This window comes from Gymnoscopelus braueri, assembly GCF_963280865.1.
Source record: "Gymnoscopelus braueri genome assembly, chromosome: 22".
Classification (NCBI taxonomy): Eukaryota; Metazoa; Chordata; class Actinopteri; order Myctophiformes; family Myctophidae; genus Gymnoscopelus; species Gymnoscopelus braueri.
In genome coordinates, this window is record NC_137624.1 from 43066766 (window position 1) to 43204878 (window position 138113).

Sequence of the window (138113 nt, forward strand, 5' to 3'; positions counted from 1 at the left end):
AGCTCAACACTTTGGCCCTGGCTCCGACCTGAAGGCGGGGTTGCGTTGAAGTGACCCAGTGCTGGAAAGTCCTTAGACCAATCTGCTCTAACTCACAATATTATAAATTCCAGGAGCCGATAGATATCAACCCAGCAGACAGAATGAGACATTTTCTCTTGTAGAGAAAATGTTATCAGACAGGATAGAGCAGGCACACTGAAACAGCGGGCACCGCAAGGCCCTGACTTCTGGGTGAAACGTGTGACTAGGCGTGACATGGATGACATTTCAACAAGACCCACAGGGAGGAGAAAATATGTTCTCAGGTTCAAGTTAGGCCAAGATGACACTAGACAAATGATTATTACAAAAATATCTATCAGATAAAATATAATAACATCATACATTAGAAAAAAGTAAAAATGTAATATTCATTCATTCATAAAATATTGACTCATTATTTTTATAATTAAATTATTGACTATTCTAGGCTTCTTGATCTGTTTAGCAGTCTAAGATAATATCTAGCAGCAATGGTGGTTTTTCACTGTCTGCTGGCACTTAGTTGGGTGATCAAGTGATCATGTGCCCGAAAACGTTGCTCACACCCAATTTAATGTTTTTGATTAATTTAGAACAGAGCCTCTCCAGTCATGTGCAGCTCACTGGAAAAGAACAACATGGCGGCAACGCTGCCCCCGAACTACCGCTCCGCCATCTAGTGGTGAAAAACAATTAAAAAAATGTAAGGACTTTCTCTCTTGTTCTGGAATCACTTTGAATCAATATTAGTACAGGCAGTCTATGGACAAGTCTAAGGGGTTAACCTAGGACAAATTGCAACAGAAACTCTTTCAACATAAATAACTCTCCCCATGGAGATTCGCCAGACACCAACAATGGACTCTTTCAAGTCCACACTGAAGAGACACTTATTTACTCAGGCTTTTGGCAATGAATTTGTTTATTTTGTGTACTGTAAAGCGTCCTTGGGTTTCAGAAAGGCGCTATAATGAATTTATATTATAAATTCAAGTTATTATTATTATAAATATGTTAGTAATAACCAGGGCAGGAATTTCAGGAAGGCCATGAAGGCCATGGTCGTCGTTGCCCCACAGTTTTCCCTTGTGCCCCTCAAATAAATGTCATGCCCTGAGGCCACAGTGCCCAAGCTGACTGTACCACTTTCTCCTGTCTCTTTCTTGTCAATATGTAGACACCAGTGTCTCTTTCCAGTGTCTTATGTTGAGTTTCTGAATTCTTAACTCCCCTGAGTCCCCATTTTTAAAACAATCCAGTGACTTTGATTGGTGCAGGACTGAGCATGGACAAGATTGTAAATACCATACGTTATTTCATTGCAGCTAGTCTACATATTAAATAAAACAATATCCGTAATCCTTAAATTCAATTCATTCTTTCAATGGACTAAAATCTTGTTTTATTTGATCCTGCCCTGGCATTTGGCCTTTGTGCCAAATGGACAACACCAAAGGCCAAGTGGCCTTGCCCCTAAAATGACGTAATTCCAGGCCTGGTAATAACATATCAAAAGTCCTAAGAAATCAAAATTTTATTTTTATGGAGAAAAAAATGAAATCTTAACCCCTCAAGTGCCATTTCTGTATGTTATGCATACCCCACTTCTTAATTGATGATTTGAAGCATTCGACCCCAGTGTGTAGGTGGTTCAGGAGGGTCCATTGCCGACATGGTAGGTCTTCAACTTTGACCGCATCCCCCGGGTCCTTGATGTAGTGATGGACAGGTCCTCAGGGATAGAACAGACCATCTCTTCCTTATTGAAGATGTTATCGGCCTCCCTTCGCACAGGTAATCCAACAGATAATCAATCAAAAAAAGTTCAAGAAGACAAAAAAACAGTTGTGTCGTCGTCTTTCATCTTTACTTGAAGATTTGTACAGAATGGTAAAATTGTAACAGAGAAATGATATAGCATAGCATTTACATACAATCTTCTTGACACATAAATCACAAATCATACAGCAGACTTACAGACTTGGCCTTCTGTGGGCTTCTGGTCAAGAGAAAAGCAGAAAGTGAGCTCTACAGCACCAAACATTTACACACACTGAGATTCAGCACACTGAAACACTAAGCTGAATCTAATTTCAGACTAATTAGGCTACTAATTGAATGAGCCATGAGTTGCTAAATCAAAATATGCCAGTAGGTGGCAGACTTTTCACCTGAACACACAGGTTATCTCAACTTCAAAATACACTTCTGTATAGAATATAGCCATGGCACCTTAGGGCCATGACAGAAGAGGGACTTTCATTTGCTTGGAGGCACTGCTGTCATTGTGGTGTGATTGTGGTGTGCCAGTCATGTTTCTGGGCTTTCCTTGCCACTTTGAGGGTAGCAGCCTCCCGCCAATGGCTGGCCTGGTTCATCTCTTGAGGACTGGCAGGTAGAACACAGGGGTGGGCTTCAGGCAACCAGCTATGATCCGGAGGGAGCTGTTGATAGCTGTTGATGTTTGATGCTCCTATTTCATGGAACACTCTACAACTCACGCTAAAAATGTATGCCCCAATATCCTATGGACAATTTAATAACCTGCTTTTAAATCTTCCTACCTCACCATGTAATCTTTTTGAACTTACAAATTATTTTTGTTGTTTCTGTGTGTGTTATATCTGTATGTGCCTTAATCGTTGATTTTTGTGTATGTAATCTCGACAGCATTGCAAATGAGGGAAAACCTCAATGTTCTTTTCGAGAATAAATAAAGGTTTCAATCAATCAATTCAATCAAGGTCGTCCCCATAACCATATTTTGTTTATGTTGTATCTGGTACAGTAGGTCATAAATGTAGATGTTAAACAGCACTGATGAGAGAACAGACCCTTACGGAATACAATTCCTCAGTCTTCTGGCCATCACTGGTCTGTAGAGTGAAGCTGCCGTTTAACAGCATCTCCATGGTGAAGTTCACTATGTGCCGATCGGGGATTGTCCTTCGAAACTTCAGGTGGAGTTCACGGTGCCAGACAGTGTCATATGCGGCTGTCAAGTCAGTCATCAACTTGGATGTGGTCCACAATAAATGTATACTTGCGAGTTACAGTTAGGAACTAAAGGGTACTATTTTCGGGTTTAGTAATACAAAAAAATCAATGTTCTGATATCGAAAACATTTTTCTTTACCTGAAATGTGCTGATTGTGATGCAGCCTGCAGGTAGAATTCAGGCAACGGTACTCATGCAGCAGAACACATGCAACCAAGCAATACAATTCATGCATGCATTAAAGGGATTGTAGGCGATTCAGAGATAAACAAAGAAAAAAACTCCAGCAGTTCGTTTCCCCGACCACCAGGGGGTGACGTAGGGAGGACTTCCATAGAGTTAAGGGGACTTCTAAACGGGCCATGCCGAATATAGGTTACTTTATTCGGATACTATTCGCGGAACTGCCCGCCCCTGCCGGTTCTCTGAATTTGTATTTTTAAATAGGCTCTTTCATGACAAATTGACCACATATATGAAGTTAAACAACTAAATTCTATCCAAACGCTATCTGAAAAGTAAATTATGTGCCTCAAAAACGAAGTTTGAGCGTTTTCAAACCGAAAGTAAAAAGTTCACACGGACACGGACACGCACGGATGCGTTAATTTACGGCCCGCTACAAACATAAACAGTAGGGAAAATACGATTTCAGAAAGAGGACTGTGTTTCAATGCAGGAAAACACCCCAGCATCATTATATAGTGGCTGATAGAGGGGAAAAAATGCAAAATATATAGATATTTTTCAAATTTAGGCTTAATGTTGCCAACAATCCCTTTAACCTCCATCTACTTCTTTGAAAACCAGCCCTGATACTTTCCCATTATGAAGTCTAGGCATGCATTCTGCAATGAAATTTGTTTTTACATTTCTGAATAGTTTCCGTCCAGTTCTGGGCCCCTAAATTGAATTTAAATGTCCCCAGACCATTCAGTAGATGGAGATCTCAGATCCTCTACAGTTATTTAAGTGGCAACGTTATGACAGTTAAAGGAGCAAGAATTCACCCCTGGAAGAACATACAGTCACTCAATGTTAATAATATTTGTAGTAGATAACAGTAGCAAATTTTGAAATTTGCACCCTATGGCCAGAACAATATAGAGAAGTATGTGTTTTTGACTGGGGTTTGACTGGACTGCTGCATTACTACAATGACCATAATGCTTTGGGGCACTGCCCTTCCTTGGGGGGTGTGGTCTACATTGTAACTTTCCCCTCCCAGTTCTCACTCACTACAACAACATCAACACATGTTGATGTTGTCATCAACATCAACCAGTGTTGCCATGTCTGCTTATTATAAGCGACTCTGGGACTTTGTAAATATTGGTAGTTGTGGGTTACTTTTTTTGGGCTTGTTTTTAAATACATAAATAAAATAATTGTGTACTTGTCCACGGACCCTCATCTGAAATTATAATTTCTACCAGATATGTGTTGTTAAAATGTTTAAAAAATATTCCATACATTTAGCGCTTTTTCCCCTCAAGCCTTTCAATTGCTCTTGTGTAAATTAGCAGAGTAGCACAAACGTGTGTGTGTGTGTGTTCAACATTCCTTCCCAGTTCCCACCATGAAGACAGTCCGGTGCTGGTAACGTCCATCTATAGTCGGGACATCCATGACGATGAGGCATAGTCAACAATATAATAATAAAACAAAACGTTTCATACTCATGTCATGTGTGATTCCTTATTTCTGAGAACATAATGTTTCACTGTCATTTCCAGTTATATTCTTTGGACTAAACTTATAGAAAACATGGGCATTACTTTAGAATAGATGACATGCTAATGTTCAAATACTCTTGTCATACACAGCCTAATCTTTTTTTTTTTTTTTTTCAACTGAGACCGTTTCATGCTTTCAATTGGTGTATATGGATAATATTAGGTTTTACTCTAGCCTATTGTATCTAAAGACCAGTAAAGTTGAATCCAATGTGCTGGGGTCCCCAGAAAAATAATGATTACATGTAGAAGTAAATACTAACAGAATGTACAAGAGTTTCACTATTATATCTGTAATGCTTACAGTCATGTAATTATGTACCATTCTGCCAAATGAAAGACCATCTCCTATCCTATATCATGAAACAGTTCAAAAGAACACTTATAGAATTGGGTGTTCATACATTCTGTCATTATAAATGCTTACACAATGTAGAATATACCAATGAGTAGAGCAAGCAGTGTGTAAATGTAACCGTTTTATTTAGAAAAATAATATATATGGCAGGCTGATGACAACTTTCTGTCCTGTCATTGGAAAGAACACATTAGACTTGTAGTTTACATGGATATCATCCGACGTGATACCTAATGTATTCTTAGTTGCATGCGCACCGAAAATAGCAGACCTACAAGCTCACAAAGTGTCGAGTCCGCTACGCGTTGAGCTTGTAGATCTGCTATTTTCGGGACCCGGTGGCGGCGATGTCATGAAACTCAGTAGCTCTGAAACATGTCAGTCATGGCGGAGCTTCAACCTGGTGTTTGCACTTTCTACATGTACCGTACATTTCAAATATAAAGTCCTGACCTCATGCCACGGATGTTACGATTTGAATCGGTTGGGTCTAAGTACCAGTATCTTCCGTATTGTTTAATAAAAAGCATTTTAATCCAATCGGTGGCCATTTTCTCCTTATGCTTTCAATTACGCGACCCTATTGGTTGGGATGTATATTGCACTCTGATACATTATACATCTATGAGAAAATGGCCACCGTTCGGATTTAAATGTTTTTTTTATTGAACAATACGGAAGATACAGGTACTTAGACCCACCCGATTACAATTGTAACATCCGTGGCAACGGGGTAAGAACTTTATATTTGAAATCTGACCGTTTATGTAGATGAACGGGCTGTAAATGGAAAAAGTGCCAAAACCAGGTTGAAGTTTCGCCATGACCGTCATGTTTCAGGGCTTCAGTCAAGTAAACAATAACTAACTTTCCGTATGCACACCACGGCTCCACAAATCCAATAATAAAAGATTGATGCCAGCACTCACGTTGTGTCCCTCATGTATAGGATAGGACAGGCTACTGTGTATGTTCCACCAAGAATCATCCTGACACGTTGCTGCTCCTCGTCCGCCCCAGCAGCACTGCTGCCTGCCTGGCTGCTTGAGCAGCGGCCGCCGCCTCGTCCTCGTCCCTGCGCTGGAGCTGTTCATCGCTATACTCCGGTTCAAATAAATAGCCCTGCTGTATTTCAGAATCAGCAATAACTTGCAAATAGTCATCTTCCTCCATGGAATCCTCTGACTCAGATGTGCGTGCTGACGCCATGATACAAATCTGAACGGGGAATGCAGCTAAAGGGGTGGGGATTATTTACAACTCAAAACAAAGGGGTGGAGTCCAAGAATGTTCAAGGTTGGACCAAATCTTGGGGACACCCCTTGGGGCTGTCTTTGGAGCTGGTCTGACTGAGACGCGTCGAGACAACATGTAGTGCGGAAAGGAATGAGACCATATGGTCGTGACGTAAATAACGTCACGAGATCTTCGAAGATTACTAGATATCTAAAAACACAGATTATACACAAAAAAAAACAGGATCTTGTTTCTTGAGTCCTAAACTTCATTAAAATAAGATCTGGTTGCAAAATCGGCGAAATGTACCTTTAATTCATGCTGACATCAGTCCAGTATGTCAACGGTTCCCAAACCTTTCAGGCTGTGACCCCCCATAGGCCAAATCATATGATGACGTCATATTTGAACTGACAAGCACTTGGAATTGTAAGAGTTAAGGCATTACATTTAGTTTAACTCGGTTCCATAGATAAATGTGAAAATTCTGTAATCAGCTATTTTACATTTTTTGGTTAATATTAGGTAATATTTGACAATTTGGCCAATGATTGACAATTTATTATAGTATAATATGTTGATTACTTTTGACGTAATCGTCTTATTATTCGTTTATTTATTTATTTTCATTTTAGAGGTATTAAAAAGGTCTTAAAAGTCTTGCAGATACCCTGTATACACTTATACTGTACATTGGTTTGTTTACTGTTGAGTGAGAAAACAATGTTGCACATTAAGCTAATCATCTGGGGACCACCCAAAATCATTTGTCAACCCCCCTGGGGGTCCTGACCCCCCAGTTTGGGAACCATTGCAGTATGTCAACTATAAAGGGGTGCTCTGTAGAGAGCACATCTCCACCAGGAGGAATGTCCTTCAGCGCTCCATCTTTTTGTCTGTCCAGATCATTGTGATGAGGCTTTGGGGTTGTGAACGTGTATGAAATGGTTCCGGGTAATGTGGGCAGGCAGGCATATAATAAAGGACCGTTATTACATCATTAAAGTGCAACTAGACTGACAGGCTGTATGAGAGACATGTCTTTGAACAGTGAACACATTGAAAGATAGCGCGACATGTTGTCATCACTATAGAGCGTGCCAAAAATCCTGAAGGGGGCGTCAACAAGTGTCTTTTGGTAGCTGCGGACATCTTTGAGGGGTAAAAACCAGGTTGACTTAACATTGCCCAATGCCACGCCCAATGCCTCGCCCCCGCAGGCTGATTTGCCCCTTCTGCTGGTGACGACACGTTGGCACGCTTAATAGGACATGGCTTAACATAATACAAAGCTTTACTAATTAACCAGATAGTTTTAACAATCAATACAAAGCATTACCACTTAATAGTTAACCAGGTAGTTTAACAATCAATACAACGTTTTACTAGTTAACAACAAAAGTATACAGGTTCAATAGCTGTACTTGTTATGTATGCAGGATGCTGTCATATGCAGGACGCATACAACAGCAGGTGCTTGAGCAGGGCACAAAGGATTATGAAGGACAAACAACACCCCAGTAACGGACTGTCTGTGACGATGTGGAATGAATGGCAACCGTGTGAGGCGTGTCAAAGCTGAAAGAGACAAAACATACACAAAAACAACAATCATCAAAACAAAACAAATGGCAATCAATCTTAAAATATTCCATATTTTGGCTCACACTGTTACTTGCAATAAGGCACATTATACGGTATAAGTGTACGCCATACACCATAATGGTGTACTAAATAATAACCACATAATAATATAATTCACACCCTATAGTCTGCACATTTCCCATTGCTGCTAAAGGTGTTTTTGACTTTTACCTGTACTATTTATTTTAATAAAAAAAAATATATATATTATTTTGTGCGTAGTGTATTGTTTTTAGCAGTCTTGTGGAACAAGTCACAGCAACATTTGGCTGCTTGTACCTATAACAGTGAAAATTAAAGTATCTGTCTTGAACCAGCATCAATGTCAATCTACAGGGCCCATTCCCTTCTCATTCTCTGTGTTGAAAACTATAATAACAGAGGACATTTAATATCAATCAGATCAAGCTTGTGTCCTGGCTTTGTTTAAAATCTGAGATACACTGTGTTATGTGTTATAGTTACCCTATTTAGTGGTGGCATCACATCTACCACAACCCCCATTCAACTACAGACAGCAAAACAGCAGTGCAGTAATGTAAACCTAACCACTTAAACCCCAGCATCCGTACTCTGGGAAACCTTTGCAGAAAATAGCAGATCTACAAGCTTACAACGCGTCGCTTGTAGATTGGCTATTTTCAGCGAAGATACAGTAAGAGCGAAAACAGAAAATACACGAGTATTAGTACCTGAGGCAGTGGCGCGGGAGGGGGGGGCTTTAGGGGCTGCAGCCCCCCTGGTGGTGTTTTTTTTTTTTTTTTTTGGTAAATAAAAAAATATATATACTTTTTTTTTATATACATACATATATATTAAAACAATGATGTATTTAACTTTGGGGAATAAAATATTTGTTGAAAAAGGTGAAAAAAAGTGAAAAAGGTGAAAAAAATCATGAAAAGAAATGGGGGAAAAAACCCCGCCAAGCCAGCCCCCCTTGGAATAAATGACTTCCAGCGCCACTTCTTGAGGGACTTCTCTCAACAACATATGGGTTGAAGTGGTTAAATTCTAATCATGTGATTGACTCCAAACAGCTTTTTAAATACTTACATCATGATAATGCTCTCAGCTGGATTTGCATTCTATTTACTTTTTCAACTTTTGCTTTAGCTTTCTTCCATTTCTGAAGCTTGTTTCAGTTTCAGGTCATCTATTTCAGCTTCTTGTCTCGCTTCCATGTCCTTGGCGAATTTTTCAGATGTGAATTCTTCAGCTTGTTTTCTGGCCTCATGATTGAATTTCTTATCCATCGTTTTCAGTTTTTCATGATATTCTTTCTTAATTTTCTGTCGTTCCTCTTCTTCTTCTTCTCGTGTGTTTTCATCCTCTTCTCTTCTTTTGTTCTCATGTTTTTCTCTTTCCTGATTAAGATCTTCCTGAAACCTTTTTATTTTTGTCTCTTCTTCTTCATCGTCCTGGCGTCTTCTATCCCGCCATTTTTTTCTGTCCTTCTCCCAAGCCTCATATTGTTTTCTCATTTCTTCTCTCTCATTTTCCAACATTCTCAGTGTTTCTTCTGATGCTATTTTTCTCTCTTTCTCCAAGGCCTCAAATTTTTCTTTCCACTCCCTTTGTTTCATTTCATCCTCTTCCTGTCTTTTTGCTTCCTCCTCTTTTCTTTTTTCCTGTTCTTTCTCTCCTTCCTCATGCACTTTCTTAATATAATCCTCCTTTTCTTTCAGCTGTTTCTCTATTTGTTCTCTCTTGTTTTTAATTTCATCTTTCTGCTCTTCCATCTTTATTGTCATTGCTTGGATTTCTTCCTCATATTTTCTTGTCAGGGCCTCCATCTCTCTCTTCATCTCATCTTTCATCTCTTTTAGAAACTTCACTGTTTGTTTTTGAATGGCTGCTTCTGCCTCCTGGAACATCTCTGTGGTGTAGCACCCCCCACCATTCTCCTTCACCATCCTCTCAACCTTCATCAGCAGATCACTGACTTGTTTACGGTTGTTTTCATCATTGTTGTTGAAGACGTGATATCGTCCTCTGCACTCATCAATCAGCTTCTTACATGAATCATCATAACCATTGATGTAGTCGTCAATGGACAGATCATCTTCTTCCAATGAATCTCCTCCTGTGAAAAGAATGATGGTGAACTTTTTGGAATTCTTTCCAAAGACAGTCTGGATCATCTTCAATGTCTCTTTCTCCTCTGATGTTAACCGGCCAATGTGTAACACCAACATGAACACATGAGGCCCCGGGGCCAGCAGAGGGATGCATTTTACCATCTCCTGTTGAACAGCTTCATTGGACAGACTTGTATCAAACAAACCAGGTGTATCAACTACAACAACAGGACGACTGTCTACCTCTCCCTGTTCTTTCTGGCAACGCTTTGTGACAGAAGATTGGCTGAAATTGGAATTAAATGACTCCTTACCCAGAATCGTGTTTCCTGACGAGCTCTTCCCACAACCGGTCTTCCCAATCAGCACTATCCTGAGGCAATCACTGCTCTGAGTGCCATCATCACCTGGAATACCTTTCAGCTCCTGAAGTTCAGCATGCAGCCTGGCATTGTGTTCTTTCAGTTGTATATTCTTTTCAATCTGGGCCTTGGTAAACATGTCTCTTGTGAAGCAGAATGGTTTCCCCTCAAGGTATCTCATCCTTATCACAGCATCCAACACCTCAGTAACATATTTGATGTCCTTAATGTTGAAGACAATGTATCGGCCTCCACAGCTCTGACACAACTCCTGCATGTCTGTGTCTTTACCTACAAAGTTGGCAACAGCTGGATCGGTTGGATCTGAATGTGTAGCCAACAGAACCATGGTGAAGTCATTAACTTGAGAGCTGAATACATCCTGGATGCGCTGCAACTCTCCCTTATCTTCATCGGTAAGGGGACCCGCAGGAACGACCAGCACAAAGGCATGAACCCCCTCAGGATCACAGAGAGAGATAGATCTGAAAGCGTTGTGAATCACTGCCTCTTTAGGTGTTTCATAAAAGGCAGGCAGGTCCACCAGGGTCACCCAGTACCCACAAACCTCTGCCTGTCTCTTTAGACACTCTGTAGAAGAACTAGACTCTGGGTTGTACTGGGTCTGACCCAGAATTGCTTTGCTTGCAGAAATCTTCTCATCTCCTCTTCTGCCACACAGCACCAGGTTCAGAGGAGGGTTGGACTCTGGTGTCATAGTGGGTTTACCATTAACGTATAGGGTGAGGTGTCTTCCTCTGTTGTCACTCACAATGTTCTCAATCTTCTCCATCAGTGATGAACGGTCGTCTTCAGTCATCCTGTAATGTCTTCCTCCAATGTCTCCAATGATATGATTTACGGAGATGTTTTCTTCCTTTTGTGTTGTGATGAGCATTGTGTGGTTACAGGCCTCTGGTTGAAACAATTGCAGGATGAAGTTCAGCGTGTGTCTGTCTTCCTGGCTGAATTCAGAAGGCTTCAATAACATCAGAATGATGGTGAACATTTTGAAATTCTTTCCAAAGGCAGTCTGGATCATCTTCAATGTCTCTTTCTCCTGTGATGTGAACCGGCCGATTTGTAACACCAACACAAACACATGAGGCCCCGGGGCCAGCAGATTGATGCATTTTATCATCTCCTGTTGAACAGCTTCATTGGACAGATGTGGATCTTGCGAACCAGGTATATCAACTACAACAACAGGACAGCCGTCTACCTCTCCCTGTTCTTTCTGGCAACGCGTTGTGACAGAAGATTGGCTGGATTTGGAATCAAATAACTTCTTACCCAGAATTGTGTTTCCCAAAGTGCTCTCTCCACCACCGGTCTTCCCAATCAGCACTATCCTGAGGCAATCACTGCTCTGACTGTCATCATCACCTGGAATACCTTTCAGCTCCTGAAGTTCAGCATGCTGCCTGGCGTTGTGTTCTTTCAGTTGTACGTCCTTTTCAAACTGGGCCTTGGTAAACATTTCTCTTGTGAAGCAGAGTGGTTTCCCCTCAAGAGGTCTCATCTTTATTACAGCATTCAACACCTCAGGAACTTGTTTGCTGTCCTTAATGTTGAAGACAATGTATCGGCCTCCACAGCTCTGACACAACTCCTGGATGTCTGTGTTTTTACTTACAAAGTTGGCAACGGCTGGAGCGGTTGTATCTGTGTATGTAGCCAACAGAACCATGGTGAAGTCATTTACTTGAGAGCTGAATACATCCTGGATGCGCTGCAACTCTCCCTTATCTTCATCAGTAAGGGGACCCGCAGGGACAACCAGCACAAAGGCATGAACCCCCTCAGGATCACAGAGAGAGACAGATCTGAAAGCATTGTGAATCACTGCCTCCTTAGGTGTTTCATAAAAGGCAGGCAGGTCCACCAGGGTCACCCAGTGCCCACACACCTCTGCCTGTCTCTTTAGACACTCTGTAGAAGAACTAGACCCTGGGTTGTACTGGGTCTGACCCAGAATTGCTTTGCTTGCAGAAAAAAAAAGTCTTCTTCTGCCACACAGCACCAGGTTCAGAGGAGGGTTGGACGTTGGTCTCACGTAGGTGAGGTGCCTTCCTCTGTTGTCACTCACAATGTCCTCAATCTTCTCCATCAGTGATGAACGGTCGTCTTCAGTCATCCTGTAATGTCTTCCTCCAATGTCTCCAATGATATGATTTACAGAGTCTTCCTTGTGTGTTGTGATGAGCATTGTGTGGTTACAGGCCTCTGGTTGAAACAGTTGCAGGATGAAGTTCAGTGTGTGTCTGTCTTCCTGGCTGAATTCAGAAGGCTTCAATAACATCAGGATCACATTGGGTCCAGGTGAACAAAGAGATGCACATTTCTCCATTTCCTGTCTAACCAATCCAGCAGATTGATTGAAGAGGTCAGGGGTTTTCACTACAGTGACAGACTGTCCCTGCCACTCCCCTTCTTCTGGCACTCCCCATCTTATCTGTTGGAAGTAAGAACCACGTTTCCCTGTAATTAAGTTACAAAGTGCAGTCTTCTTTTCTTCGTTTTTCCCAAGAAGCACAATCCTGAGTCCAGAAGCTAAAAGAAACAAGAGTTTAAAAAAAGGATCTTCCATCATTTACAACAAACTCATTTAATACATTCCATTCAGCAAATAAATGTATACGGATTAGAGACTTTAATTAAATTTGATTGGGATGAGAAAGTGATGGTTTTCCACTCCCAATAGGAAGGAGTGTGTGTGTGTGTGTGTGTGTGTGTGTGTGTGTGTGTGTGTGTGTGTGTGTGTGTGTGTGTGTGTGTGTGTGTGTGTGTGTGTGTGTGTGTGCGTGCGTGTGCGTGTGCGTGTGTATATATATATATATATATATATGGACATATTATATACATTTATTTTTAGATACTTGGACCTAACATGAGTGTTCAGGACGTCACAAACTCATGCCATACTCCTGCTCTCAAATTCATAAATCAACATTGACAATGCCACATACAGGTGAATACATGTCAATTTCAGAGCAATTGGGTAAAATTACAGAAGGAATGGTAACTTCAAATATTCTTATTGGTCTTTTCTTGATAGCAAAAATGACAAATCTTTACAAATGAAATACCACAGCAGTGTGATTCAGTTCAGCTTTACTCACTGAGAGGAGGTAGCGTCTCATAGCTGCTGTGTTGTTTCAGAGGTATCTTACCCTCGCCCTCTGTAACGATATAGAAAATAGAAAACAAGATACAATTATATCAATATAGATGTCATTTATATTAGTTTCTATGGTATATGTATTTTCCAATTACCTGTCATACAATATGGAGAAATATCACTTGAAGTAAATCATTGACCAATATTTCCATCATTACTTGTTTTTCTAATGTTGTGTCATGTAATTCAACTAGGTGGAGACAAGTCATCACATTTTAATGGATATGGACTGAGGTACTGAAAACAAATCCTGAACCTCTTGCTGCCTGGTTGTCAGTTCTGAGTTTGAATATTGATTTAATTGTGGGGCAGAGCCCAAGAAGGAGGAAACAGTAAATACAACTGGGTGTTCTTTGCTTCCATCCTTTTTTCACCAAATACACAACAGGTTAATTGGATAGTATTTGTTTTATTCACTATGGGAAACAGCAGAGTGTATTATTGCCGCCTGCCTAGGCATGGTCACATGCATGTGGGTTTACTGTAGCCTTGAGTTATCAATGTGCTCCACATATGAATCTTCAGGTTTTCTCAAAATAATGATTCTGATTTTCAGCAGTTTTATTTGTAAAGCACATTTCAACAACAAGGCAATTCAATGTGCTTTAAACAGAACATCAAGCAAAGGAAACACAATAATAAAATGACATTAGGATGTATAAAACAAAATAAGTAAAGAAAAGAGGAATACAAAAAACTCAATCAAAGGCAGCAGCAAACAAAAAGGTCTTCAGTTGTGTTTTAAAAGAAATAAAAGTGGCAGCAGACCTGCAGTTAATGCATCATAATTCTGTTTTAGTTAACTGTTTATTATATGAAGGTTTCAATGTAGGTTTTATCCTTTTTTTCTTTCTTATCTTAGATAAATTATTAATCAGATTACTAAAGAGAGCCTACTACAAAGATCAACTGTGATCAAAGGTTACAACACACATATACCTCACAATGTTATTGTAGAATATAAAGTTAGCTTCAAGGACTGTGCCATTTTAAAGAACAGGATATTGCAGCATGGAATGTACTTTTTATGTGAACTTAGCCATTTTAATGTAAAGCGTGAGATTGTACAAATGTCTTACACATCGGTACCGTGTCTTTTATTTGTCTGATTGGAAATGCAACACAGGACCATGTTAGACTGCAAATAAAATATAGCCATTGATCAGGAGACAGTCATCAGCCAAACCTATCCTACAACACAACTCTATATTCTGCAACAGTCTGTAAAACATGATAAAGGTGTCAATCAAGGACCCACTAGCTGAGAGAGAGATGAAGCAGGGACCCCCACTACATATTGTATAAAATTGTGTTACAGATTAAACTTTCTGATAGATTTCATAGATAGCTTCATAGACTTGTTTAACAGAGCTATCATCAATAGACTATATTCACACGGCGGCCATGTTGCTATTAAGTCAATAAAGTGCCACCCTGGTTGCCACGGCAATGGGGTGGCACTTTCAATGTTAAATTCCAAAATGGCCGCCGTGTGAATATAGTCTATGTTGGATTCATGTTAATGTGTATTTTCAGACATTTAACCATTTAAACCCTCAATACTTAGTAAACCTGACCTTTCACTCTGTACTTGGTCTGCTGTTTTTCCCTCTACACCAAACCTCTTTGCCCAAAAAAACGATCAACAAGCTCTGCAGGGCTTTGTGAGTTTATGGCTAAAGTATGTTAGGGTTCAAGTGCTTAAAGCAGCACTATGTAACTTTTTAACAACTATATAGCATATTATGGTATGTCCCACACATTATTACGTTACATGTTTAAGCAATAACAAGTTGTTATTGCTCAAACATGTAACGTAATAATGTGTTATTAACAACCATCCTTCCATAAATGTATAGACTCAGGGGGGTCCCTGCTAGGGGCTTGACTGTATTACTATGTATAGACTCAGGGGGTCCCTGCTAGGGGCTTGACTGAATTACTATGTATAGACTCAGGGGGGTCCCTGCTAGGGGCTTGACTGTATTACTATGTATAGACTCAGGGGGTCCCTCCTAGGGGCTTGACTGAATTACTATGTATAGACTCAGGGGGGTCCCTGCTAGGGGCTTGACTGTATTACTATGTATAGACTCAGGGGGGTCCCTGCTAGGGGCTTGACTGTATTACTATATATAGGGGAGACAATGAATTTCATCCTGGCATTTGCCAAGGCACCAAGGCAGAACTGTCAGTCAAAGCGAAGACTGGCCAATCACAGCGCATCCTTGCCGGCCATGCTTGCAGAGACTCATGGGTAATGAGTCAAAAGACGTGGCTGCCATGTTATTTGTGTCCAAAGTGGCCACTGATACCCCAAACTACATAGTGCTGCTTTAATGTAAAAAAGAAAAAAAGTCCTATCACACAAAGATTTGGCGGCCCCCCTGTAGTAACTCTGAGGACCCCCTAGGGGTCCCGGACCCCCTGTTGCAGACCCCAATGTGTGTATGTGTGCTGTAGTCACTGTGCAATCTGTTGTTGTTTTGCTGTGGATTTTATGTATGTTTTATATCTGGAGCAATGGACACAGAAGAAAATGTCCTCATGAGGATAATACAGTTGAAGTCTGAAGTAGATTGAGATGCTCACACAGATTGTAGCTAATTTGTATTTATTCATTTGTTACAATTATGTCCCTGCTCTTGCTATCAGATTGTTGTAAGGATAAGACATATAGATTCATTCATTCATTTTTCCAGCTGATCTAAACTACAGCATGGGTGTTTTGGAAGGCTTCTACTTATTGGTTATTTATTTATTGCAGAATAATGGTGTAAAATTACTCTGTGGTGGTGTATGGTTAAATATACTAAAACAATATATTAATTGTCTTGTCAAGTTGTCATCAGTATTCCCAATAATTATTTTTGCATTAATATTGTTTGACGGGTATAACACTTTTCATCTTGTCTTCATTATTCATATTCAACTATTATGTTGTTTTCTTATTATTTCATTATGTACTCATTCTATGTTTGCATTATCCTTCATTATTTCTGTCTTATCTTCTGTCTTCAACCTTCTTATATTAATTAGCAGCCTGTAATATAAAAAAGTAGTCGTCCACTCCTGCCATAGTCAAATATCACTACTGTCGAGCTAAAAACGTATATCCATATTTATATCCATATATCCACTTTTTATGTTTTCTCATAAAGAACGAAAGTAGCAAAAATAGCTGATCTACAAGCTCACAATGCAAACTGTAAACTTGTAGAGGGGGGGGCATTTTAAGTTTTTGCCCAAATGCCAGATTGAAAGTGGATGAGTACGTCTGTGGGGTTCATAAATATTGAACCAATGAAAAGTATTAATAAGAGTTTGTGACTAAATAATAACTACATTGGAACAACAGGTTATTTTTTTAAATTTCCTGGATATAGAAGGTTTCCACCTGACAGCAATGAAATGTTAGTCTGTGTCTGGTAGTGGCAGACCTGACTGGGATACCAGCAACTGTCAAAATACATTGTATGTCCATTTACAGACAGGCTACACAAAACATCCAAAACAATAAAAAGCAAAATTAAGGTTTCCGATGTGGCTGAATTAAATTAAATGTAACTCAACAGATTCAGTGAAAGTTCACATATATTATTATTATATTATATATGTATGAGGTAACATCTGACTGGACTCACCAGGTGATGTATTCAGTGATTCTGCCATAACGTCATCCAGGTCAGTCTTCACTCTCACAAGCTGTATCCTAACTCCATCTGAATACAGATAAAAAGATGTTGACATCAAATAAACAGAATAAGCTTAAATTTAAACATGGCTCCTTAATACATGTTATGCCAGAGTATTTTCTGTCATAAAAAATGATCAGGAAGCTGTGAAAGAACTCAGGTCTAGTTGTGTCTGTGATGTGAGGGAATGGAGATCTTCCTCACCTGAACTGAACCTCAGCACATCAACACACAGGTGGGGAGGATGGGGGGGTCACAGTTCCAACCAGGGTGCTGGATTAAATTGCCAAAAAAAAAACAGTGCATGCAACACACATTATAGCTTAGATCACTGTTTCCCAAACAATGATTTTCCCAAACCCATTTTCGTGGGTCGCTAGTACATATCCCTTTATTTTTTGTTTCCTAAATGTTGTCATTATTATTTTAAAGGATTTTCTAAAGATTTCCACAACAATCACAAATTATTTTGAAAAATAATGCAAACATTTTTCAAAAATAATTTTGTGGGAAAAAAAAAATGAAAAAAAAAGCTCGCAACGCGGCACAAAGCGGCATATTGTGAGCTTTTAGATCCCGGGCAAAACATCTCTCTTTTGGGCTAAAACGTTTGGGAACCACTGGCTTAGATCGTCAATGATAGATGTAGAAGAATAAAGAACATTCCCAATATTAATCTTGATTACTATCACTGATCAAACACATCTTCTGATTAAAAGTTATTTTGTTTAATTCATTATTTTCTGTTGTCTTTACTTACCGATAGATTCTTCCTCTCGTTGAAGGACAGGAGAAGAAGTAAAGTAGAATAATGAGAGACCAGATCTGATCAACTGTAGACAGGATGCCAAATGGATAATCATTAACACGAATCATAAATCCTGCAATTAAGTGTCTAATCTCATGTTGTAGTAACAGACTGCTTGATATGAAGCAACAATAGAAATCTGACACATTTCATAAAATAAACACAAAAAGTGACAAAAAGTAAATCAGGTTTACATCTCAATCCCTCTCTGTATAAATTACATTCTCTATAGTTGCGTGTCTAAATAGTCTTACGATTAAAGCAATAATTAGATTACAAAATAGATCTAACATAATAGATACATTAAATTAATTAACTAGGCATTTATACTACCAACATAACAGCTAAAGACTCAATAACAAACATTGAACATCTGAAAATATCTGTTTCATATCATATTTATATCAATGTCTTGTTTCCTTTTTTTGTTCAGCCTGTTATAGATTAATGTACAGTCCACACCCAGCTGGACTTTAGCCCTTTTACACAAGATATGTATTTAATATTAACCCTGTGTATTTTTTTTTTGTCACTGTATATACATTCAGCTTTTTACCCATCCTATAACAACTAGGAGCAGTGTGCAGTAGAGGTCTTCACGGGTCAAATAAAAGTACCCGAACCCAAATGGACCCGTGATTTTTTTACCCGGAACCGAATGGACCCGGCCTATGGTCCAATATGAAGGACCCATACCCGAATGGACCCGCGAAAAAAATACCCGTGACCGAATGGACCCGGGCCATTATTAGAAATTGAGAACCGGACCCGAACAGCACCGAGAGCTGTCGGAAACCGACCCGTATAGAACCGTGACATACAAGAACCGAACCCGTACATAACCCGAGCCTCCGAAAAACCCGAACGCAAAATTGTTTGCCAACGTCATTAGTACAAGTTGTCCAGCGTTAAATAAGACTTGTTTCATACTTTCTTACCTAAATGTATAGCCTCCATGATTATGATGTATAATCCCAGTCAATGCTCATTGGACAGCTATACAAAAATAAATCCACGTTCTAGATGTTTGTAATCCTTCTTCATTGCCAACTATAATCCACGTTAATTTCTAATGTTAAACCACATTTAATGTTGTTTAACATTATAATTGGCTTTGGAGTTTCCATTGTGCTTTGAGTATACCGGTAACAACATGTTGATATTAACTCGATTATTTTAAATTTTTTAACCATTAACCAAAGCGTTACGTTAATCGGCAATATTTGATATAACTGGTGTATATAAATGAGTGGGTAAAATATGTCCAAGGATTCGTCGGTGATGTCATCGCCGACGAATCCTTGCTATCTTTAACTTCGAACATAGCGTAGCGTCCGTCGCTACTTCCTTGTTGCATAGTGACATCACTGTCGAATCCTTGGTATCTTTATCCTAGCCTTTCAACGTGTGTGTTGATCAGCGCCGTTAATATGCGCTGTAGTCTTTGCTCGTGGTAGTGAAACACTAAACAGGATTATTATTTCATGTCAACATTCAAGTACAAGTATCAGAAGATGTAAATCAGGTAAAGTAATGCGCCACTCTGCAAGTTTAACTAAAGTTTTCCACCTGTCCAAAGTTGTTCCTAATACAGACAGAGCCTTCGGTCAAGAAAGACGATCATCAAGGCTAATACAGACATAAATATGTTTTAATCCTCCTATCCTTGTTAATATATCGCCATTTAGGTCAATGATATAACATTATGTAGTGATATGATAAAATAAATAGCAGCCAGTCATTGACTGCGTCACTGCCAGTCTGTCTTCTGAGCGACCGACCTCCCTCCCTCCACCCGGGTATTATGGAACCGTCCATTTCACAGTCTGAGCCCCGAAACCCCCCGCTCGCCGGGTCCACTCGGGTATTAGTGGAACCGTGCATTTCACAGTCTGAGCCCCGAGACCCCCCGCTCGCCGGGTCCACTCGGGTATTAGTGGAACCGTGCATTTCACAGTCTGAGCCCCGAGAAACCCGCTCGCCGGGTCAACTCGGGTATTAGTGGAACCGTCCATTTCACAGTCGGAGAACCGAGACCCGAGACGGACTGTACCGACCCGACCCGGACCCGGAGTCACTTCTTATGAATGGACCCGTGACCGAGCCGGGTACGGGTCGGAACCCGGGTATTTCGGGTTACATGCCTAACCCGAAGAGCTCTAGTGTGCAGCCATTTGCTCAGAGAGCCTGCCGGAGAGCAATTAGGGGTTAAGAGTCTTGCTCAGGGACACACGTCTACACATTGCTGGCCTGGCCTGGAATCGAACCTGGGACAATCATGGGCTCTGGCTCCCCAGGTGGGCTCACTATCCACTCAGCTATGGCTGCCACATGAATTGTAGCACAGCTTATTTGATTGCATATTTTATTTATTTTTAAGATATTTTGTTGGCTTTTTATGCCTTTATTTGATAGTATACAGTAGACCGACAGGAAACGGGGAGAGAGAGATGGGGAGTGACATGAACCAAAGGTCGTTGGGATTAGGGATAGCATTAGCAGCCTAGGCGCCCGGACTGCTACACCAGCCGTCCGGGCCAAGCATTAATTGTGTCAAACAGGTAAAAGTACAACATTGGTTGTGAAAGCTGTCATATTCAAAAGGGGGAAAAAAAGTTGTCAGTGAACCATTAAACACAACTTTAACTGACAATGTCCAAAGTACAGCAATTAGTATATGAACTACTAAAAATGTTCTAAAGAGGGAGTGCCAGGTGGCTCAGGACCAGGTTTTGAATCTAACCTTGGCCTTGTCTCTCACGTCTCTTCTGTTATGAATGGTGTGTGTGTGACCCAAGTGCACAGCAAGGAGGAGGCAAAATGGAGGATTAAAGCCCACCCGGGCTTTTAACAATAAGCTCATCAACAACGGGGGGAAGAGGGGTGCTCCAACTCAGCTCGGGATCCCGGGAAACTGGAGAGTGTAAAGTGAACAGGCTAAGAGCTCTACTACACTGAGAAAACTAGTCAGGCAAGCTATACTTTACCAACTGAGTGGAAAGGTTAAGATCTAGCACATCTTTGTTTGCCGGCCAGGGTCTTATAGCCTCTGGGGGTGATTGCCAACGCAGGGCAGGTGAGGAGATTGGGAACTGGAGTCAGGTGTGCTGAGAGTGTGCTGTGGAGTCCTCTGGTGGTGCTGCCGAGTACAGAGAGGCCACAGCAGCGCGAGGGGGAGCGAGGAAACACAATAAAAGACAAAGGTCAGTGCGTTATACATGGGATTAAGGTGCAAAATGTCAGTGCGTGTCGACCGCACTGAGGTAGAATGACCCTGGTATAATCCGCAAGTAGTTACTTGAGGAAGAGCAAAGACTCTCTCTCTCTCTCTAAAGGTATGCATAAAATAAAGTCTGGTACCATACTGTAATCTTAAAAGAGTTTCATGTCTGTGGCATTTTATTGTTTTTAATATGTAGTAAAGTGATTTACTAAACACACGTTTTCTGGCAGAACTTTCAAATGGATATGAAACTAGAGGACAATGTCTGACTCCAACACGCAGCGCGGAGAAGATTTATGCTGCGGAGATCAGTCTGCTAACCGGGTGGGGATAGGACCGATCTATGGCTGTCTATTTGGAATACATGAAATGTATGTAAGATCACAGACATTCTAGGGCTAAGAGCTGAATAGCTCTGGTCCACTCCTTCTAACTCTATGGACCAGAAACTGTTGCTGTCCTAAATGCAAATAAAATAAGCACCAATAAGCATCAAATAAGCATTGAAAGACAAAAGTGTGAGTTCTGACATCATTCTTCTTTTTGTACTTTTGGAGCCGTACACACCCATACACTCCTTTTTGACTGAAGTTGTGCTCGCATTCTGTCTAAATTGAATTAGGTGTCTACCTTTATGTAATTCGCTGTTATTCTCGTTTGTTGTGGAGATGTTTGAACTTCTCCAGGAGCATGGACTTGAGCATCTCTACATCCACAGGCAGAGGGTAAATGTGGGGACGTTCAAGGAACTGGCCATGATAAAATATAGAGCTAAATGGTTGGAAGAAATCAATGACAAACCTAAACTAGACGCGTCGCAATTCTGGGAAATTGCAAAGTGTGGTTGCGCCGACGCCGGTCGCGGGTCGCCGCCGCCGGGACTCGAGGAATACGCTTGGAGGAATACCATCGGAGGCCGCGCGACGTGCCATTCGAATTCGGTGCTGATGCGTTCGTGATACATGGCGTTTTGATTTTAAGAAATAGGCCCCTCCCACTAAATAAATAGGCCCCTCCCACAAATATATGACATCGTCATGTCACTCCTGAGATCACCTGCTTTTCATTTTGAGAGGAGTGATCCCCCAAAAAATCATGTTTTTGCATCAAACGGTTACGTTTTGCGCAGTTGTGGTGCCCCCTATGGATCAAAGTGGAAATGATTTTGGGGATTTGTTGAGTAAACCACCCTCGACATGTGATTCAAATTTGGGATTGACCGGACGTTTCGTTCGTGATTTTTAGCATTTTTGGTCAAACGGGCCCCGCCCACTAACTTTGGAAGCCAATTACGGACGAACGGTAAGGACTATCAAAATGCCGTTTGGATAGGTTTATCGCATGGGTCCATAGATCACGTGTACCGATTTTTGTGAGATTTGGAAAAAATCAGTAGGAAAAGGTGCAAAAAGTGTGTTTTGAAGAAAATTCAAAATGGCGGAAAATCTATCCTGACGCAAAATTTTGATTTTACGACCTACGGTTCAAGAGTTATAGGCCAAAACGTAAAGGCGGCTGTTATAGCGCCACCATGAGGCCGAATGGTGTAATTATTTGTTTAATAATTTTGGACTAAATTATGAACCTCCCCTCCAAATCTGGTAACTCTAGCTCTTACGGTTTCTGAGAAAAAAATACTTGAATTTGAGTTTTTTCACTTTTCCATTAAAGCGGAAGGGGAAATTTAATGCACTAATAAATCAATATCAATAAAACTATGCAACCAATCTCTTAGCAAAATGGATGCACACGATTCCCGGTGAAGCCGGTCATTTTGACATATGTCGCAAAATTGGGAAAAATAAACTGTGGGAGGAGTAGCGCGGCAAAGTATTGTTTATATGGAATAATAAAGTGGGAAGAGTACTATAGTCTGGTTGCCCTGTTAGGGCAACCACACTAATTACGCACATATTGTCAGTTTAAAACTGCGTATGAATGTGAACAATATGTTGTTTATGATCTGTATAAGAGCCAGAGATCTCTGTGTGCAGTTTCGCTCTGGAATATTGCCACTACATATTGAAACAGGACGGTACACTGGAACAGAATTAGATCAAAGGCTAAGTATGTGGCCATTGTGAACTTGGAGAAGTGGAAGATTACATTACATTACATTACAGTCATTTAGCAGACGCTTTTATCCAAAGCGACTTACGACTTACAATAAGTGTATTCAACATAGGTAGGGAACGAAAACTACTAATCACCAGAAGTCTTAAGTGCATTTTCTGCATAAACAAGCAACCAAGAGTATACCTAGCGCTAAGGTAAAAGTGCAATATATCAGCTACCTATTTCCTTAAACAGATGAGACAAAATAGCTAAATCAAATGAGCATGAGCTAAAACAAATAAGTATATCGACTAAACAAGATCCAATAAACAATCCAATAATCCAATAAACAATACAGCAATAGAAAACAAGCGTTCGTACAACTAGTTAACAACAAGTAGGTCAGGCAGAGAGGAAGGGTAGTGTTTCCTGAAAAGAAAACATGCAATTTAGGCATAGTGGCACTGTGATGGACTCGTTCTTACTCCTAAGCTTTGAGTTCTTTGTATTGTATGTATATCACCTTAAGTTAACATTCAAGTCTGTCATCTGTTTATTCTCTCCTTGTCTCTCTCTCTCTCTCTCTCTCTCTCTCTCTCTCTCTCTCTCTCTCTCTCTCTCTCTCTCTCTCTCTCTCTCTCTAGTTATTAATCCCGTAAGAGGTGGGCTGTGTTGAGGCAGCCAGACGACACGAAAATGTAATCATTCATTCATTGTATTCACAGTGAATCAGTAACACATGTCAACTCTGGAAATGAGGTCAGGGCATAAGAGGGAGGACAGGGAACGAAGGGAGGGGAGGAATAAATATTACTTTAAAATATATTCTATATATATTTTAAATGATCAAATCAACAAGGTAAATATTATATAGTTAATGACTAGTGAGTGAATGTATAATCTACCATAAAATGTAGATAGAAACCCGTAGATAAAAACCAAAAATCTTTACCATTGACTTGCAATGTTAGTTTGCGCGTGTATAGTTCACTCTTCAATGCAAGTGAATGGGGCTTCTGTGTGCGCTGGCTTGCAGCGCCTCTAGCGCATAGATATCTATACATAGAACTGTACTGACTGCTGCTGCTCATTCCAATTTTATTATTAACCAAAACGGTACAAAAAGGTGTAGTCGTTTTTGAGTCATTAATTATGTCTGTCTTTCACAAATGAATGACTACTACTAGGGCAGGACCTATCAAAAATAAACTAGTCTGATAACATAGTACATGTTATTGTTGGCTTGATTTTTTTTGTAGCCCTACCTGAGGAAAAATCCACCAGGAGCTACTTCACTGAATTAAGACCCCCAAGGAAGATCTAGAAACAGATGCCGGTTAGGCGGTGGGATTGCAAAACTTCATGGGCAGCAGCAGCGAGGCCAGGCCAGGCGAGGCAAGGCAAGGCAACGGACAGCAGAGAGACAGCAGAGAGGGAGCAGCACAGCCAGGAGAGAAGCCAGAATGAACAGGTGGGGAGAGAAGTTTAAATAGCCGATCAGGAGAAGAGTGCATGTGACATGGTCACCTGCACAGGTTGGGACGCTGCCTTGAGTTGTCTGCCTGAACTAGCTAGGCAGGCTGTGTATCATTTCTGCTCCTGCCAGGCCCGGTTGGCAACATCTATTACACTGCATCCAGGGCGGAGTGTCAGGGGGAGCTGGTGGTGCGGCTGCACCCCGCCCCGGGACCCCAGGGGCCCGGCCCTCCAGCCGTCACATCACGATCACACACAGGAAGCAGCAGCGGGCCCATTCAAAGCATTATCATCATACCCCCTCAACAATTAACAGTAGGTGGATGGCCTATGCACATTTACAAATAAAAGCCTCCATTGTTTTCGCAAAATCGTCATCAACAGCTGCCAAAACAAATCCATTCCTATTACGTCATCATCAATCAATTGTCATCAGTGTGTGAATGGGTTCCGCTGGTTGCACGGTGCAGCGTTATCAACGATGTAGGATATCAGTCTAATTATAAATGGAATCACTCAGTGGCTATACATTTTTTTAGATAAAAACGTGAAGACAAAAAAAAAAGTAATGTCTGATCCAAATTAGGTGCATATATATTTATTCGCTCTCATCCTCCACCTGTCGTGTAACTCCATGAGCCTGACGTTACAGTGATTAATCCATTCAACTAACGTTACCTTCATGTGGGCCAGGCAGCCAGATTTACAGGTAGGCTACAGTACTACTGTTACTTTCACTGTCTGCAACAATGCGATGTTAGTAAATTGAAGTTCACTATAGTTAAACACACATGATATGACACCCATGTGTTGTGACTACATGACTGTTTATGTCAATGGGTTAGCACCCATTTGCACATAATTGTAGGTATAGGTTGCGACATTAATTGTCTCCGCCAGGCCGAAAGGCATGGCGAGAGAGTATGTTTTGCCCCCTGTCCGTCCGTCCGTGTGTGTGTCCGTCCGTCCGTCCGTCTGTCCGTCATTCTGTCTGTGGACAGCTAATCTCCGGCACCGTTTGCTTGCTCGCAGTGAAACTGTGCACACACACTCCCTGGATGCCACAGCAGAACCTCTGCCCCAAATTTTTCACATGGGCCATTTATAGCGCCACCAGGAGGCCGATTTGTGCAAAACATATTTTTTTACAGTACTCCTACAGATCTTGTCCAAAAAACCCGTAAATCGGTACACAGTATCTCTATAGTCATTAAACGAAACGGGTCTTTTAGATTTTTCATATTCCATCCTGATTGGCTAAAAATGGCTTCCAAAGTTTGCAGGAGTACTCCGTTTTGAACAAAATGCCTCAAATCATGAACACAGCATGCAATTTCCTTGAAATTTTGCACGCATATTCCCACTATGCCGAGGACGAAATGCCACTTGAACATTTTCAAATCAGCCTCATGGTGGCGCTATAACAGGCCGATTCGTGTTTTTACCTATAACTGCACCGATCTGTGTAAAACTTTGTAAGCGCACTCCCTAGAGGTCAAGGAAAAACCCTTGCCCTGCATTTTTCACATCTGTCTTTTATAGCGCCACCAGGAGGCCGACGTATGTAAAAAAAAAAGATTATATTACTCCTTCCGATTTGATCCAAATTTCACGCAAATCGGTACACATGATCTCTATAGTCATGTGATCAAGACGGATGTATTTGATATTTCATATTCCATCCTGATTGGCTAAGATTGACATCTAAAGTTTGCAGTAGTGGCTCGTTTTGAACAAAATGCCGCAAATCATGAATGCAGCATCCGATTGCGGTCACTTTGCACGCACATTCACACTATGTTGAGGAACAAATGCCACCCTTTTAACATGGGCCTGTTATACTGTAGCGCCACCAGCAGGTCCAATTTAGCAAAACAATTTTTTTTGAACAAAATGCCTCAAATCATGAATGCAGTGTCCGATTGCCGTGCAAGGCCTAAGAAGAAATGGCACCCTTTTCACATTGGCCTATTACAGCGCCACCAGGAGGTCACAATAACCTACCTGACCTGGCGGAGACCTGTGCTCCGAGGAGCACTTTTTCTAGTTTCCTCTTCATTTCCCATATCTTCATTTGATTGGCTCAGCAGCAGATATGAATGATGTGTGAAAATGTACAGGAAATGGGTGGGCCACCTTATAAATTAGAAACCTGAGCGGGACTACAGTTATGCACAAAGCCTATAGACCAATTATTTGTTTACAGACATTGAGACTGGACACACAGGTGACTGTTTCATGTAATCAATTCCCAACAGATCCCCAAACCTGTTGTTTTGGGGATCACTGGTTTCAGTTCATTCAACCTCCTCTTGTGTGTTGGCTAGTGAGGTGCGCCCTAGCGAGACATATATACTTCACCCCGCAACGGTATTGAGCGCCGAGAACAGCTGACATACAATCTGCAAAACCGCGTCGCAGATGCGACCGTTGTGAGCTTGGAGGTCTGCATACTGGTTCTTATCAGTGTGACGTGGTAAGGGGTATATTGACATAAATAGTTGTGTAATGTTACTTTCTTCCTACAGTAATTATCATTCTTTCATTTGCTGTATATGACTGAGCCTATAGACCAGATCAGGATGTTGGATACTAATGATCATTCTCTCATTTGCTCTGTTCCATTTAGTGTCGCCCCACCCGTTTGTATGCGAGAGCTGGCGAAAACTTCTCAACATGCACACTATAGCAGCACCCTGACTCTGTTTGACCTGAATGTAACACCACCTTAACCACTTAATGGTTTTATTTATATATATATATATATATATATATATATATATATATATACAGTGTGTCCCCATTATGACCTGATATGCTCAAAAAGGGTGTCTATATTATCCATTACCAGCTTGTCTTTAACCACAAAATAAATTCTAAATTATTTAGAAAATAGCAGTTCTCAAAATCATTTATAAATTGTTCATAGATGTTATGTTATGCTCATTATTAGTGTATAATGGATGACATGCCCAAAGTTGGGATTGCAGGGTTAAAGTGGTTAATACCATTGGTAACACCTGTTAAGCAACAATTTATATCAAAATGGCTTCAAAAAGGCTTATTGGCCAAAAATAACAATAGATTGAATAAATAGCGCCTTTCATGAACCCATAGGACGCTTTGCATCAAAAACAATGAACAACCAACAAACAAACAACCAAACAAAACAACAAACAACTACAATCCGGAGAGAATATGTGTCTTTTCAAGGCAGCGTTGGGGGGGGGAGGGGGGGGGGGGGGGCTGCCACACTGAAGGCTCTGTCCCCATTGCCCCAAACAGGAGAATAGAAACATCTCTCCACCAATCACAACCTAACATACCCACTGAGCATTTGTCGGGCTATTAGACGTCTAAAATACGTCTAACGGCTAGGCTAAAAGTGGGTTATAACTGGTCTAACAGTGAAAGTTTTCTCAATGTCTATTCTTAGCCATTAGCTGTTTTTTATGTGTCTATATATAGACCGTCTATATTATAGCCGTCTATATTATAGCTAATCAACGTCTAGGCTAAGAATAGATGTTGAAAAAACGTTCACCGTTAGACCAGTTATAACCCGCTTTTAGACAGAGGTCTGATAGCTATATAACTATAGCTCATTGGGTACTCCTACAGTATATTTCCCCACATGTACTAACCCAAGTGGGGTTAGCACAGATCTACAAACTGAAAACAAGTCTTGTGAGCTTTTAGATCTGCTATTTTCACTGCATTGATATTAAAAAGAAAACATACTTTGTAATTTGTACCTTTGAATACTTAAGTATTTTTAAAAGCATGCAACTTCCACTTCTAGTGGAGTAATATTTAATCAGGAGTATCTATACTTTAGTACTGTATGTGAAATTCAGGTGATGAACACAGACAAGATACAAACATAAATCAGCAGGAGGGAAGGAACACATGATGAAAACCAGTGTTTCCCAAACAATGGGACCATTTTTATATCACAACTTCCCTTTTTTGCATTTCCTACTTTTTCCCATTATTTCATAAGGTTTGTACAAATCTAAAAACAACAACAACAATAACAAAACCAAAGAATATTTTTTTCAGAAATATGCATCCTGCCCATTGCTCAATACACCGCAGGTCATCTATATCTATGTTGCAGGCAGCATCCTCAGGCAGGAGGAGGGATACAATGTCATAGTAGCAGCATAACAACCTAAAAGACCTTTTTAAAACCTCAACAAAAAGAAAAGCCGGTCAAACAATGGCCAAATTGTCAACTAATATAAGAAAGAGTCAAACATTTTGAAAATAGCAGATTTACAAGCTCAAGGCGGTGTGAGCTTGTAGATCTGCTATTTTAACAATATTTATCTGTGGAACAGAGTCAAACTAAATGTAATGCCTCAACTCCAACAATTCCAAGTGCTTGTCAGGGTGGGGGGTCCCCAGTTAAAGTATGGTTATTTTGGGGGGGGTCACTGCCTGAAAAGGAAGAACCACTGGGCTAGAACAGTGGTGAGAACAGCCACCTACATCTACTGCTTTGAAAACCAGCCCTGATACTTATTATGGAGGACCACCCTAAAGTCTAAGCATTCATTCTGCAATGAAATGTGTTTTACATTTCTGAATAGTTTCCATCCAGTACTTACTTAACTGTTATAGGCCGTCCAGTTCTGAATTGAATTTAAACGTCCCCAGACGATTCAGTAGGTGGAGATCTCAGATCCTCCCAGTTATACTATTATAACAATTATTATATGTATGTCGACTGTTCCTAAACTTTTCATGCTGTGACCCCCCAAAGGCCAAAATAATAACTGACAAGCACTTACAATTGTAGGAGTTGAGGCATTACATTTAGTTTAACTCGGTTCCATAGATACATATTGTGTTACCAAAACTTTTGGTAATATTTGACAAGTACATATTTTTTATAGTATAATTTGTTGTACTTTTGACGTAGTAATGGGGTTATTATTAGATTATTTATAAATGTCATTTTAGAGGTATTAAAAAGGTCTTAAAAGTCTTGCAAATTAAGCTAATCATCTGGGGACCCGCCAAAATCATATCATTTGGGGACCCGCCTGGGGGTCCTGACCCCCAGTTTGGGAGCCATTGCAGTATGTCAACTAGAAAGGGGTGCTCTGTAGAGCGCACATCTCCACCAGGAGGCATGCCCTTCAGCGCTCCATCTTTTTGTCTGTCCAGATAATTGTGATGAGGCTTTGGGGTTGTGAACGTGTATGAAATGGTTCAGGGTAATGGAGGACAGGCAGGCATAATAAAGGACCGTTATTACATCATTAGTTCATTACAGTTCAACCAGAGTGACAGGCTGTATGAGAGACACATCTTTGAACAGTGAACACATTGAAAAGTAGAAATGTTGTCATCACTATAGGACAAAATATGATGTGAAGTAGATCGTTTAACTCAGGGGTCTTCAACAGGGGGTCCGGGACCCCTAGGGGTACTTCAGGGGGGGGGCGCCAAATCTTTGTGTGAAAGGAACTTATCTGTATTTTTTAACATTAACCACTTGAACCCTCGCATCCCTATTCGGGGGGAACATTTGCCAAAAATAGCAGATCTACAAGCTCACAGATGAGCTTGTAGATCTGCTATTTTCTGCGAAAGAGGTTTGGTGTAGAGGGAAAGAAGAGCAGACCAAGAACCAAGCCAAAGGTCAATTTTACAAAGTATTGAGGGTTTAAGTGGTTAAATCTCTGAAAACACACATTAACATGAATCCAATGTGTAGTGGGGGTCCCTGCTTCACCTTTCTCTCAGCTAAGGGGTCCTTGGGCTGAAAAACGTTGAAGACCCTTTAACTGCTTGTGCTGCAGGAAAGAAGTAACACTCACTACAGGATCAATACAAAGCTTTACCAATAACCAGATTTTGGATCATGTCTCCAAACAATACTACAAAACCAGTGGCTCAAATTGGAGACCCCAACATAAAGATGGACACCACAAAAATTGGCAAAGGTTTACATTGTTTTTATTAACTTTCCACAACAAAAAGATGAATATTGAGGAACAAACATAATGAAAACTTAATGCAAATACTTTACCAAATAAGGAGCAAAAGAGGCCTGGAGATGCTGGTCAAACTCAATAGAATGGAGGAGGACCAGGCCACCCCCTATAGGGACGTAGAAGCTGCTCCCCCCTCCCTAACTGACAAAACCAAGTTCTAAACTAAAAGCTTAACGAAAAGATAGAACTACCGGCCATCCCCAGGCCAAACTAAAATAAACTAAGTAACTTAAAGGAAAGGCTTTCTAGCCTAAATAATCAATGGTTCCAGGTTGTTGCTGGGTCTGTATCTGAGGTGTAACTGAACTGGCTGGCTTTTATACAGGCTGGTAATTGAGGCGGCAGCAATTGCGGATCTGCTGCAGGTGTGCCAGCCTGATGAGAGGAGAGACAGTGGGGGTTAGTCACAGACACAATAGACCGCCGAAGTCTGACGTCATTTACACATCCTTTGTTTGTCTACCTGGTTTGCAGTTTTCCACCCCCGTTCTGAATCCCATAGACGTATTTAATATCGCGTCAAATAAGAACTGTGTTCCAAAAATAAACAAGTGACCCCGGCGGGTTGACTCTTATGGATATGAAGCATCAACTGACGGTGAGAAAACGCTAATGTTACTTCCGCCGAATTAGTTACATTTTCGCCAGAAACAGACTGTATCAAATATAAGTGACTGACTATCATAAACGATACAGAACCTCCTCCCTGACAATAACGCCGACACGCGGTGTTTATTTTTGGACCACAATTCTTATATGAGACGATTCTAAGATGACCCAATGTTATTCTCCATAGAGAAATTACTTCCGCAAACCTGGGGATGAACGAGTGACGTCAGGACTTCGGTGCTCTATTGAATTAACAATCAATACAAAGCTTCACTAGTTAACCAGATAGTTTTAACAATCAATACAAAGCTTCACTAGTTAACCAGATAGTTTTAACAATCAATACAAAGCTTTACTAGTTAACCAGATAGTTTTAACAATCAATACAAAGCTTTACTAGTTAACCAGATAGTTTAACAATCAATACAACATTTTACTAGTTAACAACATAATTATACAGGTTCAATACAAAGCTTTACTAGTTATGTATGCAGGATGCTGTCATATGCAGAACGCATACAACAGCAGGTGCTTGAGCAGGGCACAAAGGATTATGAAGGACAAACAACACCCCAGTAACGGACTGTCTGTGACGATGTGGAATGAATGGCAACCGTGTGAGGCGTGTCAAAGCCTGGGCTTTTTTTTTCTGAAAGAGACAAAACATTCACACAAAAACAACAATCATTAAAACAAAACAAATGGCATTCAATCTGTAAATATTCCCTTGTTTGGCTCTCACTGTTACTTGCAATAAGGCCCCTTTAAACGGTATAAGTGTGAAACATGTCACACCAGCATTTCACTGCTTGTAACTGTATCAGTGAGCGACAAATAAAACCCTCTTGAATCTGTTGAATCTCTCTTGAACCAGTTCTACAACATCAATACCAATCTACATTAACCCATTACCTTCTCATTCTCTGTGTGAAAGATTCATGTTCAAATCATGTGATTGACAGATGAATATCGTTGTTGTCGGGGAGAAACCTCTCATCTCCATGTTCTAACTTTTTGTGTTTTTTCATAAATGAATGCCCTACTTGATCATACTACAGCGCCACACAAAAGCATCAAAAGTAGAAGATCCACAAGCTCGTAACGCGGCGTGAAGCGACGCATGAGCTTGTAGATCTGCTACTTTTGAATTTTAATCCTGAAAAGTAACAGTTTTGGACATATGAGGTTTCCACCAAACAGAGACGATAGTAAAATCCAACGAGCTTTTAAATTCTTACATCATGGCAATGCTCTCAGCTGGAGTTGCATTATGCATCTTTTCCAAACTTCTTCATCAGGAAATGCCTTTTTCTTTTCATTTGGTTCAGTTCTTCTGTTTTCTTTTCAAGTTTCAATTCATCCATGTCTTCGTTTAAAAGTTCTTCTAAAAGATCACATTTTTCTTTGCTCTCTTTCATTTCTGAAGCTTGTTTCCGTTTCAGCTCATCTATTTCAGCTCCTTGTCTCGCTCTGAGAACTTCCATGTCCTTGAAGTGTTTTTCTGTGAATTCATTGAATTTTTCAGCCTGTTTTCTGGCCTCATTCTTGTATCTCTTCTCCACGGTCTTCAGTTTTTCATGATATTCTTTCTCAATTTTCTGTCGTTCCTCTTCTTCTTCTTCTTCTTCTCTGTTTTCATCCTCTTCTCTTCTTTTGTTCTCGTGTTCTTCTCTTTCCTGATTAAATTCTTCCTGAAGCCTTTTCATTTTCTTCTGTTCGTCTTCTCTTCTCTCTTCATCGTCCTGATGTCTTTTATTCCACCATTCTTTTCTTTTGTTCACCCAAGCTTCCTGTTGTTTTTTCATTTCTTCTCTCTCATTTTCTTTTGATGCAATTTTTCTCTCTTTCTCCAAGGCCTCATATTTTTCTTTCCACTCCCTTTGTTTCATTTCATCTGCTTCCTGTCTTTTTGCGTCCTCCTCTTTTCTTTTTTCGTGTTCTTTCTCTCTTTCCTCATCCACTTTCTTAATATAATCCTCCTTTTCTTTCAGTTGTTTCTCTCTTTGTTCTCTCTCCTTTCTAATTTCATCTTTCTGCTCTTCCATCTTTCTTGTCATTGCTTGGCTTTCTTCCTCACATTTGTTTGTCAGGGCCTCTATCTCTCTCTTCATCTCATCTTCCTTCTCTTTTAGAATCTTCTGTGTCTGTTTTTGAATGGCTGCTTCTGCCTCCTGGAACATCTCTGTGGTGTAGCACCCCTTACCATTCTCCTTCATTTTGGACTCAAATATCTTCTTACCCAGAATCATGTTTCCTGAAGAGCTCTTCCCACAACCGGTCTTCCCAATCAGCACTATCCTGAGATCACTTCCCTGACTGTCATCATCACCTGGAATACCTTTCAGCTTCTTAAGTTCAGCATGTTGCCTGGCAATGTGTTCTTTCAGTTGTACGACATTTTCAAACTGGGCCTTGGTAAACATGTCTCTTGTGAAGCAGAGTGGTTTCCCCTCCAGAGGTCTCATCTTTATTATAGCATCCAACACCTCAGGAACTTGTTTGCTGTCCTTAATGTTGAAGACGATGTATCGGCCTCCACAGCTCTGACACAACTCCTGGATGTCTGTGTCTTCACCTACAAAGTTGGCAACGGCTGGAGCGGTTGGATCTGAATGTGTAGTCAACAGAACCATGGTGAAATCATTCACTTGAGAGCTGAATACATCCTGGATGCGCTGTAACTCTCCCTTATCTTCATCAGTGAGGGGACCCACAGGAACGACCAGCAAAAAGGCATGAACCCCCTCAGGATCACAGAGAGAGACAGATGTGAAAGCGTTGTGAATCACTGCCTCCTCAGGTGTTTCATAAAAGGCAGGGAGGTCCACCAGGGTCACCCAATGCCCACACACCTCTGCCTGTCTCTTTAGACACTCTGTAGAAGAACTAGACTCTGGGTTGTACTGGGTCTGACCCAGAATTGCTTTTGTAGCATATGCTTAGAGTGGGCAAAGCATAAATGTTATAGACCAGTTAACTGCAGACAGAGGTAGGTGAAAAGTGGAGGAATAAATTATATTGATGGCAACATTAAATTAAATAGACAAGAGACATGATTGAAGCAAAAATATACTGTGTATTTGGTCAAAATAAAAATAAAACAAAACATACAACAGTTCATTAACTTTCAGTAAAGTATATTCGTCAAGGTATCACGGTATCCAAGTTCAGAGTTCTTAAGCAGGTAATTGTCAATGGTCAGAGGGTAATGGCAGTGTGAGGGCAGTGTAGTGTGTAGTGTTACTTGGGGGGAAATGTGTGTGAGGCTGCTGCTCTGTTTGGCCTACCCGTCCTGGTAGGACAAACTTCATTCAGTTTGGGTTCAGCTTAGTTGGCTCGCCATCATGATCCTTGTTTATTATTTATGTGGAAAAGAAACCTGGCCTGGATACATACAAAGGCCAAATTAATATCAAATAAAATAAAACAGCAGATCTACAAGATCACAGATTAACTAAAAAACTGCTTACTGTATCTACAAGCATAACTTTCAATATAATTACATTAGAACAAACATTTCAAATAAAACAAAACAAACATTTCACTCACCAATTCAATCAGTTTCATATAGTCATAGCTAGCAGGTTGTGCCAGCAGCCAGTTTGCGATCAGTGTGGGTGGAATTCTAAAAGCCATAATAAGTGTTTTAGTCAATTGATCAAAAGTAACAAGTTGAAAAATGTGAGTATTGTTTAGAAATGAGTACAGACCTGCAGCAGCCTCAGAGTGGTGTGCACCTCACTCTGCTACTGCAGACTGCCTCTGTTTTATAGGGTGTGGCTGTGATTGCAATTGCAAGCACTGGTGTGACTGACTGATTGACTGACTGATTGATTGAGTGAGACTCAGTGTGTGTGTGACTGTGTGTGTGTGTCTCTGTCAGTGACACACAGACAGCAGTGACACAAATCTTTTGAAAACCTTTTGAAACCTGGGTTACACTTTGCTTGAAGAAATCTTCTCATCTCCTCTTCTGCCACACAGCACCAGGTTCAGAGGAGGGTTGGACTTTGGTGTCATGGTGGGTCTTCCTATAACGTAGGTGAGGTGTCCTCCTCTGTTGTCACTCACAATGTTCTCAATCTTTTCCATCAGTGATGAACGGTCTTTTTCGGTCATCCTGTAACATCTTCCTTCAAAGTCTTCAATGGTCCGTTTTACGGAGAGGTTATACTTGTAGATGCCAAGTCCCTTTTGTGTTGTGATGAGCATTGTTTGGTTACAGGCCTCTGGTTGAAACAATTGCAGGATGAACTTCAGTGTGTGTCTGTCTTCCTGGGTGAATTCAGAAGGCTTCAATAACATCAGGATCACATTGGGTCCAGGTGAACAAAGAGATGCACACTTCTCCATTTCCTGTCTAAACGATCTAACAGATTGACTGAAGAGGTCTGGGGTTTTCACTACTCTGACTGACTGTCCCTGCCACTCCCCATCTTCTGGCACTTCCCATCTTCTCTGTTGGAGGCGAGGAACACATTTCCCTGTAATTAAGTTACAAAGTGCAGTTTTCTTGTCTTCGTGTTTCCCAAGAAGCAAAATCCTGAGTCCAGAAACTAAAAGAAACAAACAAACAAAAAAACATCATTTTCAAAAAACGCTCATTTAATGCATTCCATTCAGCAAATAAATGTACATACAGATTAGAGACATGTTAATATGAAAATCACTGTTATTGTTCAATCACTATAATTTATAGATGCCAATGTGTGTGCGTGTGTGCCTGTGCCTGTGCGTACGTGTGTCTATCCACAGCTAATCTTGCAAAACACAAGGCCAATCAATATTTCTTGTGCACGCTGCCAAGGATTCTCACAGCGTCGGAATTAAGTGACTCCATGACCCAATCTTATCATGGCACAACAAGCAGCCGTATTTGACGAGTTTGTATGAGAAAGTGTTGGTTTTCCACTCCCAATAGGAAGTTAAATTTAAGATAAAACTAAAAGTGGACCAAACTCCTAAAGGTTAACTTACAGACACCATGGAAGTTAGCCATGCCACGCCAGATGCAAAAAAACAGATTCTTTAAAAAGATTCTACTATTATGTTATAGAATAATTTGTATTAATTATGTACCAATCACAATATCATAACAGTGCTGTCCTGCACTTACCAGCAGCTCTTCCTGGACCCGAGCTCACAGCTCCTCTTTGTCTCATGCTGCCATAACCACTCATATCATCTTTACAGACACCACTGTGGACATGCTGTCCACTGTTCTCCTTAACAACTTGGCCCAATCTTGTCAACAGCTCTGGAAGTTTAAGGTTCTTTTGCTGTAAATGTCCGTACCTACATTTTCTGATCATTTCATGTAGTGGAGGATGCTGCATGTAGTTTAACTTGTGACCTTTACTCTGCTTTCTGGGTGTTAACACTAATACAAGTGAGTGATCAAATGAGCGATCGCTGAATTCTTCAAGAATGTTCTGTAACTTGAGTTTTTGCTCTTCAGTGAAGTCTTCAGGCTGAAGCACCAGTAGAAACACATGAGGTCCAGGATCAGAACATCTCACACAGCTTTGGACCTTCTGTGACAGTTCTGTTTGTGAGATGTTGGGATGTAGCAGGTCTGGAGTGTTGATGACCACCATCTGTCTGTTCTCTACTTGACCACTAACTCTAAAACAGTTGTTCAGAACATCATGCTCATCGAACACAGTCTGTCCCAGTAGGAGGTTCCCAACTGCATTCCTGTCTGACTGGTTGTTCCCCAGAAGTACAACCCTCAGCTCAGACACTGAAATGAAAACAGTACATTTAAACATTACAGGTTGAAGCTAAAGAAGCTAATTGTTCTTAACATTAAACCCAGATTTGCCCATCCAACATATCTTCTCAGGAGCATAATAATAAATATAAACTGTTATAACTTTGCCCTGATATATCTTTGTTCAGGACGTCACAAACTCACACCACACTTCTGCACTCAGATGTATTAGATTAAATAATGTTTTGTTATTGTTAAAATAAGTGTTAAATAGCTATCTATATATTCTGATAGTAATCATTGCTATAGGGTGTTTGTAAAAGGGGTCTCCATGTCTCTCCAGCTCTTTAGTAACAGAAAATACATTTGATCAAATCAGGAGAGAACACTAATATGGGATACAGAATAAACAAGTACAAGTGATGACACAAATAAATGAGCAGATAAAACTGCAACTGGAATATTATAAAATTGAAGCTGATAAATGTACTCTCTCCTGATTGGCTTAAATTGACAATGTATTTTCTGTTTATTGAAGTGCTGGTTTATTTTTCTATTTAGAGTAGCCAATAATTTTTTTAACCCTTTTTCTCCCCAATTTAATCGTTTGGCCAATTAATTCCTCCCACACACATTTCTGTGTTGTCACTGCTTTCATATCCTACTGACTCACCTGCCAGTGAGGAGCCCCCACCAGGAGGACATAAGGCCTTCGTCCTATAACCCTCCCGCCCAACACTCCCTGCTGTCAGGAGCCGCCCCAGCCTGTAGGATTACACGCAACGACCAATATCACCCTCCCCGCCCGGCTTCTCTCCCGCGGGCGGCGATGGGGCGTATGGGAGGGTAATTCTCCTGGACGCTAGTGGTGGAATGTGTAGGCTGAAGTCTTGTTGTGATGCCAATTCCCAATTCCCCCATGTAGCCCCTCCCTGACCACTGCTGATTGGTCTTGGGTATTATATGAGTCATCTAGCTTGGTGTCTCCCCCAATGACCCCATGTGACCTAGGCAAACATTCAGCAGAATAGAAGATCCATACTGTAAGTTAATAATGCACTCCTTGGGGACCCTGTCAACTAAGTATATTAGGTTGAAGTGGTTACCCACTAAAACCATATATATTTTGTTGACTATAGTCCCCAGGACTCTATACTAGGCCCCCTCCTGTTTTCCTTTGTACACTAAAAATATTAAAATAGGCGCTCACAAGCAACGCGCCACAACACAAGGCATTGTTCCCCTGCCTTTGCATTTGAACTACTTTTTGTATTAGTTTGGTTAGTGTTGTTTCTCTTAACTACTGCTGCTAGCTTTCCTGTCTCCAGTTCCATGTTAGGCAGTGTTTAGATCCAGAGTCAAATTTAACAAGTTAAACTCCTAGAACATTATTACATTGTAAATGACATCTAAAGACCTGAAGAACTAGGCACCACACTGCAGTAATAAAGGGGTATTAAACTCAATTCTCCATTCTGCCCACCTGAAGGCTTTCCATGTTGGGGAGGGAGGAGCTGTTATATCAGTTATAACTTAATCTGTTTTAAAAAGGCAATGTAATTATGAACTGATAATTGCATGTAAGGATGTGAGGCATGGTACATCAGGGGTTGACACTAAGGTCTCAGAGGCACTTGCCCGTCGGGCAAGTATAGGTCATTTTCTACTTGCCCACAGGTCTTGCCCAAAAAGTTAATTGTCCTTTACAAAATGATAGGTTAAATTTAATTACCGTTCAATTAAACACTTATTATTTACTTTCTACTTGCGAATTATGGGGCTGCATGATAAAAAATGTCATACCTCAATATTTATGACAAATATCTAAATAGCTATGAATATGACTATGGGTTAAAAGTAGGGTAAGTGATATTTTTTGGTAAAAACAAAAAGTTTGTTGTTATGGGTTAAAGCTCTATATTCTGATAGTACTCATTGCTATAGACTCTAGAGTGTTTGTTCAGTAACAGGGGTCTCTCTGTCTCTCCAGCTCAGAAAATACATCTCCAGGTAGGTGACACCATTTCAGCCAATCAGGAGAGTACCCATTTATCAGCTTAATTTTTATAGTGTTCCAGTTCCAAATCTACATGCACATTTCTTTGTGTCATCACTTCCAATTTCACTTGTTTAATCTGTATCCTGTCTAAGTTCTCTGTCCTGATTCGATAAAATTGGTATCCTGACCTGAAAAGGCATTTTCTGTTTAATAAAGAGCTGGAGAGACATAAAGAGCTGGAGAGACATGGAGACTCATGTTACTGAACAAACACTCTGTAGCAATAAGTACTATCAGAATATAACGCTATTTAACACTTATTTTAACAAAAGAAAATCACTTACCCTACCTTAACATTTGTTATTTTATATTTTTAAGTGTAGCAACAGTGAAAACAGCGCAATATAGGCCAACAGTGCTCTTATTTTACATTCGACAGACAGGAAGACACTTACTTTCCCATAACTTGACAAAGCGCTCTTATTTTGAAGTCCACCAACCAGAAGTCAAGGGTTTACGTTCGTCTGACTTGACACGTGTTAAGCTTTGACCGTTCAATAAACAAACAGAGGTACTGGGCTGATGCTGCTGTTTTGAACTGATACTGACATAAGGAATGCTTTTGCTTTACAAGTTGCTTCTTGTATTTTCATTTTTTAATCTTCATACTACAGTGTCACACTAAAGTAGCAAAAATAGCCGATCTACAAGCTCACAAAGCGTTGGGATGCGAAGCGGGATGAGCTTGTAGAGTGTGTCTGTGGGTTTTATAAATATTGAACCAACAAAAGCTTGTGACTAAACCATAATTACATTGGATGGATACAGGATAGTGGGCACTAGGGACATCTGGGCACCTCGATGTAAAATTGGCTATTTTTCCAAAATGTTAAAAAAAAATCTATATTTGAAAAATGTTCTTAAGTGAACATGCACGGTACATCATTATCAGACTTGATTTTATCCTTCAACTTCTTGTTTGTGCCCCAAAACGACTGGATATACATGTTTTGTTGCAATTTGTAGCAATATTAGACCTTAATTGTCTAATGTTTAAGCATGTTCTAATCATGTATATTTTAACTATTTTCCGTCCAGTCTGACACCTCTGAGCAGGAGGAGGGGTAAACCCTCCATTCAGTGAGTGTGGTTGCAGACTAAAGCAACCATGTGCTAAAGGTGTAATCACAGAGCTATCCGCTTGATGTATGAAGAGTGAAGAGTGCATTCAGATATTATAATACAACAAAAAGGCTAAATGGCTTCATCTCCAGTGAAGTTGTAGTAGCCTACAGGTGTAAACGTGTGTTTACAAGAAAACATAAGAAGTGGGTTTCAGCCAGGTGAGCTGATCTGATTCTGAACACAGCCAATACACACAGTTGTCAACAGTTTCAGTAAAATTGTTAATTTGTTAACTCATTAAGTCATTAATAACATTTCATGTAATCATACAACAGGACAAAGGTGAGACACTCAGCAGGGTATACAGCACTGCAGGGAGTTGCACCCTGGATCCAGCAGACGCTAGAAGTACTAACTACCAGTGCTTTGTTTGCTTTGTGACACCACCATGTCTTATTTGCATGTGACTACAGAAAATATTTAAAAAAGGGCTGAATAGCCCGTTTAAAAAACAAATCGGCTGATTATTAATTACTGATATGATTGACCTGTAATCACAGTAGAAAATATAAACCTATACATCAGCTATAAAAGAAATATAAAGTGAACGTTTTTGAATATTTGCATAAATACCTGTCTCAAATATGAACACACAGTATTCCCTATCACAGTGGTTCTCAAACCTTTTAATTTCAAGAACCCCCAGTTTTATATGCATTAGACCACAGACCCCCATTTGATAACATTTTCTATCTCTGGGACTGCAATCTATAGGCTACTATAAAATCCCAACTCTGAGACAGTACAAATTGAACCAAATGGACCTGTAAGGTATCATAGCTTTATGCAGCTTTCAGCTCAGCCCATAGATGATTGACTGATTGAATATTTTATTAAACAGAAATGTAAAAACAGCACGAGCACAGTCAAACACTTTGTCTAAAAGGATAGCACCAAAAATGTCCTTGCGGTCTCGTTTCCATTGGGGTCCTACAGTAGGTATTCAATTCATCAACATATAAAATAGCACCAAAGGAGAACAAGCCCAAAATAAGCAACTACTAGGCCACATGAGACCACCTTGCAGTGGCTATTTGTGTGTGCTTGTAGATCTGCTATTTTCCCCAAAAAAATCTGGTAGAAAATGTGAATGTTGGAATATCTTTTAAACATTTTAACAATACAAATCTTGTATGGGGGGTCCCTGGCACAACATATTTTTAGATGGGGGTCGATGGACAAATACATATAACATGGGAACATGGGGGTCCTTGACATGAAAATGTTTGAGAACCACTGGTTTAAACAACATTAAACCAAAGAAAAAGCCCAACCCAAGCAGCTACACTTTAGAAACAAGCCCCCCAAAAAACGCAGCCCACTACCAATATATATTTAACAAGCAGCTTTGCAGAAAAACAAGCCCAAAGTCGCTTATAATAAACAGACATGGCAACACTACTTGTTTCACACACAGCTGCTGCTTACAGCCATGTTCACGTTATTATAACATCCCAGATCGATCTAAGAACGACTCCAGCGTATTCACCAACTCACCAGCTTATCTGGGCATAAAACCGTTTGCATTGCAATGTTATAAACTGGTATTTCATGCCCCACAGAGCCTTAAAACGTCTGCGTTAGCGATGCTAGCGCGCTAATGTCGCTGATTTAAAGATGATCAGGCAGCCTAAACAATGTTACATGCGTGTAAAAAAAGGTTCCTATCACACACACACATTGGCGGACCCTCTGTAGTAACTGAGGACCCCCTAGGGGTCCCGGACGGTCCCCTGTTGAAGACCCCTGCCCTAATGTAGGGTTGCTACAGATGGCTAACAACAACAACAACAACAACAACAATAGTCAAATCGTTTTTACATCAAACGTTAACATACAAATCTTAATCTTAATGAAATATAAAGTCGAGTCTTTCCTAGCATTTAAGGAGCATATAGTGATCATGATTCATGCCCCACTGAGCCTGTATAAACCCCTGTTAATATGATGATGCTAACACACTAATTTCGTTAGCATATGTCCTTCCTTTAACTGCTACATAACAACTAAGCTAAATATTTTTTAAATAATATGAAATATAAAATCGAGTCTTTCCCTAGGGTCTACACTATTCAGTGATTATGTCCAATTAATCATTATAGCCTATATAGGCACTTTACCTGCTGCATTGTGTGGGTGAAGTCCTCTCCATTCATCCCACTGGGACAAGCAGTGACAGATATAAAGATCCAGGCCAAATGTCTACAAAACATATAAAATATAAAATCGAGAAGTTATTTGGGCCTAAACAGCACCAATAGACCATCATTATTGGGTTGCTGAGCCCTATAATTAATTACATTGTGACAAAGTGACACTGTCCACTCGATGTAAACAAAGATGGATGCCGTGGTGGAGCCGGTCTCCCCCGAAGCAGGGAGGGAGGGAGGGAGGGAGGGGGGGGTGGGGGGTGGGGATAGTCTGAAAGTTGTACACCGCTCCCCAATAAGGTGTAAAGTCCCCACCCCCCTCCCAGGCAGATTGGGGAGAACAATTGTAGGGCGCAAACGATACAAGCAATCCCGACCGAGCCCCGTCGGGGAGCGAGCCAACCGCGGGAGCCCGCCTACAACCCCGTTGTAGGCCATTGCCCTCCTGTAGGACTGTCTTCTCCGAACACGGGGCAATTGTGTTCACATAGACGCCCGATAAACAACCTCTATGGTGGTGGACTTTACCACTGCACCACCCGAGCGACCCCTGTTTCTGATTCTATATATAACATTCTATAGCAGTGATTACTGATCAGAATATAGAGCTTTAACCTTTTAACCAAAAACTTTTAGTTTTAAGTTTTAGCCAAAACATATAACTCACCCTACGTTTAAATCAACATTGACATTGCAAAGTACAGGTGAATTGATGTCAATTTCAGAGCAAAGTTCTACAGCAGTAACTTCAAATACTCTTATTGGTGTTGTTGTTTTTTTGTTTAGAATTTTGGATAGCAAAAATGACAAATCTTTACAAATGAAACACCACGACACAACATTTATGATTCACTTCAGCTTTACTCACTGAGAGGAGGTAGCATCTCATAGCTGCGGTGCCGTTTCAGAGGTATCTTACCCTGGTCATCTGTAATGATATAGAAAATAGAAAAAATATACAACTATATCAATAGCGTTTCACTGTTTCAGCCCAGCCCTGCACATGAACTCTGCAGCCGCACTGAGGCCCCTGCTGGAAAGCATCTCAGCCCAAACATTAACATAACTAATAATTGGGCCACGCGACCCTGAAATGACCGTAATAATCCTAAAACGGGAGCGAAAATATTTTTTGAATTATTTTTTTTTTTGTGGCCCATCGGCCCACTGGCCCAAATTGTAACCCTGATTGTAACCTGTATGTATTTGTATCTGTGACCAATGACAAATAAACCTGATTCTGATAGAATTTGTAATTGACTCAACGACACCAAAGGCTGAATGGCTACAAATTTTCTCCAGTTGAACCAAAACTTTCTAGTGTAGTGAGGGGTAGTTTTTATCAGTTAAATTGAAGCCTGTTTTAACACACAGGGACCTGGAAACAGTCATCCACGCTTTTATCACCTCTTGGTTGGACTATTGCAACTCTCTCTATCATAGGCTGACTCAGTCCACTCTCTCTCGTCTACAGATGGTCCAAAATTCAGCTGCCAGTCTCTTGACTGGAACTAGGAAGCGAGAGCACATTACCCGACTGCACTACCAGTGAAACATCGTATTGATTTAAACATTTTACTTTTTGTTTTTAAAGCCTTGGCTTAAGCCTTAAGATCTGGTTTCTGCACCTCCTGCCCCCAGGGTACTTAGGTCATCTTCCCAAATGCTCCTTGCCATTCCCCCTTCAAGCCTTAAAACTAAAGGTGACCGGGCCTTTTTTGTTATTGCCCCCACACTCTGGAACAATTTTCCACTGCACATGGACACAAGTCCAGCTCCACCATTGAAAGGTTTAAATCCACCCCAATGGCCTACTCATGTCATTGAATGCATTTTTTTGTATTGCTTTTATGTTCTTTTAATTATGCTGTATTTTTATGAGGTATTGCTTTTATGTTTTTTTACTATGTTGTATTTTATGAGGTCGTTATGATGCCATTGTGAATAGAGAGCACTTTGGGTCAGCTTCTGTTCTTAAATGTGCTATACAAATAAAGGCGACTTGACTTGTTTATTATATGACTGTAGGTTTTTCCTTTTTTATTTCTTCTCTTAGATAAATGATTAATCAGATTAATAGAGTGCCTGGCTGCTACAAAGATCAACGGTGATCAAAGGTTACAACAAACATACTGTACCTCAGAATTTGATTTTAGACAATACATTTAACTTCAGGGACTGTGCCATTTTACAGAACATGAAACTGCAGCATGGAATGTACTTTTTATGTCAACCTAAACATTTTAATGTAAAGCCTGAGATTGTACAAATGTTTTACACATCGGTACCTCTTTTATTGGTCTTATCTGTGTGATTGTAAATGCAGTACAGACCATGTTAGACTGCAGATAAAAATATAGCCATTGGACCCCCTGGCTGAGAGAGAGATGAATCAGGAACCCCCACTACATAATGTATAAAATTGTGTTGCAGATTAAACTTTTTCAAATTCAGTGTAAACGTTAGTTCATGTAGACACGGAAGGCAGAATGTTTATATACTTCATTCATACTCCCCGTACCCCCCCATTCGCTAACAAGCTTATTCAGTTGTACTCCTTTAAGGCATACGTTCAACCCCTTGTCATTCTCATTTGCTACAAGCTAACTCACTCACGCCCTCATACCCACAGTGCATCTCAGGCGGTTCATTTAAGCAGCCTCTGTTCTCTGTTCATTCTATGTGTGTGGCTGTCAGTGCCGGTTGTACAGCTGTAGGTTTTCAAATTTTCAATTTCTTGGTTGCTGAACTAATGCATTTTGCTAGCTGCTGCGAGCTGTCATCTGCTACTTATCTACGGTTTGTGTGCTGCTCTACGATATTTTGGTGCTATATGAGATGATTTGCTAATTATGCTGACTTTTAACACTGCTACAGCAGCCAATGCTTCTTCTATTATTGCTGCTAACACTACTGTGCTCATAGCTCAAAGCTAATACAGCATGCTTGCTGCCCATGTACAGTAGAAGCTTGGTTGTAGGCTACTCCCTTTTACCATGTGGAAAGCTGGGATTGTTTGTAGCTTAAAGCTAACGTAGCATGCTGCTGCCTGTAGAATCTTTGTTGTTATACAGCACTGCACAGTTAGCATGCTTGCTTCCCATGTGAAAAAATCTAATTGTTTGTAGCTTAAAGCTAACAGCATGTTGTTGCCATGTAAAAGCTTTGATTGTTTGTTCAACACTGCACAGTTAACACAGCAGGCTTGCTTCCCATGTAGGCTACTCCCCTTTACCTCATCAGGTAATGAATCTTGGCTATTTTAGATTATTATTATTATTGTTTACTTAAGGTATAGAAGTAATGGAGTTATTTGGGCCAAATTTTTTTCCAAAATAAGTACTGCTTCTAAGTTCTAATGCTGTTCTGCTGAGGCACTCTTGACTCTGGGAATACCCACAATGGTGCAGTGCCATCTAGTTGGCTCTGAAGCTTCAAGCAGAGTTTCCAACAGTTGTATTGCTACTGCTCGCTCAAATGCTTTTATAATATGTTTATACTTAAGGCTGTCGTAGACAATCTGTGTGCAACGGGGCATAATATAAGACAAGTCAAATTCAGACATGTACTCAAGCCAGGATAGGAAAACACAGCATGTGTATCAAATCAGTGTTGCCATGTATGCTTATTATAAGCGACTTTGGGATTGTGTTCCGTAAGTCACAGCAAATATATTACTGAACAGCGTTCATGGGAAGGAACCCCAGATTCATATGTAATCACGGTGCAAAAATGTTTAATATTCTAAACATTTGTTTTGCGACTTGTTTTTATAGACTTGGCCGCTTGTTTCTCTTACAATCTGGCAACACGGCGTGGTGTCATGTGACTTTTCCTTGGGAGTAATCAGGAAGTCTCATACAATACAGCAATGCATCTTGGGTACTGTAGTCTATGCAACTGACAGTCTTATCATGGGGATCAGTTCAATGCTACTGTGTGAGAATAAGGTGAAAGGGCAAGGGTGTTTTCTTTTTAACTGGTCATGTGCAGGCATTATGGCAGTGTAACTGTCATGTTAAATAGGTACACAACTATCCCAGCCAGCACGCCCACGTGGGTCCCATATGGGTTCAAGGTGGGCTAAACCATATGGGCCCCATGTCGGCATGTCAGCGGGATCCACTTGGGTCCCATCTGGGATGCCCATGTGGGCCTTACGTGGGTACTACCTGGGCCCCACATGGGCCCCATGTGGGCTTTTAGGTGGGTTCTACCTGGGCCCCACATGGGCCCCATGTGGGCTTTAGGTGGGTATTACCTGGGCCCCACATGGGCCCCATGTGGGCTTTAGGTGGGTTCTACCTGGGCCCCACGTGGGCCCCATGTGGGCTTTAGGTGGGTACTACCTGGGCCCCACATGGGCCCCATGTGGGCTTTAGGTGGGTTCTACCTGGGCCCCACATGGGCACCATGTGGGCTTTAGGTGGGTACTACCTGGGCCCCATGTGGGCTTTAGGTGGGTACTACCTGGGCCCCACATGGGCCCCATGTGGGCTTTAGGTGGGTTCCACCGGGGCCCTAGATGGGTCCCTTATGGTTTCAAGGTGGGCTAAACCATATGGGCCCCATGTCGGCATGTCAGCGGGATCCACTTGGGTCCCATCTGGGATGCCCATGTGGGCCTTACGTGGGTACTACCTGGGCCCCATGTGGGCTTTTAGGTGGGTTCTGCATGGGCCCCACATGGGCCCCATGTGGGCTTTAGGTGGGTTCTACCTGGGCCCCAACTAGGCAAGTCTATGTGGGACCGAGGTGGGTCCCAACTGGGATGCCCATGTGGGCTTTAGGTGGGTTCTACCTGGGCCCCAGGTGGGCCCCAACTAGGCAAGTCTATATGGGACAGAGGTGGGTCCTAACTGGGTTTGTTTGTGCAATGGTTCCTTTGATTTCCAACGTGGGTCCTAATAAGATTTAAATATAAATAAAATAGATTAAGCAGCAAACATGAACCGTGTTAATTCTTGTAAACACACCTAAAATAAAAATTGGGTATAACATTTTACACGTCTTCAGTTTTACCAGGATGAAAATAGACAATATATATTTTGACAAATTTATTAAAAACAATATAGATAATGAAAATACAATGAAAATACAAATGGAAATAAATATAGCAGTAGTGTAAAGGTGCAGGAAGAGAAGGCACACACATTAAACGTGCAAGTGTACATACAGTATATACATAAAATCACAAAAATGCAACATAATATTCTGACAATGCTCCACAGAGACTATTAACAGAACAAAATATAAGAATAAAAATGGTCCAAAAAATGTATAAATAGTGTATAAGAGGTGCATCAAAAACTTCCATTGTCCATGTAACAGGGCAGAGGGATTCTGAGATCCAGTTTCATGTTGCAGATGAATCTGGGCCCTATGTGTACGTGGGTGTCTCTTGAGCCTTTCTGTTTAAATCCCCAGTGACAGAACCAACCAAGTATTGTGCTGCTAAGGGGAGAGAAAGAGAGACAGATACTTTGTCTACTAGGGTGGTGCATCATCCAGTTGTGGAAGCTGTCTCTGAGCTCAAACTCTGTTTCCACCTCTATCACAAGCCCCAGTGAACCACTTGGAGAGAGCCTTCTCTGCATCCTTGTGTTCTTCAGTCCTCCTAATAGAAATGACAAGAAGCCAACTGTTAGAAATTATAGAATTATGAAACTTTCCATTACTGTATATGCAGTGGCATGCCTTCTACTGGTATACATCAAATGTGTTGCCAAATTACATTTAAAGTTAGACAGATAAAGGAAAATTAATCACACACACACACACACACACACACACACACACACACACACACACACACACACACACACACACACACACACACACACACACACACACACACACACACACACACACACACACAATGATTCACCAAGACAAGCAGGAAGAATGCCCAAACTGAGCAGCATAAAACAGCATGAAAATAAAGTTTAGCTTGAGAACAGAGTAATGCACAATCTACTACTTAAAGAGATCAGTACTGCATTTAAATATTTACTTACTTAGTTATGAAAGCAGAAATCCATCACAAGGCAATCCTCCTCTCTGCTTTGCTCCTTGAGTCCTTTGTCAGTTTAAATTTGAATTTAGTGGACAAACAGAGGGGGCCTTTAGGACCCAAAGCAAACAGGACCTTTAGCTGTCCTTAGAAATGCCTGAGCAAATAAACAATAAATAAATAACAATAAAATACTAACTGAAAACTAAATACAATGGCCTTGCCTGTCTTAAGTAAAGTGTGTAATACTGCATTAAAGCAAACATCACCAGCCTTTATAAACATAACCTGTGCTGATGTAAACATTCGACTTTCTAAATGAACACCCAAGCTCTCACACACACACACACACACACACACACACACACACACACACACACACACACACACACACACACACACACACACACACACAGCTCTGTTCAACACAATGCTGTACCCCCTCCAACTGTACTTCTTGTTTTCATTATGTTTTAAAAAAGACTCTCTGTCTTTCTAAAAGGAAGATATGTGTGTCCCCACTGCTGCCTAAGCCAAGAAACAAGGCTTTACAAAAAATATAACTAACTGAAACAGGATTGTGTATTTTCAAAGTTAACTAAAACAATCTATCTGAAAAAGAGCTTGTAGGTCGGCTATTTAAAAAAAAAAAATCCATATTACAATAAAAAATTAAAACTAAACTTTAAAGAAATAAATAAACTAAACCACCCACCCCTCCAAACCCAGACTAGTCTGGCATGCCTTGAAGTGATAATTTGAATACCCATTGTTCCATTGTTGCTATCTGTGTGTGACCCCCACAAGGTCACACTCAGATAGGGCCATTAACAGGCAGTCAGGGGGAGGGGATTTAGTCTGGACTTGAACAGGATAATACAAATGTAGTTTGACTTGAAGCAGCAAATGTAACTGAAAGAAAGCAGAAAGCTCTGAATCCACAAGCTTATGAACACATTGTATTATCATTGCTCCCTATCACAAACGACACATTTATACTTGTTAAAATCTAAGAAAAAGTGAGTTGGGCTTTAACCACTTAACCCTTAGTAAACTTGTACTTGGTCTGCTCTTTTTTTCCCCTCTACACCAAACCTCTTTGCCAAAAATAGCCGATCTACAAGCTTGAGCTTGTAGATTGGTTTATTAGCCAGGGATCCTTTTAATGGTTACCAGTTAAACGGTTAACAGTTAAACAGTTAACCTGCCATGGCCATCTCTAATAAATAAAAACAAATACTTAAATACTTGAAAATACAATGTAATGTCCAATCTGTATGGTAGAGTATGTTCATACAATATAACTTATACTATATATATAATTGGGGTGGTTGCATTTAGTCTCCCTGCTCTTCTATTGAGACATTTAGATTGTGTCAAAGGTCATGTCTCACCTAGACACAGGATCTGACACAAATTCTGACCTGATGGTCAAGATTGAAATCATCCCCTGAACAGGCAGGCTCTATCTTAATGGTAAAATATGTCAGCACTTGTGCAGGAAACTGGGTTAAAATCTGGGGTAGAAGAGGAAGATATAGTACAACTTAAAATGGGGTTGAATAGTTTGTCCGTCTTTGTGAGCTTGTATATTGGCTGTTTTTGGCATTAGTGTTTAGTTTGGCAGTGGTAAAAAAAACAAAAAAAACAAATCTGTTTACACATTATTCGATTTATAGTGAGTGAGTGAGTGTGCGCGCGCGTGTGTGTGTGTGTGTGTGTGTGTTCCAACCCATGCCCAGTTAGCCCATATGTACATGTCAGTTAGCCAGCATGTACACCACGTGGGAATCACATGGGCTTCCCCGCTTCCAACCCATGCCGGTTAGCCCACATGCAGACCACACGGGAACCACGTGGGCTTGCCCGCTTCCAACCCATGCCGGTTAGCCCACATGCAGCCCACGCGGGAACCACGTGGGCTTGCCCGCTTCCAACCCATGCCGGTTAGCCCACATGCAGCCCACGCGGGAACCACGTAGGCTTGCCCGCTTCCAACCCATGCCGGTTAGCCCACATGCAGCCCACGCGGGAACCACGTGGGCTTGCCCGCTTCCAACCCACGCCCAGTTAGCCCACATGCAGCCCACGCGGGAACCACGTGGGCTTGCCCGCTTCCAACCCACGCCCAGTTAGCCCACATGCAGCCCACGCGGGAACCACGTGGGCTTGCCCGCTTCCAACCCATGCCGGTTAGCCCACATGCAGCCCACGCGGGAACCACGTGGGATTGCCCGCTTCCAACCCATGCCGGTTAGCCCACATGCAGCCCACGCGGGAACCACGTGGGCTTGCCCTCTTCCAATCCATGCCGGTTAGCCCACATGCAGCCCACGCGGGAACCACGTGGGCTTGCCCGCTTCCAACCCATGCCGGTTAGCCCACATGCAGCCCACGCGGGAACCACGTGGGCTTGCCCGCTTCCAACCCATGCCGGTTAGCCCACATGCAGCCCACGCGGGAACCACGTGGGCTTGCCCGCTTCCAACCCACGCCCAGTTAGCCCACATGCAGCCCACGCGGGAACCACGTGGGCTTGCCCGCTTCCAACCCATGCCGGTTAGCCCACATGCAGCCCACGCGGGAACCACGTGGGCTTGCCCCTTTCCAACCCATGCCGGTTAGCCCACATGCAGCCCACGCGGGAACCACGTGGGCTTGCCCGCTTCCAACCCATGCCGGTTAGCCCACATGCAGCCCACGCGGGAACCACGTGGGCTTGCCCGCTTCCAACCCACGCCCAGTTAGCCCACATGCAGCCCACGCGGGAACCACGTGGGCTTGCCCGCTTCCAACCCACGCCCAGTTAGCCCACATGCAGCCCACGCGGGAACCACGTGGGCTTGCCCGCTTCCAACCCACGCCCAGTTAGCCCACATGCAGCCCACGCGGGAACCACGTGGGCTTGCCCACTTCCAACCCACGCCCAGTTAGCCCACATGCAGCCCACCTGGGACCCTCATAATTTGCCCAGTTCAAGCCCATGCCCACTTGGTACCCAAGTAGCCCGCATTGGGCCCATATGGGTCCCACGTGGGCGTGCTGGCTGGGATCATGGGATATTCAAGTTAATTTAATCCACTCAGTGAAGCTGTTATTTCTGCATTCCTGTTCTATTCACTTAGTCAACGCTCAAGTTCAGGTAACTATAATATGGGTGGATTAGTTTGCAGAGGCTTAAATAGATAATTACTTCATGGTGGATTTGAAGTCTTGTGAAATGGGGTGATTGCTTCAATTGTAGTGGGTTGTCCTCCAGGGGGTGCCATTTAGAGGGCAAACAAAGGTTAATCTGATTCTCAGATGCAGGTAGATTCATTAGTGCACTGAAGCTAATTTGCACGTTACTTCTCTTTTAGCTAACCATGTCATTGTAAAGAGATATTCATTGCTTGAATTCACACTGCTTCTGTTTTCGTTTCATGATTGACTGCTATTATGGTGATCCAAGGCTTTGATGGCATGACCATCTTTCCATCACGGATGCCGGGAAGGTTCAGGTTGGGTTTCCGTTAGTTCTAAAGTGCGAGCTACTGATTCTACTACTAAAAGGGGCTGTTGTATAGCATTATGTAGCATTGACACCGTACTGCTATTCAAGTCAAAAGCTTAACAGGTAATGTGAGGTAAGGATTGTAGTATATGTAAGAAGGGTTAATGGAAGTAGTTTGGAAGAAGAGCAGATAAGGGTAGCTATTGTATTCATTGTGGATTGAAGCTCGTGAATGGGGTGATTGTTTTAACTGTAATTATCTCTAGGGGGTGCCATTTAGAGGGCATACAAAGGCTAATCTGATTCTCTGCTGCTTCAATTTCTATCATCATTATGGATTGGATTCATCGTTTGATGAGCTAACTTGCATGTTACCTTCACTTTTAGCTTAAACATGTCTTTGTAAAGGGATATTCATTCATTGCTTAAACTTATTCTGCTTCTGTTTTATGTTTCTTGAGCAACTGCCCATTATGGTGATCCAATTCTGACGATGGCATGAACTTCTGTCCATCATGGATGCTGGGAAGGTTCAGGTTGTGGGTTGCTGCCGGTCTTCATAACTACTGCAGCGACATGGTCATTGCCGAGCAGTTCTCAAGATCACCTTGGTGGTATAACTGGATCTACTTCTGCCGAAGTCATGAGAGGCAGGTCATCATTAATCAAATCTAAATTTATTCTGGTTCAAGCTTACTGAAAGCCATGTCGGTTGCTCACTGCTTGATCTGTGTAACCCACTCACACTGATGTTCTAAAGGAACGGCGTCCATAAAATCCAGGCGTATGTCAAATGGTATGGATCGTTTAATGATCTCGGACATTTAAGTATTCTGGGATGGTCGCTTTATATTGAACTTATTACATGGGTGTTTAAATCGCTCCATTCTATGTTGGGATTGTGATAGTGAAATGTTGTGAAAAGTTAATGCATGATTTGACTCAAAAGTAGCTTGGATCACTCGGCTCATGTGTCGATGAACGCAGCTAGCTGCGAGAAGTTATGTAATTACTAAGCGGAGGAAAGAATCTTAACTAATGTAGATATTACTTGGAAGCAGTTTCTATCAGTATCTTATGGGTTTCTTAGATGTGGGGAATACTTTCTTGCACTGAAAGCTTTAACCCCTTGCATGACATTTCCATTCCTGTCTTCTCTTTCAGTCACATGTTTCAATTCCTCTTAAGCACTCTAAATCAGATTAATTATTCTTATGGAATATCAATTATGGGGGCGGCCATAGCTGAGTGGTTAGTGAGCCCGCCTAGGGAACCAGCTGGCCCTGGTTGCCCCAGGTTCGATTCCAGGCTATCCCAGCATATGTGCCGATGATATGAAATTTGTCCCTGAGCAAGACTCTTAACCCCAATTGCTCACAGGTTCTCATTGGAAACAAGACCGCAAGGACTTTCATGAACGACCTGTTAAAAGGAATTATCCTTTATCCTTAATTATTGTAAGAACTGATACCGCTTTATTCTAATGGAATATCAATTATTGTAAGAACTGATACCGCTTTTGTCCGTTCTCTTCTATGTCTCGCTACCTTCAACGGCGGTTAAATTCTGGGGGAGATGAACCTTGTTCGGATGTTGGGAGGGCCACGTCAAGGCTTGGTTCGCTGCCAGGAAGCAGGATGCCTTCAGATGTGGACCCAAGTTGTTCACTCCTTTCGGATCGGTGCTGCAACTCAGCATCATCTTTGGTTCCATCATTCACACTGAAAGCCATGGGTCGTTGGTCATCTGCTACTTATGAACGTTATATCCGTTAAATACGGGTGAAATTCTCGCAGCTCAAAAAGCCATGAGTGTAAATGTATGATCAATTATGAATAAATCAGGAGTTGCATAATTGATGTCATGTTAAGTTGCTCCTGCCAGAGCGCAGGTTGGGGGTCAGGTAAAACACTATAGCTTTGTCGTGTTATGGTCTCACGTACGCTATAGTGTGGTATTATGATGTTATGGTAACTTCATAGTATAGTTGGTCTTCATATTCTCAGTGGTTTAGGTTGGTAGACACATTTAACCCAAGGTATCGGTCGTGTCTGGTTCACGAATACCTCACGTGGTGGTAGGTACACATTTAACCCAAGGTATCGGTCGTGTCTGGTTCACGAATACCTTACGTGGTGGTAGGTACACATTTAACCCAAGGTATCGGTCGTGTCTGGTTCACGAATACCTCACGTGGTGGTAGGTACGGTTAACCCAAGGTATTGGTCGTGTTTGGTCTCACGTATACCTCACGTGGTAGGCTTGACCAAGGTACCTCACGTGGTAGGCATTGACCAAAGGTATTGGTCGTCACTAGAAATATAGCGTATTCCTTCTATATCAGGTCATCGTTCAGGCGAGCGGGACTTGCCTAAAGGGTTAGCATGGCTGCCATCATATAGAAGGAATTAGACAGTACAGTCTGTCTATACACTTGGTGTATTCCTTCTATATCAGGTCACCGTTCAGGCGAGCGGGACTTGCCTAAAGGGTTTCGCATGCTGCCATCATATAGAAGGAATTAGACAGTACCGTCTGTCTATACACATAGTTATTCATAATTTCATAGTTTATTTCCTTTAACATCAGAACACAGTTGTGTTTTGCCAAATGTGCATCTAATAGTTGCTGCAGCGCAGAATGTCGGCTTTAGATGTGAAGGGCATCATCGTATGCATTTAAAGGAAATGTGTCAGCACTGACAACTCACATAGTTAATTCATGTAATATATTCATTTATATCAAATGGATTAAATGAAGTGCGTCACTTTGATGCTTTAACTGATAAACATTCTCATATAGGTTAAGGCGTGGCACTGTATTGCTCACTGCAAGTGAGCGCGTGTTGGGGGTTGTGATGGAATGATCTGTGACATGTTTGCACAGGAATCTGTAATATCACATGAGCAGAGTCACACCGCCAAACTTGAATGCAATATCATTGCATATATGGGTTATGGTTAATATGGTAATAGTTAATAAATGGTTCATTAACTGTCTGGTTATTTCTGAGCTGAAGTGTCTAAATGAAATTCAGTGTAAACGTTAGTTCATGTAGACACGGAAGGCAGAATGTTTATATACTTCATTCATACTCCCCGTACCCCCCCATTCGCTAACAAGCTTATTCAGTTGTACTCCTTTAAGGCATACGTTCAACCCCTTGTCATTCTCATTTGCTACAAGCTAACTCACTCACGCCCTCATACCCACAGTGCATCTCAGGCGGTTCATTTAAGCAGCCTCTGTTCTCTGTTCATTCTATGTGTGTGGCTGTCAGTGCCGGTTGTACAGCTGTAGGTTTTCAAATTCCCTCCACCTCCCCGGCCTCCTCCCTGTGGCTTTTAGTTCATATTGGTTGATTCTGTGTATTGTACTGTGGTTCTATAGGTTGATTCTGTGTTGTACTGTGGTTCTATGATTCTGTGTATTGTACTCCGTGGTTCCATGATTCTGTGTATTGTACTGCGTTTTGGATTGTACTATGTTGTGGTTGTTTAATTATGCATTGATGGTTCAATGTTATGTTAAACTGTATTATGTTTCATGCTTTCTGTCTCTCCTCTGTCTCTCCCTCTCTCTTTTCCCCCGACACGGTCGAGGCAGAAGGCCGCCACCCTAGAGCCTAGGGTCTGCCTGACGTTTTCTCCCAGTTAAGAGGGAGTTTTTTCGTTGCCACTGTCGCTAATTGCTTGCTCAGGGTGGGATCGTCGGGTCTCTTCTCTACATGTAAAGTGTTGAGACAACTTTGTGATTTGACACTTTAATTGAATTGAATGCTCTGCTCTGGGGGTTGTGATGGAATGATCTGTGACATGTTTGCACAGGAATCTGTAATATCACATGAGCAGAGTCACACCGCCAAACTTGAATGCAATATCATTGCATATATGGGTTATGGTTAATATGGTAATAGTTAATAAATGGTAAATGGTTCATTAACTGTCTGGTTATTTCTGAGCTGAAGTGTCTAAATGAATTAGATTTCATAGATCAGCTTCATAGACTTGTTTAACAGCACCAGTGTTGGATTCATGTTAATGTGTATTTTCAGACATTTAACCACTTAAACCCTCAAAAGTAAACCTGACCTTTCACTCTGTACTTGGTCTGCTCTTTTTTCCCTCTACACCAAACCTCTTTGCCGAAAATAGCAGATCTGCAAGCTCTGTGAAGCATTGTGAGCTTGTAGATCTGCTAATTCTGGCTAAAGTTCCTCATCATCATGTATTTAACTCACGACCATGTTCACATGGAGCACAGATTCATAAATCATACAATACTTAACAATATTCATACAGACGTAGCAAAAGACATGGCAAGCATAATTTGAACAGAGGAAGAATGTTTTTCAGAAAAGCACCCAATTAACAAATAACCTTTGGCTTATCAGATTGCAGCATAACTATAATAATTTCAGCATAGATACTGTATAATACTTTGTCAGGTATTGTTGTCTAAAATGTATAATGTTAGTATTTTTGCACTCCAACAGAACGTGAAACTCATCTCCAACTCAGTTGTCATTACATAAATTGCATAACCTCTGGCTTCTTTCCAGACCTTTATATCTGCCATTAACCTTTGGAATTCTCGTGTTATGCATCCTGAAATTACAAATGGCCTGTCTGTACTTCTGGTTTTCACACAAAAGGTATTTTTCTCTTGTTTGCACTCGACATAAATGTCACATGATGTCATACTATTAAGTTCACTTTGCCACTTTTGCAAGAAGTGATCTTTCAACCTTTGTTTGACAGTTAGTTTCAACCAGTCAGAATAGGGATGCTGGGGTTAAAGCAGCACTATGTAACTTTTTAACAACTATATAGCATATTATGTCCCACAAAAAGTTACATGTTTAAGCAATAACAATCATCCTTCCATAAATGTATAGACTCAGGGGGGTCCCTGCTAGGGGCTTGACTGTATTACTATGTATAGGAGAGACAATGAGTTTCATCCTGGCATTTACCAAGACAGCAAGGCAGAACTGTCAGTCAAAGCGATGACTGGCCAATCACAGCGCATCCTGCCGGACATGCTTGCAGAGACTCTTGGGTAATGAAGTAAAAGACGTTGGCTGCCATGTTATTTGTGTGTCCATAGTGCTGCTTTAAAGGTTCGATGACATTCATTTTCACTTTTTATATTTTTTATGTTTTTTTTTGTGTTTTATGACCTCAATTACACCCAAAAAATCTGAACTTTGAACATTCAGTGGATTTTCTGTGGTCTGGGGTTTTCTGAATAATTAGGCTGAAAAGTAATCTGAGCTTGGCCCTTCGACAGTGAGGTCACAGTCGATTAATCCCGCCCACTCTCCTCCTCGCCCCTCCCCTCCCCTATCCTTTCCTTTGGGGGGGCGGAGCAGAGGCGATGATTGACAGGCAAAATCCCTCACCAGCGACACCCGCAGGCAAAGATTTCTTTTTTCATTGCAGTTGAAAAGGCTTTAGAAATGTGAGACAAAAACACCTACAGTGAATCACTGGAGTGGAATTTTCAGTTAAAACTTTTTGTACACGTTTGAAGGACCAGGACAAAGACTCTGAATGTGGTGTAAACATGAATGTCATGATACCTTTAATGTAAAAAAAACTAAATATCCTATCACAACTAGATTTGGCGGCCCCCCTGTAGTAACTCTGAGGACCCCCTAGGGGTCCCGGACCTCCTGTTGAAGACCCCAATGTGTGTATGTGTGCTGTAGTCACTGTGCAATCTGCTGTTGTTTTACTGTGGATTTTATGTATGTTTTATATGTGGAGCAATGGACCAAGAAAATGTCACATGAGGATAATAAAGTTGAATTCTGAAGTCTGAAGTAGATTGAGATGCTCACACAGACTAGCTAATGTGTAACCGACTGCGCCTGGTAGTGGCAGACCTGACTGGGATAAAAGTAACTGTCAAAATAATAAAAACAATAAAAGCAAAATGAAGGTTTGTGATGTGACTGAAAAATGTAATGTAATTGTCAACAGATTCAGTTAAAGTTCACCTATATTATTATTATATTATATATGTATGAGGTAACATCTGACTGGACTCACCAGGTGATGTAGTCAGTGATTCTGCCATAACATCATCCAGGTCAGTCTTCACTCTCACAAGCTGTATCCTAACTCCATCTGAATACAGATTAAAAGTTGAAAATAAGCTGAATTTCAACAAATAAGAAGAATAAGCGTACATTTGATTTCAACATGGCTCATTAACACAAACTGGTGTCCACAGTATTTTCATATAAATGATCAGGAAGACGTGAAAGAACTAGGTCTAGTTGTGTGTGTCTATGATGTAATGTGATGGAATGGAGGCCTTCCTCACCTGAACTGAACCTCAGCACATCAACACACAGGTGGGGAGGATGGGGGGGGTCACAGTTCACACCAGGGTTCTGGATTAAATTACCAAGAAAAAACACACATTATAGCTTAGATCACTGTTTCCCAAACAGTGGTCATTATTGTTGTTTCCTAAATGTTGTCATAATTATTATCTTAAAGGATTTTCTGAAGATTTCCACAAAAATTCACACATTTTCATTGAAAAACAAAGTAAAACGAGTTGAAAACAAAGTAAAACGTTTTTCTAAAATAATTTCATATCTGATGGGGGAAACACATTTCATAAAATAAACACAAAAAGTGAATCAGGTTTCCATCTCATTCCCTCTCTGTATAAACTACATTCTCTGGTTGCGTGCCTAAAGAGTCTTACGATTAAAACAATAATTAGATTACAAAACAAATTAATAAAATTAACAAGTGCATGCAACACACATTATAGCGTAAATCACTGTTTCCCAAACAGTGGGTCAGGAACCATTTTCGTGGGTAGCGAGTGAATATCCCTTTATTTTTAGTTTCCTAAATTATTGTTATTATTTTAAAGGATTTTCAAAAGATTTCCACAAAAAAATCACAAATTCTTTCCAAATTCAAGCTTTTTTCAAAAATAACTTTGTGATTAAAAAGAAAAAAAATGTCCAGAGGGTGCAAGCTGCCTCACGCTACAGAAACAGGAGATGGGCTCCTGCCTTATGGGCCACATGGCTCGGCAAGGCTTACTTTTTAATCAAAGAAATTCCCTAAATTAGAAAACAAATGTTTAAGAAGTAATGAAAATAGCAGATCTGCAAGCTCGCAATGCGGCGCGAAGCGACGTGTTGTGAGCTTGTAGATCTGCTATTTTCACTAGTTTGGGTCCCGGGCAAAACTTCTGATTTCTCTTTTGATAAATATGGAAATCATCAAGATATTAATCTTGATGATTACTATTATTGATCAAACACATCTTCTGATTAAAAGTCATTTTGTTTAATTCATTATTTTCTGTTGTCTTTACTTACCAATGGATTCTTCCTCTGGTTGAAGGACAGGAGAAGAAGTAAAGTAGAATGATGAGAGACCAGATCTGATCAACTGTAGATAGGATGTCAAATGGACAATCATTAACAGGTATCATGATTCCTGCAATAAAGAAACATTCTGTCATATTCAAAAGGAAAATTAAAGTTACCAGTAAAACCATGAAACATAACTTTAACTGACAATGTGCCTAAAGTCCAAAGTGTAGCAGTACAGCAATTTGAATGCTTTCAAAATCATTATTATATGAACTATACTAAAAAAGTTCTTAAGAGGGAGTGCCAGGTGGCTCAGCTAATTAGTGCACATGACCATTATTCTCTTTGTGAGTGAAAGGAATCTGACCCTGGCCTTGTCTCTCATGTCTCTCTACCCTGACCTATCAGAAATAAAGCATAAAATGAGAAAAAAATTAAGTAAAGTTAATCGGAATATACGATTCTTATCCTTGGAACTACTGTTTGTAGTCCTCGAAGTGAGTTAGAAAAAGATTCCCTCACAAGATTGCATCTCTCTCTCTCTCTCTCTCTCTCTCTCTCTCTCTCTCTCTCTCTCTCAATGTATGCAGAAAATAAAGTCTGGTAACATACAGTAATCTTAAGATACTTTCATGTCTGGGCATTTTATAGTTTTTAATATGTAGTAGCCCTGTCGTCATATTAAAGGCTTTTTAACTAAGTCTTTGCTCGAGATGGAACCCCCCTTCATCTGAGTTTCATGTTTTGTTCTGTGAAATACAATGCACCTGTTTGTCTTATAATTGCCTGCCTGGCTATTATTAAGAAAATATATACGCTACAGTAGGCTATATGTAGCCTATATCAAAGTCCTTTGTTTACAACAAAGCTTTTTTTTCTTAATACCCAATGCAAAAAATCCTTTGGAAATGTGCCATAGGAACCAGCATTAGAATCAGAATGGTGGAGGAAACCTCTGGTTCAGCTTTTATGGTTGATTGGTTGAATGTCTGTGTATTCAATTCATCAAGACATTTAAAGACATACAATAACATACAATAAATCATCAACACGAGGAGCAATTAAAGTATATGTACAGAAGGTCAAATCTGGTGTCAAGCTTAGAAGACTTGTCTAGGACCAGTTGCAGATTGCAGACAGGTGCTCCGTTATGTAGAAAAATAATAGTATATAAAAGGCTACAGTAAAGTAGATAATACATATTTATCAGCCTGAATGTCTGATTTTACAGTCATTATCTGATAAAAAAAAACCTTTAAAAGTCCAGTACCATCAAGAAACAGATGAATAATGATTGTATATAATGTTTTACACACAGAAATGTTTTGGTTTGGTTAAAGTCACATTATAATAACATAATGACAACCACACATACAACCAAACATAGGACCAGGAAACAAGTCCCCGGTACTTTGTTGTGTTATCCTTTTAGCTCAAATGTCTGACTGTACATCGTGCTGTTTACATTTCTGTCTAATAAATTCAATCAACACACACACACACACACACACACACACACACACACACACACACACACACACACACACACACACACACACACACACACACACACACACACACACACACACACAGTCTCACTGGCTGTGGTTCTCTTTTCAACATGAGGGGTCCTAGTCTAGGGGTTCTAGGGTCTCCTGTTCTCAACATGAGGGGTCCTAGCCTAGGGGTTCTAGGGTCTCCTGTTCTCAACATGAGGGGTCCTAGTCTAGGGGTTCTAGGGTCTCCTGTTCTCAACATGAGGGGTCCTAGTCTAGGGGTTCTAGGGTCTCCTGTTCTCAACATGAGGGGTCCTAGCCTAGGGGTTCTAGGGTCTCCTGTTCTCAACATGAGGGGTCCTAGTCTAGGGGTTCTAGGGTCTCCTGTTCTCAACATGAGGGGTCCTAGCCTAGGGGTTCTAGGGTCTCCTGTTCTCAACATGAGGGGTCCTAGTCTAGGGGTTCTAGGGTCTCCTGTTCTCAACATGAGGGGTCCTAGCCTAGGGGTTCTAGGGTCTCCTGTTCTCAACATGAGGGGTCCTAGTCTAGGGGTTCTAGGGTCTCCTGTTCTCAACATGAGGGGTCCTAGTCTAGGGGTTCTAGGGTCTCCTGTTCTCAACATGAGGGGTCCTAGCCTAGGGGTTCTAGGGTCTCCTGAACAGGACACAGGGGAATAATAATAATAATAGCCAACGTATAAATGGATAAAGTGGTTAAAATGATTGTGATGATGTTAATTACTTTTGCTGGGGACCCCCTGGAACCCCCCCAAGGACTCCTGGGGGTCCCCGGACCCCACCTTGAGAACCAATGCACCAGGGCCTGCTGACGCGCGCCGAAAATAGATGATCTACAAGCTCACAATGTTGTCTGTGATGTGCCAAGTGGAACGTCGGCATTCCCAACGCACATCGTTCCCAAAGCCTAGTCAGTTCAAACTGAAATGGAGAAACTTCTTGGCTTCAAAATAATGAAAGACCCTCTAAAATGTATGTATGCTTAGAGTTGCGTAGACTGGAGCCAATAGGAAATGATGGTAGGATCATGTGGAATGTCTTGGCAAGATGAATATTCACCACCAATATGATAGAATAAATCAATGTCTGTGCTTAATGCTTCCCGGCATGGGATTCAAATCTGATTTGCACAAATCAATTTCTATGCGTTTTGGGTTTTTCGCTGATCAGACCATGATAAAAACAATCTGATTCCAATCTGTATAGCCTATAGGCCAATAAAGATCTGATTTGGGGTTGCCAGTGTGTAGCCAGATGATTGGAGATCTCTGCCTGCTGAAACATCTGGTGTCATCTAAATTCAATGTATGGGAAGAAACAGTGGCGAGAACAGCCACTAACCTACATCTACTGCTTTGAAAACCAGCCCTGATACTTATTATGAAGGATAACCCTAAAGTCTAGGCATTCATTCTGCAATGAAATTTATTCTTACATTTCTGAATAGTTTCCGTCCAGTTCTGGGCCCCTAAATTGAATTTAAATGTCCCTAGACCATTCAGTAGGTGGAGATCTCAGATCCTCTCCAGTTATACTATTATATACCTAAGTGATAACGTTATGACAGTTCATTCATGCTGACATCAGTCCAGTATGTCAACGGTTTCTAAACTTCTCAGGCTGTGACCCCCCAAAGGCCAAAACAATCCTGTTTGAACTGACAAGCACTTGAATTGTAGGAGTTGAGGCATTACATTTAGTTTAACTCGGTTCCATAGATAAATATCGTGAAATCGGCTATTAAAAAAAACAATGTACTATTAGGTAATATTTGGCAATTTGGCCAATGTTTGACAAATTTTCATACTATAATGTGTTGGTTACTTTTGACGTAGTAATGTCTTATTTGTTGTTGTTTTTTATTTTATTTTAGAGGTATTAAAAAGGTCTTAAAAGTCTTGAGATACCCTGTATACACTGGTTTGTTTACTGTTGAGTGAGAAAACAATGTTGCACATTAAGCTAATCATCTGGGGACCCCCCAAAATCATTTGGGGACCCCCCTGAGGGCCCGACCTCCAGTTTGAGAACCATTGCAGTATGTCAACTAGAAAGGGGTGCTCTGTAGAGAGCACATCTCCACCAGGGGTCATGTCCTTCAGCGCTCCATCTTTTTGTCTGTCCAGATCATTGTGATGAGGCTTTGGGGTTGTGAACGTGTATGAAATGTTTCAGGGTGATGGAGGACAGGCAGGTATATAATAAAGGACCGTTATTACATCATTACGGTGCAACAGTGAACACATTGAAAAGTAGTGCAACATGTTGTCATCACTAGGACAAAATATAACGTTATAGTTTAACTGCTTGTGCTGCAGGAAAGAAGTAACACTCACTACAGGGTCAATACAAAGCTTTACTAGTTAAAAAACAGATAGTTTTACAGGATTAAAGCTTTACCAGTTAACCAGATAGTTTAACAGGATCAATACAAAGCTTTTCACAAGTAGTTTAACAGGATCAATAAAAAGCTTTGAAAGCTAACCAGATGGTTTAACATAATACAAATCTTTACTAGTTAACCAGATAGTTTAACAGGATCAATACAAAGCTTTTCACAACGTAGTTTAACAGGATCAATTCAAAGCCTTAACCAGATAGTTTAACAATCAATACAACGTTTTACTAGTTAACAACATAATTATACAAGTTCAATACAAAGCTTTACTAGTTATGTATGCAGGATGCTGTCATGTGCAGGACGCATACAACAGCAGGTGCTTAAGCAGGGCACAAAGGATTATGAAGGACAAACAACACCCCAGTAACGGACTGTCTGTGACGATGTGGAATGAATGGCAACCGTGTGAGGAGTCTCAACGCCTGGGGCTTTTTTTTGCTGAAAGACATAAAACATACACACAAAAACAACAATCATCAAAACAAAAGGAATTCAATCTGCAAATATTCCCTTGTTTGGCTCACACTGTTACTTGCAATAATAACTTGCATAATGCACATTATGGTGTTCTAAATAATAACCACATACTAATATAATTCACACCCTATAGTCTGCACATTTCCCATTGCTGCTAAAAGTGTTTGACTTTTACCTGTACTATTGCCAATTTTATTATCATTATTATTTTGTGCGTATTGTATTGTTTTTAGCAGTCTTGTGGAACATGTCACACCAACATTTCACTGCTTGTAACTGTATCAGTGAGCGACAAAATAATATATTCTGTCTTGAACCAATTTTACAACGTCGATATTTATGTTCAAATCATGTGATTGACAGATGAATATCGTTGTTGTCGGGCAGAAACCTCTCATCTCCACATCCTAACTTTGTGTTTTTCCGTAAATTAATTCCCTACGTGATCATACCACAGCGTCACACAAAAGCATCAAAAGTAGAAGATCCACAAGCTCGTAACGTGGCGCGAAGCGATGCATGAGCTTGTAGATCTGCTACTTTTGAATTTGAATCCTGAAAAGCAACAGTTTTAGACATGAGGTTTCCACCCGACAGAGACGAAATATTAAAATCCAAAGTGTTTTTAAAATTCTTACATCATGACAATGCTCTCAGCTGGGCCAGCATGATGAATCTTTTCCAGACTTTTTTGTTTTGCATTTTTCTGCTTCTGTTTTTTCAGCTTGGTTTCTGGCCTTATTCTTGTATTCGTTCTCCTTGTTCTCCCATTTATCATGATATTGTTTAAAAATGTTCTGTCGTTCCTCTTCTTCTTTTCGTCTTTTTTCAGCCTCTTCTCTTCTTTTGTTCTCATGTCTTTCTCTTTCATGATCAAGTTCTTTCTGAAGCCTTGTTATTTTCTTCTGTTTGTTTTCTCTTCTCTCTTCATCCTCCTGGCCTCTTTTATTCCACCATTCTTTTCTGTCCTTCTCCCAAGCCTCATGTTGTTTTTTCATTTCTTCTCTCTCATTTTCCAATATTCTCTCCTTTTCTTCTGATGCTGTTTTCTTCTCTTTCTCCAAGGCCTCATATTTTTCTTTCCACTCCTTTTGTTTCATTTCATCCTCTTCCTGTCTTTTTGTTTCCTCCTCTTTTCTTTTTTCCTCTTCTTTCTCTCTTTCCTCATGCACTTTCTTGATATAATCCTCCTTTTCTTTCAGTTGTCTCTTTCTTTGTTTTCTCTCGTTTTTAATTTCATATTTCTGCTCTTCCATCTTTCTTGTCATTGCTTGGATTTCTTCCTCATATTTGTTTGTCAGGGCCTCCTTCTCTTTCTTCATCTCATCTTCCATCTCTTTTAGAATCTTCTGCACTCTTTTTTGAATGGCTGCTTCTGCCTCCTGGAACATCTCTGTGGTGTAGCACCCCTTACGATTCTCCTTCACCATCGCCGCAACCTTCATCAGCAGATCACTGACTTGTTTACGATTGTCTTTCTCAAGGTTGTTGAAGACGTGATATCTTCCTCTACACTCAGCAATCAGCTGCTTTAATGAATCATCGTCTTCGATGTACTCCTCAATGGACTGATCATCACGCTCCAATGTGTCTCCTCCTGTGAAAAGAATGATGGTGAACCTTTTGGAATTCTTTCCAAAGACAGTCTGGATCATCTTCACTGTCCCTTTCTCCTCTGATGTGTACCGGCCAATTTGTAACACCAACACAAACACATGAGGCCCCGGGGCCAGCATATTGATGCATTTTACCACCTCCTGTTGAACAGCTTCATGGGACAGACTTGTATCATACAAACCAGGTGTGTCAACTACAACAACAGGACGACTGTCTACCTCTCCCTGTTCTTTCTGGCAACGCTTTGTGACAGAAGATGGCCTGGATTTGGACTCAAATCTCTTCTCACCCAGAATAGAGTTTCCTGAAGAGCTCTTCCCACAACCGGTCTTCCCAATCAGCACTATCCTGAGATCACTGCTCTGACTGTCATCATCACCTGGAATACCTTTCAGCGTCTGAAGTTCAGCATGTTGCCTGGCGTTGTGTTCTTCCAGTCGTTTATTCTTTTCAAACTGGGCCTTGGTAAACATTTCTCTTGTGAAGCAGAGTGGTTTCCCCTCCAGAGGTGTTCGCTTTATTACAGCATCCAACACTTCAGGAACTTGTTTGCTGTCCTTCATGTTGAAGACAATGTATCGGCCTCCACAGCTCTGACACAACTCCTGGATGTCTGTGTCTTTACCTACAAAGTTGGCAACAACTGGATCGGTTGGAACTGAATGTGTAGCCAACAGAACCATGGTGAAGTCATTTACTTGAGGGCTGAATACATCCTGGATGCGCTGTATCTCTCCCTTATCTTCATCGGTAAGGGGACCCGCAGGAACGACCAGCACAAAGGCATGAACCCCCTCAGGATCACAGAGAGAGACAGATCTGAAAGCGTTGTCAATCACTGCCTCCTTAGGTGTTTCATAAAAGGCAGGCAGGTCCACCAGGGTCACCCAGTATCCACACACCTCCGCCTGTCTCTTTAGACACTCTGTAGAAGAACTAGACTCTGGGTTGTACTGGGTCTGACCCAGAATAGCTGTGCTTGCAGAAATCTTCTCATCTCCTCTTCTGCCACACAGCACCAGGTTCAGATGAGGGTTGGACTTTGGTGTCATGGTGGGTCCACCTTTAACGTAGGTGAGGTGGCTTCCTCTGTTGTCAATCACAATCTTCTCAATCTTCTCCATCAGTGATGATCGGTCATCTTCAGTCATCCTGTAATGTCTTCCTCCAACGTCTCCAATGATCTGATTTACGGAGAGGTTATACCTGTCGCTGTCATGTCCCTTTTTTGTTGTGATGATCATTGTGTTGTTCCAGGCCTCTGGTTGAAGGAATTGCAGGAGGAAGTTCAGTGTGTCTCGGTCTTCCTGCCTGAATTCAGAAGGCTTCAATAACATTAGGATCACATTGGGTCCAGGTGAACAAAGAGATGCACACTTCTCAATTTCCTGTATAACATATAGAACAGACATATTGAAGAGGTCTGGGGTTTTCACTACTGTGACAGACTGTCCCTGCCACTCCCCATCTTCTGGCAGTCCCAATTTTCTCTGTTGGAAGTAAGAACCACGTTTCCCTGTAATTAAGTTACAAAGTGTAGTCTGTTTGTCTTCTTGTTTCCCAAGAAGCACAATCCTGAGTCCAGAAGCTAAAAGAAAGAGTTAATAGTTAAAAAATAAAATATATTTTCATAATTTTCAGCAAATTCATTTAATACATTTCATTCAGCAAATAAATGTATATACAGATTAGAGTCATGTTAACTAAATGTTATCATTTATAGATAGATAGCCAATTAATGTTGAGTTGGATCCACAGGGAAACTCATTAATCTATCCATGAGATCCGTGTGTGTGTATGTGTGTGTGTGTGTGTGTGTGTGTGTGTGTGTGTGTGTGTGTGTGTGTGTGTGTGTGTGTGTGTGTGTGTGTGTGAGCGTACGTGCGTGCGTGTCTATCCACAGCTAATCTTGCAAACTACAAGGATCTCCTCAATTCCCAAATTCTCACAGCGTCGCAAAGTGACACCATGACACAATCGTATCATGGCACTTGACCAAGCAGTTGTATTTGACGAGTTGGGATGAGAAAGTGTTGGTTTTCCACTCTCAATAGGAAGGAAGATTTAAGATAACTAAAAGTGGACCAAACTCCTAAAGGTTAACTTACAGACAACATGGAGGTTAGCCATACCAGATGCCAAAAAAACATATTCTTAAAAAGATTATACTATTATGTTATAGAATCATTTGTATTCAGGGGGCACGGTGGCGCAGTCGGTATCGCGCTGTCGCCTCATAACTAGAAGGTCCTGGGGTTTGATTCCCGCTGGGGATACTGTGGGCGTGTTCGCTTCCACGTCATCAGTGCCCATACCCTAGGTGGGGTTGGTGAAAGGGCCTATCTGTGTGGAATTTGCATGTTCTCCCCGTGTCCCCTAGGGTAGGTACCCTCACAAAAAACATGCAGTAATCCTGGTCTCTATACTGCCTCCCCCTGGTCAGCCGGGGCACCTCATGGAGGGGAAAGGAACTGTTTGGAATAACGTGTTCCTTCCATGCGCTACGTCCTACTGGGGAAACTCCCCCGTCAGGTGATAAGAAGCGGCCTGCTGCTCACTCCTCATGCATTGAAAGAAGCATGAGCTCAGTCCGGGGCTCTCCCCAGGCTGGCAGAGGGAGAGTGGCGCCCAGGATTACAGTTTAGGATTACCCAGGATCAGTGATGCTATGCTCATTTGGGATGTGCTTACACTGTATTTTAATGACGTGACGCGCACGTCACTTAACACCTACACTTCAGGTCATACAATGGACAATTGATATGCATCTAGGCTAATTCCTATGTTAATGTACCTGGTGTGAGTCGGGAGCCTTTGTAAACTTTGTTGAGGTGTGAATTTAAACTCGTTTTAAATCTATGCATGTGCCTGCGCGTGCTCCTGGTCAAATAGGTTCCTGCACGCCGTGCAAGGCCGTCCCATGAGCATAGCACCCCTGCCCAGGATTACAGTTTAGGCACTTGGCACTGGGTGAAAAAAAATGGTTACAAAAATTGTGGGATAAAAATAAAAAAAAATAAAAAATCATTTATATTCATTATGTACCAATCACATTATCATAACTATGCCGTCCTGCACTTACCAGCAGCTCTCACTGGACCCGAGCTCACAGCTTGTCTTGGTCTCATACTGGCATGAGCAACTTGGCCCAATCGTGTCAACAGCTCTGGAAGTTCAAGGTTCTTCTGCTGTAAATGTCTGTACCTACATTTTCTGATCATTTCATGTAGTGGAGGATGCTCCACTACGTTTAACATGTGACCTGCACTCTGATTTTTGGGTGTTGACATAAATACATATGAGTGATCAAATGAGCGATCGCTGAATTCTTCAAGAACGTTCTGTAGCTTGAGTCTTTGCCTTTGAGTGAAGTCTTCAGGCTGAAGCACCAGTAGAAACACATGAGGTCCAGGTTCAGAACATGTCACACAGCTTTGGACCTTCTGTGACAGTTCTTTTTGTGAGATGTTGGGATCTAGAAGGTCTGGAGTGTTGATGACCACCATCTGTGTGTTCTCTACCTGACCACTAACTCTAATACAGTCGTCCAGAACATCATCGAATGCAGTCTTTCCCAGTAGGAGGTTCCCAACTGCATTCCTGTCTGACTGGTTGTTCCCCAGAAGTACAACACTCACTGAAATGAAAACAGTCCATTAAAACATTACAGGTTGAAACTAAAGAAGCTAATTGTTCTTAACATTAAACCCAGATTCGCCCATCCAACATATCTTCCCAGGAGCATAATAATAAATATAAACTGTTATGACTTTTCGCTGAATTATCTTTGGACGTCACAAACTCACACTTCTGCACTCAGATTTATTAGATTACATTATTGTTAAAATAAGTGTTAAATAGCCATCTATACATTCTGATTGTAATCATTGCTATAGAGTGTTTGTTCAGTAAAAGGGGTCTCCAAGTCTCTCCAGCTCTTTAGTAAACAGAAAATACATTTTAATCAAACCAGGATAGAGAACTCATACAGGATACAGAATAAAAAAAGTGAAATTGTAAGTGATGACACAAAGAAATGAGCAGAAAAAAATGGAAATGGAACACTGTAATAAATGGGTACTCTCTCCTGATTGGCTGAAATTGACAACCCACCTGAAAATGTATTTTCTGTTTAATGAAGTGCTGGAAAAACAAGGAGACCCCCTGTTATTGAACACACATTCTATCCACAAGTTTCCTAATGAGTTTACTGGGGAAAAGCGGGTGTGTTCATTTTGAGCATCACTTCCTATTGTCACTCATTCAATTAATTTGAGGGATCAAATCAGTCAACAATCATGTGGGAACACAACCTGACAGAAATCCGAAATAAAGGGTCAAATTAGTCTGCATGCTTCCTCCCTCCACACAACTGATTCAAATCACTTAAATAGCACCATAATCCCCATGCAGATATTCAGGTGTCACAGCACCTGTTGCCATGTCTGCTTATTAGCGACTTTTGGCTTGTTTTTCTGTTAAGTCGCTTTTAAATATTGGTAGTTTGCGGTTTGCGTTTATTTGGCCTCGTTTCTAAAGTGTAGTTGCTCATTTGGGCTTGCTTCCTAATAATGTTTAAACCACTTGCTTCCCACATTTTTTTCATGCCAAGGACCCCCAGATTAAGATGTAATACGGTAATTTCACTGGTTGACTACTGAGGCTGTAGCGATTAAAAGTGTCCCATTAGTTTGATTTGTCCTTTTTAATGTGACATATCTGCCATCTCAATATACAACCCACTATGAATATACTGTAATATACTCCATCAGTGTGTCAAAAGTGCTAGCGTCCGAAATCTAAGGTTTAAGTGGTCGCATGGTATATACGTCACAGACGCATCCCTTGTAGGTTTTCAATACCCAGATACGTTTGTGTCTCTCATGTATCATTTTAGGATATTTATTTTGGACAATTATCCAAACAGCATCTTGCAAGACTAATTGTATATTAATACTAACCTGGAGAATTCCCTAAGTAGTTGAATATGTCAGAATACTGTATGTCACTCCTCCATTTAGTTGGGTTATTTCCCCATACATTCAGGCAAGTTAATACAACAGCGGTAAAACCACACATTTAAATTTTTCATGTACCGTTGGAGCTCCGCGGTAGGTAGAAAATTAATATAAGCCTATGAGATGTTGAAAATATAGACATGAACAAAGTCAGTCGGGATTGATTGATTGAAATTTTTCAGGCAAAAAAATGTAACATCACAATTACATTTATAATACTTTGTCTAAAAGGTCCGTCTAAAAAAGTCCTTGCGGACTTTGGTATTCATTTCATAGACAAAGGCTCGTAAAGGCAGTGACTACTTGTCTGTCTACCATCTCCCCTCTGCTGTGTTAACATTATGGGTAACCCATTAAAGTGGAAATTAAATGTGAAACACATCAACAATTGAGAAAACAAGAAGATATGTTGATAACGACACTCTATACATTTGGAAACATATTTTTTATTCAACTCTATATCGTCTCCAGTTCATGTAGGATCATTTTAAAAGTAGGCTAACTCTCATATCCTATCTCTCATAGAGATTGCATTGACAACTGCAGTACATCGTTCTCCCGGACCTCGAGTGGGTGAGCTGCCTCAATTGTGGGTGTGAATTTGTAGGAGGCCGTGTGTCTCTATAGACCCCTTAAGACGACGTCACACTGATAAGAACCAGTATGCGTGCGCAGGCCGGCACCAAATGAAACCCATTCTGTCATGTCTCACTAGGACGCGCCTCACCTGTGCGTCCAGTCTCAATGTGGGAAACAAATTGGACTGGAGTTAAACTACAGCTAATAGTAGTCGTAGACTAGTATGACCCTTTGATTTCTGATTTCTGTCAGGTTGTGTTCCCACATTATTATTGACTGACACAGATCACTCAAATGAATTGAATGAGTGACAACAGGAAGTGATGCCCAAAATGGGACTCATGGGCTCATGGGACACTGAAAACTACCTTTAACCTTTTAACCATTCAATATTTGTTCTAACAAATAACTATCACTCACCCTACCTTTATCATTGCAAAGTACAGGTGAATGAATTATGTAAATTTCAGAGCAAATTGTAAAACTACAGCAGATGGTAAGTAAAAAATACTGGTGTGTTTTTTTTCGATAGCAAAATGACAAATCTTCTACAAATGAAACACCACAACAAAACAGCTGTGATTCACTTCAGCTTTACTCACTGAAAGGAGGTAGATTCAAGCTGTTGCTCCGTTTCAGAGGTTTCTCACCCTGGCCATCTGTAACGATAGAATATAGACAAAAAGATAATTATATCAATATAGGTTGTCATTTATATTAGTGCCTCTATTCTGTGGTGTATGTCTTTTCCAATTACCTGTCATATAATATGGATACACTGTAATCACTTGAAGTAAATCATTGACCAATATTTCCATCATTACTTTCCAATGTTTGTGTGTGTGTGTGTGTGTGTGGATAGATATACCCACACTATGAACTTCTGCTGGTTTAAGATCTTGCAGCCTGTCATGATTGTCAGTTGTGATTTTGAATATTTATTTAATTGTGGGGCAGAGCCCAAAGAAGGAGGAAATACATAAAACTGGGTGTTCTTTGCTTCCACCCCTTTTTCACCAAATACACAATAGGTTAATTGCATAGTATTTGTTTTATTCACTATGGGAGTCAACAGTGTATTATTGCTGCCTGCCTAGGCATGACGGTCACATGCACGTGGGTTTACTGTTGCCTTGAGTTATCATCAATGTGCTCCACATATGAACTACTGTTCTATTTACTATGAACTACTGGAGAGATGGTTTATCCATCGTATATGGAATTAATGGCCATATACGTAATTCAGAATATTCAAGGTTAATTTCTAAATTACATATATGGCCCTTAATGTATCATGATTCTGTTTTAGTTTCCTGTTTATTATACAACTGTAGGTTTTTCCTTGTTTTAATTTCTTCTCTTAGATAAATGATTAATCAAATTATTATAGAGAGCCTGCTACAAAGATCAACTGTGATCAAAGGTTACAACACGCATACACCACATAATGACGTTATTATAGACAATCTAAATGTTACTTCAGGGACTGTGTAATTTCAAAGAACATGAAATTGCAGCATGGAATGTACTTTTTATGTAAACTTGTCTTATCTGTGTGATTGTAAATGCAACACAGGACCATGTTAGACTGCAGCCAAACCAACACAACTCAATATTCTGCAACAGTCTGTAAAACATGATAAAGGTGTCCATCAACTGTTACTTTATATCTAACTTGACCATTAAGTGATGAACTGGTTTTATTAGATGTTATTGTTTTACTCTGGTCTCATTGTGATTTAATAAAGGGGTCTTCAATGTGTTTTTCAGGCCAAGGACCCCCTAGCTGAGAGAGAGATGAAGCTTTGATTTCTGATTTCTGTCAGGTTGTGTTCCCACATTATTATTGACTGACACAGATCACTCAAATGAATTGAATGAGTGACAACAGGAAGTGATGCCCAAAATGGGACTCATGGGCTCATGGGACACTGAAAACTACCTTTAACCTTTTAACCATTCAATATTTGTTCTAACAAATAACTATCACTCACCCTACCTTTATCATTGCAAAGTACAGGTGAATGAATTATGTAAATTTCAGAGCAAATTGTAAAACTACAGCAGATGGTAAGTAAAAAATACTGGTGTGTTTTTTTTCGATAGCAAAATGACAAATCTTCTACAAATGAAACACCACAACAAAACAGCTGTGATTCACTTCAGCTTTACTCACTGAAAGGAGGTAGATTCAAGCAGGGACCCCCACTACATATGTATAAAATTGTGTTGCAGTTTAAACTTTTTCATAGATTTCATAGATCAGCTTCATAGACTTGTTTAACAGTCACTCATCAATGTTGGATTCATGTTAATGTGTATTTTAAATGTTGGATTCATGTTAATGTGTATTTTCAGACGTTTAACCACTTAAACAGTCAATACTTTCACTCTGTACTTGGTTGGCTCTTTTTTCCCTCTACACCAAACCTCTTTGCCGAAAATAGCAGATCTGCAAGCTCTGCGAAGCATTGTGAGCTTGTAGATCTGCTATTTGTGGCTAAAGTTCCTCATCATCATCATCATGTATTTATGATTATGGAGCACAGATTCATAAATCATACAATACATAACAATATTCATACAGACGTAGCAAAAGGCATGGCAAGCATTATTTGAACAGAGGAAGAACGTTTTTCAGAAAAGGACCCAATTAACAAATAACTTTTGGCTTATCAGATTGCAGTAATAAAATTAATTTCAGCAGAGTTATACTGTATAACTTTAGCAGGTATTTAATGTCTAAAATGTACAACAGAACGTGAAACTCGATTGTCATTACAACTGCATAACCTCTGGCTTCTTTCCAGCCCTTTATATCTGCCAGTAACCTTTGGAATTCTCGTGTTATTCATCCTGAAATTACAAATGGTCTGTCTGTACTTATTATTATTTTATTTGTTATAACTTCAACTCTCGTTAGCACTCGACATAAATGTCACATGATGTCATAAGTTCACTTTGCCACTTTTGCAAGAAGTGATCTTTCAACCTTTGTTTGACAGTTAGTTTCAACCAGTCAGAATAGGGATGCTAGGGTTAAAGCAGCACTATGTAACTTTTTAACAACTATATAGCATATTAAGGCCCACAAAATTATAAAGTTACATGTTTAAGCAATAACAATCATCCTTCCATAAATCCTTCCATGTATAGACTCAGGGGGGTCCCTGTTAGGGGCTTGACTGTATTACTATGTAAAGGGGAGACAATGAGTTTCACCCTGGCATTTGCCAAGACACCAAGGCAGAACTGCCAGTCAAAGTGAAGACTGGCCAATCACAGTGCGTCCTGCCGGACATGCTTGCAGAGACTCTTGGGTAATGAAGTCAAAGACGTTGGCTGCCATGTTATTTGTGTCCAAAGTGGACACTGATACCCTGCTGCTTTAAAAAATATATCCTATCACTCAAAGATTTGGCGGCCCCCCTGTAGTAACTCTGAGGACCCCCTAGGGGTCCCGGACCCCCTGTTGAAGACCCCAAAGTGTGTATGTGTGCTGTAGTCACTGTGCAATCTGTTGTTGTTTTACTGTGGATTTTATGTATGTTTTATCTGGAGCAATGGACCAAGAAAACGTCCTCATGAGGATAATAAAGTTGAAGTCAGAAGTAGATTGAGATGCTCACACAGATTGTAGCTCATTTGTATTTATTCATTTGTTACAATGTCCCTGTTCTTGCTGTCAGATTTTCATAAGGATGAGACATATAAATTAATTCATTAATTTTGACAGCTATTCTAAACTACAGTATGGGTGTTTTGGAAGGCTTCTATTTATTGGTTATTTATTTATTTCAGAATAAGAATAACACAGATTGATAACCGAGACATTGTCTTGTCAAGTTGTCATCAGTATTCCCAATAATCTTTGCATTAATATTGTTTGACGTGCATAACACTTTTCATCTTGTCTTTATTATTCATATTAAACTATTATGCTGTTTCTTTTTATTATTCCATTATGTACTTATGTTTGCATTATCCTTCATTATCTCTGTCTTATCTTCTGCCTTCAACCTTCTTATATTAATTAGCAGCCTATAATGACTAATGAGACTGTCTCTCCAGCCTTGTAAAACAATAGATCTCATGCCAAAAAAAAAGGAGTCGTCCACTCCTGCCATAATCTAATATCATTGCTGTCGCGCAGAAACCGTAAATCCATATTTCATCTTTTTATGTTTTCTCATAAATTAATGCCCTATTTTATACTATAGAAGCACAAATAGCTGATCTACAAGCTCACAGTGCGTCACAATGCAACATCCTGTAAACTTTTGAAAGTTGCAAGGTTGAAAGTGGATGAGTGTGTCTGTGGGGTTCATAAATATTGAACCAATGAAAAGTATTAACAAGAGTTTGTGACTAAATAATAACTACATTAGATCCATTGGAGCAACAGGTTATTTTTCATCCATTTCCTGAAAAGTAACGGTTTTGGATATACATGGTTTCCACCTGACAGCAATGAACTAGTCTGTGTCTGGTAGTAGCAGACCTGACTGGGATACCAGCAACTGTCAAAATACAGTTATATGTCCCTTTACAGCCAGGCTACTCAAAACATCAAACCAAAACAATAAAAGCAAAATGAGAAAAATGGTTTAGAAGGTTTGTGATGTGGCTGAATTAAATGTAATGTAATTGTCAACAGATTCAGTGAAAGTTCACATATTTTATTATTATATTATATTATATATGTATGAGGTAACATGTGACTGGACTCACCAGGTGATGTAGTCAGTGATTCTGCCATAACGTCATCCAGGTCAGTCTTCACTCACACAAGCTGTATCCTAAATACAGATTAAAATGTGTTGATATCAAATAAGTAGAATAAACTTACATTTCAACATGGCTCGTTAACACAATTTTACCACACAAGTATTTTCCGTTAAATTAAAAAATCCGTAAAAATGTCAGGATCAGAACTCAGGTCTAGGTGTGTCTATGATGTAATGTGGGGGAATGGAGGCCTTCCTCACCTGAACTGAACCTCAGCACATCAATACACAGGTGGGGAGGATGGGGGGGTCACAGTTCACACCAGGGTTCTGGATTAAATTACCAAGAAAAAACACACATTAGAGCTTAGATCACTGTTTCCCAAGCAGTGGGTCGGTTCGCGAGTGAATATCCCTTTATGTTTTTGCTAAATGTTGTCATTATTATTATTTTAAAGGATTTTCTAAAGATTTCCACACAAATTCACAAATACTCATGAGTTGAAAACAAATTCAAGCATTTTTCAAAAATAAATTCGTGATTAAAAGAAAAATAATCAAAGAAATTCCCTAAATGTCCTTGTGAAATACTAGCATCATGTCCAAAGCGTGTACTTGTGTGTCAAGCTGCCTCACGCTACAGAAACAGGAGATAGGCTCCTGCCCTCTATGGCCCTCTATGGCCCTCTATGGCCCTCTATGGCCCTCATGGCTCGGCAAGGCTTATTTTTTAATCAAAGAAATTCCCTAAATTAGAAAACAAATGTTTAAGAAGTAAACCTTCTTAAATAGGTTTACTTCTTAGTGAAAATAGCAGATCTACAAGTTCACAACTTCGTGCCGCGTTGCGAGCTTGCAGATCTGCTATTTTCGCTCATTTGGGTCCCGGGCAAAACATCTGATTTCTCTTTTGTAAATATGGAAATCATCAAGATATTAATCTTGATGATTACTATTATTGATCAAACACATAAATCTGATGGGGGAAACACATTTCATAAAATAAACACAAACAGTAAATCAGGTTTCCATATCATTCCCTCTGCATTCTCTAGTTGTGTGTTTGTTGTTTTAAACAAATTGTGTTTCATATCATATTTATATCAATGTGTTGTCGCCTTTTTGGTTCACCCTGCTGTAAATTAGTTTACAGTCCACACAGCCTTTTACACAAGATTATGTATTTAATATTAACTATGATTGATAGCAAAGTTTATTTTGTTAATCATTAATCATTAATCATTAATTGTGTCACACAGGTAAAAGTACAACATTGGTTGTAAAACATTGTCATATTCAAAGGGGGAAAAAAATTAAGTTGGCAGTGAACCATGAAACATAATTTTAACTAACAATATGCCCGAAGTCCAAAGTGCATCAGTACAGCACTTTGATTGCATCAAAATCATTATTATATGAACTACAAAAAAAGCTCTAAAGAGGGATTGCCAGGTGGCTCAGCCAATTAATGCACAAGAACATTATTCTCTTTGTGAGTGTAAGGGTAACAGGATAGGTGGGCACTAGGGACATATGGGCACCTCCATGTAAAATTGGCTATTTTGTCCAAAATGTTAAAACATTAAATATTAGAAAAATTGTCTTAAGTAATATAAAGTCTACATGATGTGAATATGTACGGTACATCATTATCACACTTAATTTTATCCTTCAACTTCTTGTTTATGCCCCAAAATGACTGGATATACAGGTTTGTAGCAATTGTAGAAATATTAGACCTTAATTGTGGAATGTTTAAGCATGTTCTTATCATGTATACTTTAAAACATTTTCCAAATATTGTATTTTTTAATATTTTGGACAAAATAGCCAATTTTATATCGAGGTGCCCAGGTGTCCCTAGTGCCAACCTGTATCCAGTGCAAGGACCAGGTTTTGAATCTGACCTGGCCTTGTCTCTCATGTCTCAGCTCCGTTACCTGTCTCTCTACACTGATCTATCTGAAATAAAGCATCAAATTTTAAAAAAAGTTAATCGGAATATACGATTCTTATAGGATTACTGTTTGTAGTCCTGGAAGTGAGTTAGAAATCAGTGGTGGAAAAAGTAAAAGTATCAATACTGCAAAATGTAAAAATTAAACATCCGGTAATCAAAATGTACTTGAGTAAAAGTACAATGGTATTGGCATCAAAATATACTTAAAGTACCAAAAGTAAAATTACTCAATACGCCGAATGTATTATGCGGAAAGTTCAATACGTATAAAACATATTTTGAAAATAGCCAAAGTTTAAATAGGGCTGAAGTGGTTAATGTGTGTTTTGTAATAATAATTCAAAAGAAACTAGTAACTCAATTATCTCTCTCTCTCGCTCTCTCTTTCTCTCTCTCTCTCTCTCTCTCATATGTAGTAGCCCTGTCGTCATCCTTGCTCGAGTGTGCTTGAAGTTTGTCCATTTGATGGAACCCCTCTTCATCTGAGTTTCATGTTTTGTTCTGTGAAATACATTACACCTGTTTGTCTTTAAATGTCCTGCCTGGCTGTGATTAAGAAAGCTATATAGGCTACAGTATGTGTGAATGTCAAAGTCTTTTGTTTACAACAAATCTTATTTCCTTGGGCCATAGGAACCAGAATCAGAATGGTGGAGCTAACCTCTGGTTACAGTATGTGATGTAATGTGGGGGAATGGAGGCCTTCCTCACCTGAACTGAACCTCAGCACATCAACACACAGGTGGGGAGGATGGGGGGGTCACAGTTCACACCAGGGTTCTGGATTAAATTACCAAGAAAAAACAGTGCATGCAACACATTATAGCTTAGATCAATGTTTCTCAAACAGTGGGTTGGGAGTCACTTTGTTTTTTGTTTCCTAAATGTTGTCATTATTATTATTTTAAAGGATTTTCTAAAGATTATCATGAGTTGAACATATTCAAACGTTTTTTCATAAATAATTTCATGAGTAACAGTTGATCTGATGGGGGAAACACAATTCATAAAATAAACACAAAAACACCAAAAGTTAATCAGGTTTCCATCTCATTCCCTCTCTGTATAAACTGCATTATCTAGTTGCGTGTCTAAAGAGTCTTACGATTAAAACAATACCGGTGATTAGATTACAAAATAAATTAATGAAATGAATTAACAAGTGCATGCAACACACATTATAGCTTAGATCACTGTTTCCCAAACAGTGGGTCGGTTCGCGAGTGAATATCCCTTTATTTTTTTAGTTTCCTAAATGTTGTCATTATTATTTTAAAGTATTTTCTAAAGATTTCCACACAAATTCACAAATTCTCGTTGAAAACAAATTCAAGCATTTTTCAAAAATAATTTCGTGATTAAAAGAAAGATTATCAAAGAAATTCCCTAAATCTCCTTGTGAAATAGTAGCATCAGGTCCAGAGGGTGTACTTGTGCATCAAGCTGCCTCACGCTACAGAAACAGGAGATTATGGCCCTATGGCCCCCTATGGCCCTAATGGCTCGGCAAGGCTTATTTTTTAATCAAAGAAATTCCCTAAATTAGAAAACGAATGTTTAATAAGTAAACCTTCTTAAATAGCTTTACTTCTTAGTGAAAATAGCAGATCTACAAGTTCACAACACGTCGCTTCGCGCCGCGTTGCGAGCTTGAAGATCTGCTATTTTCGCTCATTAGGGTCCCGGGCAAAAAATCGGATTTCTCTTTTGTAGTTATATATGGAAATCTTCAAGATATTAATCTTGATGATTACTATTATTGATCAAACACATCTTCTGTTTAAAAGTCATTTTGTTTAATACATTATTTTCTGTTGTCTTTACTTACCAATGGATTCTTCCTCTCGTTGAAGGACAGGAGAACAAGTAAAGTAGAATGATGAGAGACCAGATCTGATCAACTGTAGATAGGATGTCAAATGGACAATCATTAACTTACCAGAATCATAAATCCTGCAATTAAGTGTCTAATCTGATGTTGTAGCAACAGACCGTTTGATATGAAACAACAATATAAATCATTTCATAAACACAAAAAGTGACAAAAGAATTAATCAGGTTTCCATCTCATTCCCTCTCTGTATAAACTGCATTCTCTAGTTGTGTGTCTAAAGAGTCTTGCGATTAAAGCAATAATTAGATTACAAAATAAATTAATGAAATTAATTAACAAGGCATTTATACTACCAACATAACAGCTAAAGACTCAATAACACAAACACTGGACATATGAAAATAAATGAAAAGTAATGTAAAACATAAAGGAAGAAACATTGTGTTTCATATATTTATATAAATGTGTTGTTGCCTTTTTGTTCACCCTGTTATAAATTGATTTACAGTCCACACGCAGCTGGACTTTATCCCTTTCACACAAGATTATGTATTTAATATTAACCACGAATGATAGCAAAGTTTATTTGATATCATTACATGATGTGTCACACAGGTAAAAGTACAACATCGGTTGTGAAACATTATGTCATATTCAAATGGAAAATTAAAGTTGTCAGTGTCAGTGAACCATGAAACATCCAAAGTGCAGCAGTACATGCATTCAAAATAAATTTTATATATATTATATTAACTACTAAAAAAGGTTCTAAAGAGCCAATTAGTGCACAAGACCTCCGAACATTGCTGGCCCACACTAACCTACCTGACCTGGCGGAGACCTGTGCTCCGACGAGCACTTTTTGTAGTTCTCTTTGTGAGTTAAACGTCCAGGTTTTGAATCTGACCGCGGCCTTGTCTCTCATGTCTCTCCTCTCTCTACCCTTGGTTAGCTGTCTCTCTACACTGACCTATCTGAAATAAAGCATCGAATGCTAAAAAACTCGTAACATACAGTATGTGTACTATGGCATTTTATTGTTTTTAATATGTAGTAGTCCTGTCATCTTTTTTAAATGTTATTACATTTTTATCCCGCGATTTTTGTAACCCTTTTTTTTCACCTGGTGCCAATTTTTCGAAGTGATCCTGGGCGCAACACCAGGGCTACACCAGCCCCCCACAGCCTATAGGGAGGCAAGGGCCGAGCTCATGCCTCTTTCAATGCATGAGAGCCAACTGACCTTCTTGTCACCTGACAGGGGGGAGTTTCTCCGGTAGGACGTAGCGCGTGGAACGAACACGTTATTCCAACCAGTTCCTTTCCCCTCCATCAGGCGCCCCGGCTGTCATCATGGGGGAGGCGGTATAGCGACCAGGATTACTACATGTTTTTGTGAGGGTATTAACTACCCTAGTAGACACGGGAAGAACATGCAAACTCCACAGAGTAGGCCCTTCCGCCAACCCCATATGGGCGCTGATGACGGCGCGGAGAAGAAGACACTTTCTTTTTAATTAAAAGGCTCTTTAACTATAGTCCTTGCTCGAGTGTGCTTGAAGTTTGCCCATTTGATGAGACCCCTCTTCATCTGAATTTCATGTTTTGTTCTGTCAAGTACATTATGTACTGGCAATTCTGTCGGCTCCAAACAAATCAACGAAACCCACTGATGCACCCAGACTTATAGTTGTACGCAGGCATAAAGAACACATTGTCCACACCGTAACTTGCAGTTTTAGCTTGTAGGTTTACTTATCCCAAAAATGTGTGTACAAACAGAATATTCCATGGCATGGCATTGTTCTCTGGCATGTGGCTATGGCACTGTGCCAGTAAAAACCCTCTGCCCTCTGCATGCCCTTACCCAATCACCCAGGCCTACATATATGCTCCTTCTCAATCAATTAAGCCTGGAGAGGCGTGCCCTTGGTGCCCACAAATAATCAAATAAAACGATAATCTATCAAAACTAATAATGCCAAATAATAACTACAATCATGATAATAATAATACTAATCAGAATAAACAAAAACAGTGAAATGGCTTCTACACATTATACCTGTTTGTATTTTAAATGCCTGCCTGGCTGTGATTAAGACAAATGTATAGGAATGTCAAAGTCCTTTAGTTTGTTTACAACAAAGCTTATTTTCTTAAAACCCAATGCAAATAAATCCTTTATAAATGTGCCATATATAGGAACCAGAGTCAGAATGGTGGAGGTAACCTTTTTTCAAACCTTAACAGTTTGAAAAAGTACAGAGGTATGATTATACAATAATGCTAAAAGGATAACGGATAAAAAGCCCTGAGGGCTTGTTTCCATTGTGGTCCTGTGTATTCAATTCATCAAGACATTTAAAGACATACAATAGCATACAATAAATCATCAACACTAGGAGCAATTCAAGTATATTTACAGAAGGTCAAATCTGGTGTCAAGCTTAGAAGACTTGTCTAGGACCAGTTGCAGATGCTCTGTTATGTAGAAAAAGGCAACAGCATAATAATAGTATAAAAAGGGCAACAGTAAAGTAGCTAATACATATACTTATCAGCCTGAAAGTCTGATTTTACATTCATTATCTGATTTTCTTTAACATTAAAAATCTTGTACAATCACACACACACACACACACACACACACACACACACACACACACACACACACACACACACACACACACAGCAGTGAATCAACATCACCTCGGACAGTCCATAGTCATATCAAATGGGGGGTCATATAAAATACAGTGTGCCATACTATGTGGTGCCATATCAGAGTTCAACCTCTAACGATACCCACACCGTACAGTAGGTGGCGGTATGGTGCCATGAAAATTGCAATTCGACAATAATTGAAAGTCGAAGAACAAAACAACAACAAACCTACTGAGCATGCGCGCGTCTGACAGTCGAGTCTTGCTCTGTCTGGAACTAACTTAGAAAAAGCGTCGCCACTGTCTCTTATTTCACGATTAAAAAACAAAAACGCGTTGATCTCAGTGATAACAGCTGCAGCTCTGACCTTAAACATGGACAATGGATGGAGCAACGCAATGACAACACATTATTTACATGTGGTTTAGATGACAGCATAAGAAACCCAACCATGGTGCCATTGAAACGACGCAGAGTCTGTGACAGTAATAATGTCTCTAACAGCAACAACCAGGTTAAATTCCAGCAGCAGGTTGTATTCCTCTTAGAGAGGAGGATGGGATGGAGTCGCAGATCTTTCCTCTCTCAGCTCGGCAGAGGAAAAGGCTTCCACATAGAGGAGAGATTCAGGTGAGATGCTTTAGACCGCCTGGGGTCTATTCACTTTGCGGTCTGCGTATCCGGTCTAAAGCGGATACGGAAACGGTCTGCGTGCGTGGATGTTTGGGTGAAGTACCGGATACAGTAGGCGGGCTTTAGACAGGACCTGAGCAGTAAATAGAAACCCAAGACCGTTAATTTAACCCATTAAGACCTGAGGTCGATTCTATGAATGCCTTCTATTAATCAGTAGTTCCACACTTTCAAAATGTTTCAAAATTGTTCAAAAATGGCAGATCTACAAGCTCGCAGCGCGGCACAAAGTGACGTGTTGCGAGCTTGTAGATCTGCAATTTTTGAATAGCCAACCCTAAAATCTAAAATGACACAGATGCTTTCCTGGTTTTAATGGTTAACTCTTGTTTCAGAGTAACAAATCAAATGGATAAATCAACGCTTAAGATTGTATTATATAGTAGTGGCTGCTCTCAAAAAAATAAATGAACAAAAAAAAAATCATCCAACTTGTCAAGACACTTAAATTCAAACTTTGAATTAGGTGTCAAAAAGTTTGAACTGCTGGCATCATTCTCCTTTTTGTACTTTTGGAGCCGTGAACCCATAGGCCGCGCACTATGAGCTTGTAGATCTGCCATTTTAGAAAAATCTTGAAAATGTGTGCAAATCTTTAAATCCTTTTATTTTAAAGGCGAAAAATTTTAACACATCTTTGCTTCTGGGGAAAGTTTGAGAACCACTGCTTTATGTCATCTGCTGTCATTGTTTGTTGTTTTCATACAGTGAATCAGTGACACATGTCATATTCTTGTTTTCATACAGTGAATCAGTGACACATGTCATATTCTTGTTTTCATACAGTGAGTCAGTGACACATGTCATATTCTTGTTTTCATACAGTGAATCAGTGACACATGTCATATTCTTGTTGTTTTCATACAGTGAATCAGTGACACATGTCATATCTTGTTGTTTTCATACAGTGAATCAGTGACACATGTCATATCTTGTTGTTTTCATACAGTGAATCAGTGACACATGTCATATCTTGTTGTTTTCATACAGTGAATCAGTGACACATGTCATATTCTTGTTTTCATACAGTGAATCAGTGACACATGTCATATTCTTGTTTTCATACAGTGAATCAGTAACTCATGTCATATTCTTGTTGTTTTCATACAGTGAATCAGTAACTCATGTCATATTCTTGTTGTTTTCATACAGTGAATCAGTGACACATGTCATATCTGAGAACAACTCTGGAGACGAGGTCAGGGCATGGCTCGACGCACAAGAGGGAGGACAGGGAGCGAGGGGAGGTCAGGGTAAAGCACCACCTGTCTGCCTTCTGGACATCAGCTGGTTCACAGAGAGCATGCATGAAGGTCGTCCTGTGGAGATAGAGGACAGGCACACACTGCAGGTATAGACTCATGCTGCGTATTTTCCTTAACCCATTAACACCTGAGGCCGATTCTACAAAATGTCTTCTAAATCCTATAACAGTTTTCTGAAAAACTGTAGGTTGCTATATCAGTGGTGCTCAAAACCTTTTCATGTCAAGATTTGAGTTAAAAATGTTCGCCTTAAAAAATATATGTATTCAAAGATTTGCACACATTTTCATGATTTCACTTTTGACAAGCTCAAAAGTGATTGTTCACTATGAGCTTGTATATCTGCTATTTTTAAATAGCCAAAGCATAAAATATGTCTAAAATCTAAAATGCTTTCCCGGTTTTAATGGGTTAATTCAATTGTCATTTATTTCTGATAAACACGATTAGAGTCGTTCCGATATAGTTACCAGTATCGGAAAAGCTGCCGATAGTGAGTATGCCTGTCTGTGCCATTCTGATACCATGTAATTTATCACATGAGAATTCATTTACAGTAATATTTTGAATTGATGTCGCACTACTGTTTTATATTCTTACTGTACAATTTACATTATTATTTTACTAACTTGGAGCTGCATTTTAACTATTATCTATAGATTTCTTTATGTATTCCTATCAGTGGTTCTCAAACTGTTTAATTTCAACGACCCCCATAACTCTGAGAGTGTACAAATGGCAGAAGGAGCGAGTGCATTTTACGGCAGCGGAACTGCCGCGGAACTGCCGGTGGAGGAGCGGCAAGTGCCGGCAGTGACTGCCGCAACTGCCGGTGGAGGAGCGGCAGTGACTGCCGGCGGAGCAGCGGAACTGCCGCGGAACTGCCGGTGGAGGAGCGGCAGTCAACTTCTTTTTTCCGCCGATAAAGTATAGTTTGGGACCATGACGGAGGCGCGCCGACTCAGTAGACCTTGAGGCCAAGGAGTCGCGCCCGAGCGCCTCCAGGCGCGAGTGCCCGCGACGACCGGCCGATGGTCTACTAGTCGACTAAGCGCCGTCCGAGTTATGTACCGATAGGCACAGAATAGTAAATAATATTGGTGGGGACTGCGTTACACAAACGCAGCACACTCCCAAAGCTGGCGCCGCCGGCAGCTCCGCGGAAGCTGCCGCTGCCGGAAAATGCACTCGCTGTCCCTCACAAATGGAACCAAATGGACCCGCAAGGGTCCATTTGGTTCCATTTGTACACTCTCAGAGTAGACTTGTAAGGGTCCATTTGGAACCCCCTCAATAAACCCAGAGGGTCCCCACTTTTGAGAACCACTGTCCAAATGTATTTAAATTACACAATGGTATCGGTTCAGTACTTGGTATCGACCCATAAGAAAGTTATGGGCATCGGTATCGTTAAGGAGAAAATGCTATGGGTAGATTCTGTACATCTCTAAACACAACCATTGTTTCCTTCAGGAACAACAGAAGAACAGAGAGGAGCTGCCAGTGTTCTCAGTTCCCAGCTATGCCTGTCAGAGGAGAACCACTCTTCACAGCCATAACCTCCTCCTATCTGTGGGTACCAAGTTCCTATTCCTCCTTTGTTCTGTTTGTTTGTTTCACATACAAATCAATTAAAAAGTTACCAGTAGCAAGTGAAATGTGAAGGTGAATGCCTAAAAACCCTCCAAGGGCTTGAGAAGTGGCGTTCTCCAGGAAACGGTGTACAGTAAAATTAGGTTTAAATGATTACAGCAATGTATAGAGTAGGGATGGGACGATAATCTTTATCATCGTTTGTCGTGATAAAAAACGCTCGCAGTAATCGTATCGTGGAGATTTGAAGTCATCGTGAAATTGTCCTCCGTCACACACTAGGATCTACAAGCTCACAACGCGTTGCGTTGCAATGCGTTGTGAGCTTGTAGATCGGCTATTTTTGGCAAACGTTCCCCCCAGAATAGGGATGCTGGGGCTTCAAGTGGTTAAACAAAAGTGGCATTTTAAGTTTTAAGCATATTTTGATAATCACGATAGTATTGTTAATCGCAATAATCGTGCGGACATGTAATTTTCATATCGTCCCATCCCTAGTATAGACTAGAGTACACTCTACACAAACATCTGTCACATAGAAGAACATTCGGAGTGGTGTGACACACATACAGTAAAATATATATATATACATTATGCTCAGTATCTATACAGAGAAAAACAAGAAACTAAAACTATCTGAACAATAAAAGCCAGAGTCACAACACAACCTCTTGGAAAAGTACTGAATGGTATTTCATAGGCCCGGTTCATATCATTGGCTGTAATCAGGATAGAAATATTCACGGCGGTAACCCTAACCACATAAACCCCTACATATGTTGTGAGCTTGTATATCTGCTATTTTCAGAATCAACATAGAGCTGCTATTCAATCACACAATGTTTCTTCCCCCGTCCTTCTCTGTGTCTCAGGATGCTCTGTCTGTCTTGGCTGACAGTGCAGAGTTCAGTGAAAACGAGGGTCGCTGCGTTGCGTTCCGGCGAGCCGTAGCCGTGCTGAACTTCCTGCCCAAAGCCGTCACAGCGGTAGAACAGCTCAGAGGACTGCCCTCGCTAGGAGAACATTCACTACGGGTCATCCAGGTCAGTGGTTCTCACACCTTTTCATTTAAACATCCCCCGGTTTGGTAAACATTAGGCCAGGAGTCTTCAACAGGGGGTCCGTGACCCCTAGGAGGTCCTCAGGGTTACTACAGGGGGGCCGCCAAATCTTTTTTTTACATTAACCACTTGAACCCTTACATCGCTATTCTGAGGAGAACTTTACTTAACCAAAAAATAGCAGATCTAAAGCTCACATCTGCTATTTTCGGCTCAGTTTAACCTGAAACACAATTGTATACAATATAGAGGGGGTCCCTGCTTCATCTCTCTCTGTCAGCTAGGGAGTCCTTGGCCCGAAAACGTTGAAGACCCCTGGCCACTGATCCACATAACTTTTAGATCCACATAACTTTCAGAGTTACAGAGCTATAAAGCACAAAACATACTCCTTCCGGAGTATTCCCCTATAATATCACACTGAGTAGTACATGTAGGCCTATAATGAGAGTCTGTTTCTGCTGTGATTTCTCTCCAGGAAATTCTAGAAGACGGAGTTTCCAGGGAGGTTGAATCCACCAAGCGGTCTGACCAGTACAAAGCCATGAAGGTCTGTCTATAAACCATGTTGTCTTTAAGGCAAGGCGACACCAATGAGACTCCTTGCAACATGCAAATACTTATAACCATTCTCCCCAATGGCAGATGCAAGGAGTTGCATTGGTGTGACATGGCCTTAAAACTGTTTTGTTGTGACTAGTTGCCTTGGTGCGGTCTGGCCTATAATGCTGCAGCAGGCTGCCTCACCACTGACACTCATTAACCCATTTAGACCTGAGGCCCATTCTAAAAAACACATTCTAAATCCTATAACAGTTTTCTGAAAAACAGATACCGTATTATATATCATCTCTGTCGGGTGGAAACCATATGTCCAAAACTTCAAAAGCATCAAAAGTAGCAGATCTACAAGCTCACGCCGCGTTTCGAGCTTGTAGATCCACTTCCAAAATTGGAAGTGGAACACTTGAAATTGAAGCTGATAAATTATTCTGCTGAGATAGTGCCTAGAGGGCGGGCCAAAGAGTACACCAGTAGCGTACCCACTGTAGAGGCAGGGCAGGCGGTCGCCTGCACAACTAAGATCTCGCCTCTCCTAAAAAAAGACGTTGTTCTTATTTCCACACAACAGCTCTAAGGTGTATTATGACATGGTTCATTGTTGAAAAATGAGCGGTATCCCCCTTTAAATGAACCCTCAGAATGGTGTGTGTTTCAGGTGTTGACAGGTATTTTTGGGGTTGGAGTGAAAACAGCAGATCGATGGTTCAGACAGGGGATCCACTCCCTGGCTCAGCTAGAGGCCTCAGGACAGGCTCTCAACCACACACAACAAGCAGGTGGGGGGGGGGGGGGTGTGTGTGTGTGTGTGTGTGTGTGTGTGTGTGTGTGTGTGTGTGTGTGTGTGTGTGTGTGTGTGTGTGTGTGTACACAGGAAGAGTGGGCACCTCCATGTAAAATTGCCTATTTTTTTTTTTTTTCTAAATTTTTATCCCGCGATTTTTGTAACCCATTTTTTTCACCCGGTGCCAATTTCCTAAGTGATCCTGGGTGCTACACCAGCCCTACACCAGTATTACACCTGTCACCCCACAGTAGGGAGGCCAGGGCCGAGCTCATGCTTCCTTCAGGCATGAGAGCCAACTGACCTTCTTGTCACCTGACAGGGGGGAGTTTCCCTGGTTGGACGTAGCGCGTGGAAGGAACACGTTATTCCAACCAGTTCCCTTCCCCTCCATCAGGCGCCCCGGCTGTCATGGGGGAGGCGGTATAGCGACCAGGATTACTACATGTTTTTGTGAGGGTATTAACTACCCTAGGAGACACGGGGAGAACATGCAAACTCCACACAGAGTAGGCCCTTTCGCCAACCCCACCTAGGGTATGGGCGCTGATGACGCGGAGGAGAAGACACGCCCCCAGTGCCCACAGCGTCCCCGGCGGGAATCGAACCCAGGACCTTCTAGCTGTGAGGCGACAGCGCTACCGATCTTAAGTAATGTAAAGTGTACATGATTAGAACATAATTGAACATTTGACAATTAAGGCCTACTATTTCTACAATTGCTACAAATTGCTACAAAACCAAGTCATTTTGGGCATAATGAAGAAGTTGAAGGGTAAATTTGAGTCTGATAATGTTGTACTGTGCATGTTAACATCATGTATACATTATTTAAGACCATTTTTTAAATATTAACATTTTTAACATGTTGGACAAAATAGCTAATTTTACATCGAGGTGCCCTCTCTTCCTTAGTGCCCACTCTTCTTGTATCCGTGTGAGTGTACTGTGTGCGTGTGCACACACACTTGTGCATTTCTGCTTGTTCCTTTTTCTCTCTCAATGACTCATGTATTGTCTTCCAGGTGTCCAGTATTACACTGACCTGAACCAGCCGGTCACTAAGGCAGAGGCTGATGTCATCAGCCACCTAGTGGACAGAGCTGTTAGTGCAGTGCTACCAGGAGCACAGATTACTCTGATTGGAGGATTCAGAAGGTACTGGATGATATTTATGTTCATTGACCAGGGCAGATATATGTCATGTTACACTTCATCGGTAGAACTTATCAATTTAATGGGTACCTTTTTTATCTCCAAAGTAATAATGGCCACATAGAAGGGCTGGGCTATGTTTTTATATTATATCGATATTGTGATTCGTGATAAGAGACTAGATCTACAAGCTCACAGCGTGTCGCAATGCAATGCGTTGTGAGCTTGTAGATCGGCTATTTCAGCTGTTTTCGAAAATGTTTGGAAAATTGATATTAACGTCACAACACAATATCATCATCACAATATTGATTTGTATTTGGTACAAAATATTGTGCAATTAGATTTTCTCCATATCGCCCAGCCCTATATGACATACACACACTTCATACTGTATTAATACAGTACACTACACACTGTATTAATACAGTACACTACACTTCATAGTATATTTATACAGATACACTTGTCTTTCCAGAGGGAAAGTGACGGGTCATGATGTAGACTTTCTCATCACACACCCAGAGGAAGGAAAAGAAGAGGGTCTAATATACAAGGTGGTCGCCTGGCTGGAATCACAGGTAAAACGTATTGATGTGCTGTCTTTTCAACATTCAACATCAGTATTCGTTACATCTCACATCGAAACATCTCCATATTTTAACATTTTGTGTTTTTTCTTAAATTAATGCCCCTACTTGATCACACTACAGCGTCACACAAAAGTAGCAGATCCACAAGCTCGAAACGCAGTGCAAAGTGATGCCTTTTGAGCTTGTAGATCTGCTACTTTTCAAAAAAGAAAGTGTTTGAATCCTGAAAAGTAAATAACAGGTTTCCACGCGACAGAGACGATATATGTGTTACGTCTCATATAAAGTACACAAGATTTAAACACCACCGTAGCAGCAATAACAACAATAACAAAAATAAATAATTAAGAATAGCAATAAGTAGTCCAGTAATAAATCGCTGAGTATGTACAGTATATCAATCATAGCACACTTTCATGTGGCGTAGAGACTAGTATATATACTGTAGATTATGCAGCTATTTAGGTCTACTAATACCCTTGGTCTTGTCATTCTTCATACAGTACAGTAGAGCAGTGGTTCCTGAACCTTTTAGCTCAAAACCCAAAAGTGAAATTTGCCCGCGGACTCAAACTAGTGAAAAAATAGCAGACCTACAATTTCCATAAATTTCCAATGTCCATAATTAAATAAAAACAACGTGTTAGAAGTAGTGAAAGTAACAGATCTACAAGCTCGCAACGTGGCGCTGAGTGACGCGCTGTGAGCTTGTAGATCTGCTATTTTCACTACTTCTTGAACGTTGTTTTTATTTATGGAAATGATTGTGCGATTATGCATGCTCCTCATGGTATCACAACACCACCAAGGCCTTAAAAACAAGGCTCCAGACATCCCAAAACAAACTAGTAAGGCTACTTCTTGGCCTCAATCACACAACCCATCTAACCCCTGCTCATTTTGCTAGGATTGGATGGCTTAGGGTTGAGGACAGAGTACAGCAACTTGCTATGGGCCTGGTCTTCAAGATACACCACAACATTGGGATCCCCCTGTATTTGTCTAAATACTTCAAAACGTAAATGAAGTCCACGATCATAACACCAGAGGCAGCTCCACGGATCATGTTCAACCCAGATTTGGCTCAACAAAGGGAATGAACTCGTTCTCATGCTATTCAACAAAAATGTGGAATGCCCTACCAAAAGGAGTAAAGGAGTGTAAAACCCTACTCACTTTCAAAACTGCCCTAAAGAATCACCTTCAGGAGGCTGCAATTCCAAGCTGGCCTCTGTCAAAGTCTTAGCCTAATGTGATTGTTTTTTGTTTAAACTTTTTAGAATCTTTTTAAATAATACACACTTTTTTATGTAGGAAATGGAAAAAAGGAGATATTTAATAAATACGTATTTGTATGCTTCCACAAAAGGCTTAAAAAAGCGTCCCCGTCTTCCCTATAGGGTTTCCTGTTATACCAGAAAATCACAAGGAACTCCTACCTGGAGAGTAAAGAGGGTCCCAGACGGCCGGCGTCGACCATGGACCGCTTCGAGAGGTGCTTCTCCATCTTCAGGCTGGACCAGGAGGAGGAGCGGTCTGAGACACACGCTCTGGTAATGGAACACAAACATCTACAGTATGATCATCATAAATAATCACTCTTTATTGTCCCATAGGGGATATTCCATATTTACCAGTCTGTTCCACAGAAAAACACATCACAATATAGCAGTGTTGATTTCGTCGACTAAAACTATGACAAAAAATGGTCGTTGACTAAAAACTACGACGGAAAAACGAAATAAAAACTACTGTAAGCTACGATGACTAAAACTATTGACAATTTTGTCAACAAATAAAAACTAGACTAAAATGTTAGTGAGGGATCTAGTGGAGAAGAGATCCATTAGAACTAAAAGACAAGTCATTTTATGTTTGGTTGCGCTCGGGTGTTGCGCTCTGAAAATAGCAGATCTACAAGCTCACAACGCGTCGCGCTGCGACGCGTTGTGTGCTTGTAGATCTGCTATTTTCAGCATGCAACCAAGTGTAAAATCAGCCATTACGACGCCATCAAGGCACCGCCAACATACATTTTAGTCTACTGAATCAACTGTAGTTTTAGTCGACTAAAATCTTATGATATTTAGCAGACTAAAACTAAAACATTTCAGATGACTAAAATATGACTAAAACTAATTGGAATTTTATTCAAAAGACTATGACTAAAACTACATTTGCTGTCAAAATCAACACTGCAATATAGCAGAATACAACACAATATGAAGACATTACATACATAGAGTCCCCTGAAAATTACACAAACCAACATATCAGCGAGGAAGTTTGTTTAGAGCAACAATGGCTGAGTGGACAAAACTAAAAACTAACCTTTTCCCATCTCAACATGATTGTAAAGTGAGGGTTGAGGGAACGATCAGTAACATATTATTGTGAGTGCTAAACGTGTGATGGCTTTATCGTTCATATCAGAAGGTGTGGGTGTGTGTGTGTATGTAGACAGGAAGGATCTAAGACACACACCAACATCTGATTTGAGATAGTAGAATCATTAATGTCCCATGCAGAGAGTTGACAGTCAACTTGACAAGTGTTTTAACGACGCGCAACAAAAGTGACTTCAAAAATGACAAAAACATTGTATCGGAGGACCGTGGCAGTGTGATGCGTCATTTGACACTTGTCTGGCAAAGCAGGAACGTACCATAGTGGAGAAAAGAATACGTGAACCAAATCTGCATCCTTTGAGCCAGACGCCCACCTAACCTTACCTAACCTAGACTAAACCGCATGATTTACTATATACTTCATCTTACGGCAGTATCGCACAGTGAAAATTGCTGATCTACTACAGTAATTCCCAAACTGGGGGTCGGGACACCCAGGGGGTCCCCAGATGATTATCTTAATGTGCAACATTGTTCTCTCACTCAACAGTAAACAAACCAACATACAGTATAAGTGTAGATGGGGTATCTGCACATTTATGAAGTGACAACTTAAGGACTTTCAAGACCTTTTTAATACCAAATTGCGTAAGAAAGAGGCAAACATTGTGAAAATAGCTGATCTACAAGCTCACAACGAGCTTGTAGTTTGGCTGTTTTCACGATATTCATCCGTAGAACTGAGTGTAGAGCAGTTACCTGTAAGCTATACACTGCCAGGGGAAACTGGGTTGACTTCTAGTCAGACGCGTGCTTCATGAATTCAATGTCCAGAGCTGTTGTATCATGTCGGATATGTCAATCCATTTATTAAACATATGGTGTTCTGTCCAGCATTCCAAATCATAGATACTGTACATACAACTCAAACAAAAGCATTTGAACGCAGACCTGTGTGTGTTTGGCTTTTCCCCCTTGCACACCTGGGGCTCGTCACCCACTCTGCCAGGTATGAATGAGTAACCACCTCCTGTGGTGGTTGCCATGGTGACTGACGATGCCACACCTCTGCACCGTGAGGTATATATATTAGGGCCCACCCACTGAAAGTCACCAAGGCCACATCATTCATTTAAATCAGGGGTCTTCAACGTTTTCGGGCCAAGGATCCCCCTAGCTGAGAGAGAGAGATGAAGCAGGGACCCCCTCTATATTGTATACAATTGTGTTTCAGGTTAAACTTTTTGTTTTTTTACTTGGTCTGCTCTTTTTCCCCTCTACACCTATACCTCTTTGCCGAAAACAGCCAATCTACAAGCTTTTAGATCTGCTATTTTTTGGTTAAGTTCTCCTCAGAATAGAGCGTCGCAGTTCCCGCCCACTTCCTGTTTTTTTTGGTGCCGGAAGAAAAAACTCAATGCATTTTTCCATTGACATTTCCAAAAATATTTATATCTATTAATTTAAGCCTCGAATCAAGCCATCATGACATGACATGAATCATGACCATAAAACGTTTTTTTCTGTGATTTTTTTTATTTTATATTTAATTATATGATATACTATATTTAATAAATACCCTTTGTTTTGCCGTTTTCAAAAAATAAATAATCACAGAATCAAACGTTTATGGTCATGATTCATGTCATGTCTTGATGGCTTGATTCGAGGCTTAAATTAATAGATATAAATATTTTTGGAAATGTCAATGGAAAAATGCATTGAGTTTTTTCTTCCGGCACCAAAAAAAACAGGAAGTGGGCGGGAACTGCGACGCTCTATAGGGATGCAAGGGTTCAAGTGGTTAATGTAAAAAAAAAAATTTGGCGGCCCCCCTGTAGTAACTCTGAGGACCCCCTAGGGGTCACGGAATCCCCTGCTGAAGACCCCTGATTTAAATAATATAACAAACAAAATAAATAGAAAGGCATTTTGGCTCCAACACTGAGTCAAACTAAATGTAATGCCTACAATTCCATGTGCTTGTCAGGGTGGGGGGTCCCCACTCCCCAGCCCAGTTAAAATGTGATTATTTTGGGGGGGTCGCGGCCTGAAACGTTTGGGAACCCTCGATGTACTGTACAAGCTCACAAGGCGTGGTGTTGTGAGCTTGTAGATCGGCTATTTTATGGGATTAACGTGTTAATAATGTGCCTTGGCCAGGAGGAGAGGAGCCTGGATGTGAAGAAGACCCAGAACTCTGGATCCAGACCATGGAGGGCAGTGAGGGTGGATCTGGTCATCTCTCCCAAGAGCCAGTTTGCGTTCGCTCTGCTGGGATGGACCGGCTCCAAGGTAAACCTTCACAACGTCACTTCCAGGTGTCAAGTATAGAGGACCTCAATGGAAACTAGAAGGTACTGTTCCTGAAGAAACAGTGTGGGATCGCTAAGAATGTTGCTGGTATTGAGTATTGATAGTGTTAGTAGTGTTGAAGGTTTGAAAGGTTCTAAAGGTTTGAAAGGTTCTAAAGGTTTGAAAGGTTCTAAAGGGTTGAAAGGTTCTAAAGGTTTGAAAAGTTTTAAAGGTTTTAAAGGTTTTAAAGGTTTTAAAGGTTCTAAAGGTTTTAAAGGTTTGAAAGGTTTGAAAGGTTTTAAAGGTTTGAAAGGTTTAAGAGGTTCTAAAGGTTTGAAAGGTTCTAAAGGTTTGAAAGGTTTGAAAGGTTTAACACATTGGGTGCCAAAACCGTATATATACGGTTTTGCGCATACTAACGTTGAGTGCCAAAACCGTATATATACGTTTTTTTTTTTTTTTTTTTTTTCATTTTTTTTTTTTTTTCCTTCACAGCAACAGGAAATATCACTCCTACAAGATTTAGACTCCAATCCACCTCCTGGTTAACTTATGACTTCAAAAACCTGTATCTCGGCTCCTGTGCACTTTTTTTTTTTACAATGTTAATTTAACTATTTTCAACTGGCTGCAACTATGGAATGGATTTCCGAATGTTTTAAATTTTTTCCCCCCGATTGTACGAGACCTGTATGTGTGTAATGAGGGGATCACCGTGAGGACGGTGATCACTGAAAATATTTTGTGACTACTTGAAAAAGGTTCAAAATGTTTAAAAAGTCCTGGCACTCAAAGTATAATATTTTAATAAACCTCTGGCACCCAATGTGTTAAGAGGTTCTAAAGGTTTAAGAGGTTCTAAAGGTTTGAACGGTTCTAAAGGGTATTTACTTTAAATTATTTTTAGTCACTTTATTTACTTTAAATTATTTTTTTCTAATTTTTACAACTTTTAAGTATTTTTACTATTTTTTTCAACTTTTAAGTATTTTTACTCATTTTGAGTACTTTTAAGTATTTTTACTCAATATAAGTACTCTTAAGTATTTTTACTCAAGGTATTTACTTTAAAGTATTTTTAGTCACTTTATTTACTTTAAAGTAGCTTTTACTAATTTTTACAACTTTTAAGTATTTGTACATTTTTTTATCAACTTTTAAGTATTTTTACTATTTAAAAAGTGAAATATCTCAAAGTACAAATTATTTCAAAAATTCAAATGGTAGCCAATATGTCCTAAGTAGGCTGAACGTTATAGAGTTGGAACGGAGTTTCTATCTAAAAGTATGAATTTCTCCATTGAAATGAATGGGAGTTTTTTAGAAGTAAAAAGTGAAATATCTCTAAAAGTACAAATGATTTCAAAAATTCAAATGGTAGCCGATATGTCCTAAGTAGGCCGAACGTTGTAGAGTTGGAATGGAGTTTGTAGCTAAAAGTATGAAGGACTAGTTAGCCATCAAAAAACGGTGGGAATATAGTATATAATAACTAGAAGGTACTGTTCCTGAAGAAACAGTGTGGGATCGCTAAGAATGTTGATGGTATTGAGTATTGATAGTGTTAGTAGAGTTAAAGGTTTTAAAGGTTTTAAAGGTTTTAAAGGTTTTAAAGGTTTTAAAGGTTCTAAAGTTTTGAAAGGTTCTAAAGGTTTGAAAGGTTTAAGAGGTTTGAAAGGTTTAAGAGGTTCTAAAGGTTTGAAAGGTTCTAAAGGTTCTAAAGCTTTGAATGGTTCTAAAGGTTTGAAAGGTTTGAAAGGTTTAAGAGGTTCTAAAGGTTTGAAAGGTTTGAAAGGTTCTAAAGGTTTGAAAGGTTTGAAAGGTTTGAAAGGTTTGAAAGGTTTAAGAGGTTCTAAATGTTTAAGAGGTTCTAAAGGTTTGAAAGGTTCTAAAGGGTATTTACTTTAAATTATTTTTAGTCACTTTATTTACTTTAAAGTATTTTAAATTTTTTTTTACAACTTTTAAGTATTTTTACTATTTTTTTCAACTTTTAAGTATTTTTACTCATGTTGAGTACTTTTAAGTATTTTTACTCAGTATAAGTACTCTTAAGTATTTTTAATCAAGGTACTTACTTTAAAGTATTTTTAGTCACTTTATTTACTTTAAAGTAGCTTTTACAAATTTTTACAACTTTTAAGTATTTTTACTCTTTTTATCAACTTTTAAGTATTTTTACTATTTTTTTCAACTTTTAAGTATTTTTACTCATTTTGAGTACTTTTAAGTATTTTTACTCAATATAAGTACTCTTAAGTATTTTTACTCAAGGTATTTACTTTAAATTATTTTTAGTCACTTTATTTACTTTAAAGTAGCTTTTACAAATTTTTAAAACTTTTAAGTATTTTTACTCTTTTTATCAACTTTTAAGTATTTTTACTAGTTAAAAAGTGAAATATCTCTAAAAGTACAAATTATTTCAAAAAATTCTAATGGTAGCCAATATGTCCTAAGTAGGCTGAACGTTATAGAGTTGGAACGGAGTTTCTATCTAAAAGTATGAATTTCTCCATTGAAATGAATGGGAGTTTTTTAGAAGTAAAAAGTGAAATATCTCTAAAAGTACAAATGATTTCAAAAATTCAAATGGTAGCCCACATGTCCTGAGTAGGCCGAACGTTGAAGAGTTGGAACGGAGTTTGTAGCTAAAAGTATGAAGGACTAGTTAGGGGTCAAAAAACGGTGTTGACAATAACAGTAGTGTGATCGCTTTAGCGATCCCACAACTAGAAGGTACTGTTCCTGAAGAAACAGTGTGGGATCGCTAAGAATGTTGATGGTATTGAGTATTGATAGTGTTAGTAGAGTTAAAGGTTTGAAAGGTTTAAAGGTTTTAAAGGTTTTAAAGGTTTTAAAGGTTCTAAAGTTTTGAAAGGTTCTAAAGGTTTGAAAGGTTTAAGAGGTTTGAAATGTTTGAAAGGTTTAAGAGGTTCTAAAGGTTTGAAAGGTTCTAAAGGTTCTAAAGCTTTGAATGGTTCTAAAGGTTTGAAAGGTTTGAAAGGTTTGAAAGGTTTGAAAGGTTTAAGAGGTTCGAAAGGTTTGAAAGGTTTAAGAGGTTCTAAAGGTTCTAAAGGTTTGAAAGGTTTGAAAGGTTTGAAAGGTTTGAAAGGTTTGAAAGGTTTAAGAGGTTCTAAAGGTTTAAGAGGTTCTAAAGGGTATTTACTTTAAATTATTTTTAGTCACTTTATTTACTTTAAAGTATTTTTTACTAATTTTTACAACTTTTAAGTATTTTTACTATTTTTTTCAACTTTTAAGTATTTTTACTCATGTTGAGTACTTTTAAGTATTTTTACTCAGTATAAGTACTCTTAAGTATTTTTAATCAAGGTACTTACTTTAAAGTATTTTTAGTCACTTTATTTACTTTAAAGTAGCTTTTACTAATTTTTACAACTTTTAAGTATTTTTACTCTTTTTATCAACTTTTACGTATTTTTACTATTTAAAAAGTGAAATATCTCTAAAAGTACAAATTATTTCAAAAAATTCTAATGGTAGCCAATATGTCCTAAGTAGGCTGAACGTTATAGAGTTGGAACGGAGTTTCTATCTAAAAGTATGAATTTCTCCATTGAAATGAATGGGAGTTTTTTAGAAGTAAAAAGTGAAATATCTCTAAAAGTACAAATTATTTCAAAAATTCAAATGGTAGCCGACTTGTCCTGAGTAGGCCGAACGTTGAAGAGTTGGAACGGAGTTTGTAGCTAAAAGTATGAAGGACTAGTTAGCCGTCAAAAAACGGTGTTGACAATAACAGTAGTGTGATCGCTTTAGCGATCCCACAATAATAAATAGTGGCAATAACATTAGTGTGATCGCTTTAGCGATCCCACAATAAGCCTTAAGGCTTTTTATTGTGTTTTTATCCCCTTGTGATCTTCTGTCTGCTGTATGTGTGGAATAAATTTTTTCCACACTCTTTCCTTTTGTCACCAAATGAATTCATTTATTCATTCATTCATGCTCCAATAACCTCCTGATTTAACCCATTAAGACAGGGAACGCACCTGTGTAATTATTTTTGATTTCTTTTGGCTATTTAATTTTTTTATCGTGAAAATTTTTGCAAAATCTTTGAATATGTATTTTTTTCAAGCAAATATCTTTAACTTAAAACTTTGGGGGTCATATCATTTTGGGGGTCCTTGACATGAAGGACAAGTTTGAGCACCCAAGTATGAGCACCACTGATATATAGCAACATACGTTTTTACGAACGTACGAATTTAGAATCTCCAAAAGCAAAGATTCGAGTTACAAATGTTCGCTTTGAAAAATATATATATATTCAAAGATTTGCACACATTTCACGATTTTTCTAAAAAATAGCAGATCTGCGAGTGCCGCGCTACGAGCTTGTATATCTGCTATTTTTGAATAGCCAAAGAAATCTAAAAATGACACACAGATGCGTTCCCTAAAAAACCGGAATACCGGAATAAGATACCGGAAGGTCCCTAGTTCGATTCCCCAATTCATCACATCAATCATGAATCACCGCTGAATAGCCCTTGAGCAAGGCTTCCATGCAGGGTCTGGCTGTAAATAAGTTTCGCACTTAGTCCAACACCCTGGGTAAACAACAAACTTTGCTTTGCTTTGCTTTGCTTTGCTTTGCTTTGCTTTGCTTTGCTTTGCTTTGCTTCCCTGTCTTAAAGACAGATATTGTTCAGTGTTCTAACTCTGTGTTATTCCGTAGCTGTTTGAGAGAGATCTTCGTCGCTGGGCGGGACATGAGAAGTCCATGTCTCTGAGTAGCCACGCCCTGTTTGACATCAAGCAGGTGTGGATGGATATGCTGAAACCAACACGCATTCTTTCTTTCTTTTTACCCCTGTTTTCTCTTTATTTGTTTTTGTTTTGTTTTTATTTGTTGATGAAATTGTCAATATAGTTAGTCTTAGTTTTAGTCATCATAGCTTAGTTTTTATTAAGGTCGCCGAACATTTTTCGTCATAGTTTTAGTCGACGAAATCAACACTGCTTCACACCCTCCTCTCTAACATCAGGGTCTAGAGCTCTACTGTGTTGTTAGCTAAGCTGTCGCGCCGCAGTGCATCTACGTAGGTGGTGCTGCTTCTTTCCTTTCCTGGCTTTGCCCTGGGTTGGCTCCTACAGTGTCAGTTTGCTTGCCACTAGTTCCGGGTGCCTGACACGGGCCTTAATAAATTCAAACAATGTCGACTTTATTCATCACACATCGCTTTTTATTTTCATATCATCCCTTCTTGCTTTATTTCCTGTCAATTATTTTATTTTCCACTCTTTATTTTTGGCTTTAATTTCTTATTGTGTATCTTTCTTGTCTCTCTCACACACACAAAGGGAAAGTATCTGAGAGCTGGTTCAGAGGAGGAGATCTTCGCTCATCTGGGTCTGGAGTACATCCCTCCATCTGAGAGGAACGCCTGACCTGATCATCTGCTCACAGATCCTCACAAAGATCCTTACAGAGATCCTTTTACAGAGGTACAAGACCAGATCCTCCCATCACAGGAGGAACTGAGATAAGGCCAAGAGGAAGGATAGCTTTAGTTAACTACATGATCCCTACAGACCCTGTTCTGGGGCCAGTTGCATCACCTCACCTCACACTAAGTTCAAACTTAGCCTATAGTTATAGCTTAAATGGCTCTTAAAAAAGCCATTTAACCCATTTAGCCGGGAAAGTATCTGTGTCATTTTTAGATTTCTTTGGCTATTCAAAAATAGCAGATCTACAAGCTCATAGCATGGCACCGAGTGCCGCGCTATGAGCTTGTAGATCAGCTATTTTTTGTTTTTTATGTTAACATTTGTGCAAATATATATTCAAAGATTTGCACTAATTTTCACGATTTTTCAAAAAATTGCAGATCTACAAGCTCATAGCGCGGCACTCGGTGCCGCGCTATAAGCTTGTAGTTCTGCTATTTTTGAATAGCCAAAGAAATCTAAAATTACAGAGATGCGTCCCCAGATTGAATGTGTTTAAGCTATAGACCATATTCACACGGCGGCCATATTGGAATTTAACATTGAAAGTGCCGCCACCCGGGGTGGCTACTTTCATTGACTTCATAGAAACATGGCCGCCATGTGAATATGGTCTATAACTAGGCTAAGTTTGAACTTAGTGTGAGGTGGTGCAACTGGCCCCTGTTGTGGTCATGTCATACTAGGCAAACGTTCAGTGAAAATAGTGGATCTTCACATTGTAAGGTTGTAAATTGGCTGTTTTTGGCCTAGAGATTTGGTGTAGAGGGGACACAAAGGAGAGGACCAAGTACAAAACCCTGAGGGAAGTCAGGTCAACGAAGAATATAGAGTTTTAAGTGGTTAAAGGGGGTGTAAGTGATGTTTTGCTTTGTTTGCTCTATTCTGATAGTAATCATTGCTATATAGAGTGTTTGTTCAGTACCAGACCCTCGCTCCAGCTCTTTAGTAAACAGAAAATACATGATAAGGTTGGGATACCAATTTTATCCAATCAGGAGAGACAACTCATACTGGATACACGAGAGAAAATGAAAGTGATTAAAACCAACTCATACTGGATGCAGGATCAACAAGAACAAGAAATTGAAAGTGATATAAAACCAAAGGAAAAAATGGAACTGGAACACTATAGAATTGAAGTTAATAAATTATCTTTTTGTGGTTCTCTCTCGTGTTTGGGTAAAATTGGTATCCAGACCTGAAGATATATCTTTATGGGGATATAGAGCTTTAACCTTTTAACGAAAGGGTTCTTTACAAATACATTACACCCCCCTGTACAGCCATACCTAGAATGCAATGACTGTAAAATTTAAAATTTTGTACATTTTATAAATGTTAATGTCATCAGATGTTGAATAAAATATTCAACCTCATCCAAATGTAATGCGTGAAATAAAGAAAGCTAATACCTGCTACCTATTATTTTTGAATTTATCTGTGCCTAATTGAAAATATTCGTATCCACTGAACTGTGGAGTTAAACACTTCTGAGGTTTTGCAATAAAATGTGTATTGATTAATATAACATACTCTCATCTTTTTATTTGTTAGAATAGAGGGCATACGGTGTTGCTGTGTTGTTAAAAAGCAGTATTGTTAACTGCATTTTACAGTAGCCAAGGGGTGCTTCAACTGAAATCAAATCTTTGTATTTTCTTTCAGCAGTTACGAGACTTTTAGGCATGTAGCAAGTATATTAGAGGCATTTCCCTTCATAAAAACCTCCCTCCAGTTTCTCTCTCCCATTTACTGGGTATACTTTTATGACTATTGCCTCATTTCCTGTATTCACGTTCACGTCACATTGTAATATAAAATGTAATGTGGTTTGACCAACGACGTCACATTTAACTACAAGCTTCTTGTTTAGTTGTATTGGTACATTAAAGGTATAGTTCACACCCAAAATGACTTCCTTTCTATTGATTAGGGACAGGACAGGCTGCAGGTTGAGAAAACTCTCAGCACTGAACTCAACAAGATCTGCATCTGGCTCTCCGACAACAAACTTTCATTACACCTGGGTAAAACTGAATCCATCCTCTTTGGGTCCAGTCCTAACCTTAGCAAGGCTGAGAGTTTCACGATCAAAGTGGGTGACGATGTTATCACAAGAAAGGAGGAAATTACCTACCTGGGTTCCATCTTGGAGGCAAACCTCTCCGGTAACAAAAACGCCGAAAGAGTGATCAAAAAGGTCAACCAAACAACACGCTATTTGTGGAGGATTGATCGTCTAGTCAGTAAGAATACTCTGACGATTCTTGCAGGGGCCCTCATACAAGGTCATTATGATTATGCATGCACTTCATGGTATCAAAACACCTCCAAGGCCTTAAAAACAAGGCTCCAAACATCCCAAAACAAACTTGTAAGGCTACTTCTTGGCCTCAATCACATAACCCATCTAACCCCTGCTCATTTTGCTAGGATTGGATGGCTTAGGGTTGAGGACAGAGTACAGAAACTTGCTATGGGCCTGGTCTTCAAGATACACCACAACATTGGGATCCCCCTGTATTTGTCAAGATACTTCCAAAATGTTAATGAAGTCCATGATCATAACACCAGAGGCAGCTCCACAAATCATGTTCAACCCAGATTTGGCTCAACAAAGGGAATGAACTCGTTCTCATGCTATTCATCAAACATGTGGAATGCCCTACCAAAAGGAGTAAAGGAGTGTAAAGCCCTACTCACTTTCAAAACTGCCCTAAAGATACACCTTCAGGAGGCTGCAATTCAAAAATGGCCCCTGTCTAAGTCCAAACCTACCCCATGTCCTAACCTAACCTACCCCCCTCTCTGTTTCTTCTTTTGTACATATTTTTCACTCTTCATACCAGTAACCTGTAAACTGATTGTATGACATTACATTACAGTCATTTAGCAGACGCTTTTATCCAAAGCGACTTACAATAAGTGTATTCAACATAGGTAGGGAATGAAAACTACTAATCACCAGAAGTCTTTAGTGCATTTTCTGCAAAAACAAGCAACCAAGAGTATACCTATCGCTAAGGTAAAAGTGCAATATATCAGACACAAAGAGTCTCCTGCCTCCTACCGGAACCGTTGCCTACCGGTCCGCTGGTCATCAAATTATTGTCTTAGGAATGAGACAAAAACAAAAAAATATCCATGAATTCAAGTCTCCATGGGGTGACTAATCGATATGTAAAGAGTCATTTTTTGGGTGAACTATCCCTTTTAAGGTTAGAGTTGTGATATCGTTGCTGTCGGGTGGAATCCTTGTATGTCCAAGACCGTTCCATTTTTATTATTTTAAAAACATTGAAAATAGCCGATCTACAAACTCACATGTCGCGATGCGATGCATTGTGAGGTTGTATATCTGCCATTTTCACTACTTTTGTGTCTTGTATAATTAAGTAGGGCCTTCATTTATGAAACATGGATCGATACAAGGTTTCTGCCTGACAGCAACGATATACTGTACTGTTACAGTAGATCTTTAAATGAGTAAAGACGCGCATGTGGAGATTCTGGAGACTGTTGCAGGATGGTGGTTTTGTTGTTCCAGGTTTGCATGCAGCACGTTGCCCTAAATAGACATCTGTTAACCTGGTTTCACTGCACAGTAAAATCCTCAGTGTTCATTTAACTGATGAGAGTTTACAAATGGAACCAAATGGACCAGTAAAAAGGGGGAGTTGAATTATCACTCTGGATTTTACAGTGTGCTAGCATACAGTCACCTCATCTGTGTACAAACACACTCGCCCCCATTTTTGTCGCGGACCGCTCGCCCCCAGCGGTTCTTGTATTCGTTTTACTGAGGTTAAGGTTTAATAGGAATAAGCTTAGGGTTAGACATAGTTTTACTGAGGTTAAGGTTTAATAGGAATAAGCTTAGGGTTAGACATAGTTTTACTGAGGTTAAGGTTTAATAGGAATAAGCTTAGGGTTAGGCATAGTTTTACTGAGGTTAAGGTTTAATAGGAATAAGCTTAGGGTTAGACATAGTTTTACTGAGGTTAAGGTTTAATAGGAATACGCTTAGGGTTAGACATAGTTTTACTGAGGTTAAGGTTTAATAGGAATAAGCTTAGGGTTAGGCATAGTTTTACTGAGGTTAAGGTTTAATATGAATAAGCTTAGGGTTAGGCATAGTTTTACTGAGGTTAAGGTTTAATAGGAATACGCTTAGGGTTAGACATAGTTTTACTGAGGTTAAGGTTTAATAGGAATACGCTTAGGGTTAGGCATAGTTTTACTGAGGTTAAGGTTTAATAGGAATACGCTTAGGGTTAGACATAGTTTTACTGAGGTTAAGGTTTAATAGGAATAAGCTTAGGGTTAGACATAGTTTTACTGAGGTTAAGGTTTAATAGGAATAAGCTTAGGGTTAGACATAGTTTTACTGAAGTTAAGGTTTAATAGGAATAAGCTTAGGGTTAGGCATAGTTTTACTGAGGTTAAGGTTTAATAGGAATAAGCTTAGGGTTAGGCATAGTTTTACTGAGGTTAAGGTTTAATAGGAATAAGCTTAGGGTTAGGCATAGTTTTACTGAGGTTAAGGTTTAATAGGAATAAGCTTAGGGTTAGACATAGTTTTACTGAAGTTAAGGTTTAATAGGAATAAGCTTAGGGTTAGACATAGTTTTACTGAAGTTAAGGTTTAATAGGAATAAGCTTAGGGTTAGACATAGTTTTACTGAGGTTAAGGTTTAATAGGAATAAGCTTAGGGTTAGGCATAGTTTTACTGAGGTTAAGGTTTAATAGGAATACGTTTAGGGTTAGGCATAGTTTTATTGAGGTTACGTTTAGGAATAAGGTTAGGTTTACGCATAGTTTTATTGAGGTTAAGGTTAGGAATAAGGTTAGGTTTTAGACATAGTTTTACTGAGGTTAAGGTTAGGAATAAGGTTAGATTTAGGCATAGTTTTAGCAATACCTGGTGGCGACCGTTCCGAGGTCGCCGGATTTGACCCGGGCGAGTGCGTTTTGTGGCGAGCGTTCACACCAAAGCACGATAACAACTAACTCTAATGATATGTATTTGGCCGCGTATCCCCATCTGAAAATATGTTGTTCCAGGGACCCCCAGAAGCAAAGATTTGAGTTAGAAGATGTTCGCTTAAAAATATATATATTCAAAATAATATCTGCACACATTTTCATGATAAAAAAAAAATAGCAGATCTACAAGCTCGTAGCGCTATGAGCTTGTAGATCTGCTATTTTTGAATAGCCCAAAGAAATCTAAAAAAAATGACACAGATTGCTTTCCCCCGGGTCCTATGATGGATTAAAATGTGTAAATGTCTTCAGTCTGCCTGGCATGCGTCTCTCTCTCTACAGGGACCAGCAGGGGAGTCGTCACAGTGCCTGCTTCTCCTCCACGACCAGTCCCACTGGCTCCTCCATCAAAGCCCGGGGAGCCTTTGAACACCTTGATAGGGATCAATGAGACAGAGAAAGACATCTATAACTGACAGTGTTAACTGGCGGCTGGCTGGGTGGGTTCGAGGGGGGGGGAGGGGGGGAGGGGGGATCCTGTACTACTGGAGACGACACAAGTCACACAGATCAATTGCTCTGTGACGAGGTGTCGTCATTGTTTCCTGATTTGCATATGAGATCCAATCATCATCCCTTAAAATAATGTCTGCCTGCCTGCCTGCCTGTGGCCTGCATGGGAAGAATAGGATGTTTTTACATTTCTTTGTCTGCGTCACTGGCTGCCTTGTGCCTGTCATAACAGCCTGATAATCAGCCTGTTAATGAACTTCTCTTCAGTTAATAATAATATTAATAATGCATTTTTATTTGAATGCATTTACATTTGGAACAAATTTCAAAAGTGCTACAGCATAAAAACATGGGTATAAAAAAAGAACAAAGAACAAAAAAAACGACTTTACACAAACATTAAAAAAAAATCACACAAAGGAATTAATCTGAGATGTTTTTATGCATTACGATTAAGCCCGATATATTTTGTTGTACACGTGCAACGCAGCAGTGTGAGCTTGTTGCTCTGCCTTTTTTTCCTCCTATTTTTAAGTGAATAACTTCAAATAATTGTTGTTTGATTTACATATTCTGGGTGAGCAAAAGACATTGTAATGTACTGTATAATGTTGACCATGGACTACCTAATAGAAACAACACGGGCTAACCCTTGTTAGACATAATGTCTGTCATCGGTCACCCCCGGGGCCTGTCTGTGTGGGACCCCCAGAGGGGCCGTATGACGGTGTGTGTTGTCTCCATAAAAGAGTAGCAAACAGCCCCATTAGAGATGAAAGCGTCTCAATGGAGCCAGTCAGAGAAAAAAGACCCAGCAGGAGGAACACTGTCACCTCCTCACACATACACAATGAGTGAGTGACACCTCCTCTGGGCCATGAGAAACACTGATGATGCACACGTTACTGCAGGATACAGGAAGAGTGGGCACTAAGGAGGACTGGGCACCTCGAGGCAAAATGTGCTATTTTGTCCAAAATGATTTAAAAAAATATATATATTTGAAAAATGGTCTTAAGTAATGTAAAGTATACATGATGTAAACATGCACGGTACATTATTAACAGACTTAAATGTAACCGTCAGCTTCATGTTTATGCCCAAAATGAATGTTCAATCATGTTCTAATCATGTGTACTTTACACATCATTAGTTCTCAAAGTGGGGTCCGGACCCCAGCAAAAGTAGTATGTTGGCTATTCAAAAATAGCAGATCTACAAGCTCACAGCGCGTCACTTGTTTATCTGCCATTTTGGAAAATGTTTGGAAAATTCTGAATAATTCCGCATTGTTTCAATAAATCTTCTCTTCTCGGGGCCCCTGACCCCCTACCCTTTCAGATAGGGGGTCCGCGGCCAAACATATCAATTTGGGGTCCTTGACAAGTTTGAGAACCACTGCTTTATATTACTTTAGACCGTTTTCCAAATATATATATATATATAATTTTACATTTTCGACCAAATAGCCCACTCTTCCTGTTGCCCACCTGTAGCAGCCTGCTGCCTGTGGTTCTCTAAACATGTTCATGTCAAGGACCCCCAAATTAATATTTGGTATTTGACCCCATTTTGAAAAGATTCTGTGCCAGGGACCCCCCATAAGAGAAGAAGTCAGCGGCCTTATTGAACTGAATCAAGAAGGCTTCATTTGTCACCATCTTATACAAGTACAAACAGTGAAATTGTCGGGGCAGACAGTGAGCGAACCCAGATGCACAACACAGACCAAGGAGACATATAGAAAGTAAACTTAAGTGTCTTTTATTCAAAACTGAGCTAAAGGCTTCTAAAGCCAAAGTATAACTGAAGGTAAAGGAATTCACCAACAGGAGGTCCAAAGTAGCAAGGAATGAAAAGCAGTCCTCCTGGTAGATCTCTGTAATCTTCTGTCCAGGTTGGAGCTGTGTGGGAGGATGTCAGGCTGACTGTGGATGAGAACTAGTGTTACTGGAGGTCAAGCATGAATCTGGTTATTTAAGCAAAGCAAACATCTTAACTTTTAATTGCTTTTTTTTGTACATAGTGGTATTTTTTCTGTATTATCTGTATTTTCATGTTGATTTTTGAACTGTTTGGTTGCTACTATTTATGTCTATGAAATTAACTCAAGGACCCCAACGGAAACAAGTCCGCAAGGACTTTTTTGGCCGGACCTTTTAGACAAAAGCATTATAAATGTAACTGTGTTGTTTTACATTCTTTTGCCTAATAAAATTTTCAATCAATCAACTGACCTAGTACTAGCTGTACCGGCGTGTGCACTAACTGGAAAATATCACTATTAGTGTGCTGTCACAGCCAGGTATAAGAAGCCAGACAGGTAATTGCAGGATGGAAGACAGCCAGGTGATTGCCAGGACACACCTCCCCACTTTGAGAACCGATGCATTGGTTCCTACTGTACATGAACCAATGATCAATGATAACGTAGCAATTGTGATGAACCACTTAAACCCTATTCTACTTATTAAAGTCCCTCAGCGGTCCATACTAGCCCCCTCCCCTCTACTTCCAAATATCTTCGGTGAAAATAGCCGATCTACAAGCTCGATGCCACACGTTATGAGTTTGTAGATGTGCTGTTTTCGCTGAATGTTCGCCACCCAGAATAGAGACACTATAGAGTTCACCAGGTTAATAACAAGGATGCCACAACACAACACAGTAAGATAAAATAAAATGAAATGTCAGAATATGAGTCATATAGGCAAGAAAGGTGCACGACGTACAATGTCTTCCACTAAACCACTCCAACCCCAGCATGCCTATTCTGGGGGGGAACGTTCACCAAAAAAATTGCAGATCTACAAGCTCACAACGTGGCACAGTGTGACACGTTGTGAGCTTGTAGAGCGGCAATTTCTTTGGTGAAGACATTTGGTGTAGCTGGAAAAAAACAGTCCAAGTACAATTCAGTTCAACTCTGGTCTGTTACACCAGTGGTTCCCAAACTGGGGTCTACTCGGGACCCCCAAATTATTTTGGGGGTCCCGAGAAGATTATCTTAATGTGCAACAATGTTTTTTTCACTCAACAGTAAACAGACCAACATAGGGCCTACAGTATAAGTGTACTATACAGGGTATCTGGCTGCACATTTCTAAAGTGACAATTGAATGACTTTTAAGACCTTTTTAATACCAAATTGTCAAATGTTATGTAACAAAGAGGCAAACATTGTGAAAATAGCTGATCTACAAGCTCACAACGCCTCATAGTGTGAGACTTTTTTCACAATATTTATCTGTGGAACCGAGTCAAACTAAACGTAATGCCTACAATTCCAAGTGCTTGTCAGAGTGGGGGGTCCCCAGTTCAAATATGATTATTTTGGGGGGTCGCGGCCCGAAGAGTTTGGGAACCCTTGCGTTACACTATAAGAATAGAGAGGGTCTAAGTGGTTAAAGACAGGATATGTTCAAATTATTCTAGGTTACATTCAATAATCATTCCCAAAGCAATCAGCAAGGAATCAGGAATCAGGAAGGACATTCACCAACAACCTGATTGTTCAGTTTCAAGTAGAAAGGGAGCTGATCATTACCACTATATCCAATATCTCCCTCCCTATCTCTGTCTTGTTTGCTGTCTGACACGGTAGTGTCAGAGTTTATTGAACCAAATGGATAATTAACTCAGAAACTCAGGTACTTTCACCTGAGTATAGGCTACTTTACACTTACGTCTCCACTAATACATCTCAAAGGCAAATATTGTACTTGTTTTACTCCGCTACAATTATTTGACAGCTTTAGTTACTAGTCATTTGCAGATTAAAATATAGATTAAAATCATCCCCATCTTTACCAGCTGTATAACGTTAAAGCCATGAAGACATTTGTGCATTAATTATAATCCTGTATATATTGTCAAATGGGACATTCTGCATAATGACTACTTTTACATATGGTTTACTGTAAGTATCTTTTGATGCCAATATTATTATTATCATTTTATTCCAGTTTAACAGCAGATTTTAGTGTTGGCTACCGTATTCAAAAATAGCAGATCTACAAGCTCACAGCGCGTCGCGCTGCGAGCTTGTACATCTGCTATTTTTGAACATTTTTCAAGAATCTTGAAAGTGTTTGAAACATTTTTGAATGATTTTGAATTAACACACATCTTCTCTTCTGGGGGTCCCTGGCACAAAACATTTTCAGATGGGGGGGGTCCGCGGCCAAATATATATCAATCTGGGGGTCCTTTGCATGAAAAAAGTTTGAGAACTAGCCTGATTCAGAAGGCATTTGTAGAATCGGCCTCAGGTACTGTATACTTGTAACAGAATATTTCTATATTGTGGCATATTGCTGCAGTATCTGAGTGAGTAGTTCTCTGTCTGTATTGTGTATAATGGGGGTGAATGGGTATCATCAACACACCCTGCCATGTCTTGGTGTAATCAGTGATGGAGGGCTTTGATGCGGAGCTGCTGACACAGAGGCAGACAAAGACACAACACAGACAGACAGACAGACAGACAGACAGAGGCCATAACAACATGTCATATAGGCCTACTGTCTCCCACTCTATCTCCAGCTGAGTGACTGTCTTGGGATCTCAATGCAAATGTGTGTATGGGTGATTATTTACATTTACAATGTCAAACATATGTTTATGACGACCGAAATAGCCTTAGTAAAAGCAGTGGTGAAAAGTAACCAAGTACATTTACTCAAGTACTGTACTTAAGTACAATTTTGAGGTACTTTCACTTTACTGGCGTATTTCCCATTTGCTATACTTTTACTACTCCACTACATCTCAGAGTCAAATATTGCACTTTGTACTCCACTACAATTATTAGAAAAACTTTAGTTACTAGTTACTAGATTTTGATTATCATTCCAAAACATACATTAACCTCTTCAGCCCTGTTTAAACTTTGTCTATTTGAAAGATCTACAAGCTCACAACGCGTTGCAAAGCGACGCGTTGTGAGCTTGTAGATCTGCTATTTTCAAAGTATTTTTATACATTTTAAAACTTGTGAATGGGACCTTCTACACAATGAGTACTTTTACTTTAGGTACTTTGAGTACATTTTGATACCAATGCTTTTGTACTTTTACTCAAGTACATTTTTTATTCTGGACTTTTATTTGTAACAAGGTAGGCCTATTTCTACATTGCACTATGTACGTTTACTCAAGTAAAACATTTGAGTACTTTTTCCACTACTGCATAGATAGGCTACTCTCACTGCCAACTTCAAAGAATCAAGTCAGAGCCAAGTATATCAGGCGCGCAAGCACGCGCACGTCTCACACACACACACACACACACACACACACACACACACACACACTCAGAGTGTTTACTCAAAACACCGAAACTAAAAGGAAGGCAAATATTCAAATGAATCCAAAGTATTGCAGTTTATACATTTAGTAGCTATTTATTAATAACTGTGATATTGAATATTAACTAGATATGGCCTAAATGGAGCTCATATGGCATGGCGACACAATTCCGCTTCAATAGCCTATAAAATCATTCGAAACTATAGCTATTATCTGTTTGAATGGCATTGTGGCAACATGGGGATGTTTAGGGATCAACTTTGAATCTGTCTCCTTTGACATATAGTGAGTGATTGATAGCTGTCTGATGATGAGATAGATAGATAGCCCACAGATACAGGCGCCCACGTGGAGGAGTGTGTGTGTGTGTGTGTGTGTGTGTGTGTGTGTGTGTGTGTGTGTGTGTGTGTGTGTGTGTGTGTGTGTGTGTGTGTGTGTGTGTGTGTGTGTGTAAATGGTGTGTATAGGAAATATGGAGCATTTAAAGATTAAAGTGGTCCATTGTTAAGGTAATGGTCTGTCCAGCTGCTGGACAGTAGATCTGGTCCATAGCTATACTCGCTGCTATTCCCATGGTCTGGAAATTCCACTCCTGTGCGAGGTCTCCAATTTAGTAAAAAAAATAATAAAAGACAACTATCTAGTTAATCACTGAAACAAAGGCTGTTTTGTGTTGTTTAAAGCCTATGCTCCAGAGTGGGTAGACTCTCAGCACCCCACCTTCTCTATATAATACACTTTTTGGGCAGAAAATAAAATATGTCCGCCAGACGGAATTCATTTTAATTACTCACCTGCGCTCCCTGCAGACCTGGTCAATATACATTTCCATTGACCAGATCTGTAGGGGGCGCAGGTGAGCAATTAAAATGGACTCATTTAATTTTCTGCCCATAAAGTGTATTATACAGAGAAGGTGGGGTGCTGAGAGGCTTCCCCACCCTGGAGCATAGACTTTCAACAACACAAAACAGCCTTTGTTTCAATGATGGGGAGACGGGGGGGCCAGTCAGTCCGCTGTCTATCTCCCCTCGGTCGCCTGGACAGAGAGAGACGGCTGGTCTCTGCGCTGCGCGCCGCGCACCATGGTGTTAATGGCTCATTAGTGACCCTGGGGGACTTCAAAGGACCTTCACACACCCACAGCACCGACCTTAACAGGCTGGATGTGGTGCCACATGTTTGTTTACCTATAGTTCTTAAAGCTGTAGCTATAGGCATATACATTTTTCTATATAATAAAGCCAGTGGTTTTCAACCCTCGATGTCAAGGACCCCCATCTCAAAATGTTTTGTTCCAGGGACCCCCAGAAGCTAAGATTTGAGTTGAAAACGTTCGCTTAAAAACATATATTCAAAGATTTGCACAAATCCTCAAGATTTTTCAAAAATAGCAGAACTACAAGCTCATAGCACGGCACGCTGCCTATGAGCTTGTAGATCTACTATTTTTGAATAGTCAAAGTATAAAATATGGTTTAAGTGGTTAAAATTATGGGGGGCCCCCATAACCCCCTGGAACCCCCTCAAGGACCACTGGTTGAGAACCACTGTTTAATAGCTTACAGCAGCTATAGCAGCACATATGATTTTTTGAACCATAAAGCCATGTCAAAGAACCGTGATCAGGACCCAGACTCCTCTGTGGAACAGAAACTCAAAAAAAGCCTCTTTGAATAGAACAGGCCCATGATGTCACACCTTTTGATGGGCCACTCCACTGGCTTTAATGATCCTTTAATCCACTGGGATCACACTGATGAGAGGGATTAGTTATGCATGGCCCTCTGTTATGTATGGGCTGGTAAAGGAGAAGAGGATTTCATGCTACTTTTAAGTAGAAACTGAATTAAATGCATGTGTACCACCAGTGAGTATCAACATCACTTGAATAACAGTCTAATTTACTCAGAATTATATTATAGGAGCTGAATGGATTAAAATGTTCTGGTTCAAGTCACATGGCCAGAACATGACATGTAAAAATCAGCTTATAAAATATTCTACCCTTTATGCATAAATATAGTCACTATGAGTCATGACTTTATCATTGATCTTAAGCAGTATAAGGGGAGACTTTTTTTTAAGAACCTGTGGTTGGGGGGGGGGGGGGAGTAAAAAATATATATAACCCACAGATATGCACATGTATGCAAATGCATCCCCTCAGGGGCAAATAAACACTTTTACACTTTATATTATGGATATACAACAAATGATCATGTAAAGTTGAAGAGGTGTTCTATGCATAAGGTGTGTCTGGTATCTTGGGGGTGGGATGGGGGGGGGGGGTCTTCTAGACTCAGTGGAGCCAGTAGGTAGCACAGGCTCATTGAAGCCCTAATGACTCTAGTTGTGAAAACTAGAGGAGGGGAGGGAAGGGGTGGGAGGGAGGAAGGATATGATCCTTTGATCCTTGTCTGAGAGGGGGCTTCTATGCACGGGGTGGGATGTCCTGTATAAAAGCAGGTCTGCTCCGGGGAGAGAGGGCATCACAACTCTGATACCAGGACAGCCACCAACACACCAAGGAATAACACTCTGAAACATCTTCTTTAACCGGGAGCTTCACCACCAGGAGTCTGATTTCACCCAGAACAACAGCAACAGGGCAAAAATACTCTTTATTTCCCCGTTAAGGATAAATCAGCCCATCTGTGACCATGAAGGCACATTTCTCGATTGAATGGATGGCCCAGAGCAGCCAGCATCATCAGACAGGGACCACCACCGAGCAGAAGGATCTAGCTGCCTCCTCCTCCGTCGTCGTCAACAACAAGGCCTTCTTCACCGCCGCTGGACTCTCTGCCTCTGGGACGCACCCGGCCAGCCTGCCCGGATCCTACTGCAGGCAGAGAGACCAGAGCCAGCGGCCGGGTCAGGAGGAGGAGATCATCCACAAGGAGGACCATGCTGGGAACCATCCAGGCTCCAAGCTGACCTCTCTGCACCAAAACCAGCACCACCTCCACAGCCAACAACGTGAGTTTGATAATCAATCAATGTGAAATCCAGTGGTGGAAAGTATAACTAAGTAGATTTACTTAAGTAATGTACTAAAGTACAATTTTGAGCTATTTGTACTTTTCTTGAGTATTTCCAATTTCCACTACTTTTGCTTCTCCACTACATCTTCTACTCCACTACATCTCAGAGGCAAATATTATACTTTTACTCCACTACATTTATTTGAAAACTTTAGTTACTAGTTACTTTTCAGATATAAATTATTACATTATAAAACATACATTAACCACGTAAGCCCTATTTTATACATAATGGGCTATTTTAAAATAGCCGACCTACAAGCTCACAACGCGTCGCATCGCGACACGTTGTGAGCTTGTAGATCTGCTATTTTTAAACATTTTTAGTACTTTTACTTTTGGTACTTTAAGTACATTTCGATGCCAATACTTTTGTACTTTTACTCAAGTAACATTTTGAACACAAGGCCTTTTACTTAAGTAGAACTTTTCCCACCACTGGTTATTATCATGAACGCATAAATGAACCAAATCTCGCTATCGTACCAGATACTAACGTTTCCTCTTCCCTTCCAGTGGCCGAGGCCGGTTTCAGCAGCGGGACAGAGGAGGAGACCTCGGGGTACGAGAGCGAAGGCGGACGCTCCTTCTCACCCACGTCAGCCTTCAACGCAGACCTCAGCCCCTCCTCCTCCTCTTCGTCGTCATCTTCATCGTCCGGCTCCCCTCCGCTGGGCAGGAGACCCCGCACTGCCTTCACGGCGGAGCAGATCAGCAGCCTGGAGAGGGCCTTCAAGAGGAACGCCTACCTGGGAACACAGGACAAGGCCGAGCTCTGCTCCAAACTCAGCTTATCTGACAAACAGGTAGGCATCACCATAATATATATATAACCATCACAGTATAGACAGACATGATATATTTAAACTGTGTTCAGCTGTGTCTCTAACATCACAGTGAGTGTAGTTCTTCAAACTTCTGTAGTTTTAACATAGCAGTCTATGGTTTTATGCCCCTGGCTTTAACCACACAAGCTTCCCTATTTTCGGCATGTAATAATAATAGGTGAATATTCAGGGGAAAATAGCAGAACTACAAGCTCACAATGCATCGGAACACACGACACGTTGTGGAACTTGTAGATCGGCAGTTTTCAGCAAAGAGATTCGAGGTCGAGGGGGAAAAAAGGGAGAGGGCCAAATACAGACCCCTGGGGGACTCTGGTAGTTAAAGGAGAACAGACATAATACTCTAATGTCTGTATGTAAATAATAACGTCTGTTGTTTACCCACCAGCCACTATAAGCTATAGTATGTAATGGCTACAAGCAGAGACTGATTGATATAGTGATTATATCAGTCGGTCTCAATTAGCTTAACAACTTAAGCCCCTATACTTAGCTGACTGGGAGTCCCCCAGGGCTCTGTACTAAGGCCCCCTCCCCTTTTCCCTAAATATCATCGCCAGAAGATTGCCAATCAACAAGCTTACAACACATCGTAGATTGGCTCGTAGAGGTATAGGTGTAGAAAAAAGAGCAGACCAAGTTTTAAAAAAAAAAGTTTAATCTGACATTTTATACAATATAGAGGGGGTCCCTGCTTCATCTCTCTCTCTCTCAGCTAGGGGGTCCATGGCCTGAAAAATGTTAAAGGCCCCTGTTCTAAATGAGTTGAATTGCCCTCAATTTCGAGAACTTTTGTCTAATAAGAATTTCCCTCTCCATTTTCCCCTCCCAGGTCCGAAACTGGTTCCAGAACCGACGCATGAAGCTGAAGCGCACGGTGCAGGACGCGCTGGCCCACGCCTGCCAGGCCAACATGGCCTCTCAGCTCCTCCACTACCCCGAGCTTCAGGCGGCCTACCGGCCGGGGCCCTACACCCCCAGGTACCACCACCCGGCGGGACCCCTGCACGACGGGCCCTCGGCTGCCGCCCCCTACCTGCACTGCCTGCCGTACGGCTCCCACCAGTCGGCCTCGGCGATGACCCTGGACTCGTTCTACCACTACGCCGGGCTCCCGGGGGTGCTGCTCAGCTCGGGCACCGCAGCACAGCTGATGGGGTCCTACCCACAGTATTGACACGTACCCCTAGTTCTGTCCAGTGCTTCTCAGACTCTTTCCATGTCAAGGACCCCCCCCAAAATCAGTGGTGGAAAAAGTACTCACATTTTCTACTTAAGTAAAAGTATCAATACTGCAATGTAGAAGTACTCCGTTACAAGTAAAAGTCCAGGATTAAAAATTTACTTGAGTAAAAGTACAAAAGTATTGGTATCAAAATGTACTTCAAGTACCAAAAGTATAAAGTACTAAAATGTTTGAAAATAGCAGATCTACAAGCTCACAACGCGTCGCATCGCGACGCGTTGTGAGCTTGTAGATCGGCTATTTTCAAATAGCCTATGTATAAAATAGGGCTAAAGTGGTTAATGTTTGTTTTATAATATCGTAATGTATATCTGAAAAGTAACTAGTAACTAAAATGTTCAAATAATTGTAGTGGAGTAGAAGTACAATATTTGCCTCTGAGATGTAGTGGAGTAGAAGTAAAAGTATTGGAAATTGGAAATACTCAAGTAAAGTAAAAAAAAAAACTCAAAATTGTACTTAAGTACAGTACTTAAGTAAATGTACTTAGTTACTTTCCACCACTGCCCAAAATTGACACATATTAGCCTGCGGCGTGGACCCCCATTTTGAAAAGATATGCCAGGGACCCCCATAAAAGAAGATTTTTACAGCCATAGCAGTTATTCTCAACCATTTTTTATTTCAAGGACCCCCAGTTTTATTATGCATCAGGCCACGGAACCCTTTTTTATACCATTTTGATCTCTGGTAGGCCTATACCCCCAATCTGCACTGTAGGATCTAACTCTGTATTTCTTATATTAGGGATACTCTCAGAGTTTACGGACCCATAAGGGTCCATTTGGTCCCTAACTATCATTTAGTTGCAAAGGGATCTTGAAAATGTCAAGTACTGATTGTGTTTACAATGCAAAAAAAAAGAAAAAGAAAAAAAAGCAACTACAACTACAACTAACAACTGTTAAGTAAAAATCAGTTTATTGATATTTTGTATCCTATCCATACTGGATAGATTGATATACTGTAAGATGAAGAAAGATGTTTTGTAAACATGACTCAATCACTGCTGTGCCGGCTGCTGTGCAATAGTATGTGACTTTATTAGCTATGATTTAAACTGATGTATAGTTCTATTTAAGTTCAAATGTTTTTTTATTTGTGTGGCCGTTTTCTTTTTGTATATCTGTTTTTTCTGTGGTTATAAAAAATAAATTAAATCAGTTACAATGCAAATTGACTTGTTATGTTTTTGTGAATATTGTGTCTTCCTAAAATACTGCGGGCTGTAGTCTAGAGCAGGGGTAGTAAAATAGGGATAGCGAAGGGAAGGAAAGGACTCTATGTAATGGTTCATGGTTGGCGGTGTTCGCCTTGGTGTGTCCACACAAAACACTCGGATGCAGTGTTCAGGTTAAACTACTTAGAATATGCAGCAGCACAGTAACAGCACAGGCACATGGCAATAGTAGGGGTCTGTGTGGTCTAAAGAAAGGAAATGCATACAGTATAGATTTTAGCAATCATAACATAAAATAGCATAATTATAGAGGAAAATAATACATTCATCATCACACAAAGGAAATACCTGCATTAGCATGGTTCCTATAACTAAGGTAAGGTAAGTAATAATAGTCATCAAATAACATCTCCTGTGGCCTGTAACATGTACTGCTCTCATCTAATTACAGAACATTCAGCAATATGGAATAACAATAAGGAAACATCAATGTCCCAAACTTATACTTATGGCAGAAATAAATGCAGTAGCACAGGGTCTGTTTCCCATTAAAGGTAGGATAAGTGATTTACTTTTGTTAAAATACGTGTTAAATAGCTCTATATTGTGATAGTACTCATTGCTATAGAGTGTTTGTTCAGTAAAAGGAGTCTCCATGTCTCTACAGCTCTTTATTAAACAGAACATGCATTTTCAGTGCCCTTTCCTGATTGGCTTAAATGTTGTCAACTACCTGAAAATGTACTATATTAACACACGCTCTGTAGCAATGATTACTATCAGAATATAGTACTTTAACCTTTTTAACAACAACAAAAAAATTACCAAAACATATCCCTTACCCTACCTTTAACCAAACAATTAGGCTCAACACAAAGATGACTTATGACTTGACCTTAACATTAAGCACATCTCTGCTGACCAACATTAACCCAAACAGAGATAGCACTGAACACTCACTTATCGTCATCGATGCACACAAAAAGGAACAGGTTCGGGTCTGGAGTTGGTGACAGTCACTTTAGGCTTCCTCCTTCTCTGTGTGGAAAGTCAGTCTGAGGATTCCTAGCCTCTGAGGCAGCACCTAATCAGTTGATTATCATGAACCTCAGCTGATACATCTTGTGTCCTTGCTTACTGTAAATCGCTCTGGATTAAAAGAGCGTCTGCTAAATGCCTAAACTATAAACTGTACATAACTAGTTGAGGGTGGTATCAATTGGCACTCCACTGTGCTCTTAAGGGCCTTTGCAACAGGGGTCTTCAACGTTATTCAGGCCAAGGACCCCCTAGCTGAGAGAGAGATGAAGAAGCAGGGACCCCCGCAACATATTGCATAAAACTGTGTTGCAATTAAACTTTTTCATAGATTTCATAGATAGTTGGATTCATGTTAATGTGTATTTTCAGATAGTTAACCCTTTAAACCCTCAATATTTAGTCAACTTGACCATTGGCTCCGTACTTGGTCAGCTCTCTACACAAACTCTCAGAAAATAGCCGATCTTCTAGATCTCGGCTATGTTCGGCTAATGTTCCCCAATCACACAAAGATTTGTGTAGTAACTCTGAGTCCAAATGTTCTTAAAAAAATGCCATTATACTGAATGGCAGATGATGGTATTTACTTCAAAATGTTATATTTCAAATATAAATACACACAATTATGATGGACATGTCCTCTGTTGACCTTATTGCTCCCTCATCAGAGAACACAACACTGATGTTGGGCCTGCAAAGCAACCACAGGTATATGACACCCCCACATATCTTCAAAGCCTGACCCAACAGCCTGATCAGCTAACACAGGGAAGCTGTCAGAACCTTCCCCCTAAAACCGCTCCACACGTCCCAGACTCCTCTCCCTCCTGACTCCCAAACTGTGGCACAAACTCACCAGTGCAGTTAGAAGTTAGAACAGCAGATTCACTACCAATATTCCACCGTAAATAGGCTCTGTGCACAGCAGCCATAGTATTACTTCCTTCACAGGTGTTACCAATGATACTAATGAAGGCTCTGTTCCATTTAGTGTAGCACAGTAGTTCTCAGATTTTTCGATTTCCACGACCCCCAGAACTCTGAGAGTGTACAAATGGAACCAAATGGACCCTTACGGGTCCATTTGGTTCCATTTGTACACTCTCAGAGTTACGCACCCGTAAGGGGCCATTTGGAAACCCCTTAAGGGAACCGTGAGATGGACCCCAATTTTAGACCGACTGGTGTAGCAGAGTGTTTTCCAGTGAGCCAACATGCACCAACATCAGCACCCTGGCTCTGTTTGACCAGAATGGAACAGAGCCTTCATTTAGTATCATTGGTAACACCTGTGAATGTCTTCTCACTATGTCTGCTGTGCATTAAAAAGGCATGGGTTTCCGAGGCTAGCTGTGCATATAGAGCCTATCTGAAGACTCACCTCTTCAGACCCCACCTCAGCCTGTAGCACTTGCCCCGGCCTTGATGACCTTGCCAGGCTAATGCTAAGGCTAAAATGTAACTTGGATAGAATGTTATGTACAGTCGACAGATGCCAGGTTCATTTGTAGACCTGGCATCCTATAGTGTGTATAGTTTCAATGTACAGATTATAGATTTTTTTTACTGTAGTTCAGGAGGGAGTATGAGTGTGTAAATATACTCATATAGTACCTGTTTTTCTTCCTTCTTAACAGAATAATAATATTAATCTTTTCTGTCTCTCCCTCTCTTTTACTGTAGCACCCTCTTTAAACTATGTAAATACATGTTCTATTTTTCATATCTGATTAGCCTCTTGGTGGATTCTGTCAGGGTGTGGGCTACATCTGTGTGAATATGTGACATTATAGGATATAAACCAACCAGGTCCTATAGTATAATAATCTCATATCGGGGTACAGGCCCAGTTCTCCAGCAGCAGGCCACTTCGCAAAGGGCCCAGTTCTCCTGCAGCAGGCCACTTCGCAAAGGGCCCAGTTCTCCTGCAGCAGGCCACTTCACAAAGGGCCCAGTTCTCCTGCAGCAGGCCACTTCGCAAAGGGCCCAGTTCTCCTGCAGCAGACCACTTCACAAAGGGCCCAGTTCTCCTGCAGCAGGCCACTTCGCAAAGGGCCCAGTTCTCTTACATTGCAGTTTAGTCTCTCCCCACTTCCTGGTCCAATCTGGCACCCTGAGGTATACCAACAACTAAACTACTGTACACCACTGAAACTTATCGGCTTTATACTTCATTGTATGATTTTTTTACATACTTAATTTCGGTGAGCGATCGTCGCATGACAAAGTATACAATGCGACGCATTGTGAGCTTGTAGATCTGCTATTTTCAAAAGATTGTTATACATTTGAAAACTTGAAATGGGACATTCTGTATAATGAGTGGTTTTACTTTTGGCACTTTAAGTACAAATACTTTTGTACTTTTACTCAAGTTCATTTTGAATTACGGACTTTTACTTGTAACAGAGTGATACTTTTACTTAAGTAAAACATTTGAGTACTTTTTCCACCACTGGTGTGTTGTGCAAGTAGACCCTCAGCACAATTACACAGTTGTACTAGTGTGTGTGTGTGTGTGTGTGTGTGTGTGTGTGTGTGTGTGTGTGTGTGTGTGTGAGTGTCCCGAGGCAATGAGCTTCTAATGGCACAGTTGACTCCTTGACTAAAGAATGTCAGTCTCTCTCTGGAGGCCTCTCCTCTCCCACATTAAAATAACCCGCATGCCCTGTCAGCACACACACACACACACACACACACACACACACACACACACACACACACACACACACACACACACACACACACACAGCCTAGCCTACACGCATGGGTCCTCCTAGCAGCTGCCCTGCTCCATGGGCTGTTGGGTGGGCTGTTGGGTGGGTGGGTGGGTGGGGGGTTTCAGAAGAAACAGAGATCCTGAGATCATAGGAAGACACTGCTAGTTAGGAGACGAGGGAATCAAATGATACCAGCCAGTCCTCACCATGTGCTTCCCACTTCTAGCGAGACTTACTTCCACCAAGGTTATCTGATTCATACTTAGGTGCGCGCCAGTGCCTCGCACTGGAAATAAGACGATCTACAAGCTCGCAACACGTGCCTTGTGAATTTGTAGATCGGGGGTCTTCAACAGGGGGTCCGAGACCCCTAGGGGGTCCTCATAGTTACTATAGGGGGTCCACCAAATCTTTGTGTGATAGGATTTAGTTTTTTTTTACATTAACCACTTGAACCCTAGAATTCCTTTTCTGAGGGGAACACTAGCCAAAAATAGCAGATCTACAAGCTCTCAACGCCTCGCGCTGCGAGGCGTTGAGAGCTTGTAAATCGGCTATTTTTGGCAAAGAGGCTATAGGTGTAGAGTGAAAAAATAGCAAGCTAAGTAAAAAAAAAACTTTAATCTGAAACACAATTTTATACAATATAGAGTAGGGGGTCCCTGCTTCATCTCTCTCTCAGCTAGGGGGTCCTTGGCCTGAAAACGTTGAAGACCCCTGTTGTAGATTGATTGTCTATTTTCCGGTGAAGAGATTTTGAATCTTTGACCAAAAACCCTGGGAGCCTCAACTCTGGTCAACGTCCGCTGACCAGAGTCTAAGTTATAGGTTTAAGTGATAACCTTAAACAACATAACTTAGTCCTAAGCTAGGTTTAAACTTGAACCTAACTTAGTCCTATATAAGTTACTGTTAAGTGGTTGAACTGTTGAATGGCAAACCTTGGCATGCTGTGGCCTCAGGGCAGGCCTTACACACCTGTCAGAGACAACTGCTGTGTCATGTTAAAAAGGGTGTGTGTGAGGGGGGGGGGGAGATAGGGGGGCACAACTGTTTTCAAGCACATGGTCATTATGCTCACATACAGACAGAGACTTAACTGCTGGACTTGAGATCTGATATGGATTTCCCATCGTCCAGTAGCAACAAAGAAAGGGTCTCACGACCGTTCCAACACATAATCAATGACGAGCCATGTGGTAATTGGAGAAATAATGCATTATGTGGGAAGGTATTCAAGGTAATTATTAGACGTTTGCCTCCAGTATGGCTCAGAGTTGAATGTCACACTCATACCGTGGCCACATTCCAACAATTAAATAAGTGCTATTGATATTTTTTGGTCAATACACTCTTTATATATAAACTTTGTGCCGTCACCATTCTAAATCAGTCTGGGAATAAACATGGCCGTAAGTGAGGAGGAGAAGCCGTATTAACGAGTAACTGAGACATTCAGCTGATAGTAGTGATGTCTTCCACACACAAACACATATCAACACATGTTTTATGTTCCCCATAATCCATGTAGTTAAGCATAGCTAAGTGTTAGCTGGAATAACCATAAACTACTTCCAACCTGGTGTCATTATGTCTGGCATGCCATTATAGGAGAAAAGTCAAAACTTAGCGTAATCTACAAGCTCTCGTGTCACTTTTTAACACATTGCAAGCTTCTAGAACAGCAATTGTTTTGCTATTTGTCTACGAAGTATAAGTATAGGGCTTAAGTGATTACAGTTTTTATTATAATTATTCTACATTTAGAACAGTGATGTATCAAAGGGTGTGCAGTTATCTAAAGATAATGAATTCCCCACTGCCAATCAGAAATGAGTATTCTCTGCGGCCATGGCATAACATTAGCATGGACTTTTGCAGACAAAACATGCATCAACGTTCTGGGTTAAAGTTTAATCATAATTGATACTGTCGATTGTGATCCATAACCCAGAGACCCATATCAAATCCTGCTAATATAAATTAAGTGTTTCTCAGAGTTGTATTGTTTAGAATTGCAGAACACGTCTCTCTCCTCTTTGCAGATCATGCAAGTGTTTTGTTTAAAATGTTTTTAAGACACCATTCCCTTCATTGGAACAGTTCATATCATAGTATATTATGTGTAGTGTACCATCAGTGGTGTAAAGTAACTAAATATATTTACTCCAGTACTGTACTTCAGTACAATTGAGGTATTTGTGCTTGTGCCGATCTACAAGCTCACAATGGGTCTCTGTCTCTGTTTCTGTTGTAACCACATGAACCCTAATGTACCTATTCTGGGCAAGTCATCATAATAGGGGGAATAGTTGAAAATAGTCAAAAACAGTCGGCTAAAAATAGCAGATCTACAAGCTCAGCTGATAGAGCTGCTATTTTCAAATTCCAAAAGAGATTTGGTGTAGAGTAGACTGAAAAAGGATACGGTATACGTATACTGTACAGTTTAACCACTTGAACCCCAGCATTCATATTCTGGGGGGAACATTAGACAAATTAGCCGATCTACAAGATCACAACTTGTTGTTTTTGGCGAAGAGATTTAGTGTATGCCGAGAAAAACCCCGATTCAAGTACAGAGCCAACTCGGGTCCAGTTTACCAAGTCCAAAGGGTTTAAGTGAATAGCAAGAATTATACGTTAGCATACAGAATAAAGAGATGTAACACTTAAGGAATGTAGAAATATACAGTCAGTCACAATATATAATATTGAATTTAAATCTGTTTAATCACCAAAGCTTTATAATTTTCACTCTGGGAAAAAAAAAACAATCCTGGAAATGGTCATCCCAGCTCTTTGCATTTTTAAATTATACATTTTTTCTTTCTTAATATTTCAAAATAGGTTTTGCTGGTTGTTCAGGACTTTTCTTTTTTTTAATAAGTATAATAATAATATCTCAATATATTTCTCTTTTGAAAAAACAAACAAAGAAATAAAACATCCATCCATGTGTTTTCTGTCCAGAGTCTATATAATATATAATATAATGTGCTGTTAAGCTGGGCCAGCATTAACCATGGCCAGTCTGTAGCTCTGACCCGGGTTAGAAGGACTAGTAGGAACTAGATGTTCGACACAGTCCCATGTTGTTGAGGTACCAGAGCTGCAAGGGTCGGTCGGAGGAGGAGACACTCCTCTGTTGTGTTTTTGATCCAGCGCTCCCCTCCATTAAAAAGATCTTTCATTCCCAGCATAGTGACCGTCTGGGAATGAATGAGCGTTTAAAAAAAGAACAAAAAGAAAACAAGGTCCTGTTATATCCGCATGTCAACCCTGGTATATTAGGGTGGGCTCCCATTCATTCACTACTAGGGTACTCACACAGGATGTGTTCCTCTCTGCTCGATGCTTGTCTTGGACGCCTAGGCTACGACTGGTCGGTGTGGCGGAACCAACATTGCTTTTCACATTGAGTGGGGGGGTATTAATAGAATGTAGCACCGCCGACACACATGAGGGTGATACGTTTAAATATTGCTAACATATAGTAAAACAAAAGAAAAAGAAGCCTCTTTACTGATGTTAAAATTGCCATCTGTTGAAAATGGGAAGAGGGGAAAAACAAAACAAAAAAACAATTTAGTCAGGGAGGACGTCATAGTCCAGGCTTCTACAGAATAAATCCTCTCAGTAACTTCTTGTAACATTCTTTTTTTTGAATAAAGTTTTAAACATTTTAAATGCCTGCTATGGCGGCACCGCCTCATGGGTTGTGGAGTGGATCTCAGTGTGTTTTTTTTATTGCATGCCATCCTCCTCTGAGTGATGGTGGCAGCATTCTATACATTCCTCTAACTTTGACTAACTTTGCAAACATCCCACAAGATAATAATGATAATAATATTAATGCCCACAAAGGAAGAGACCTGCCCTGGAACAGGAAGACAATGGATGCTGGCTCTCTCTCCTTACATGGAGCCACGGAAATATCTAGACTCTGCATTATTTTAATATATTTTATTTCATTATTAATATATTTTTTTTAATATGAAAACAAAAAAATTCTATGGTTTCTTTTGTCGTTATAAAAACCAATTTGCTGGTTTTAGTGGGATCTCTTATATATATATATATGTTTTAAAAAATAACTCAATTTAGCGTTTGTTTTTTTTGACACATTCTTAGCCTATTGACCTTCACTGTTCGAGACTCACACACAACCCATCATCAAAACTCAACACAAATCTTGCAGCATAAATACATCAACAGCTCCCTGCTTTATTCTCTATCTATGCCACGATACTTTTAGTAGGCTTACGTCATGCACTGTAAATGTGTCATCTGTGTCATTTTTTTTACCAGATGTCATTGAACTGAACTACATCTCAACCGTGTTGTTGTTTGTTGACAGTCAGTCAGTCGTCATCCACGTCCTCCTCTCCCTCCTCGGACTCCTCTCTCTTGTTGTCGTACATCTTCTCCCTCTGCTTCTCCTGGATCTCCTTCATCTCCTCGGCGTAGCGGCTGAACGCCCCTCCGAACTTGCCCCAGGCTTTGAACGGGATGGTGATAGAGTTCCTGTAGCTGGGCTTCACCTCGCTCACCCGCATGAACACGCCGTACTTGTTGGAGCCGACGTCGAAGAAGAACCGCTTGGAGTCCACGGTGATGGACGTGCCCTCCGGCAGCTCCCCGCCGGGCGCCAGAGCCCCTCCGCCGGCGCCGGCCAGCAGCTCCTCGTCGTCGCCGCCGTAGTCGTCGATCAGCTTGGCCAGGGCGTCCCTGAACTCGATGAGCCCCTGGGCCGGCAGGGCGATGGTCTGGCCGGCCAGCATGCCCCCGCCGGGGCCCCCGACTCCCCCGAACCCGGGCCCGCGGTTGACGGTCTGCCGGATCCTCAGGAACCTCCCGCGCTGGTTCTCCTTGAGGTCCAGGTAGTACTTGCGGTTCTCCCGCACCAGGAACTCGCTCTTCAGCGCCCGCTTGGGCCCGCCGTCCTCCCCTTGCGCCTGGCTGGCCCGGGCGATCTGCTCCGGCGAGCTGGGCCCCAGCTGGGCGTAGTGCTCGATGAAGTCCCCGAGGTAGTCGCGGAACTCGGCCGCCACGGAGAGGCTGAGGGTCAGCCGGCTCTTGGAGCCTCCGGCGCCGACCTCCGCGATCTTGATGAAGCGGCCCTTGTTGTTCTGCTTCACGTCCAGGTAGAAGCGCTTGTTCTGGATGTCCAGGCGCTTGGACGCCAGCTCCTGGGTCTCCGGCTGCTCGCCCCGGCCTCCTCCTCCACCTCCTCCACCACCTCCCTGTCCTCCCTGGAAGTAGGGGAACCCTCCGCCTCTTCCACCTCCTCCTCTATCTCCTCTTTCACCTCCTCTTTCACCTCCTCTTTCACCTCCTCTTTCTGCTGCTCCGCCGCCTAGCTCGCTCCCACTATCACCATCCGCCATCTTCACACCACCATTCAATTCCTCTCTCTCTCTCTCTAGTCTCTTCTCCGTCTCTCCCTCCCTCTCTCTCTCTCTCTCTCTCTCTCTCCTGCGAAATGTTTATACTCCGCCTCGCGCAGGTCTCGCTCTCGCGCGTTCCGCAAACGAGCCGATCTGCAAGCTCACAGCCACGTCTCGCTGCTACGCGCCGTGAGCTTGTAGATCGGCTTGTTTGCGGCGCGCGGCACCGTCCGTCCTGCGACGAACGAACGGAGTAGTCGCTCCGTCCTCGCGTCATCGTCAGGCCTTTTTTTCCCCACACACAGAAACAAAACTGTGTTGCTGTCGGTGCTCAGATCCGGTCTAAAGCCCGCCTACTGTATCCGGTCAATTGCAGAGTAGACATAAACGGACGCACATGAAGCGTTTCCGTATCCGTTTTTGGACCGGATCCGCAGCCCGCAAAGTGGATTGACCTCAGTCTGACTGAGTAGGTCCCAGAAGAACACGCCCCGCAGCAGTGTTCATTGGCCACTTTCACGGGACTTCAGGCAGATCCCGTTTCCTCATTGGTCTATCTGTCTGCCAATCACGTCCACATGTGTCATCCATCCAATGGATATTTTTAGATTTCAGTTCCATTTATTATGGAAAGTCACTCAATTAAATACCACGATGAAATAAATAAAAGACACAAAGTAATAAATAAAAATCACAATGTACTAAACAAAAAAACACACATAGAACATATAGAAATAAATAAATAAATAGCCTACATAAATAAACACAATTAAATAGATTTAAAAAAATGTAACAGCTATATATATATATATATATATATATATATATATATATATATATATATATATATATATATATATATATATATATATAGTCATCTATCTGTCTGTCTATCTGTCTGTCTGTCTGTCTGTCTGTCTGTCTAATAATTCGCAGAATGTCCCATACATTCAGCATAATGAGTACTTTCTACTTTTGGTACTTTAAGTACATTTTGATACCAATACGTTTGTACTTTTTCAAGTCAATTTTGAATTCCAGACGTGTACTATTTCTACATTGCATTATTGATACTTTTACTTAAGTAAAAAATGTGAATACTTTTTCCACCACTGAAGATAGCCTATGTAATATTATCACAACCAATCTAGGGCTACAGGACCCCCACTACATATTGTATAAAATTGTGTTGCAAATTAAACTTTTTCATAGGTTTCATAAGATAACATCAGACTGGAACCTTTTCCATCATCAGACATGATGACTCTCTGTTGACTGTTTACAAGTTCTCCAGTTTGAAGTCAGTTTGGTTGCAGTGTCCAGGCTGCTCCACTGGGTGGCGCCAAGGTAAGTAAAAGTTCCCTTACCTAGATCTAGTGTACATGACTTGTACACTAGATCTAGTGGTAAGTTACCACAGCCAGCCACTTAGGGTTAAATAAATGTGTTTTTTGTTTTTGTGTGTTTTCTTTCACAGTGATTCAGTTCTCACTGAACTGGACCCTGCCTGCCAACATGACATAACATCTTTTTTTATTTTATTCAAAATGTATTCATTAGAGGATGAACCCCTTGAGATGCATCATTATCAACAGTGACAATGAAACAATCTTAACAACATACAACAATCAACAGTAACATCAACAAAACAAACACACTGTCCCAGACCACACTACATCTGCTACACATGTCATCTAAAGTTAATTAAAAAAGTGAAAACCGAAAACTTAAACAACTTATACAAAATAAACTATATCAATATCAAAATACAATCAATTTAATCAAAAGCAAGAACAAGTATATTTAAGAGAAGCTAGCAAAGTCTTGAAGACATGAAATGAGGTAATTGTTCTAATAGAATTTGGTAGATTATTCCAATCTGAACATTTATTAATAGATGGGGTTGACTCGGGCTCATGCTCATTGAACCCAGAGTTGTGTTCATAACTCAACTGTGAATTGAAACTCTCTCCTTTATTAATGAAAGGAAAGGAGTTCATAAACGTGAATGAGGCTCACCATTCACCAACCATTGGTAGAAATGAAGTACAAAGAAATTCAAAATAAACACACATTCATAGTCATAGTCATAGAGAAATACATTTCATTATGCACAACGTGCACATCCTAAATACATCAGTTTCATTCAGAACATTCATAAAGTAAATTGTAGAAGCATCTCTGGAGTTTTCCAGTCCAAACAGTCCAAACATACCCATAACATAAGGATTCACAACTTCAAACATTTGTTTACATTTTTGTTAAAAGCATTAAAATAAACTAGCCATGTGTATTGATAACATATTATGCAAGAATGTACTATTAATATCATATATATTTTTAATGTGTTTTTTGGTAAAAGCTTTTGCCCTTTAAAGTTGTGTCCAAGGTCAATGTCAACCCATCAGATTTCTACAAAAACATAACTTAATCAGGCATAAACAGGTTTAGCTATATTCTATTATAATTAATGTCATAGGCCCTTTAATAGAACTCTAAGCAACTTTGAAAAATAAATTGCCTACGCACTATGACTGTGCTGTGGAACGGAAAAAATAACATAACATTGAAATGCATTGTAACATCCCATCTCTTAGGAGAGAAATGCATTGTAACATCCCATCTCTTAGGAGAGAAATGCATTGTAACATCATCCCATGGCTAGGAGAGAACTAGGAGATCACTTAAAGTAAATGTCACGACTCATGTTGTCCTCCTGACACATCTGCACAGGTTTATCTTCCTCCAGAGATGTGCTGATGAACCAGCCATGATGCTTCACCGACTCAAAGGTACGACTCTGGTTAATTCCTCCTTTCTTCATGTAGAAGAGGAAGCGATCCATTCCTCCTTCTGCAGTGAGGACTTCTAACTTTGTCTCAGAACACGCCTGTAATGACAATAGACAGACAGACAGACAGACAGACAGACAGACAGACAGACAGACAGACAGACAGACAGACAGACATGATTACTTTCCATATTCTTTAACCACTCAAACCCCTATATCGTTTCTGTTGGGCAGAAAACTCTTATCTCCATATCAACATAATTTTATTTTGTAAATGAACGCCCTCTTGATCATACTACTGCGTCACACAAAAGATATGTCATCTGATCTACAAACTCATAACACGTCGATGTCTTAAATAGGGTGATTAACTTAAAGGGATATTTCACTTTCAAAAAAACGTTGGGTCATTTTATCGTCTACTCAGGCTTTTGTGAGCCCCCCAGACCGTTTTTAAGTTGCTTGATTCAGTATTTAGATATTTGATATTCATTTTATGAGACACGCCCCCTTCCTATACAAACCCATTATATCTTCAAACTACATTTTTAACATGTTAGATCCATCAAAAACACCCGTCCTTGGTTCTGGTGACTCACCCTGCCCTTTTCCAAAAACAAATATAAAAAATGAATGAAAAAAAGTTAATGAAAAAACACAATACAATATCAGTCACCAGAACCAAGGACGGGTGTTTCCGATGAATCTAACATGGTTAAAATGGAGTTTGAAGTTACATTGGGCTTGTATAGGAAGGGGGCGTGTCTGATAAAATTACTATCAAATATCTAAATACATAATCAAGCAACTTAAAAACAGTTCGGGGTGCTCCCAAAAGCCTGAGTAGACGATGAAATTTGAAAGTGAAATATCCCTTTCAAAATCCCTTTTATTAATCACCCTTGTGAGTGAGTATATGTACCTCAAGCATCAAGACAGGTTTCTCCCCCTGCCCAGAGCAGCAGATGTGATACTGGGTGTTGTCACTGATGATGGTGAAGACCACAGGTCTCTGTCTGTTTGGTGGTGCTGGTCTGTACCGTGTTAGCTTAAACTTCACTGAAGAGAGAGAGGGGCAGACAGACAGGCATGTTTATTGTTTACCATGTTTTACTTTTCAAGTATGATACTTTAAGAACTCTTACTGACTAATGAACAGTGGTGGACTTTGATTGATTGAAAATTGTATTAGGCAAAAGAATGTAAAACAACACAGTTACATTTATAATGCTTTTGTCTAAAAGGTCCGGCCAAAAAAGTCCTTGCGGACTTGTTTCCGTTGGGGTCCTTGAGTTAATTTCATAGACATATATAGTAGCAACGAAACAGTTCAAAAATCAACATGAAAATACAGATAATACAGAAAAAATACCACTATGTACAAAAAAAAAGCATGAAAAGATAAAAAATAATATATGTACAAAAAAAGGGGGGGGGGGGGGGGGACAAAGTACTCAACCCCAGTACTTGAATAAAAGTACAGATACTAATTGTCAAATTTACTCCACTACAAGTAAAAGTAGCTCAGTCAAAATGTTACTCGACTAAAAGTACAAAAGTAATTGCTATTAAATATACTTAAGTATTCAAAAGTACATGTGTTTAAAAATACTTAAGTACAAGTAAAAGTAAAAGTAGGAGTACATTTAAAAAAATATATATATATAAAATAAATCCTATATATAAAATAGAACCTTGGGAGCGATGTAGTTTGTCTTCGGTAAAAACAGTAAGCATTTGAAAAAGTTATTTTATGTCTGTGTGCGTCTTTCATAACATGTACTTCAGATAAGGCCATGGTGCCAGCTGCTGATCAGACTCAGCTTGTTCTTCTCCTGCTGCCGCCATTACTGTGTTGTGTTTTGAGTTGAAACAAGAACTCAAAAGAGTGGAGGATATATGGATAGGTTTGTGCGCCTGGATGATGTATTTCCGCTTTTATGAAGATCAGGGGTCTTCAACGTTTTTCGGGTCAAGGACCCCTTAGCTGATAGAGAGATGAAGAGGGACCCCATACTGTATATTCTTATTTTTTAGAATGCTTTCCATTCTGTCATACAGAAACGTGAATGGCGCGTGCATTGTGGCCTTGCATAGAACTTTTAAATTCTGTTCAGCTCAACCCAGACATTGTCACTGAAATTGTCAGCCAGCTCTGTGCAGTTTTGGAGAAGTAAAAACCCCTGACTGGACACATAACTTCAACATGCCAGACAACACTGTTCTGTGTGAACCTCAATGGTGAAGTAGAGCAGGGTGTTTTTCACAGCTTTCATGACATCTGATAATTCAGCACTAATGTCTTTGGCAACGTTACGAGTGACTCTCCCGTCCCGGGACCGTACCTATGTTCCCCAGGTTCTATGTTCCCCAGGTTCTATGTTCCCCTCCCCCCCAAAAAAAGGTTCTATGTTCCCCGGGTTCTATGTTCCCCGCTCAACCAAAAAAGGGTTCTATGTTCCCCACTCATCCAAAAAAAGGTTCTATGTTCCCCACTCAACCAAAAAAGGATCTAAAAAAGGTTCTATGTTCCCTATTTAGGGGTGTCACGATACATTAATTTCACGGTACATATGATACGATACACGATATTGGGCTCACGATATCGATACGATATTATTATCATTTATACTATCATCAACATTGGCCATCATCTTCAGTTTCAAAGTGCTTAATTTATAAAGCATATAAAAAAAGTTACAAAGTTTTTTACACACAAAAATAAATACAACTAGAAAAAGTGCTCCTCGGAGCACAGGTCTACGCCAGGTCAGGTACGTTATTGTGGCCTCCTGGCGGCGGTATAATAGGCCAATGTGAAAAGGGTGCCATTTCTTCCTAGGCCTTTCACGGCAATCGGACACTTTTATGATTTGTGGCATTTTGTTCCAAAAATGTGTTTTGCTAAATTAGACCTGCTGGTGGCGCTATAACAGGCCAATGTGAAATAGGTGGCATTTCTTCCTCGGCCTAGTGGGAATGTGCATGTGAAATTTCACGGAAATTGCAAGCTGCGTTCATGATTCGAGGCATTTTGTTCAAAACGGACCAATCCTGCAAACTTTGGAAGCCAGCCTTAGCCAATCAGGATGGAATATGGGAAATCGGACAGATCCGGGTTGATCACATGACTATAGAGATACTGTGTAACGATTTGCATGGCGTTTGGATAAAATCTGTAGGAGTAATGTCAAAAAATGGGTTTTGCAGAAATCGGCCTCCTGGTGGCGCTATAACAGGCCCATGTGAAAAATTTGGGGCAGAGGTTCTGAATTGGTATTGAGGGAGTGTATGTGCACAGTTTCGCAGCAAACGGGCCAATGGTGCCGGAGATTAGCTGGTAACACACGGACAGGACACACGGACGGACGGACGGACGGACGGACAGGGGGTAAAACATACTCTCTCGCCATGCCTTTCGGCCTGGTGGAGACAATTATGCAAGCTTAAAGGACAACCCATTTTCACCCATTTTCAACATATCTTCATATAATTGGTCCTCACCAATGCTTATTATCATATGTTGTCCAAGATGGCCGCCAGGGGAAAGGGGCGGGCAGGTTTCTGATAGTAATTTCTCCCCATTATGTTCAGTTGTGTGTGTTCAGAGATGTTATTAATAATCGGAAATTAAAAATGTATTTTTCCTGCATTTTTGGGTGAGCGGGGAACATAGAACCTTTTTTTTGTTAATGGGGAACAGAGAACCTTTTTTGGGGTAAACGGGGAACATAGAACCTTTTCTTAGGTAAAAGGGGAACATAGAACCCAGGGAACATAGAACCTTTTTTGGTAAGTGGGGAACATAGAACCTTTTTTGCGGGGAACATAGAACCTGGGGAACATAGAACCTGGGGAACATAGGTACGGTCCCCCTAGTCCCTGTGTAGCATGCAGTTTAACATGTAACCTGTGTAGCATGCAGTTTAACAACCTGTGTAGCATGCAGTTTAACATGTAACCTGTGTAGCATGCAGTTTAACATGTGACCGTGAGCGTGCTGTATCAACTAATGTATCAATTTAATGTAAATATAACATAAATTATGTATATATTTACGGTAAAAAAAAGAGATTTTTTTTTTTTATACATATATTATTCTTTTCATTTGAATTGTGTTGCAAACACTGTACCTTATTTCTTATTTATTTCCTTTTGCAAAATGAGCCAGGGGTAGGGCTCGATAAGCATCATGCTTCTCCCTGTCCCCTTTTCCAGTTTCTTGGACACTTCACGTACAAGAGGGGTCATGCTTATGTTCCCTCAGCCTTATATTCCCTCAGCCCTATGTTCCCTCAATACCTAACAAATTGTTTTTCATCCAAATTAGGTCCTATGTTCACTCAGCCCTATGTTCCCTCAGCCCTATGTTCCCTCAACCCGATGTTCCCCATCTCAAATTAGACCCTATGTTCCCTCAGCCCCCCTTTTGTCAACTAAAACTTGCGTTGGAGCCTGCAAAACATTTATTGGCAAGGCGCCAGACAGGTGGCTTCTGTAAACAAACCGGTGTGTGATTCCAAATGCATAAAGATAACTGATAGTAGGGGGAATTATGTGAAAAATCATTACGAAGTTGATACAGGCATGACATGTGGCACACATGTAAACTGTAAACACGTAAACTCAACATCATGTGTGCATGTCTGTGTGTAGGGGACACAGGGAAACTGTCAGAACCTTCTCTAAAACATCCGGGACAACGCTCCATACGTCCCAGACTTCCAAACTGTGGAACAAACTCCCCCTTTGCAGTTAGAACTGACAGACTCACTCCCAATTTTCCGCCGTAATCTGAAGACTCCTCAGACTCCACTTTAGCCTGTAGCACTTGACCGAGCCTTGACGACCATGCAGTCTTATGCAAAGGTTAAAATGTAATGTCCTATAGTTTGTATAGTTTCAATGTGCATATCATTTATCTTTTCATATTGTACTGTGTAGACTGATGCTAGGTTCTTAGTTGACCTATGATCCTATTACTGAGACACTACACTGTCTCTATGCATTTGATGTACGTGTTTACCTTGTTTATTGTAAATCGCTCTGGATTAAGAGCATCTGCTAAATGCCTAAATTGTAAATTGTAGGTCTGTTTTGCAATTGCAAACCATAGGTACTGCACAGGCTTATGAAACAGCTTTTTTCACTTTATGGAAGAAAACTGAAGACAAAAGATTAAAAAAAGAGAAGTTACAGTGGTACAAGTGGTACATTTTATCACCAACTTCATGTCATGGGTGGACTGGAAACAAAAGTCCGCCTGGGAATATTAATTACAGTGGATTTGTAATTAAATAAATAATAAAAAGTAGTGAAAGCTCATCTGTCAATCAAATAAATACACAATAAAATAAATACAAATTAAAGGGCCCCAGCATGATAATCTAGAGGGCAAGACCCCTACGGTCTTTTTTACAAACCAGTATTGTACCGCACATGGCTTATGAAACGATCTCATATTTTGACACTATTTGCCTTTTTTTTGCATTGTGGGAGGAAACTGCTTACAAAAAGATAACATAAGAGAGAAGTGAGCCGTTACAGACGTGGTCAATTTCATCATCAACTTTATGTTGAAATGTGTGGACCAGTAGATCATATCTCACACTAGTCTAGACTGTAAATGGCAGGCCTACTAAATATCTGTAAACGTGGTTCTGTGTGTGTGTGTGTGTGTGTGTGTGTGTGTGTGTGTGTGTGTGTGTGTGTGTGTGTGTGTGTGTGTGTCTGCGTGTGTGTGTGTGTGTGTGTGTGTGTGTGTGTGTGTGTGTGTGTGTGTGTGTGTGTGTGTGTGTGTGTGTGTGTGTGTGTGTCTGCGTGTGTGTGTGTGTGTGTGTGTGTGTGTGTGTCTGCGTGTGTGTGTGTGTGTGTGTGTGTGTGTGTGTGTGTGTGTGTGTGTGTGTGTGTGTGTGTGTGTGTGTGTGTGAGACACACACACCTGGGGGTGTGTCTCACGGGACGTCAGAATAATGACATGGCACTGTCAGCACTCGGTGCCACTCGCTATGCAACACTTTTAATAACACACAGCAGCAGAAGGAAATGGACACATGTATCTGACATGTGGGTGTGAACTGTGGTTCACAATATAGGACATTATTCGAGTCACGTTCAAAAGTGTGGACTCGGTACTGCAGTACGTTCTGCTGACAGGCTTTTTAATGGGTTAAATTGTAAAAATGCTTAGGGCTTATCAATACATTTTGTAACTTCTATATAAAGTATGTACTGGACTGGGTCTATATGTATTATTGTTTAACTTCTCTGTTATCAAAATGTTGTACTTTTTGTGACATGACATTGCTACACCCTCTTTTAATCCTATCCTATCCCAGGGGCGCCGATATTTGTCAGCTCTATTGGGTGCGCTACCTGGCACTCGCGCGCGTGCGTGAGTGCCCCGAGAGTGCCGAGAGTGCCCCTCGGTTTCTGGGCGGATATTTTACTTCTTTGGGGGCGAGGGTTTGTAACTTTAATTCGGTTTAATTACCTGCTAGGTGAAGACAAAGCCTGGAGCCGGCAAAACATAAACAAATGGGAGCACGCTGCGAGTACGAGCGTGCGGTTGCGCACTGCGAGTATGAGCGTGCGGCTGCGCGCCCCCCTCGACCACTGGGTGCTCGTCACTGGGTGCTCGTCACTGACTGATTGAGGTTTCCTTAATATATTATAGGATAGGACCTATCCTATAATATATTAAGGAAACCTCAATCAGTCAGTCTGTCTGTTCTGCATGTTTCTCCTCAGTGGGTTGAGTAGTTGATCTGAACTTGCACACAGACATTTACCATTAGCATATGCAGACGTGGCCCGTTTTTCACTTCCCCCAAATGTAAGCTGTTTATTAACGTTTTTGTGTAAACACCGGAGATTCAGAGTTTGGGCTATGGGATCTGTTGTCATGGTTACATGCTTTTGCACCCATGACGCCAGAAAACGCCAGGACAGACAGACGCTGACCTGCAAACTTATAAAGGACTGTTTTATGAGCGGGACGGCACTTCAGATATTGTAGAAGCCATTTCACTGTTTTTGTTTATTATTATTATCATTATTGTAGTTGTTATGCTCTCTACACTGGCTCCCCGTAGCGGCTCGCATCCAGTTCAAAACCCTGGTGCTAGCCTATAGGGCAGTGAAAGGAACAGCTCCTTCCTACCTCCGGGCTATGGTCGATGCCTACACCCCTGCCCGACCACTTCGGTCTGCCACCTCGGGGCGACTGATTGCCTCGTCACTCAAGGGTCCTTCTGGCCGATCCACACGGTCACGACTCTTTTCTGTTCTGGCCCCACAGTGGTGGAATGAACTTCCCACTGATGTTAGGACAGCAGAGTCACTGCCCATATTTCGCCGCAGGCTGAAAACTCACCTCTTCAGGAAACACTACCCTTCCTCTCTGCCTGACCTACTTGTTGTTAACTAGTTGTACGAACGCTTGTTTTCTATTGCTGTATTGTTTATTAGATTATTGGATTGTTTATTGTATCTTGTTTAGTCGATTCACTTATTTGTTTTAGCTCATGCTCATTTGATTTAGCTATTTTGTCTCATCTGTTTAAGGAAATAGGTAGCTGATATATTGCACTTTTACCTTAGCACTAGGTATACTCTTGGTTGCTTGTTTTTGCAGATAATGCACTAAGGACTTCTGGTGATTAGTAGTTTTCGTTCCCTACCTATGTTGAATGCACTTATTGTAAGTCGCTTTGGATAAAAGCGTCTGCTAAATGACTGTAATGTAATGTAATGTAATGTTATTATTTAGCATGTTTAGTTTTATTAGTTGATTGATTTATTGGTATAGATTTGTGGGCACCAAGTGCACGCCTCTAGGGCATATCAGGAGACAAGTGATTGGGAGACAGGATGCACCTGAGGGACAAACGTTTTTTACCAGCACACAGAACAATGCCATGACAGAGAGATGTTTGTATCATGTTTTGGAGAAGTAAAGCAACACAAAAACTACAACTCAAACCTGTGGACAATGTGTTATTTCGCCTGCGTAGAGCCACCACATGCATCAGTGGGTTTTGATGAGCTGTTTGGAGCCAACAAAATAGCCATTACAGATATCATCTCTATAGCACTAGCACGCAGACTGACACGTGCAATGTTCGAATCCAGGCTGTGTTATTAGCATGTCGGAATAACGGCTTAAACAGCGTAAACTTCTCATGGTTGTGGGTGGCAACAATTCCACATCGAGTCGTAAATGATCGGGTTGTCACACACACACTACACTTCAACAGGATTAAATCAGTGTCCAAAACGTAACTATACATACCGAGTACATAACCCAAAAGTCTGCATACCGTATACTGTAGTTTGTCTGCGCACATCGTGGTGTATGGACTAGTATGTGTGGATTTTTTGTGTAAAAATCTGTCTATAACTTTTTGAGATATCTTGCTAAAAGATATCTGATACAGACAGACAGACAGACAGACAGACAGACAGGTTAAGAACAAACAAACAGGAGGAAAAACATCAGCTCATTTGTACTCATCTGAGGGAACATAGGGTCTAATTAGGGATGGGGGGACATAGGGCTGAGGGAACATAGGGCTGAGGGATCATAGGGCTGAGGGAACATAAGGCTGAGGGAACATAGAGCTGAGGGATCATAGGGCTGAGGGAACATAAGGCTGAGGGAACATAGGGCTGAGGGAACATAGAGCTGAGGGATCATAGGACTGAGGGATCATAGGGCTGAGGGAACTTGAGTACGCTCCCGTACAAGAACTTGTGCCTTGGACCTCCTTTTTCTTGTGATTATGACTTTTCAAATTTGCATTAATGCACTTGTGTTTATATGTATCTTTCTGTTGTCCAAAAGAGCTGGAAATAAACTGAACTGAACTGACTGTGTAGCATGCAGTTTAACATGTAATCTGTGTAGCATGCAGTTTAACATGTAACCTGTGTAGCATAGAGTTTAACATGTAACCTGTGTAGCATGCAGTTTAACATGTAACCTGTGTAGCATGCAGTTTAACATGTAACCTG

The 138113-nt window shown here is 40.5% G+C and overlaps 3 protein-coding genes across 4 annotated transcripts; 1 reads left to right on the forward strand and 2 right to left on the reverse strand.

The window, feature by feature from the left end:
* Positions 1 to 31202: 31202 nt before the first annotated feature.
* LOC308079054 (GTPase IMAP family member 8-like) lies at positions 31203 to 79589 on the reverse strand (the record flags this gene model as incomplete). Its single annotated transcript, XM_080420390.1, has 8 exons — positions 79522 to 79589; positions 78405 to 78473; positions 58104 to 58181; positions 43410 to 43469; positions 36611 to 37237; positions 35442 to 35978; positions 33370 to 34432; positions 31203 to 31260 (listed from the first exon to the last, which is right to left on the reverse strand). The coding sequence occupies exons 3-8, from the start codon at positions 58129 to 58131 to the stop codon at positions 31203 to 31205; spliced, it is 2373 nt and encodes a 790-aa protein (XP_080276516.1). The 5' UTR covers positions 58132 to 58181; positions 78405 to 78473; positions 79522 to 79589.
* Positions 79590 to 82450: 2861 nt separating this feature from the next.
* On the forward strand, positions 82451 to 100127 carry polm (polymerase (DNA directed), mu). Of its 2 annotated transcripts, XM_080418945.1 has the most exons (12): positions 82451 to 82821; positions 84037 to 84235; positions 85623 to 85721; positions 86615 to 86785; positions 87282 to 87353; positions 88023 to 88143; positions 89174 to 89306; positions 89782 to 89884; positions 91297 to 91449; positions 94408 to 94539; positions 99248 to 99331; positions 99874 to 100127. In XM_080418945.1, the coding sequence occupies exons 1-12, from the start codon at positions 82577 to 82579 to the stop codon at positions 99958 to 99960; spliced, it is 1599 nt and encodes a 532-aa protein (XP_080275071.1). In that variant the 5' UTR covers positions 82451 to 82576; the 3' UTR covers positions 99961 to 100127. The 2 variants fall into 2 exon arrangements, with proteins under 2 accessions (XP_080275071.1, XP_080275072.1); XM_080418946.1 differs by lacking the exon at positions 99248 to 99331.
* A 23499-nt stretch (positions 100128 to 123626) lies between these two features.
* Positions 123627 to 126453, reverse strand: purbb (purine-rich element binding protein Bb). The gene is made up of 2 exons (XM_080420081.1): positions 125226 to 126453; positions 123627 to 124461 (listed from the first exon to the last, which is right to left on the reverse strand). Exon 1 carries the CDS (start codon positions 126305 to 126307, stop codon positions 125282 to 125284), a length of 1026 nt encoding a protein of 341 aa, XP_080276207.1. The 5' UTR covers positions 126308 to 126453; the 3' UTR covers positions 123627 to 124461; positions 125226 to 125281.
* Between the last annotated feature and the right edge of the window lie 11660 nt (positions 126454 to 138113).

Coding starts and splice junctions, on each gene's coding strand:
- polm (XM_080418945.1), top strand. CDS start 82,577: ATGGAGCAACGCAATGACAACACATTATTTACATGTGGTTTAGATGAC. Junction 85,722..86,614: donor GCCATAACCTCCTCCTATCT/GTGGGTACCAAG, acceptor TCTGTGTCTCAG/GATGCTCTGTCTGTCTTGGC. Junction 99,332..99,873: donor CCCTGTTTGACATCAAGCAG/GTGTGGATGGAT, acceptor ACACACACAAAG/GGAAAGTATCTGAGAGCTGG.
- purbb (XM_080420081.1), bottom strand. CDS start 126,307: ATGGCGGATGGTGATAGTGGGAGCGAGCTAGGCGGCGGAGCAGCAGAA.